Raw genomic sequence first — 144,179 nt, forward strand, 5'->3', positions numbered from 1 at the left:
ACCGTTACCGTTACCGAAAAAAAGTAACGCACGTTACTTTGCCGTTACTACATGGCCATAAATTTTAATCAGTGCGTCTTCGCTGTAACTGTAACCTATAACTCGTCTTCTCTGCAAAGCTTGTTTTCTAACCAGAAGATCTCATACCCTGACGACACGCTCATATTCTTCAAGCGAATGGAAACTCCGGATGGTCGCACTCTGCATGCAACAGAGTCTAGGCAGGAAAAGGAGGGAGGCCGTCCTTAGTCAAAGTGCTGTGGTGAGTGTGTTGTTCCTTCCTTGTTCTGGCTAGGGAAGAGGGGGGGGGGATATGGCTATGATGGGAGAAAGTTGGAGCGACAGTGTTGTTCAGCAGAAAATTTTTAGAAAGTTTAGTGTGAGGTAGCTCACTACTGCCCGCACAGGAATTAACAAAGGCCCATTTCCTTTTTTCCTCTACTTCGGTGCTACAGCCACTTGACTGCAATTCCCTTTTTTGTGCTGTACCACTGTACTCTTTCGACGGCTCTCTTGGGGCCATCTTGAAGTAAAGAGGCGACATTCCTGAGTTTACTCAGAAGAGGGAACTGCTTCCCCAAAGAATGCGAGAGTGTCGCCTGGGAACGAGACCTTTTGGCTGGAAAACAAGCTTACGGAGGAACTGACTTACAGATTTCTGCAAATGGTCTATTTGTGGCTCGGAAAGCGTCCATTATTTAGATAGTTGTGTATGTGTGAGTGTTTTGGTGGTGAAGACAAGTGTGTTAATGCATGTTTGTGCTTTTTTTTTTTTAGTTGAATGCGTCGTCAAGGGCAGGTGTTTTCTGGCATGCATGCGAGCCGCAACAAGGGCCGTCGAGAGCACCCGTAGGTTTTGTTTATTTGCAACGTCATTTTCGGCGTTTTTTTTTCTGAAATAGAGTCACAGGGGGACAATTGACATAAAAAGTAACTAGTAACTTGACACCTCACGTTACCGGAAAATGTTGACGCAAGTACGTTACCCGTTCCAGTTCCGAAATGGTAACGAGTACATTACTAAGTTACTGAAAAAAGTAACGCGTTACCGGTAACGCCGTTACTTGTAACGCGTTACTGACAACACTGGTTCTACATTATTGAATGAAGCATTGGCGTTGCAGCTTTTGGGGACATGAAAACGGTAGTTTGTAATTTTTTATTTGAGCTACGAAATTGCCGGAGCACGCATCAGAAAGAATGCTTTCTTCACCCACCTGCGGAGCCGTAATGCTAGCAAATGCAGCTGTTCAAATTTGTAACCTTCTAAATAATTAGTTCAAAGCTGCTCATTTTTTGGTCACTTGGCGTCTTTGCACCACCGCTTAAAGTAATTTCTCGACTGTTCACCGCTGGCATTGTTGCACGTGAAAGAGGAAAGCTTATATAAAAACATAAATTTATTTTTACATAAAATCGCCATTTTTTTAAGTGCCGGCGCACTTAATATTTATTTGTGCCCTTGAGTGCTCGCAGTCTACTATCAATTCGCCAGTAAAGCTTAGATGTTCATTTCCCCTATGATACCTGCAGGGGTATCACTCGAGGTAGCACCATATCGATGGTATCACTATATCTTGAGAGGTATTATCTTTAGGGACACATCATAAGAGCAAATCAATTATTTCGCGGTTCTTCTTGCTCGATTACGGCCATCTCCTTATCTTCCAGTTCTTTTCTCTTTCGGTGCAAACTTCAGAGTGCTTGCTCCGAAGCCAGTGCGCAAATTTTGCATAGTTGTATTGCAATGCGGAGAGTCCGTTGTGAACTGAGTAAAAACTTTCTTCTTTTTACAGCTGAGTTCTGTTTCAATTTTTATTGTGAACACGTCAGAACCTCTTAATTTATTACTGAAAACCTTCCCAGCTTTTTTATTCACCTGTTCAATGCCCTTAGAACTGAGCACGGATATTCCATCTCTTGTTAGGTGTGCATCAAATCGGGGCCAGTCATCATCCCTGGGTATGCGCCATTTCATCTGGGCCAACAACAGCACCCTGAGAGAAAAGTGTCACTGATACATATGGTTTTGGAGGACATTTGACGCGGCGCTGTTAAAACTGATCAGGAACTTCATTGTAGACGGTATCGAAACATCGGTTGTGCCGTCTTTCAGGGGCACGGACGAAGAAAAGTAAAAAAAAAGCGCATATAAAAGTCAGAAGAACTGAAGAACTCAACCAATATATTTTACTTCACCATGCCCGGGCGAGCTGTGCCATGGTTTTGGCGGCGATCATATCCAGGCACTCTTAACAACAGCCCATACCTAAGAGTTGTGTACAAAAGCATTTTTGAACGGGAAAGAGTTTATGGACGCGGTTTTTCATATACGAGGTCTGTTAGAAAAGTACCCGACTTTATTTTTTTTTTGCGAACACCTGATGGATATGAGACAAGCGCGCTTGCATCAGGCGACCTTGAACCTTCATGCGCATGCATGAATTTTTTCCCGCCTGCCGATAGCGTCAGTCGCTGGGAAGCAGCGTTTGAGTGTGGCAGTGTGCAGTGCTCTCATCGGTTTTTTATTGCAAGGAAAATGGCGGAGTGAAAGGAGCAGCGCTACTGCAACAAATTTTGCCATCAACTTGGCGACAGCCGAGTGGAAACCATTCGAAATATTCAGACGGCTTTCGGTGAACATGCTATGAGCAGCACACAGTTTAAGAAGTGTTACAACTGTTTTAAAGATGGCCGCACATCGGTGGAGAACGAGCCACGCTCCAATCGGCCATCAACATGCCAAAATGACCAGGTCATTGCCGAACTGAACGCTATGGTGATGCGGGACTGTCGCGTGACTATCCGAGAAATCGAGGAAGAGGTGGACATGAGCAATTTCTCCGCACATTCCATTATCACCGAAGATTTGGCCATGGAGAGAGTTGCGGCGAAATTCGTACCGAAGCTGCTCACGGTGGAGCAAAAGCAGCTTCGTGTTGAAGTCTCACAGGACATGCTGGATTCCGCAAACAGTGACCCCGACTTCATCAACATCATAATCACTAGTGACGAGTCTTGGGTGTACAGGTACGACCCGGAAACCAGATCCCAGCCGTCAGAGTGGCAGCATTCCACGTCACCAAGACTTAAGAAGGCCCGCCCATTGCGCAGCAATGTGAAAGTGATGCTGACTGCTTTCTTTGACACCCTCTGTGTAGCAGACCACGAGTACGCACTCTACAGGGTCAAACAATGACCAAAGAGTACTACAGGGATGTTTTCCGTTGCCTACGTGATGCTGTGCGGCGCAAGAACCCGGAGCTGAGGTCAACAGGAAATTGGCGCACCCATCGCGCCAATGCTCCTGCACATTCCTCGCACTCGAGTCAGATTTTTTGGTGAAAAACCAGACTCCTGTAGTTCAACAGACTCTTTACTGTCCTGATATGGCCCCTGCGATTTCTGGCTGGTTCCCAAAATCAAAAGGCCATTGAAAGGAGCGCGATATCAGACAAGAAAAAACATTATAAAAGGGCCTTTTCGGAATACTTCCCACAATGGCAGCACCGCTGGGAGAAGTGTGTGGAGTCCCAAGTAGACTACTTTAAAGATGACTAGGTTCGCAACGCTCCAGTTATGCAAGTTTTTTTTTTTTAACGGCCAAAGGTCGGAGACTTTTCTAACAGACCTCGTATATTGTCACGGCTAGACAGTCAGAATGGCCAGGACACGTTTTACTGTGAAGTGCCAGGCAGCAGCGGACTCCCGAGAGCACCACACAGAAGAGACGACGAAGAAGAAGCCCTGCCCGCAACTATGGCTAAGGCTAGCCAGAATAGCGGTTAAGGCAGTTCGGCCGGGAGACGGCGCCACGTGAGTGCCCAGGAATGTGGCATTGCTCCCACCCCTCTGGAAAGCGCCGCTCTCGGCGCGGCACGTCGTGGGACCGACGGCGGCTCCCCCGGGCACAGGATTTTGGCACACGAACACCCGCTGTTCATGGGGTTCCCGGGCAGTAGTCCTGGTGCATGTAGCAGTTATCGTCGACGGGCGCGGAATCCACTGTCTCGGCCATCTTGATCGCGTATGCGAGGAGGGAGAGACAGCTCTCAGTCGTCTGGACATTTGCGACTTGCAGTTCGAGCAGCACGCGGTCGTTGAGCGTTCCCGAAACCGAGGCGTGGGTACTCTGTCCGACGGACTATTCAAGCGGCAGCATGTTGTGGTTGGACAGCAGGGAGAGTGTGGGATTCCATGAGGCGGTTCTGGCCGACCACTATCTCGACGGGCGCGCACGCTGAACACCTTAGTCTTCGCCGTCCGCAGGTAGAGACGAGTGAGCTGCTAGCGGGCGTGGTACGGCTTCATTCGTGCGACATGCACAACTTCGTACGTTGGTAGTCGAGAGGAACGAAAAGTTCCTTGAGGGAGAACTTCATAGTTGACCTCGCCGAGTTGGCGTATCACTTTATAGGGGCCAAAGTACCGCCGAAGCAGCTTTTCAGAGCGCCCTCGTTGGCGGATTGGGCTCCACACCCAAACGTTTTCTCTGGGCTGGTAAGTGACATACCTGTGGCAATGGTTGTAACGGTGAGCGTATTTTGCTTGTTGATGCCGGATATGTTGCCGAGCAAGTTGGAGAGCGGCCTCAGCTTCGTGAACAAAGCGGATGGCCCCCCCTACAGCGGAGTTTACACTACCAGGAAGAAGCATTGCGTCGAGCATAGTCGTGGCTTCGCGACCATGGACTAAGCGAAACGGTGTGAAGTGAGTTGTCTCTTGCAGCGCAGTGTTATATGCGAAAGTAACGTAAGGGAGTACTGCATCCCAGTTGCGGTGGTCGTCGTCGACATACATGGAAATCACGTCGGCGATCGTCTTATTTAGGCGCTCAGTGAGTCCATTAGTTTGCCGGTGATAAGCTGTTGTTCGTCGGTGGTTGGTGCCGCCGAGTCGCACAATTCTTCTGTCAGCGCCGAGGTAAAGGCCGCCCCTCAGTCAGTTATAACGACCGTGGGTGCGCCATGACGAAGCACGATGTTGTGCGTGAAGAACGGGGCAATTTCCGCAGCTGTTCCACGGGGAAGAGCTTTAGTCTCACAGTATCGACTGAGGTAGTCGGTGCTGACCACAATGTATCGGTTACCCAGCGAAGACTCCGGAAAGGGCCCGAGTAAATTAATCCACGCCGACCTGGTAGAAAGGAACGTGTGGTGGATCAATAGGCTGCAGTAGTCCGGCTGGCTTAGTCGGTGGTCTCTTGCGACGTTGGCACTCGCGGCAAGTTCTGACGTAACGCTGTACAATCGCAGCAACCCTGGGCCAGTAGTACTTTTGGCGTATCCGTGCCAAAGTGCAGGAAAAACCCAGGTGACCAAAAGACGGGTCATCATGGCACGCCTGCAGGACTTCGTCGCGCAAGGCCGCAAGTACGACGAGCAGATAGACAGCTTGCGTCAGGTAGTAGTTTTTCTTATACGATCATGGAAGACAGTTGGGCTAGTTTGTGTGAATCCGTTAGTGACTGCGTGCTAGACTGCGAAGTCTAGCGTGCTGTCCCGTCGGTTCCTTTTGTCGCTGTCCTAGTGCCTTCCACGCTAGTTGCAATGTCGCAGTCACTAACGAAGTTTTTCTTATACAGAACGCCATCGCGCAAACAGAACGACGACAGTCCACGAGAGAAGATTCGCTGTGGAGACTCACCGCTTCCTTCAAGATACTCAATGGGAGGCCGTAGTTCACTGTCGTCTCTTTGGTATTAAGTGAGGACGAACGTGGAGATGGCGCCGAGGAAAACAAAATCGGTGTCGGAATCAGCTCGGTTGTACTCAACAGGAGCACGAGACAGACAGTCGGCATCGCTGTGCTTCCTACCAGACTTTTAACCGATGTTGACGTCGAACTCTTGAAGGCGAAGGCTCCAGCTTGCAAGCCGCCCCGAGGGATCTTTGAGGTTCGCCAGCCAGCACAGCGAATGGTGATCACTGACGACTCTAAAAGGGCGGCCGTATAAGTACGGGCGAAATTTGGTCACTGCCCACACAATTGCCAGGCATTGTTTTTCAGTGGTGGAACAGTTCGCCTCCGAGCGTGACAAGGTGCGGCTTGCGTATGCGATTACGCGTTCGAGACCATCCTGCCACTGCACAGAGACCGCACCGAGGCCGATGTTGCTGGAGTCTGTGTGCAGTGCAGTGTCGGCTGGCTCGTCGAAGTGGCCAAGGATGGGCGTACTTTGCAGACGAGTGCGGAGGTCTTCGAAGGCCGGTTGTTGCTCCTGGCCCCAGAAGAACGGTTCGGCATCTTTCGTGAGGCGGATGAGGGGCTCAGCGATCTGGGAGAAGTTCCGCACAAAACGCCGATAATAGGCGCAGAGACCCAGAAAGCGGCGCACACTTCGCTTATCGGTTGGTATGGGAAAAGCAGCGACAGCGGCTGTTTTATCGGGATCAGGGCTAACTCCCTTAGCGCTCACGATGTGGCCCAGAAACTTCAACTCCTGGAAAGCGAAGTGACACTTTTCGGGCTTGAGGGAAAGGCCAGCCGAACGAATTGTGGCGAACACCTCAGGCGCCTCAAGTGCTCCTCGAACGTGGCGGAGAAGATGACAACGTCATCCAGGTACACGAGGCAGGACTGCCATTTTAGGTCGGCAAGCACGGTGTCCATCATCCGCTGGAAGGTGGCAGGAGCCGAGCACAGTCCGAAAGGGAGCACCCTGAATTCGTACAGACCATCCGGGGTAATAAAGGCGGTCTTTTACCGGTCCCGCTCGTCCACCTCGATTTGCCAATAGCCACTACTTAAATCTAGCGACGAGAAGTACGTGGCGTGGCGTAGCCAGTCCAGGGAGTCATCAATCCGTGGCAGAGGATAAAGTCCTTTTTGGTGACGTTGTTTAGACGCCGGTATTCAACACAGACCCGTATGGTTCCATCCTTCTTCGCCACAAGAACAACAGCCGATGCCCACGGGCTCGTCGACGGCTGTATCACGTCGTCCTGGAGCATTTCTTGAACTTGCCGGCGAATGGCGTCACATTCCTTCTAAGAGACCCGATAAGGCGGCTGGCATAACGGTCGCTGGTTTGCGTCCACAATAATACTGTGCTTTGTGAGCGGAGTCTGCCTGACCTTGGAGGTCGAGGCAAAACAGTCGCGGAAAGATTCGATAATGCTCTCCAGGCAGCGTTTCTGATGAAACGGGAGGTTCCTGTTCACGTCGGTCTTTATCGGAGTGGTCGGCGCCTACACTGATGCCGGGATTTCGGAAAATGCGTGCTGTCCCACGAATTAACAAAGTTCTTCAAAATACGCAATAGCTGTTTTGCCAGGCAAAAACTGAGGTTCAGAACCAAAATTGGTCACCAAAAGTTCGGTTCGCCCACTATTCAATTCAATAATTCCGCGAGGTACACACACTTGCCGACCCAGGAGCAGCGAGATGTTGGTTTCAGCGATGCCACGAGTGCTAGGGCTGTTATCGCACTCTACGGTAACAAACATGCTGGCTCTTGACGGGATCAACACCTGGTCATCACAGACGCACAACTTAGCCCTGCATGGCACGGTATCGTTGTCGACAGGGTCTTGGGTGGAAAACGAAACGATTAGCTCCTAAAGGTTGATGACGGCACCGTACTCCTGAAGGAAATCCAAACCGAGTATGAGGTCATTGGAGTACTCGGGTAACACAGCAAAGCAACCAGGGAAAGTAACACCGCGGATCTGCATTCGCGAAGTGCACACACCAATCGTTGTTACGACATGGCAACCAGCTGTGCGGACCTGCGGCCCGGACCAAGGGGTTAGAACCTTCCTCAGGGCTGTGGCTACCCGACTGCTCATTACAGAAAAATCGGCGCCGGTATCTACGAGTGCGGTAACGTCATGGTTGTCGGCGGTTACCGGAATTTCGGCGGAAACCAGTCGGTCGCAGCGCGTCGTTCAGGTCGTCGGGTCACGCCGTCGTTGATCAGAGCGTCGCGGCGAATCTTCGGGTGGAGGCTCTTGAAACGTTTCAGTAGCGGCGGCCCTACCCCCGGGGGACGCCGTCTTCAGTTTTCCCGATGTGGGGACGCACCTCTGAACTGGCCAGAGGACGACGGGCGGCAGGGCGGTGAGAACCGCCTTGGAGATGGCGATCGGGACTGGCGTCGCTGAGGGGTCGAGGACTCTACGTTATCAGCCAGGTACAGCTCGATATCCCGTGGTCTTTCACCGTAGCGTGGTCGAGGTTCGTCAGGTGAAAACCCCCTGAAACCCATTCTGCGGTAGGGGCAGTGACGGAGGATGTGGCCGGGCTCCCCGCAGTGGTAACAGAGCGGCCGATTGTTTGGCGTACGCCACACGTGCGCTTTGCTCATGGGGGGCCTTAAGTCCTGCGGCACGGGTGGAACTGCTGCGGTTGGGTAATGCAGGGATGGTACTGGCACAGGAACGACGGGGGAAAAGGCTTGCATCGCTGGCCCAGGACTTCGTAGTGCTTCGCTGTACGTCATAACGGAGGGCGCTGGGTGTGGAGCGGGGGGCGGCTGCACAGCTCGTCGGATTTCGCCACGGACCACGCCCATTACGGCAGCGACCCTGGCCTGTGGAACTTGAAGGCGAAGCTTCGCCAGTTCCTCGCGAACAAGGCTTCTTACAAGCTCCCGAAGCTCCTCGGCGGGCAGCCACGTAGGCGTGTACTGGGAAGTGGCTGCTACGGTAGCCTGACGTCCGTAGTGCGCGCCTCGTTCCCGCAGAGAGCGCTCGATACCCGTTGCCTCCCTTGTGAAGTCGGCCACTGTACTTGGCGGGTCACGGACCAGTCCGGCAAACAGCTGATCCTTTACGCCGCGCATTAGGTGGTGCACTTTCTTGGCCTCGGGCATAGCAGGGTCGGCCCGATTGAACAGTCGCGTCATGTCCTCGATGAACATCGCGACGACCTCGTTTGACTGCTGTGATCTCGAGTGCAGGGCGACCTCTGCCTTCTCTTTTCGTTCGCTGGTGGTAAATGTCGCTAGCAGCTCTAGACGAAAAACCTCCTAGGTGGCAAAAGAGGTCTCGTGGTTCTCGAACCAGATCTTTGCCGAGTCCTCTAGCGCGAAGTAGACATTCCTCAACTTCCGCTCACCGTCCCACTGGTTGAAGGCTGCCACACGGCCGGGAGATTGGCCAACCAATCTTCAACGTCTTCAAACCTGTCTCCGTGGAACGTCGGCGGTGACCGGGGCGCGTGGAGCACGAACGGAGCGTCAGCTCCAAAACGTTGAGTGGTCTGGCTACCGGTGGTTGATGTCATCTTCCTTGGTTTTGTCAGGCCGCTGAACTCTGGCTGTAGGCCTAGCAGGCGGCGGCTCGCTTTGTGGACGGGGGTTGTGTCTACGCCCTGACAACTGGCTTCAAAGGCGTCTTCGGAGTCAGAGTACATGGGACGTTACCCAGCACCTCCACCAAATATGTCACGGCTAGACAGTCGGGATGGCCAGGACGCGTGTTCGCCAAATGCAGCCGGTACAGCCAGCGATGACAGCGCCGCCCACCGGCAGGTAGCAGCCACATTAAGGCTGGTTATAAATATTCATTCAGAACGACGGCTTGACATCGCCGCTATGGCGCAGTGGATTAGAGGCACGTGTTGCGTATGGAAGGTCGGCCGTTCGACTCCGCTCCCTGTACTGTAATTTTATTGTTTTTTTAATTTCATTTTTTTCCATTTTTTCCCTTTTAGGTCGCAAATCGTGATGCTTAGTGGCATATAACGCCGTTTAAGAGGATTTATTATCCTTTTAGGTAAGCCGTTGTGACAATCTTCAGTCACCGTGATCAATTCACCGTGGTTTCAAGCCTTGTGGCTGTACAGGCTGCAGTTGGCGAATACGCGGCCAGGACACGTTTTACTGTGAAGCGCCAGGCAGCAGCGGACTCTCGAGGGCACCACATAGAAGAGACGACGAAGAAGAATCCCTGCCCGCCACCATGGCTAAGGCTAGCCAGAATAGCGGCTAAGGCAGTTCGGCCAGGACACGGCGCCACGAGAGTGCCCAGGAATGTGGCAATATTAAGATATCTTTAGCAATCAATATATCCGCATATCTCCCGTCAGTAACCTTGCATTATTTTATGTTAATATTTTAGCTACCGTGCGAAGAGTTCTCCATTGACTTTCTACGGCATATTTATCTGTGTGATGCGAGCGATGAAAACACTGCAAAAGAAAAAATTTGCGACATGTAAAAATGGACCATTATCTTAAATACTTCAATATCAGTGCCGCAACGTTTTCTAATATTTAAACATTTTTTCAACACTTGCGTATGATAGCTCTGTCGACTCTAAAGTGGGGTAGCCCCTCTTCTGGCCTGAAAAGAGTAAAAGAATGGACCATTATCTTAAATGCTCTCCTATCAGTAACCTAAAGTTTTCCAATATTCAAAAATTTTGCCAAGACTTTGGACATGATGACGATGTGGATGCTAAAAAAGGGTTAGCAATTTCTTGTGGCTTAAAAGAGTAACTTACTGCACCCTGATGTTTTTTTGCGTTGCTCCTTAGCTTACCTCTGATGCCTCTTTGCTTCGGCTTGCGTGGCGTCCACTCAGGGGTCCTGAGGCTGCAGCCGCTTCACCTCAGCTTCGCTTTCAGGCACCGCTGGCTCTTCGAGATGCCTCACCTTGCGGAAGCTTGTGTAGCATTAGGGACTGTTAGCTGCCAGCTTTTTCACCCCATCCGCCGGCCGAGAAGCCCGTATTGGCGTAAGCAGACTCCGCTGCGATGAAGTACTACATGCCCAAGAACAGCACGGGCTGTCTCCTGCTGCCGAGCAAGGCGGCATTCTATTGTATTCATGGTTTATTTGAGCCGCTATTGGTACTATCTTCCTAAGATGCAGCACGAAGAACACGTGCAGGGGAGCACTTGCACGGTGCCGAGTGAGGCACTGCCACTCTCTTCCCATCCTTCACAGAAGTCGGGGTAACCTGCGCAACTTGATAGCGATTGGTCATGTTTGAACACCACGAAGATGATGCACAGAAAAAATAAAGTACGAAGATCTTGGTACTGCCTTCTCTGTGTGTTTCGTCTTCGCGACACTCGAAAATCCGATATTACTGCACCTGCTGTCTGCGCATGAAAGCGGATCATGATCTCTGAAGCTGAGTAACTAACAACTATCACTGTATAATTTCGCAACAACTATGCAACCCAATAAAAAAAAACATAACATCATAATCATTTGCACTTTGGGGGAATAGTTCTTCTCAAAGCGTATCGGACACTGAGCGCCTTTTCCCTGCAGTGTTTACAGCTGCCACCTTTTAAGCTCCGTTCACAAACGCTTGATATTTAGTATGAATATGACGCTGAGGTAATGCAGCGTCAATAAAATGTTTAAAAAAACACTAAAATATGTGCTTCTATGGAGCCCCAAGGAAGAGTAGTCGCACTGCTCGTTTTTAGCATTTTCAGTGGCGTTGGCTGCTTAATTGTGTGTTAGAGTAGGCAGGAGGTTTGAGTAAAATTTGTAAGTTGCTCCCAACACACCTTATTGTTTGATAACAGTTTATTCGGATAAAATGTAACCTCGCTTTCGAAAGGCTCGTACCAGCGTAAATGTTTTCACATGTCAAGCTGCCTTCCTGATTGCCCTGGTGGACACTGGAAACTGTGCGTATCTTTGTTTACGCAGCGGCTAACAAAACACTTTCCACACCGTTTTGCTGCACGAAGACCACACAAGTAATCACAAACAAAAAATAAATATCGCTTTTGGGAATCGCTTAAGTTATCTCGTGTCAACGCAGGCAAGAGATTGCTTACAAAAAAAAAGAAAACTTGCATTTAACGCAGGCTCATCGCAGGGCTCCACAAATCGATGAACACATCATAGGAATATACACTGCCTTCCCAGGCTTGACACTCATAGCGAAGCGACTACAGGCTTGGAAACACAAGCTTCTCCCTTTTGTAAAAGTGAGAAAATAAGGGCGCAAGCGCCACCTGATGGACGATGGTGCAGACTGCGAGGAAGAAGCCAGAGAGAGCACATACAACGTTTAGCTGCTCCTTGTGCCGAAGTGAGAGAACGCAGCGTCTTCTGTGTCGCAAGCCACTGTTTTTCCATGCACACACTATTCCAGAAACCGGTAAGTATTTCGTAAACTCTGTCACCGCGGGGATTGTCGGAGAAGTGCGGTTCTAACAGCCATGACAGTCCTGCCTCTTCTCATAGTCGTCGTCTTCAATTCGTCTCTTGGGGAGGTCCACTCTGTCGGATCATTGCAGTTGTTGCTGCGTATGGAAATAGAAAAATAAAATTAGAGGAAATGACGTCATGAAGAAACAGAGATATATTTTGAGGTGCTAAATAAACAAGAAAAATTCCCCGCCCGCACCACTGTGTATAGCAAGATTACCACGTGGAACAACTAAAGGGTAGATAAGCAGTGCCTAAGATATCCATTCCTGGTTTGCTGCCCACAATCTCACTTTTTAGAAGGAGCAAATTGAGCTGAGTCCTGGTTTCTCTAATATCTTGAGTTCTAGAAAGGCGGATAAGAGCTTGGTTAGCCAGTGCACTCCTTGTTGCATTAGGTTCAAGAATATTTTCTGATATTCCGCACCACTCCAAAAAATGAATCGGTATTTATCGACGCCACAAAGTACATTTACTGGGGCTCTTTTTGTGCTCTTCGCATTATGAACAATTCTGGAGACGCGCCGCGACTAACAACTGGAGGTTGCTTTCTGGTATTCAGGGCGAGTTTGCAGGTAAGGTAGACTATTCTGGCGTCCGCCATTTCGTGCGGGCAGAAAACAGTAAACGGCCAACGTATGCACACAAAGAACACTAGGTTAGCAGAAATATTTACGGACCTCGACTAAAGCGCTCATCGCAGGGCAGGAAAGGTCGTAGTTGTTGATACAGAAGCAGGCCAAGGAAAAAAAAACATTGTTCTGCCAAAAAATGTTTATTATTTCTAGTTGACTCTTGTCTACTGCATGCTTTGGTGAGCTTGTTTCAAGTAGAGCTCAGCTGCCCCTAAACGAGAGAATGCACGAAGGATTCAACAATATACTAGGCACGGATAAAGGTTAATGAATAATACAAGATTAAATTTTGAGCGATGTGTTACTTTACTGCATTGTCTTTGATTTAACAAAGGGAACTAGTTTCATTAATTTTTCTGCTCTAAAACGAGTGACAAAACTACAGGTCTTTGTCGCACAATAAAATACCTACTTTCGCATTTCGACACATGAATTTCGGGTACAGAGTACCATCTTAACATGTAGGCGTTACACTATTTGGCACATTTCTAAAATCCTGCATCGACAAACGGTGGACCGCGACTGGAGTACAGTACCTCACTCGGGACCTTTAGGCACGGTCCCTAATCTGACGCCAAGAAGGAGGTGTCTCTTTGTTACGCTAGGAGTTCTTTCTCTTGTGCACCTCTGACACTCATCATTAGAGGCTGCGGTTGCCAGGTGACTGCTGACGCCATGGAGCAGCTGCTCGGCACCTGAGCTCCCACTTTCGTCATATCAGCCAGAAAGAAATGGCCTAACTGAACGAACAAAACGAACTCTCACCAATACGCTGACAATGTACGTCGACTCCAGTCACACGAACTGGGATAGCATCGTTCTCTTTACATAGAATCTTTATAACTTAGGCCTTCAGCACGCCATGACACGGGAGTATATGCTCAAGCCAATTCATCCTTCTTCGCGCTCACTCCCCTCACGGCACTCTGGACAGCCCGCTCACATCTTTTAAAGATGTGCATGAAGATCCCTGATAGCTGCGATGCTCTTTCTCCCCGAACAACCCCGCTTACTTTCCCGACTTCTTATTCTCGCCTCCGAAGATCACTTTCAGGAGCCCAAAAGACGCCCATCACCGTCATATCACTTGGACTACGTCCACGCTAATTTGGTCTCTTTTTGGCTACAGATCGAAAAACCGCGCTTATTACAGAAACTTCTGCCCCATATTGCGGGAATCTTTGTAGTGTTTCTTTGTTCATTCTTCGAAGTTGCCGGCACGCCGCTTTATCACTTTTTTTGTGATGCAGGAAGCGACGAGATTTATCTCGATTGATCGCAACCAGGCGCAGCCGATTCTACTTTGTTGCTGAATATTCTAGTAAGTTTACACGCTTTATCTCGAAAGTTCCCTATCAGCTTCAAATTCAGCACGGCCGATAACGGTGGGCATTCGGTTCGACGAGCACCCTTGTTGCCACGCCGCCACCGAGTCATTCATTTGTTTGCGAGCGCAAGTCAGCCCCAATAAAGAGTTTTGTTTAGAAGCCATTTTTGCCGTCTTCCTGCTCTCCGGACTGCAGTCACCATTACGTGACACATGGTGGAGGTGCTGACCTGCTATTCTGCTATGCCCCCCCCCCCCCCTTCCGATGGAACCTTGTGCACAGTCAACGGCCGTCGTGCTTCGCAAGCCCCGTGTGCCACCGACTTTCCATGGAGAACCGCACGAAGATGTAGAAGACTGGGGGGGGGGGGGGGGGGGGGATCGTGTACGACCGCGTGGCAGCGCGTAACGCCTGAGACGACAGCGCCAAGCTTCGAAACGTTTATTTTGCATTGAACGGCCTTGCCAGAACGGCTTTGAAAACAATGAATCTTCCCTCACGATCTGGGTGACCTTCAAGAAGCAGCGACTGGGTGTCCTCGCTAGCATCGCATGGAAAGAAAGAGCAGAGGTCCTGCTGCAATCACGAATTCAACACGCGAACGAGACCGTGACTGCGTATGTCGAAGAAATGAAACGCATTTTCAGGCGCTCCAAGCCTGAAATGAATGAATAAAAGAAGCCCACCTTTCTGATGCGTGGCGTTAGGGAGGAACTGTTCGCCTATCTGATCCGGAATCCGCCAAAAACCGTCACCAAGTTCGTAGTCAAAGCTTCTACCATCGAAAAGATGCTTGACGCCCGGACCCGTCAGTAGAGCCGACCACTTAAAGTCCTGACGGCAAGCCCACCAGATGATAAAGATGATAGCCCTGCAAGCGGCGTTAACCTGCGAGGTCTAATACGCGAAATTCTTCGCGAAGAACTTCGCCGAATCCCGTCGCCCCAACACAGCAGACTCAGGTGGCGTCGCTCACGGACATCATCCATGAAGATGTAGAATGCACTTTGCTCCCCGTCGACGACGACACTAACGGAAGCTGAAGCCTTAACCTGCGCCACCACACTATACGTATTCCCCCGCTCCGACGAGACCCCCCAAGCCCTCTTCGTTGTGCGCAATCTCTCGCCACGCTTGTGTATTTGTGCAAGTAACTGTATTTCAGTGAAGCCAAGCAACTCCGGCTGTCCTGCCGTTTTCGCGAAACAGTGAGTGAGTGAGTGGAGTGAGTGAGTGAGTGAGTGAGAGAGTGAGTGAGTGAGTGAGAGAGTGAGTGAGTGAGAGAGTGAGTGAGAAAGAGAGAGTGAGCGAGTGAGTGAGTGAGAGAGTGAGTGAGAAAGAGAGAGTGAGAGAGTGAGTGAGTGAGTGAGTGAGTGAGTGAGTGAGTGAGTGAGTGAGTGAGTGAGTGAGTGAGTGAGCGAGCGAGCGAGCGAGTGAGTGAGTGAGTCAACATTTAATGCGCAAAATAAATCGCCGTTAGTTGGGTGGGCACACATTCAAGGAGCCCATTGGCTTTTGCCATCACTCTTGCCTGGTTCACCAGCCAAACCTGGTGTTGCGGATGTTAGCTGCACAGCGAAACCTCCCCGTCCTCGGACTCGAGGCGATGCTCGTGTCGGACGCAGCAAGCGATACCCTGTTGCCTCAGGCACCCTGTTTCAATCGCAGTATAGCAGCAGCTCTTCAAAATATTAACGCAATAGGGTTAAGGAGCTCGTGCCGCAGAAAATCCGCTGTCGCTGTCGGCATCTTGACCGTGGGTGAAAAATCCCCAGAGAAGCAGTCCAGGGGGCAGGTGGGCCACCTAGGCAACGTGACCTTGCAGAGTCATCAACAGCTGCCCACCGGATTGTGAGCAAACTGCCAACCATGGCAGGTAGCAGTTAAGGAAGGTTTTGGTCGCTGGAAAAGAGCTGTGAGGGGCGCACAAGGCCCACCGGTCAAAGCATCTGTCATCGTAAGGCAGTGGCTTATTGCCTAACCGCTGCACTACTGAGCGAAGATATGAGGGCTCCGAGTTATCTATAAATGCAAAGTAGAGAATGACCAATAATTCTGCACATATTGGAATGAACTCACCAAGCTATCGCGTCATGCCCTTGAGGCGGAGCCAAAGTGTACCCTCCAATTTTTTTATTACAATAAGCAGAAATACCGCATCGGAACATTTCTGTTTAACATCACTGAGGGTCCAGGTTACAAGAAGTCTAATTTTTGGCCACATGCGGACTTCTTCCTTTTTTGGGGTGATTAATTGCACTGTTCACAATGTGCAAGAAGCCGTAATGAGGTAACGAGAAAAATACCTGGACACAGACATTTTCAATCTCTTGCTAATGCTGTTATATTATTTATCTGGTTTATCACGCTGTACATCACGCTCACAGCTAAAATGGTTAAATGCAAAAAAGTACGGAAAATGAATTATTTATCAATATGAAACATATACTTCAATTCAGAATCATCCTTTCACAGGCGAAAATGTTTTTTTCTGAGCTCTGAATTGGAGCCGTCCGCCATTGTCGGACACTAGGTAAATGTACTAACTTTTAAGTGTGGTAAACATTTAAACACCTGACACCGACTGTAAGTTTACTTTTTTTCGTTGCTCGGGGTGGTTTTCTCATACTTGTGCGCGAACAATCTTAGCGCTTTTTTCTGCGGAGTCATAGTGCAGTTGCCCTCCAGTTTGCTCACTGTGCGGCTCTTTCCCGACGCACACAGCGCACGAAACTGAACGCAGGGAACGCAACGCTTGCATAGGAAAGTTTTATACTCTCTTGGACATGCGCTAGCTAGCGCAAGCTTTTATGCGACCAACTTTTATAATCACTGTCCGAAAAAGCGGCGCTCCATTGTAGGACACCACGCATTTATGGGTTAGTGCATACAGTTATCAACCTGGTGTGCAAAAGAGTGAATCGCGAGGACTTCATTAATAATATATGTGCTGTTCAACGCATTCAAAGAGAAGGCAGTTGTGTCTTTATTTAAAGCACCGACGCGCTAGTGCTCATGTTTAACAATTCCTTTTTTGCACAAAGTAGTTTTTATTATCTTCGATTGTTTGACGTTCGGTGTACTCAGCATGGTAACTCGGATGTTTCAAAGCATAATCAAGAGAAAGCAAGTAATGGCGTTCACCCTGGCAAGTAATGGCGTTCACCCAACCTATGAACCATGACTCCGGGCAATTGGACAGCGTTCAAAAATGTCAAAACTTTTGACAAACTAGCTCCTCTTGTTCACGTACTATATTCTGCATATGGCTTCCGCAATATAATGCTGCACAGAGTGGCATTCTGAAGCACTTTTGCTTTTGTCATAACTTTCAGCACAGAATGTCTTCGGGTGCCTCCGCAACGCGTTTCGAGGATGTGAAAGGTGAGCCACTGAGGCAAAAGGAATACAGGGGTCGCATTTTGTGGACATTGTTCTTTATGCGTTCGTTCTTTTCACTTTATTCCAAAGGTACGCCTCGCCAACGATACCAGACGGGCAGCATTGCTTGCAACTCTGACGTCAGAACCAACACACTCCTGCACCACTTATTTAAAGGCCCGAAGACTAAATCAGGAAGAGAAATTTTAAAAGATGCATTTCCGGGACAGAAGAGAGAAAGTAGACTGATCAATACAATAATCCAGGATTTGAACGATTCGCCACCTTGGACAACTTAATTAATTTACCATACGTAAAAATACAATTTTAGGTATTCAACCAATTTCCAGCCGTTAAAACTCATCATCCACTGTGTCATCATACAAATGCAGGAGCATGTGGCCTTTGGAGGACAAAGAACGCTTGTCATTGCCCAAGTTGCTGGGCTTGTCTGGTACATAGGTTTAGTGAAGCGCAAATACGCCAATGCGCTGACGCATACATTTATTTAAAATGTTTGCAATCAATAGGCATTAGACTCATATATTCGGTAACTGGTAAAAACACCATGGTCAAAAAATGCACACCGCAGGAACCATTCGTAAAGACAGTAATGAAGATTTTCGTTGAGGTGAAGTAATCAAACATATAACAAGCGAGCCCATACGGTCCGCACTTCTGAAGGCATTTATAATTTCTTAAAAGCCGTGCGCGACGGACATGTAGCCTGAGAGCCAGATTAGAGCAGATGGGAGGACTGTTTACTAGGAACTAATGACGCTTTTCGTCCAGACTATGAATAAGTTCACTCTCGGAGACCAAGCGAAACGAATCAATCAGCATGAAAGACAAACCGAAGTGGCAAAAGGTTCTGGCTCACCTTTTATTGTAGCGTGCAAATGTTATAGATGCTCGAGCTCAAGGCGACGCATGAAAGTGAGATGATGGCCATGGAGGACGCTTTGGAAGAGCCTGTAAAGAAAGTACCAAACGTGTGGAAGTACTTTAAAAGGTTGGATTTATTCCAGATAACATCTCTCGCAAATGGGTCGAAAATACTCCTGAGTTATTCAGTGCAGACTACTGTTCCTTAGTAACTCCTGCTCACCACCGGGAACCGGAAACCTAGCACACTGGAAAGCCTGCTCTTGTTGTCGCACTTTTGGCAACATAGGCAATTTTAGACACAAAAAAAAAAAACGCAAACTGGAAGGAAGATATTCGAACCTTTTGTCATTCTTATTCCTGGTATAACCACGTGTGTGATTAAGCTATCTATGGCGTTGTTTAACAACGAAGGCAGTTCCTTTCTGGGGATTAGATTACAGTCCGCACAACGGTTGCTTCTGTTACTTGGTCACGTGTGCGTTGCTTTAGGTATCAGTTCCATATATTTTATTTTGTCTTCTTTGCACATTGTTATGTTGCTCTGGACGCTGGTTTGAATAAAAGCAGCTGAACGTGGCGCTGGCTCCTGTCTTTTTCTTCTCCTGTGCTGTCCGTATTGCCTCGCCGAAGAACCTTTATAAAATGAATCACCAGTACGCCTGCCACACAATCCTATCTTCACAGGAACATACACTGTCCGATACATTCACTTTGATATTTGACAGTTAAATTGCGAATCTTGAGGTCCTTTGAGTAAGCAAGGAGCTATTTTTTGCTGGCTAGAGAACGCGTCTTCACGCAATTTATTGCCAAGAGAACCGCGGCGGGCAGCTCTGCTGAGCAGCAATTAATTTTAAGTGCAAGCCCTACCGGCTAAAAGTCGAAGAACCGTAAATATAAAGAAGAATAGAATTCGATTGTCCTGAAATTCGCCGTGCAACCACTTCAGCGCTATAACATCCAGATCATTGATGAAATTCCTAGACCACTTGGCAAGTTCCCAGAACAGCCACTAAGCCCTGTGGCAAAACTTATGCATTAGTTCTTGGAAAAAGGCGCCAAAAAATACACGGCACATAGATAAGAGGACATGGGACACATGCGTAAGCGCCCCCACGTGTGTGTCCCGTGTCCTGTTCTCTGTCTGCCGTGCACTTCTACGCCTTTTTGCAAGAATATCGAACCAACTCGCCGACCAGTGCGTGCTTAGTATTAGTTCTGGCGCATTACACTCCTTGGACAGGAAACGAGATTTCATCAGTCTTTAAACAATCTCAGCCCCCGAGATAGGGACAAGCACCAAATCACCAAGCTCGGAGACTGCTTGACGGATGTCAGGCGCCGTAGGAGCTCAGGAAGGCCGCTGCGCAAGCTTATGAATTCCATAAACGTGTACTCACCATAGGCTCCCCAGGTAAGCTCTGTGAGAAAGAGAACAAGACATCATCACCTATTAAGAGCAGCAAAACACAAAGCACATATGGCGCACCGCCGCAGTACAAGAGGTCAGGCCCTAAGCTCTTTGATATTACCAGCTGAAAAAATGTTCCTAAGTTCGAGTTTATGTGGCCTTCTTTCCAAACCTGACACACCTACAAGGCACCCACCTACTATAGCTCTAGCTACGAGCGGCTTCCATTAATTTGTAAGCGGTCCAACCTTTAGAGTAAAGCTGAAATTCGGGCGAGCTGGTATGCATTTACTGTAAAACAAAAGCGCGTCAAGGACGGGACGTAACGGAGAGACAGAGAAACGCTTGTACGTAGGTGTTTCCATTCTGCCCCGTCCTTTCTGTTCAAACATAGAAGTCCAGGCCGCTTCACCTGCACTAAAGCAGCAACATGACAGTTTGAGACCATCACCTTGCATAAGAGAAGGCATGATGCACTTTCCAAGTAGGAGCCCACAGGGACTTTCGAGGCTGGAATGATTTGAATGCGGGTAACACTGCGTCTAACGCTATGCGGTACTTAGCAAAAACACCGCTACTTGAGTACAGTGGTGAGCAGCCTTGTCTAGAGCGCTTGAGCAGTGCGCACTTGGTAACAAAAACCGAAATTAGAGAGCAGCCCCTCATTACAGGGCAAAGTTTTCGTGCCTGCTTTGTTTACGAGGCTATCTGGCGCTACGTCCGTGCAAGCGTTGCAGCTGGACCCTAGAGGCTGCCACAAAATCTGGATTTGTTTGCAAGGAAGTGCACCGCCCGAGCGCTCTAGACAAGGCTGCTCACCACTGTACGCTCTTAGGTAGGTTAGCGCCAAAACATGGCTGGGTGATTTTGCAGACACAACAAAAGCGGCCATCCTGCTTTCGTCTACACACGACAGCCCTTCGGGGAACGTCGGATAGTGGTGAACGAGAAATCGACCCTGAACCGCAATCAAAGTTCTCACAAGTTGTCACAGTTTCCATTTATCGCACTCAGCCGTTGATTTGATTTAGTTTGTTTTATGGGGTTTAACAACCCAAAGTGATTCAGTCTATAAGGGACGCCGTAGTGGAGGGCTCTGGTGAATTTGACCTCCTAGGGATCTTTGTCGTGCACTAATATCGCACAGTACACAGGCCTCAAGAATTTTGCCTCCATGGAAATGCTACCGGCGCGGCCGGGACCGAACCCGCGTCTTTGAAGTAAGCAGCCGAGGACCATAATCACTGAGCCACCGCGGTAGCTAATAGAACTTCGACGTACTGCGCCACTGTCAGTACCTCAGCTACGTTACGCAGGCTTCCGCGATGCGCAGCAATCACATGCCGAGCGTATAAATAAGGTCGGCTGCTTCTTACAAATCCTTTATATTGTTATCGTCATAGCGTACTGCTGCACCAAGAGTATGGAGGGAAGGGGGCGGCTGCAACAGACAGAGACCCTATCCGAAAGAACAAAAAATAACTCAAACAATGTGGAAAGAATAGTCCTCATAGACATATATGCCTACAAGCTCCAACGTACTATTTCTGGTAACTGCTACATTGTAGAAAACCCTTCTCTTTTTTTCACCGTAAAGAAGATACACATATATGAAGCTGCAACATAGCAACGACACCTTTTCATCGCCGTACAAGGCGCGTCTGTTACACATCGAGCGGCACGCGTAGCGGCTCAAAATTTGGGTCACGCTTGCGCCGAGACGAGAAATTACGGCCCGCTGGAGACCGTTCCACCGATCGTTCAGTCTATACGGGGACGGCAGTGCTGCCCTTACTACTGCTCTTATGATTTCGTGGGCCATACACACGTTCGTTTCAAGGTACGGCCACTCGCCTTTCTTTTTATACGTCCGCGTCACTTTTTATCGCCGCGTCCCCGTGAAGATGTCTCCGCTGCTGACGCAGTCGCAGCACCATTAACACTGTTTTTATGGGCCTGCTCTTAAAAAAGTTCGCCGGCTGGGCGCCATCCCGCTGTTGCACGCGTGCGATTTGGAGTGTTGGCGTTCTATCTGAGAGCGAATGCGCAGGCTTCCTCTCTTCACACGCCACATAAAATCTCTCCCACCATTAGGCTTAGGCTCTACACCGACGTGTTGTCTCGTTAAGAGTCTTCCTAAGGTTTCATTGACTATGAGTAAGAGAGGAGACAGTGCGAGGCATGGTGTCACTAAAGCCATCTTGCTGAAAGACTTAGGGCAAAGTATAAAAAACTGCGTAGCTATTACTCTTAGCACTGGTTCATGTGCGCTAACGAACACATCTGGGAGTCAAAACTGGGAGCTCGCAACACAGGGATGCACTGGACGCAAGCGCTAGGGCTTTCCAGGTTCTGAACCAGAAGTCGATTTATTACCGCTCCAAAACTCCTTCAGCGGTACATTATCTTGGCAAAAAGCGCATAGCTCTGCACTTTCCCCAGCAGAAAGGAAGTACAGATTTTTTAGGCATCACTCTTGATTTACTGGAAACTATGAAATATTTTAACACACTATATTGGACATATTAATTTTAATGGTCTAACCTTTCAATGCGTGGCGAAATCTTGCTTTTAAAGTCTGTTCTGCACTCCCTCGGAACAGTTAAGGCTCTCATAGAAAACCAACAGGGTGCGGTTTTGATAGTAAATAGCAGGAAACTACAAGCGTACTGAGGAGCGATCTGCAGACATGCTGATTGTTAAGGCGCAATCATACAGGATTCGAGAAAAGTTGCGTTCACAAACGACTTTCCGTTCCATTTCCAGAATTTCTAGAATCGTACCCAGAATTTCTGGTATGGTTTGAAAACACTGAGCAATGCGTTACGCAAATCTTACGGCACCATTCCCATTCGCAGCCCTCCTTGAGTGTTCCATAGCCGCGCCCCTGTCTCGAGTTTGTTCTTTAAGCTGGCGGCCATTAGTTTCCCATAGAAGGCAGCCTGAAATGTAATCTAAAGTTGACAAATCTCCCTTTGATAAAACAGATGCGCACTTTCACTCGGCTTCTGCTAGCTGCAGTGTCTTTGGCACATTTCGGTTTGAGCTTCCAAAGGCAACGCCGAGTTTTTCCCTCCAGCTTCGTGGGTGAGATCCCCCCCCCCCCCCCATTTTTTTACACAAGTACTGCGGCTAAAATTAAATTATTGTATTGAGCTGCTGAATCAATTACGAAGATTGTGCGGATTCTTCGTCTATATACGCCTCAGTATGCAACCAACTATTCCCATCTTGTACCAGAATAAGACAAGCGAGATACGCCGGGAATAAAAACACCTTCGATGCATATCCCGAACCATCATTTCTCTTCCTATTCGGCAGGTTTTAACGTCAAGGCGTTAAGGAGTCGCAGAAAAGCTGGTGTCGTCTTCGGCGACGTTGGCCGCTAGCGATAAACAGAGAAAAAAAATCCGCAGAGAAGCAACGTAGGCAGCAGGTGGGCCATCCAGGTCACGTGACCTTGTTGCGGCATCCCAATCTGCATACCGGATTGTAAACAAGCTGCCCACCGTGGCAGGTTGCAGTTATATTAATGATTGAACGCGGGAGGTTGCTCGAGAAGAGCAACCTGGGCCGCGCAATTCCCACCGGTGGAAGCACCTGCCATTCCATGGCAGAAGTGGATCGCCTAACCGCTGCACCACTGAGCCGGCAGTGCTATGACTCCCAGGGATCTATGAATGTAGAGTATAAAATGACCAATTCTGCATATGTTTGGGCATTAACTCATTCACCCAATAGCATCTGACCATTAAAGCGGAGCTTTAAATGTCGTCTCCAATTTGAGACGACAGTAGGAAACTATGAGACTGAGAATAACATTGTTCGCAGGCGTTCTAGTAATATTGGATTAATACTGCGAAACTTAAGTTCCCAGGTGAAGGAACCCAGTTAGAGAGAACATATACTATACACAAGAACCACTGCCATCACCTCTCTTGTTTCGACTACCAGCCCCCTTCTTCATGTAGTGCTTGGCTTTACTCGCGCTGGGCAAATGATGAACTGGGCTTTGCGGAGCAAACGCTCTTTTTCACTGGGCGTTTCTGCTCGCTATGAATAAGTTTTTTTTTTCCTCCTGCTCCTCCTCCTTCCCTACGAAGCAACTCACTCCCATGAATTATGCTAGGAAACCTTCAATGGGTCCCCAAGATTATACAGTTCCTCACTGGTATCGAAATTAGTCAGATGTGTTAAAATGTTTAAATGTCAATGAGAGATATATTTCTAAGCCACCACTGAAGGTTTCCTAAAATAATTTGTCGGATTTCCTTTCGAGTGGAAGAACAGGTCCCGCGCCGCGATGAGAGGAAAGACATATTTTATTTACTAATTAGGCCTGTTCAGATATGAAATTCAATATTAGAGCATAGGAGCAAGAACAACTCGAAAATAAATAGGCCCTACGTTTCGTCTAAATTACTGGAGTCGAGCACCTGCTCTCACCTACTACAATACCTGCGCATAGGCAATCACTGGTTACTCTACGGAGACCGGCATATCGAGCGACAAACCACAGTCTGCACTTTCAAACGTGAAATGCACCTTTTTTGCAAATAACCTCAAAGGACCGAACGTTTTAGTACCCGAGCCGAATGGAGAAAGTGCTACCTCGACGAACAAACGTTTGAGAGACCACTTCATCATAATTAGTTTGTCAAAGTCACGGAAATGAGATCTGAAAACAGCAATGGTTATTCACGGCTACTGGCGTTGAGATAAACTTAGTCGACAATTTTAAAAGCTTTCTTTTCAATCTAGGTAAAGGTCGCATTGACAGGCCGGTCACGGTGGCGCGAACACCAGGGTTAGGCCACAGCCGGACAAGCAAAGACGCAATAAGTGAGACAAGAAGTTCTGCACTGAAGGCGCAGGATAATGGCCTTTGGCTCGCCCTCGCAGGTACAACATGTAACTCTTTCTGCGATTTGTTCCATGACAAAATCATCATCTAGCGGGCGGTCGTTTGTTAAAACGCGAATACGTTCAATTAAGGATAAACTTCGAAGATTGCGAAAAATTCGTACTTGCCTGGAGGTCGAACGGGAGGCCACCGCCTCTCTGGGGCAGTCGCACTACCAGCTGCTAAGCGAACAAACATAACTCCAAACTCGAAATGGGCACGGTAGTAATCCCATGTGTCTAAGGCGCTCCCCAAGACTGGAGATTAATTGAAATAAGGGACTGACCACTCATTACATTCACGCAAGCACTATCACACGGTTGCAAATTAAAATTCTAGTGATTTTATTGGACACCCGCCCTAAAACATTTCTCCTGCACAAGGAGCGCTCGAATCAGCCTGAACCTTGCTCGCCGACCGTGCAAAGCGCACTCGCGGGTCAACTCACCGTGCGTGAGGCCCATCCTACGTGTCTGTACATAGTTGCTGTGGGGGAATTGAAGCACGCACTCGAAGAGGTCCGCCAGCGAGGACAGCCGGCCCTCCGACATGTCGGCGTGCAAGGCCACATCAAACAGGCCATCCGCAGTCTTGTTGGCGATGACGTGAACACCTGGATCACTTGCCGGCCTCCGCCGTCCTCCCTTGATGAGGAACAGCCTCAGCTCGGGCTTGGGGTACGCACCGCTTGCCGCACACACGAGGCTTACTATGGGCGCCGGGGAATGCCACTGGGGCTGCGTCTCGAACGGAGGCGGCGAGCTGCTGTAGTTGAAGGAGAAGGACTTGGCCGGCACTGTAAGGAGTGATATGGGGGAGAGGGGGGTTGACAGAAGTAGGACGGAGGTGAAAAGAAAATATAGACCTGCGTTTTGTAACGACACTTTTGTCGAAGATTACACTTTGTACACGCCATCGCAGCACTTGGTGCTCAATCGCATTCTGGATTATCAGGAGCACACTTCGGCGATTTAACTCGCCTCATGCGTTACCCAGAAAAAATAAAGCAGCAGTTAATACTGGCTGGTTGGTGTATGGAGTTTAACGTCCCAAAGCGGCTCAGGCTATGAAGAGGCCGTAGTGATTTCATCTACAGTATGATGGTCACTCATTTACATTTGGTATGAGGACTATGTTTTTCTCGTATTTTTCGTTACATCATATGAGGGCTCTCGCAAGCACAAGCTGTCGTCAGTGACAACTCCCTATCTCTTAGATGGGAACTTCTCGCAGCTCGAGAGAAGATATGTTCTTGAGTAAACTTTTTTGAAGGTGCTGCTCACTCCCTTTACATTTGAGACTATGTATGCAAGTCACTTGATAATGGGTGAAACAAGGGACCGAAAAAGTTTAATTGCAAGCAGCTTTGCTACGAAAAAAATAAGCGCTGCTCATACATTACTTGACTGCGACGCACTTGTCATTTATTGACACCCAAACATTAAGAATAAAGTAAAAATATATACGTAAAAAATTTCCCTGGACATCTGGACCTGGACATCTAAACCTGAAACCAGAGCAAGGCTGTGAAATGTCAGGGAAAATGAAATCCTTGAGCATGCTGGTTTCTATCTCGCAGTCGCCACTTTTCCAGTTCGCGCTACTTATAGCACAACACTCCACTTCAAAGTGTAGCAAGGAACTGACCGAACAATGCGCCAACTTCAATTAATACCTAGCGAAAGAAAAATGGTCTCAGCATGACTTCCTGAAGGTATATATATGCTCGGTACAAATAAGCATTCTTACAGAGTTGCACAAGCTGCCTTTTTCTGCAAGGATGCACTTCAGGATACATTGCCAGATATCGCTCAGGAGTGCGCATTTAGAAATCGACTACTAATTCTTCTACATAAGTAAACACCGCTGGAAATTGTGAGTGAATATAAAGCGAGAAGTTGCTAGAACTGGTATACTTTGAACGTATTTGATGTGACTGTAGTCAATTATATTGTAAATTATCTTTAACTCTGTGTAAAAGTTGCTAAAGAACTATGCAAGAAGAGCTTTATTCATAGATAATAAAGCGCATTTGTACCATGGCTGAAAAAAAAAAGCTTTGGGGCTTTTTACGCTGCAGCCAAATAAACCGACGCTTCTACAATACGTAGAAATTGATATTAACAGAACCTTTAAGAGACTTTTATGAAACATTACGCATTTCCCGTGTTTCCTTAGAAACGTTGCGTCATATTACAGATAACTCATATGCTCTAACTGACAACCAAATAACACGGACAAGGAGAAACATCTTACGCTCTTATTTCTCTATTAACATTGGTCACATTAAGCACCATACCCGAATAATATTCACCAGGTTGCTGCCTATTACTCCTTGTGTTCAGTGCTGTCGTACGTAGAGAACAACTTTCACGTGAGCTTTAATGTGAAACCCCTGTAATGCACAAAAAGTGCAGTGCAGCGAAATTCACTGTAGTTATTCAAAGTACGGTGAAAGATATTTGTTACAAGAGCGGATCTAATGATCTTCTGAAAGTATAGTGGCACATAAAAAAAAAACATTGATAAAATATGGCATCGCCATGAGAAGTTAATTAAAATCGCGTGTCTGCTCATTACACTCATTATACAAGTTCACTCAGCCGCACCCTGAGTTTACTTTTGTATCAGCAAAAATTAGCAGTAACAGCAGAGCAATTAAGAAGTCACCGCTCGAAAATACTTCCTTGAACTATGAACTTCGCTACTGCCGTCAACAGCTACACGTTAAAACATGACGAAGTGCTGTCTCTGGCTGATCCAACATGCACGCCTCACGAAATGACGACGAACGTACAGGCGTGATCAAAAAAGATTAGCAGAACTAACACCACTGCAACGGCGATATCGCACCGCGCAGCTGACGCGGCGTCGCTAAGGCCCATCTCCATGGGCGCATCCGAGGCGCACCAGCGCAGCGCCTACGCGTACCAGCGTACGCCGGAGCCGATCTGCGCATGCGCGACGCGCCGACGCGAGCCGGCGCTGGCGCTTGGCAAATATCTGTCCATGTCAGACATGGAGGAAGGAAAACTCAGGAGAGGCCCTTCGTATTCCCAATGCATTGACAAGAATGTGGCGGAAGTGACGTCAAAATTTAGGCTTAAAAAGTCGGGCCACTAGCAACGTTGTCGTTGTTGCTAAGAAAACTCGGGCCACTAGCAACGGCGTAAGGCGTCGTTAGCGTCGTTGTTGCTAGGGGCCCGAGTGTTCCTCGGTGGCGGTGGACGGGCTTTCGGCACGGTGTGTTTGGCCTTGCGTGTTAAAGTCTACATGCCTGGCGTCGTGACGTTACGCACGCATCTAAGGTTGCTTTTAAATGCAGCAAATAACCGCTCATTTGATATTTTGTTCGTCAAACTTGGTGTCGTTACGCGGAGCGATCGATGCATTGAAATGAATCTCGCGAAAAGGTGGCACTCCGGAACCGCGCTTCGACACGCGAAGAAGCGTTGATTGTTTTGATCAACGAACTTTCGCACCTCACCAAACAGCACAGAAACATGAAGCCGCTCTCGGCGATGCTGAGCTGCGTTTCGAAGGCCACACGGCGGGTGTACGGTAGCCCGAGGAGGATGGCGAGCTGAGCTATAAGCGGCGCGCAATGTCGTCTTTCTTCGCCTGGCGTCGGAAAAGGTTCACCGCACCTGTGCGCCGGTCTGTGTCTAGGTGCGTGTTTGCGGGGAGGGATGTGTAGGAGTGTAGCGGCGAGCAGCGCGGTTTTTTTTTATACCTTTCTTTTACGAAGCGCTTGCGAGCCGCGCGCGATCCCCGCCCCGTAGCTCGGTGGAGAAAGAAGATAGTGAGGAGAGCCGAGCCAACTTCCGGTTTCGGGGCGGCTTCACAAAAAGTGACGTCAGGGCCTCTCCTTAGTTCTTTCCTTCCTCCATGATGTCAGATATTCGCGCCTCGCTTGCGCTTTGCTCGCGCCGGCGCCGGAAGTCACCGCTGGTTTGCGGTCGGTGTAACCAATCAGAGAACGCAGTTCTCTCGGCATCCGGTACGGCCCTTCGCGCCGTTTGCTTCGACGAGCCGAGCTGAACGCGGTAGCAGCGACAGGCCATCGAGTTACATATGTTTTCCGACGCTTGTCGCGGTGCGGCGCTGGGCGCGTAAGCGCTGCGCTGGTGCGCCTCGGATGTGTCCATGGAGATAGGAAGCAGCGGCAACTTCCGGCGCCGGCGCGAGCGAGGCGCCAATATCTGACATGGACAGATATTTTGTCAAGCGCCAGCGCCAGCTCGCGTCTGCGCGCCGCGCATGCGCAGACCGGCTCCGGCGTACGCTGGTACGCGTAGGCGCTGCGCTCGTGCGCCTCGGATGCGCCCATGGAGATGGGGCTTAACACGCTCTTGTTATCGGCGTGCTGGTAACCGCAGCGCCGCGCGTTGTCATCTGCTGATCCGGTGGCCCGTCACTCGGTCTAACATTTTTTCCTGCCGCGTACCATTGCATCGATACATATCCGTAACACCAGAAAGGGCTCGAGATTGATGTAACTAGTGTCAACGATTCTTCGCTATTCTGAACGACTTTTGTTGCAGCATCACGCTTTAAATGTAGACAGCACAAACAGTAAGCAGAATTACAATGATCTAGGAACTTCGAGAGTAACGCGTCGCCTTCGCATACCTTTGGCAGCCGTTAAACTGGCACTTAAAGCCTCAGAATGTGAGCAGTGCGAAAAGAGACGGCACTGTGCATCCTTTAGATTTGTCGTAAAGACGTAACTGAAAATTTGTCTCAGACATGAGCGCTACTAGAATCACAGCCGCAAAGACAGCATGATCTCCGCATGAGCTTCGTTCTGCCATATGATTAACAAGAAAGTGCGCTGAATCTGAACGGCGCTGAGAATCAGCCAACCATGGGCACGAGGCTTTTCTCACTGCACCTTATGTCTAACTGGAATTTTTTAACAGCTCTCACTAATTGTTTTCAGTAACGTGGGTAACCCTAAAAGCATAGAGTCCGCGTCTCCCAGACTGATCAACACTGTTCAAATCCAGCGCGCAAGCTACCCGGTCACGTGGCAGGATGACGCTTCGCCCCCCGTAGAATTCCTGCGTGATTTCACAGCCATCCGGGCATCACGCCGTTCATGCTACCATGCCCCCGTTTTGTTTGGACATGGTTTGTATGTTACTACGCGAAAGCGTATAAAATATTCGTTCGTTTGAAAAGCCGTCGGCGTAGCCGCGGCACCGCGTGTCGGAAATAATAGGGGGCTGAGTAAAAAAAATTGTATTATGGTAAGTTGCGAATCTGGTGATTGAATGGTATGTGATAGGCGACGACGAGTTAATGAAATCATAGTAACTTATTGAGTAATTGAAGAAGTTAAAAATTTGGAAAAAAGGGGCTCAAAGGTGTCAAAATGAAAAAGCAATGAAAAAGTCAATGCTTGAAGATGATGATGAAGAACATGATGATAAAAGTTGTTTGCAACTGGCAAGGCTTAACGCCGAACGGGCGATGGCGCTCCGTGGACTCCCTGCAAGCGGAGCAACACGCAGTCAGGTTCCGCTCTTAAAGGCGAAGCTTAAGGTTTTGTGTATGGTGCATGGGAGTTTTAACGTATTAACGTCCCAAAGCGACTCAGGCTGTGAGGGATGCAGTAGTGAAGGCCTTCGGAAATTTCGAACACCAGGGGTTCTTTAACGTGCACTGACATCGCACAGCACAAAGGCCTCTATAGAATTTCAACTCCATCGAAATTCGACTGATGAAGCATCCTCCAATTTTTTCGTTCAAAATCGCTGCTTTAAACTCGTGTTTGCGTTGAATGGAGATGATACCTTTTAGCGCCTCTTATACAGCCTCCAGCCCTTCGTGTACTTCGCGAAAGAGAGGCCACGTCGAGAAGCACACAGCCTGTTCTTCTTGATGTTACGTCCAATTCCGACGATGGAAACCGCTGAATCTTTTATCTTACCGGAACCGCAAAACAAATAAAGAAAGCGTTCACTGCAGGGCGTGGAGTCTTCGTTGCAAGGTAAGGCCCATAATGCTTCGCATGAAGGCGCGCAGTTTGCAACGGCATAAATAAAAGAGCGAGCACAAAGGCGAGAAGGAGCGAATGAGGTGCTGTCCCGTCCTTTCCGCCTCGGCATTGTGGACGGCTGCACCCGCGGTAGCAAAATGCATTCTACATCGAGTGCCTTTAACTAGCGAGCCTATCTGTGTTCACAATTCATGCGTTGCAACGCGGACGCCATGATGTGTGCGTAGGTGCGCTATTGAACTGGAATGTGCGTTGCTGCCTGCGCGTTTTTCGACGCCACCATCGCTTGCTGTTACTGCGCGCCGCTCGGTCCCCTTAGCGTTGCATTATCCCCCAGGCGTATATGCGTCGATGGTCCCTCACACACCTCTACTCTGCAATAAACCTCTGCTAGCCGCTTACACTAGCTGTTGAGCTGCGGGGGATGCTGTGTTCGCTATGCTTTCGACGCTGGTATGCGCTCACTGCAATTGCCGATAGCGCGCGCCATTCGGTCTCTGGCGCTCCATAACCCACTATGCGAGTACGCGTCAGGGCTCGATAGCCGATAGAATCTGCTTGCTCAGGAACGTTTCAAGCAGATGCACCATATCATCAGACTACATCGATACGTATTCGCTGCAGAAGATTAGATAGCACCTGACCGTGCAACACGCGCTATTGGCTACCATGACGGGCCGATAGTTACGATGGAATCAAAAGCAGAATAACCAGCGCTCTCCAAGGCTGTACAACCAGTGCAATCACCTTGTGTAGGTGTGTTACATGCTCAAAAAGTCATTGCAACAGGCTATATGAGCATGTATTTGTGTAAAGAGAAGAGGGATGCGGGTTCACTAACGAGCAAGCTACTTGTTTATCATCTGGGTAAACTTCATAACGTTGCCCTCAGCTGTAAAGTGCTTTTAGTGGCAGGCAGTCGTGAAGAAAAAAAATCATTGCTGACTGTTATCGACGACCTATCCTGAGAAGAGGAGCGCTCAGTGGCCTTTTAATCCTTTTAAACAGAAAAGAGCGAGTATAAACAAAATAATTGAAAATAGACATAATTGAAAATAATTGAAAATAGAAAATAGAACATGACCTCTTTCTCTCATGCCAATAGCAGCACTGGACGTAGTAAAAAATGGCATAGTAATAAACACGCACTTCTCTTAACTTACAGCATGCACGCATTTTTAGAAATACGAGAGAGCAGGGGTCCTTGTTCTATAGTTGCGTCAAAGTAAAAAAAAACGGCCTGATCTTGCATGGCACTGCATCTTGACGTGACTAAGCGCATCTTTTGTTCTGAAGACGAATACATTGTAGTTCTAGTCACAGCGTACTGTTTAGTATTCCCTTGTCTACCAGTGTGTCGCCAGTTCGGCTACACTTCCTCTTATGTCATTTAAATTTTTATAGGAGTTGCGCAGTTGACTGCTATCCATTTGCAGAAGTACCTGTGCTTAGTGCTGCTTGCCTTCATGTTGCTCTCTTTTAATTAATTCTCTCTGTCCTGTTTCCCTGTTTCTTTGTGTGTGTTGTGTCGTCGCGTTGTGCGTCATTCGACTTTTCTGTATCAGCATCCCTTCTCCTCCCTTTTTTTATGGAGCGGGCCTGAAAAAGGTGCAAGCTCCTCTTTCTTTTTTGATTTCCCCGATACCTGCATTAATGTTGGTAAAGAAAATATATTTTAGTGAAAGGCTTAATTCTGAATTGCACAGCATCCCTAAGTGCCACTCCCTTTTTTAGTAGCTGTCATGTCATGACTGGCGTTGTTTACTATTGCCTTGAGCCCCGCCGCGGTGGCTCAGTGGTTACGGCACTCGGCTGCTGACCCGAAAGACGCGGGTGCGATCCCGGCCGTGGCGGCCGAATTTCGATGGCCGTGGCGGCCGAATTCTAGAGGCCCGTGTACTGTGCGATGTCAGTGCACGTAAAAGAACCCCAGGTGGTCGAAATTTCCGGAGCCCTTCACTACGGCGTCTCTCATAGCCTGAGTCGCTTTGGGACGTTAAGGCCCAATAAACCAAACCAAACTATTGCTTTGAATCTGAGCTTGACATAAATTCGGTGAAGTCGCATGATATCCTTTGCTGTCGTAAGTGTAGATTGCCTCCTTGTGTAAAATTTTTCCTAGTCTTAAAACTGGTGATAGACACAATGGAGTTCTAAGGTGACGTTTATTATATGGCAAACAAGTGGAATTTCTTATCCCAACACTGATTACCATTTTACCCTAACGCAGCTGAGGTTAACAGGCTAGAATACCTAAAAAAGCACCCTGCCACGCTTGGCAACGTAGCCGGGCTCTGAACTACGGGCTCCTACATCTCCCTACTCCAAGTCTCTAATCGTGCCCGTATCCAGCACGGCATGACTCAGAACTTGGAGAGAGGGTCAGTTATTTTTGCCCTGGACAGTACAAGCAGCAACTGCTATTCTGTCCCGGCTTGCGAGTTTGTTGCTGTGCTAGCTGCTGCCAGTATGGTGGCCATTACTCTGCATGACTGCGGCTGGCTGTGCAAGAATTGTCTTTCCGCCTAAGCACGAAAAGAAATTCTGCACATATTAGCATTAATTGTTTGACGCATTTTTAACAGACTTGCTCAAAATTAATTTGAAGCGCAATCGTGGATAATTTTGGTGAGGCTGCATAAAAAAAAAAAAACATGCTCCATCCATTCCACAATTCATGTCTACCACTGAAACTGACTTGATTTCTGCAATGTTTCCTAAACGCCCCAATATGTGAATTTTGGTTGACAGCTTGGATAAATAACAGGAGGCCAATAGAGCACAAGAAGTCTGCAGAAAACCCATGGAAGCTTAGGGGACGTGAACTAGGAAGAGAATACGAGAGATTTGTGAGAGACACACGATTACTCGTATACGGCGTATGAGAGGCAAATGAGGAGCTCGTTAGAATAACTTCGCACCAGAAATCCTAAAAGGGTTGCATAATGATAATCTAGCGCTTGTTCCTTGTATTCCGTAAATATAAACATGCTTCCTACAGGTTAAATGCAGATGCGATGCAAAGCGTAGTACACGAGTTGTTACACTTCCTCTGGTCTCCATTAAGAAGGTCCGTCCGCATTAAACCATCGACGGCGACACAATGGAGAGACCGGCTATCGCCCATCTGCTCACCTAATCTCGATCCAGACCTTGTCGCTGTCGTTCCGGCTTGCTACGATAGGCCGTAAGCGGCGCTAACATGAAAAACGACCTGATGTCGCAGCTATCTATGACAAATTCGCTTTCTTATAGTTCTCCACTAAAATTAAGCTAACAGGTAGTAACTGCACCCGTTCACCAGCCGTGAACGCTCGGTACTATTCTCTAAGAGTCCCTTGATTTTAACGCAAGAGCTTTAAGCATCCTGGTCTGCAGAGTATCCGTGGTCGTCGTCGTTGGCGCCGTGAGCGAAAAATCCCCGAAGAAGCAACCTCAGTGGGCCACGTAGGTCACATGATCATGTGACGTCATCACGGACTGCCCACCGGATTGTAAGCAAACTGCGCGCCATGGCAGGTGGCAATTAATTTAATGACTGGTCGCCAGAGGTTGCTAGCTAGGAAGCGTAAGCCGGTTCGCACAAGCCCCAGCGGTGGCAGCAGCAGCCGTCGCACGGAGCGGGGCGTCGCTTACTGCAGCTCTGCGCCAGGAGTCGCATGCGGGGTGCCGGGGATCTATGAATCTAAAATATAGAATGACTAAATATATATGGACATTAAACCATTAAAGCTATCGCGTAATCCCTTTAAGGTGGAGCTTAAATGTCCCCTCCAATCTTTATTCGATGAACACGCTGCCAGTATTTATATTTTCTGCCATTTTTTTCTCTTGAGGAGTCAAAATATCAATATATATTTGATGCCACAAAAATATTTTGCGTTTCATAAAGCAGAAGTGAAACAGAACTAACCCGCCGCGGTGGCTCAGTGGTTACGGCGCTCGGCTGCTGGCCAGAAAGACGCGGGTTCGAACCCGGCCGCGGCGCCTGAATTTCGATGAAGGAGAAATTCTAGACGCCCGTGCACTGTGCGATGTCAGTGCACGTTAAAGAACCCCAGGTGGTCGAAATTTCCGGAGCCCTTCACTACGGAGTCTTTCATAGCCTTAGTCGCATTGGAACATTAAACCCCATTAAATCAATAAATCAAAACGAAAAAGTAGTTCCATGAATTATGTTTTGCCTGCTTTTTCGAGGAATCCTATTACTCTCAGAAACAATATAAAAACTAAAATAAAAATAAAAACAAAGAAATTCTTTTCGCTTATTTGCGGAACTAAAGCGTGCCCAGAGCAAATAACTTCTCTGAAAGCACCTATTACTCCGTAAAGAGCAAGCAACTTTGCAGTCATTCTCAGCTACACGCCAGTTAATTGATATGCTGTCTTTCAGCGAGTAAATGCCAAAGAATATTTTATTTTTGAGCCACATCTAAAGGCGTCGGGGACAAACGGAATAGTAAGCCTTTTAGCACCATCTATCCCCTTGACTAAATCTTCTGTCTTCCATTTGCGAGAAACGTACCCATTCACTTCAAAAACAACGACACTAAGGTACCAGCTAACACGTTGTCAATGCGGTCCTGAAAGGACGAGCGGTAAAGAGAAAAACGTTGAGGAACGTAACGCATGTTACGAAGGAAAAATTCAGGGGTACTTTGGCTCTCTGAAGTGCTGCATGGCGAAAGCGTTTCCTGGTGCAGTTTTTGTTTATTTATTTTTGTTTTTCATATTTTTCTTTTTATAATTTATTTTTGTTTATTTCCTTACCTTTATTGCCTTCTATTTTTATTTTCTCATTTTTATATATTTATTCGTTTCATTTTATTTATGAATCCCATGCATTCACTAAATGGGCCTTTATTCAAGCTCAAACATTCAGCCTTCGTGGCGGAGTGGTACCGTCTCCGCTTGAAATGCCAAAGGCCCTGTTCGATTCCCAGCCTCGACGCAGTTTCTTTTTAAGTAGTGACGCCGAAACGCGGACAAATCTGCCGACACGGCTGCTAACGACAGTATGAGCCATTAAAGGCTTTCGCCTCAATATTTCAGTACTTCCCTGCTACAAATAGATTTCCTTTTAACGAGAACAGATCAGGTATAATTCTTCTCTCGACCTTTACAATATTCATCAAATGCAAAATAGTGCCCTCGGGCCGGGAGTTTAGCCGCGTTCTGACCGATACCGCACCCCCTCGCCCCGCCCTACCCAGCGGCCATTAGCCTTGTTTGATATATGACGACGTTAAGCACAGCGCGTGCACTGTGAATTCATGCGACCAGAAGCTCACTTCGACGCTGTGATCGCGCATCTAAAGCAGCCATGTTCTTCATAGATTGACAGTACAGCAAACGCCCTTTGCATTATTAATGCGGGTCACTTTAGGTTCATATTTTATCGCTATGTTTAGCGTTTGCTTTCTGCGATAGAATTTTTCTTGGTTTTGCGGTGGCCGAGGCAAGTGCCCGGAGGAGGCCGTGTGCTTGTGAGGCAGTTCCGTCGCCTATATAAAGCAACTGAAAAACGCACTTTCGTAATGAAGTATTCTCCGCGCGTTGGCACGTCCCGCTCTATTTTGATATACGCTGCTGCCGTGTCCACCGGTACCGCTGAGGGAGCTGGAAAAAAAGCTCATTTCTAAGTTCGATAGGCCGCTCAAAGCAATATTTTTCCTAGGCCGATGAGGTTTGCCTAAAAGGACTTTGAGAAAACGTCGCGAAAGAGCCCGTTGTCTGCGCCTATTTGGTACCTTAATTACTACGTACCTAGCGCTGTCTGCTAAAGATTTGTGGTAAAAGAGACTGTCGAAAAACCTTAATTAAAAAGTAAATTCATGCCTGTCGCCCAGAAATAAAAAGAGGCGGTGAACTTATAACTTCACTCTGCAATGAGAAGCAATTTATACCTTGTGTACACATTTAGTAGCTAAACATAGGCTTGAAAAGACTACGGTTCTAGAAATGAGGAAGTTTGCGACTGCAAATTAAGCACAATTTTTTTCCTCCACCCAAATCAACATTTCGGGTGTTTCAACCTCTTGCACGCTCTGTGCCAAACCTCTAAGAATGTACGACACTTTGTGGCGCTTGACAGAAGAACGAACCAGCAGAGGCAGAGGAAAAGGGAGGAGGGAAAGGAATGGGCCAATTCGATAAGAGCAATTTTTGTGCGGAGTTGAGACTGCACCGAAGGCCACCTTGGGCGAAATTTCTTTTCCCGTATCGAGCCTTCGTCAGCATAGAGTACCAAAAAAAGCGTTCACTGTGAAATACAGTGCACAAAATGAAAAGGAATGCACCGAAATAGCCAGCGCTAATATAGATTTTTGATACTGAGATGAAAAAACGGTGGACATTACAGGACAGCGGAAGTTACACAGAAACGAGAAGTGGTTCAGGCTTCAAGGCATATCCGTTCCTTGTGCACTTTTGCCTCTGCTGCACGTTGCCTCTTTATGGTGGTCACAAGTGCACGTCAGCAAACGACGTTCTTGTCAAATAATGTTAAAACGAAACTCACAATGGGTGCTACTAGTGTATCCGCATGTTTTTGAGCACCTTCGCTGCACCTTGCTCGCGGGAAGTCACTGGAAGTGGGAAAGTACTGCATCCGCTTTCTGAGCGCAGCCGTGCCTCCGATTCGCTTCCAGCAGTAATGACGTCACGCGCCGCCATAATTGTTCCCGCGGTTGTCCGGGCGCGGGTGCTGGTTGAGCGGCTTCCTGCAGAGCATGTTCAGTCGCGCTTAGGGCTTTCAAAAAAACCTGACGAAGGACTGTGAACCGAGAGATACGCCCGGTTGTTACGTCTCCCAATTCAGCAACGGCCATGAATCCCAGAACGTCCTTTTTGCCATTCCGAGCGGCAAGAGTGACGGCCGAGCTACCTGGTTGCATATGATAAGGCGAGACAGACTTGAAGCGTAGATTAGAAAGTGTGTTTCAAGGCAGTCCGTGAAAAGAGAGAATTCAATATGAACAAGTTCATAGAAAGAGCTGTGGGGATTCTAAACAATAATTGCAATGCATGCCTCGCCTCAGACTAGAACATTCGACTGAAGCTTGGTTTATTGGTTTATTGGGGTTTAACGTCTCAAAGCGACTCAGGCTATGAGGGATGCCGTAGTGAAGGGCTCCGGAAATTTCGACCACCTGGGGTTCTTTAACGTGCACTGACATCGCACAGTACACGGGCCTCTAGGATTTCGGCTCCATCGCATTCTGCCGCCGCGGCCGGGATCGAACCCGCGTCTTTCGGGACAGCAGCCGAACGCCGTAACCACTCAGCCACCGCGGCGGGGCTCGACTGAAGCTACTGAAGCGTATCTGTAGAGAGAAAAGACTACTAAATAACGGCAAGAACACCAGCCAAAATCTTGCAAGATGACATGTTTCGGAACTTACTCGATTACTTCCGCGGGGCTTAGACGCTGCATAGATTTAGCAAGGTTTTCAAACGGCGGAACTTCTGCGATCTTTTCGTCACTCAACTCAACCGACGCACATGGGGATCTAGCGCCCGTACACGTGGACTGGAGTGAGAATTCTGAGAAAGCGATTAACAGCGTCTGCTGAAACTCTATCCTTCATGCAGCAGCTTTTATCGCGTGTTTGCTTCCGTCTGCTGTACAATAGACTCCTCACAGTCAATCATTTTGTCGCATGTGTTGCAATTCTTGGCTACCGCGCATTGCCCGATACCTGCTTCGTGCTATTTTATACTTTCTGGTAAAATTCTTTGCTATCCTTACATACGGCGCCACTGGGCATTCGGAAAGTTGAATTTTCTGAATGGCATTGTGGACCCTTTCTTTTAAATGGCGGCCGTTCGGGTGAGAGTTGACTTATGCAATAATAGACGTGGACTTACTGTTCTTTGCCACCTTGTTTCCTTAAACTTGGCTGGTATTTCTCATTCATCAATGTCCTTTTTGTTCCCCCAGCGGTCGCCGGTCGCGTAATGTTTTCCGCGTTGGCTTCTGCTCGGTGCACGTTGCAGTTGTACTTTCATCCCATAGTGTGGAAAAAATCTCAGCTGATCGCGTATGTACAGGAAACGTGACGATTATTCTCTTAGACATTCGGTTTGTTGTGAGATTATCATGTGTTAAACAATTAAGCAGATGAATGTAAAATCAGAATATGTCTCTAAGAGCGTTGGAACGCGGGCAGCTGTTGCAAAATAATGTAAAATAAACTTGAAGAATGTCTAAAATATTCACTGCTTATTAGTTTTCCCCTGCATGTTTATTCCTCCTATTGACTTCTACATTCGGCGCGCACACACACCAAATTATGTGGTCATGAATTATGTGCTCATGTTGTTCATGCTCATGCCGCCGTGGTGGCTCAGTGGTTATGGTGTTCGGCTGCTCACCCAAAAGACGCGGGTTCGATCCTAGAGGCCCGTGTACTGTTCGATGTCAGTGCACGTTAAAGAACCCCAGGTGGTCGAAATTTCCGGAGCCCTCCACTACACCGTCTCTCATAGCCTTAGTTGCTTTGGGACGTTAAACCGCAGAAACAAGAAACCAGAAACCTGATCATGCTCATGCTCATGAACAACAACATGTCCTTTCGAACATTTGCTCCATGTCCTGTCTTTGATCGCTTCTTTTACATTGCAGCACAGTAACTTAAGGAACTAGACCCGAATGGAATGGAATATGAGAAACTTGTGTTCTCTATTAGCAGAGAACCCGCCATGAAATTTAGGAAATAATATAATGTTCCAATGAAATGCAGACAGGAAAATGGCAGAAAAAGACTTCATTTTGGAAGCGCTGGTGCTGCAGTTTTATAGCCGCATGCTAAGTATTTGCTTCACGAATCGTCCCCAAGCCGTTATAGAAATGCGCCACGTAAGAGAGCCCCGTAGGTAACGCAGCCGTAATTATCTTGCCCGGCCGCAGGCGAGCCGGCTGCGCTGGAAGAAATATCGCGCCATCTGCGGTGCGGCTACGGCTGTTGGTACTTTCCCAGTTCCAGTGACTTTATGCTCGTGCAGCAAAGCGTGCCTCGTAGTGGCAGCTGGAGAAACAAATGGCCTCTAGATTAATTGCTTCGATCCTCTGACCGAGACCGCGCAGTTCGGTAGCGAACTCTAAATCTGAGTTGGAGGAAGCACCGCTCAGCCGAATATGCAGGCGCTCTCCGAACGGTTACGTGAATGAAGTAGACGGTGAAAATATTTTGGCTGCGACTGACCGATGGCAAAGTACCACGCATCTTATTCATTCCATATTGTACCATTTCGTCAAACAACATCTGTAGTCCATCATCAGAGCACTTATTAGGCACCTCAACCTGTTTTGAGCACCATCAGCGTGGTCCCGGCCCCCGCCCCTCCCCCTCCCGCCCAGAGTAGGAAAGGCTTCAGAGAGACTGCAACTATGCTAAGCAAGCATGTCTTCGTTCTTTCGCAGATTCTGGGCGCTATTTTCGCTTCGCACGCGCAGCCAGCGGACAGCGTCTCTTCTCCGGTTGTTCGTATCCGAGACCCTGACGGCGTCAGCGAAGAATTCGCTGGCCAGAGTCTTCTCAGTGACAGTACAACCGAAAACCACGCTGAGTACCTCCACTTACTGCTACGTCATCTACAGGGTGACGTCATCAACCAATGTGCCTAAATACTCGACATTTGCTGCTTTTAAACTACAGTTGGCAAAGCGGCAGTGCAGCTGCAACCATGCTGAGCAAGCTGGTTTTCATTCTGTCGCAGGCTATGCCTGGTGCTAAATGCAATCGCAAAAATGCGCTTTGCTTCGTGCTGCTGCCCTGGCCAAATAGGTTGAAAAATATTGCCTCTGCTGGCCTGCGCTTTCTGGTTAACCTGATTTTGCAATGTGGAGACGTGGAAGAGATTCTGGGTCCTGATCATTCTGTTACTAGCCCAAAAGGCCATGAACTTCTACTCAGTGTTCTTGAGTGTCAAAAAGAATTTCTTAGTCGCAGGAGCGATTTTAGTTCTACTCAGAAGGTCTTATCGGACACTCTGACGCAACACAAGAGCAGACTTGACTCGTTCGAATAGTCACTTTCACGCCTAACAGCCGATGACAAGAAAATATTAGCCGTCGAAGAACAAGTTTAAAAACTCAAGGCTTAAATTAAACATGAAAAGAATTTCTTTTTGAGAGCAAGCTATAACTAGTTAGTGGAACCAAGCGGTGCTAAGGAGCACGAAAACATACGGCCAGTAATTCTCAGGCTCGTTCATTATCGCGAGAAAGATGTGATCTTTAAAAACTGCAGCCAGCTACAAAGTTCTGGCATCACTGAACTCTTTTCACAGAAAGTATGACAGGTATGAAGAAAGCTTTGCGATAACACCGCTGACTATCGCAAAGAAAGAAGGGCGTTAAACTAGTATTTGATAAGGTTTCGGTTAATGATAGGCTCTACACATGGCACCAGATTAGGAATGAAAAGGTCGTACTATCGAATCGCGACCAGATGAGAAGACAAATGTTTCCCTGAACTCTATTAAATCTGAACTGACGAGGTGTAAACAAAACCCTCGACCTTCAACACTTAGCGACAATTCATGATCCGGATGTAATCGCAGTCGCTGAAACTTAGCTTTATGACAGCGTATAGAACAGCGAGTTTGTGCCACCTGAGTATAATGCTTATCGCAGAGATCGCAGTTACAGAGGTGGCGGCATTGCACCTCCTGTTAAAAAGAACTTATAAATAGTGCGCATACAAGACGTACATTACATTGAATCCTCATTTCGTAATTTTTTTTTTGTAATAATCAATTGCGTAGTCACATGCGTTTTCGACAGATCAGGAGGATGAGGCTTAGAGCAACTAGAAAAATTGAGGTAACACGTTAAAACCATTAATACTGATAATACTAAGCTTATTCTTCACGGAGACTTGAAGTAGCCTAGGAATAATTGTTGTGCCTTTTCTGCCGGCAGTTCTGATATCACTTAAAAAGATGAACTCGTTGATATTGTATTTAGTTTTGATTTGGTTCAACTGGTTAAGAATTACACGCGCATTCAGAACAAGAGTAAATGAGTTTTTGACCTTGTATTTGTGAGAAGCAACATACAAGGCGCTATTCAATGTGAAGTGACAGATGGTAACTAAGATCCCTAGCTCACCTCTATAAGTAATAAAAGGAATGCCAAGGTTATACGCATACAAAACATTTCCTGGGTGGACGACGTATCGATTATAGATAGGCTAGAGTTGTGCTGCGATGAACTGTGTTATAGTGATTACCACTCGTGCGACGCGATCTCGTTATGGTTGAAATTTAAGAATACAGTGCACGCATGCATCGAGCTTTTCGTCCCAACTAGGGTTAAGAAAAATAAATCAAACCTTTGAATCACGCACGATGTGATTCATCTTAAAATAAAAATGATTCGACTTAGAAGACAATTTAAGAAATATAACGCCGGTAGTGCTGAGCTGGGAACTTGTATTAGGAAGTCAACAGGGTGGAAATTTGTGTAAGTCGGTAATTATTCATAACATAAAGCGCAAAACCAGGACAACGTGTGTGTTCTCTCCCCTTTTGTCCGTCGTCCTGATTTTGCGATACTCTTATGTTATGGAGTCAAAGCACAAGTTCTACAACGTTACACTGCAGAATGTTTTACAAGAGTCACCACAAAGGTTTTGGAGGCACTTGGCGCCACAAAATAAATCGATTCTCGTACTGCAATCAGAGCATGGTGAAATGGATGACAAATCCTTAATAGCTAATATATGTAATGAATATTTTCATAGTGTTTACCAGAAATACGATGAAAATCCAATGCATTTTTCAGCTGCTAGGAGATCTCAGGAACAGAGGAACTACAACTACCGGTAGAGGGAATTCTTGCGCTGCTGCTTGAGTGGAAACCCAACAAGGCTATGTGTCCGTCCTGACAAAATTCCGAACGCGTTCTTAAAAAGGTGTGCGGAATGGGCAGCAAGCTATCTGTTCCTAATTTTTGAGAAATCTCTTACAGCAAATACAGACCCTGATGACTGGCTAATTGGCAAAATAATTCCGATATTAAAAGGCGGGGATCCAAAGTTAGTATCTAATTACAGACCAACTGCACTTACATCAACGGCAAGCAGTGTTAGAACACATTGTCTCTAAATACATCCGAAGGTTATTGTCTAGAAATAACGTACTTAGGGAGTTTCAACATGGGTTTCGACAAAGCCTTTCCACTGTTATGCAGTTGATAGAAATGACACCTGACCTGGGTCAGGTTTTGGATCGTAAGGGGCAAATAATATGATATTTCTCGATCTTCCTAAGGCATTCAAAAAGTGTTTCACAGAAAATTACTGATCAAACTTAAATCATTCCTAGGATAAAATAACATAGTTAATTTGGTAGCAGCCTTCTTAAGAAACCGCCAGCAGTTTGTGAGTATTGATGGTCGAGAGTCCGACATGCAAGAAGCCATTTCAGGGGTACCACAGGGGTCTGTCCTGGGACCACTACTTATTCTTAGTTTACATCAATGACATGATCGAAAACTGCCCCGTCAGAGCTAGACTGTACGCTGATGACTGCGTCATTTGCACAGAACTGAAGTCTGTAGATGATCAAGTAAATTTAAACCACTCCTTGTCTATTATTGATGAATGGTGTTCGATATGGCAAATGTGTTTAAACCCTAACAAAACGGTAGTAATGTCAGTAACACACAAACGACTGCCCCTGGCCTTTTCATATAAAGTTCACGGAAATCAGCTAAACCAAGCAACTGAGTACGAATACCTAGGCCTTACTGTAACCTCAAACCTCAGATGGACAGCACATGTAAACACAATTGTAGGTAAAGCTAACAAAAGGTTAGGATACAATAGGCGTATGCTTAAGCACGCCTCTCCTCAAAGTTTGCGCATACAAGATGTTCGTCCGTCCTGTACTGGAATACGCATGTGAAGCATGACATCCGTATACCAAAACTTTAACTCTGAAGCTTGAACAAGTCCAGCGACGTACTTTGCGTTTTGTGTACTCATGCTACCGCAGGAAAGAATCCGTTACCCCACTTTACGCACGAGCCGACTTGCCTCATCTTGAGATTAGAAGGGAACAGAAGCGGCTGCACCTGTCATATGACATTATGAATGGCATGGCACATGTTGACAAACAGCATTACATGCAGGATGACGTAACGCGAAGAACCCGTCATAGGCATAGGAAATGTGTGACAGAGGTGAAATTTTTGAAGCAGTGCATCAGGCATTCATTCTTTCTATCTGCAGCAAGACACTGGAACAGACTCCCAGAAATTGTCTTTATAATTATAGCCTCAAACCGCTAACAATTTCGGACCCGACTTGAAGAAATGTACAATATTAAAGGCTAATACTGTCCCCATTTTTTTGTCATTGTATAACTCTGTTTGCCATTTATGGGCATGTGCCTATTGCGGTTGCTTAGAACAGCACACGTGTTGTTATGATGTACGTCTTTGTGCGCTTTGCTCTGCAGTTTTTTCTTTCAGTGCCCATTCCTATCTGGGTCCGAACTAGGACCGATAGTATGGACAAATAAATAAATAAATAAATAAAGTCGAACTTCTTTGGAGCAGACATTTAGATGAGACGCGTGTAAGCGGTATGATTTTATAATCTGCATTTATGCAAGATGATTCACGTAACACCTCCGACGTTCTGGAGGTCGATATCTTCTTAAGCATTTTGCAGTGATACTTTCGTTATAAACGGTAGTCCCACGTCCACAGCAGAAAAAATATCTAATGGCTTTAGCGAGGATTTCAAGTCAACACTTACAACTGACATGGGAGCTCTTTCGCCGTTTAATAAATTCAAAGCAGTCCCGCCTATTCAGGATTTGGAAATTTAAGAATCAGGCATGCTGAAGACTTTTGTTAAACCTTGATGAACGTAAGTATTTCGGCTCTGACAGCTCCCCAAGTGTATTCTTACAGAAATGCACTGAATGGAGTTGTAAAATCCGTGCAGATATTGCCAGAAAACTTTGTAGTGTTTGTTTGTCATTCTTCAGAGCTGTGCGCGTGCCGCTATATCATTTTGTTTGTTATCCAGGGAGAGAGTAGATTTATCTCGATTGACCTTGTCCAGGCGGAGCCGCTTCTACGTTGTTCCAGAGTGTTCTAGTAATTTTACGCTTTATTTCGAAAGTTCACTCTCAGTTTTAACTTCAGCACGGCCGAGAGCGGCGGGCATTGTGTTCGACGACCGCGGAGCTCCCCTGTAGCTGCGCCGCCATCGAGTCACTCAGTTCTTTGCGGGCGTAAGTCAGCCCAAATAAAGAGTTTCGTTTAGAAGCCATTCTCACTGTTTTCCTGCTCGCCGGACTGCAGACACCACTAGGTGACAATATATTTGACGCATCCGTTTCATGTGGTATTTTCCAAAATGACTGAAAAGCGTGCAAAATAAAGCCGATATTTAAACAAGATGATTAGGAATTAATTTTTGACCATCGTCTAATAGATTTAAGATGAACATGCTGTAAAGTAATTGAGCACATAATTCAAACGCATGTCACTGTTTTTCCAGAAACACTCAACAAACACAGCGCAACACGGTTCCTGACGTGGCTTCTCCACCATACTCAGCTTGTAGGAACAGTGCACGATTTTGCCTCAGTTATTAACGAACGCAGCAAAATAGACGGAATTTTCTTGGATTGCACTAAAGCGCTCGATAAGATTTATCGCTCTAAACTGATAATAAAGCTTTGGGCTACTCTGAAAAACATTCGACTATGCAATCGGACAGAACCATACCGAACGTACCGCCATCAATATGTTGTTTTTTAATGAAAACCTTCCAATATATCACCACTTATATAGGGTGTTCCACAAGGTTCTATTTTGGGCCGTCAATAGTTCTTGATGCCATAAATGATATTCTAGATGAAATATAGATTATATGCTGATGTTTGCATATTGTACTTTGTGGTGAATTCCAAAACTGACCAGCTCAAACTAAATAGAGAACTAGATCGCCTGATGCAATGGTGCAACACATGGTAGATGACTGTGAACTACCAGAAGAGTGTTGTATTGTCGGCAACACACAAGAAACAACGCCTGATGTTTGACCACACCGTGAATGGAGATCTAATAACACGTGTTTCTGAATGTAAGTACCTTTTTGTGCATATATGTGAAAATCTTCGTTGGGACGCTTACACGACATCCGACAACGCGATGGTAGAATTGCACTACCTAAAGCGGACGCTTCGGGATACTTCCAGTAGCACGAAGCTACTGGCGGTTAGAACTTTTATTCAGCCCATCCTTGACTACGCTAATGTCATCTCGCACGTATACACAGGTGTTAACATTCATAAAGTGGAGATGGTGGAGAAGAAGGCCTTTAGGTTTATTTTTAACAAGTACGGAAAGGATATATTTCTGAGCTCTCTCTAAAAGATGGACTAAGTCAAAGTTCTTAAAAAAATATACTTTGTCACTTAAGCTTCATGTTTAAAAAAATTAAAGCCCAACTGAGTTTTTACAATTCTGAGTCCATCACATTTTCGTCCTGCCATACTAGAAGCCGCCACGCCCTCATTCTGCTCCCTTTTCATGCCAGAATCAATGTGTTTAAATACACTTTCTTTCATACAGTAGATTGGGACAATACAGTAGATTGGGACAAAGTAGATGAGGATAAAACTCAACTAAACGATACTGAAAAATTCTTATCTCTGGTGCAGGCGTAACCCTCCTAACTGTGTTTCTATATTCTTGGCTTGTATATTGTTTCTTTTTGTTTTGCACAAAAATTTCTTTAGTGTCAATTTTTGTATTTTTTTTCAAAATTAAGGAGTGTTGTCGTTGTTAATATATTTTTCAACCTTCAACAACTCTCTTATTGGTTATCAGTATTCCGAATAAACATTTCGCTAGCTCACACTGCCACGACCAACCACGAAAACATGCACTTCTGCAGTGCACACGCATATTAGTTTTTTGCACTGCTTCAACTGATAAGCACCTGCCTGGCATTTCCGCAGCCCTATCGGAGCAGGCACAAACTCACCGCACAAGGTTCCTTGTGTTAAGCCTTTTCTATACTTGCATACACCATTAGACACCTTTAGCATACCGTGTACCGTGTTAGCGTTACCGGTACCGGAGTACCGGCAGCCGGCGAGCAGCCAATGCGCATGTGCAAATTGCCTTGACGGCACCAGATGGCGCCACATACCCGGCAGCTGTGATCGCACCAGCAGCGTTGGAACCAATCAGCGCGTGTTCTGCGGCGGTGGGTGGGCTCCCGGTACTCTGGTAACGGTAGCGGTAACACGGTACACGGTATGCTAAAAGTGTCTATTGTTCAGTCGTCGTCGTTACCGTGTTGATCGCTGCAGCCATGCACCGCGAAGAAACGTTCCGAGACTCGATATACTGATGAACTTCGTTCGACTGAAACTAGCGCGGGACTTCAGCATGACATCAGAAAAGTCACTTAGCCGCGTTGCCGCTCCCAGCCAGGCGCCCGCATCATTATGCACCGCCGGCGTGCCTGCGACGCGATAATATTGGTGAGAAGTATTCACATGACTCAAAGCACCCGGTCGCTCTGGTATTTCTGTGGAGCGTGTGAGCGCGCTCTGAGCTGGAGGCGGACGCTTTGAAAGACCTATCGCGCCCGGTATCGACCGGCCGAATGGGAGGACTCTTTACAGAGCGCTGTATGGCGCTCGAAAGCGACCAGTCGAAGACGCCGTAAGGTGCGTCTAAGGCCATGTAGATTGCCCATTGTAGCCTGACAGTGAGCTTTGTGCGGGGTCATCTCACACGACCGAGATCGAAGGAGGTTGTCTGGTTAGGTGATCGACGCATCGTGCTTTGGCATCATTTGGATTAAGGTGTTAAGGCTAGCTTAGCAGTGCCTTAGAGGAACTCGCGGGTACTGAATGGAGATTTGACAAGGTAAGTTGCTGGGCGAGTTGGTTCCGATATTCCATGACTACAGCGCAACGAACGGGACGAGAAGAAGGACACAGTCAGGTACACAACACAGCGCTGACTCACAAGCGCTGACTGACAGCGCTGACTAAGTTGTGAGTCAGCGCTGTGTTGTGTACCTGCCTGTGTCCTTCTTCTCATCCCGTTCGTTGCGCTGTAGTCGTGGAACGTGAATGGAGATGTCATAGGGCTTAGTGAGGTTACAGGAGAACAGATGAGGCTTATACAGCACTAAGGGGCGGGCACGTACTGTGCTGTGCTGTGGTAAATTAGCGGACAGACGAAAACTAGATGTGGGATCCATCATCAGTAAGGATATAGCTGACAACACAGAGGAGTTTATAGTATTAACGAGAGTGTGGCAGCCATCGTAATTAGGCTTAGTAAAATGCACAAGATGAATGTGGTGCAGGTCTAAGCGCCTCTATCTAGCCATTATGATCACATCGTTGAAAGCAATGAACACAGTAAAATCATAGTACACTGTGCAGATGGGCAACTTCAGTGGGAAGGTAGGCAAGAAGCAGGCCGTAGACCACGAGGTAGGCGTCTATGGCATAGGCTCCAGGAAAGGCAGGCGGGGAGTTATTAGTAAGAATCGCAGTGAGAAACAAAGATGTTAAATTCATAAAAATATTTTTCGATCCACAGCAGCTGCTTCGAGGTCTTCGCCACTGCCCTTTAGCAGTACCACAATTTTACACAAGCTAGGCGAAAATGTGATTGAGCACGAATGAGGGCGTCCATTACAAATGCGAGTGGTGGGAGCCGACTACGTTAAGTACTCTTCACAAGCAAGAACCCCTTGAAAAAAGCACAACATGGGACTTCTGCCCCTCTTCTCGTTGTTTTATGAATTTCAGTTCGTTTTTTTCTCCACCACGCACTATCAACTTCAGCATTTCTCTGTCTTCTGTCAAGCTCAAACTCTCTGCCGGAAGTAATCTGCCCCCTGAGCTGCCGTCTGCGCCTGCTCGTTCCCTACATACGGGTACCAGTCAGTAGAGAAAGTGTATATTGGTCGGAGCGTTCCCACCGCCAAGATCGTTGTTGACTGTGCCAGGAGAACATAAAAAACCTTGGCATTAGTGGAAGCAGGTCTTCCTGACCTTTCTTGAGGCAGTTGGAGGCGATGAGCTGAGGTCAAAAAGGAGTAGCAAAGCAATGCTTCTGAACTCTCTCGGCGTCGATGGCCAACGTGTGTACCACGTCTAGGTCGCGGCGTGCAACTACGCTGATCTTTAGGAACATGTCTCATCAAGAAATGTCGAAGACCCCTTCCATGGTGTTCTCGCCACACTGAACGCGCATTTCGTCCCAGCAGTAGCAGATGACCTTGTGGGAAGGCATCGGTTCCGTCCGCGCATACAACGATCCTTTCAGGCTTTTTCAAGCTTTAGTCAACAGCCTTCGTGCACTTTCCACTACATGCAATTTTTCTGAACTGCTACCAGAGTCCTTCAATTGTTTTACTGGTGAAAAAGCTTCGCCGTAACGCTATAGGCAACCTATTGTATACTGCCCGGGGCGTCCGCACCACGGCGCTGGCTGTTGTTTAAGGGCACCGAGCAAACAACAGGGAAGGTGTCTTTGCCGGCAATTAAGTTGCAAGCGAGGACAGTGAAAGATGTCCTGCACCTTCTGAGTACCTCGTTGCTGTTCCAGAAAAACAGGAGCGCAGGAAAAGGCGTCGTTTTCTGAGCGCCGTGACACCGAACGCCGTGAAGTGTGGAAGCAGGTTATGCAGCGACAGGAACTGGGTGTTTTACGTTCCGCCTTCCGTAATTTGCTGTTCCTAAGAAACACGTCATCGTGAGTGACACCGTTCATGTCAATGAACGGATTGTTGAAGGTTACGTTGTCATGACGCAGCGCGACACCGAAACTGAAGCCGCACGCGGCAGTGAGATTTACCGACGACCTCGCGGCGTATGTGGCGAACTCAATATCGACACCTCGGGTGAAAACACTAAAAGCGTGCAAAAAGTCGCGAAGAGCCATTAGCTGACCACGCGGCCGAAAAGATTGTTCCGAACTTGAGCACGGACCTATTGGACACCAGCTGCTGCTGTAGTTGCGAAAGGAAGTAAATAGTAGGATTGCACACAGCGCACATTCCCGTGAATAGAGGAGAAGCAATGACAAGCACAAATTTTGTGACAGGGTGCATTCTCGCCTTTCATAAAAAAAGCCCAAGTATTACTTCACACGCGACCGATATGAACAGCACACAAGCCAGCCTCCACGGCCAGAAACAATGAAGTCAGCAACGCCGATGAATAAGTGACGGCAGTACGTCGATAATTAGCGGTTTGTGTAAACGCAGCCGCAATAATTTTTTTTGTTTAAATAGACTCTATCTTTATGCCGATGTGAAAATTCGGAAGCGCAGAACGAGACTGTGAGGTCGAAGGCATAATGCAATGAGTTGTACCACCAAAGAGTAATCTACAATAAAAGTATGTAGGGTGCAGTAAACGACCGTCAGATCATGACCTTGGGGAAAGCCGGAAAAGATGTGCCCAATTTTAGGTTTCTAAGTACAAAATGTACTAATATTAACCCCTGTGCCCTGAAAAGAAACCTCAGTTATGGGATTTCACAGGCATGCGACTTCGCTTTGTAGCTTGTATATTAGGAGCAAACACCCGTACATGCGACGAAATAAATTTCTTCAAGCAAGTAGTTATTTGCCGCCGTAGAACTGACTACCTACATTGAAAAACTAAAGTGAGCACGCAGTTGCATAAATGCCCAGAAACTGGGGCTGGTTGCACATGCTTTTCTTAAGCATCTCAGATATTCCGCATAGAGGCAGCAATGAGGATGCGATGGAAATAACGCTAGGAGTCGTCACTAAGACTTCCGTTATTCGAGACGGCTCATGAAGCAATCAATAGGATTTCGCCCAATATGTTCCTTCAGAAATGCCTGCACTTAACGAAGAAAAGCATGACAAATGTGTTTACGAGTGGGCCCCACGCCCATTCCGTTCAGAATAGACTTGTGTCAGGCATTTGCATGCTGGTTCCGTGCGTATTCGTTCGCTACATCGTCAGGCTGGAGCGAAATGCTCACTGTAAAGTAAAGGCTTCAAAAACCGCACACAAACAGAAGACAAGAGAACGGTGTGTGTGGTTTTTGACGCCTTTACTTTACAATGAATTACCAACTAGCCCAGCAAGAGGTTCTCTTTTAAATGCTCACCCACGGCTTTCTACAGCCGATTCACTATTCCACTATATTTTTTTTTTCAAAATGCTTACACTCCTCATTTTACGACGAGCGGCGAGGTGAAGATCTGCGATATTCCTGTAGGACACCGTAATTCAGTATGAACGATGCCGCTTAGAGTTAAAGTCGCTCGGGTATTCGATAGTCAGCCGGCAACATCTTGACCATGCGCAAGTAAATAAAACCAGAAGAAACAACTTTTTATGCCGCTACTGCATCGCACTGCAGAAAAAAAATATTTCCGGTTGTTCTCGCAGAACCTTTCTCTTCAAGACTTATGAACAGCGAAGTCGCATTGAAATATGTGTTGCCTTGCAGGTAATTACTTAAGAAAAACCAGCCAAAAAGACGGGGACAAAGGAGAGACGAGGCACACACAACAACTGGTCGTTGTGTTTGTGTGCCCAGTCGTTGTGTGTGCCTCGTCTCTCTTTTGTCCCCGTCTTTTTGGCTGGTTTTTCTTAAGTATGTACCAACTAACCCAGATTTCAACTCTCCTTGTAGGTAAGCTTTTCGAAACATAGTGTCAACTCTCGCACGTCCATGTAGGCATGTTTCTCAGCTTCAACGTGCTATTTAAGAGCAGGAGCGCCAGTGCCTCTCCGATGCCCTCAGACGACCAGGGGCGCCCCGAACGGTAGCTCCTCTCCCCATACCAAACTGTAGGACAAGTAAAAGTATTGAAGGACTCCGTTGCAACTGACAACATGATCCGCAGTCAGTTACTAAGGGAACAACGTCACAAAAATTTCGAAATCACCATCTTTCCGAGGGATCGTCCCTAAGCCCTGCAAAACGCGATACACATCGCAAAGCAACGTCGGGCAAACCAACAACACTTGTAAGAATTCCCCGTCAACTCTTCAGCGAAGCGGATTTTACGGAGCCGCCACGATGGCTCAGTAGTTATGGTGCTCGGCTGCTGACCCGAAAGACACGGGTTCGATCCCAGCTGCGGCGGTTGAATTTCTTTGGAGGAGAAATTCCAGAGGCTCGTGTAGTGTGCGATGTCAGTGCATGTAAAAGAACCGCGGGTGGTCGAAATTTCCGGAACCCTCCACCACGGCGTCTCTAATAGCCTTAGTCGCTTTGGGACGTTAAACCTCATAAAACCAAACCAAACCAAGCAGATTTTACGAAGGAAAGCAGGTAGCAGGTCCCCGCGTGGGACCTGCTACCTCAGTGGTCAAGCAGCGCACATCGGAAATTTATCGGCATGTCCAGAAAAAGACGGACACTGCAGCATTTGTTAAGAAATTGGACATGTTACAAGCATCCCAGTCACATAAGGTGTGCCGCAGGGAAGCGTACTGGGGCCACTACTCTTTCTAATATACATTAACGACATCATCGATGAAGTTTGCCCTGGCGTACATATTCGATTATATGCTGATGACTGTGTCCTATTTCGCGATGTTAGCAATGAAAACGATCAGAGTGGCCTACAAAATACGCTTAGTAATATTGTACAGTGGTGCAAGCGCTGGGACATGACACTGAACGCAGATAAAAGCGTTTCTCTTCGCATAACTAACAAGATAAACGCTCTAGAATATGTATATAAATTAGAATCATCACCATTGCAACAAGTAGCGTCCGTAAAGTACTTGGGTGTAACACTTACTAATAACCTTTCTTGGAACTCTCACATAGATAACATCTGTTCACTCGCATTCCGTAAACTCTGTTATATAAGGCATAAACTTCGAAACGCCCCCGCTAACGTTAAGCTCTTAGGTTATAATACTCTAATTAGACCCAAGCTTGAATATGCTTGCATAATTTGGGACCCGTATACTAAGTCTAACATAAGAAAGCTCGAGAACATTCAAAGGAAAGCAATTAGATTCATATATTCAAAATATCTACCCACTGACTCACCCTCAGACTTGATGCATGCTAACGGTATTGAAGAACTACAGGTAAGAAGACGAAATTTTCGTTTAGATTTTCTTTCATTACTTCTTAACAATAAACTCAGACTTGACCCTTCTGCTTATCTTTCCCCAATGCCAACACGGAATACACGACACTATCACAAAGCTCTTTTAAAACCATATTTTGCCCGGACTAACTCGTTCAAGTTTTCCTTTTTCCCACGCACCATATCCGACTGGAACTCATTAACCGAACCTAATCAACCCTGAAAATCAGACGCGTTGATCAGCCATATTTTTTGATATTGCGTGTTATGTATTTTTTCTGCTTTGTCTTGCATTGCTGTATTGTTGTTTTACTACATTATCTTTGCTGTATTGTTGCATTTTTGTTGCTATAATTTTGCTTTTTGTGCACCTGCCCTTCCTGCTTGGACCTAACCATGGTCTGCAGTATGTACATAAATAAAAAAAAAATGTCCAAATTTTATAAAAGCAAAATTACGGAAAGAAAAATTTCATACCAATAACTTGAGAAACCCAATGCCATCACCGCCTTCAATTTCAGCGATTAGGATGGCCCAGCGAAGGAAACTATTGACAGCATTGTACACTTTAGAGTGGGTGAGTGTACGAGCAGGGCACCTTAATTACAGTATAAAACTAGGAGAATAATTCTCTCTCTTTTTGCATGCAGGGGCTACAGTCTCTCTGATCAGGGAAGACAGGACAGGAATTACGTTGTTGATGTTTACACGCGATGCACGCCTGCTGTCATCCTTCAGAACTCGGGCAATGGGATGAACATCGTCGGATTTTTTCTGGGTGAAGCGACTCACGGCGAAACCACCGGCGGCCTGCCGTTCTATATCACATGACGACAGGCACTACTTTCCTCGGGAACCCAAGCATCCGAAGCTTTGGCATGAACATCGTCACTACAACGTTCTGGTGCAGGCAGAGCGCGCAGGTCAGAGCGAACTAAGAATCTGAGTCGGAGCCTTAAAGCCGAATATACGATTGCTTTCAGAACGGTTACTCACGCAAACCAAACATGAAGGCACTTCGGTTACTGCCGACAGATGCATGTTCGGCGCACTTCTGTTATTTCACATTGTCAGTTTCCATCAAAGCACATCGATATCCCACGCTCAAAGTGCTCGGTGACAAAAAGCTGTTTTATCGAGATTGCAACGTTTATCGACATTGCATCTAGCTTCGTCAGCATGGTTATCAAACTATAAGTTAGCCGACTGACACTGCCACTGCGACAACAAAAACATAGCACTTTACCAGTGCACACGCCGAGATATTAAGGCGAAAGCCATTAATGTGTCATCGTTGTCGACAGAAGGTTGTCGACAGAAGTTTGTCAGCAGAACCTTGTCAGCAGAGGTACCACGTTTTTCGGTTGGTCGAAATGGTTATGACTTCAGAGTGCACAGATTCGGAGTATCGAGGTCTCCCACAGTAATAAAAAATAAGAAAAATAGAGAATAAAAAATCTAAAAAACAAATATACAAAATAAAAACAAATAAATGAATATAAAAACAACATAAATTACAAGAAAATGAAAATAAAACATTTAAAAAACAAAAAGACAAATATAAAAATGAAAATAGAAATACATAAAAAATAAAAGAAATAAAAATAAAAATACTGAAATAAAGAAATCAATAACAAACAGTGCGCCACGAAAAACTTTCGCCTTGCAGCATTTTAGAGAGCCGAATTGCCCCTGAATTTTTGCCCTCCATGCACATAAGAAATATTCCACCGCATTTGCATAGACACGAAAACGAAGCCACAAAGAGGTATTGTCAAAAATGCAAGCGTAAGGGTACCGAATGCAGAAAAGGCGTCGTACTAAGCCTTTCCTATACTTGCAAACCCGGCTGGGGCAGACACTGACACTAAAGCAGTCGCAGCTGCTCAACGCACGGCGAAGAAGTGTTCCGAGACTCCGGCACATAACGATGAACTTCGTTCACTTGAGGCCTCTGCAGAATTCGAAAGCTGGATCATAAAAACATTGTCATATAGACTCTCCTCTACAAGCCGCCGGGCGACAGCGCCGACAAGTGTCGCTGTCATGCCGGCTGCACGCAAGGACTAGTGGGCAGCACAAACGTGGCTCAGAACAGCGAACCGTGCTGAGAAGAATGCGGGAGCGCCTCGAGGCGCTCAGGGCGGGAGGCCAGCACACGAAAAGAGCCAGCCAAATGTAATCAGAGCAACAGATTTCCACCAGCCGCACATGTGGACAGCTCTCAGAGCGCTGCAGAATGCTCTAGAGGGGCCAGCCAATATACAACCAGCTTTTGCTAGGGGTGAGCGAATATTCAATATTTTCGAATTGCGAATTTCCATTCGATTCGCTGAACGAATCAAACAGTGCCGCTTCAAAATTATTCCAAATAAATCGAATAATATCTGGAGTTTGGGAATAGTTTAGAAATAGGCTCAAAGTTCAAATAAGGCCCTCTGTAATTTTATTGTTTCTTAAAAAAACGGGGTCCACTTCGACACCGTCCCCATGATGCCGCGATCGGACTGGGCCGGAAAGAGTGCTCAGCACCACGGCGCATTCACGGGGGTGGCAGCTTTCATGCTGCTCCTACATGTGTCCCCGAAGACTCGGCGGCTTGCGATACCGGATGCCATGGCTCCTAATCTTCGTCATTCGAATCAAGTGAGAAGAGGAGCTAGTTTATTATCCATCGTCCTCAGTAGCAAAATGTAATTTTCCTAGGCGCAATAAGTGACGGTCACAAAATTTACATTCAGATTCGGTGCCACCAGTAAAGATCGGTGTTGATGGAACAGCTTAAACTGCATTATCTAAATCACCGCTGCCTGCACTTCAGTATTCAGCACGAATTATCATTTTGAAAGGCTATTCACACAGGTGGCGAATAACCATGCTGCAGCGTAGCATCCACGCTCACTCTCTTTGTTGAAAAGAAAATGACGACCCTGAGGTGAGAAGCTCCTTTGCAGCCCGAACGCTTGGCTGGATCATTGTTGCGTGTCGCAGATTCAGCTGAGCCACAGCCCTCCTCTTACAACTGGTGGAGGCCGCTATACCTTCCCCTTGTCATCCTGAAACTCTGCAGCCTTAGCGCAGACGTCCGTTATGCCCGAAGTCGCCAGCAAGAAAGCTCCCATCAATTCACCTACCATGCTCTGTTCCGGCTGGCTACGGCAGCGCGAGTCAAGCGATGTTGTGATCGGGATGCCTTCTAGCCTAAGTGGATCAAAACGCGTACTCTCGTCCGACATATCCACGGCAGCGGCGACAGCAAGCATCCCCTGAAGCAGCCAGCGCAGGTCTGCCAGCGCACGTCATCTACATTACGATGACAGTTAGCAAGGCCAGTCGTAATGAACCTTCAAGATAGGGACCGGGGGTTCAGTTGGTTCACTCATCATGTTTGAATGCGGCATCCGTCTTCAAAAGAGATGTTGACGGCGAACGGTTTCCCTACCACGTGTGGCCTTGCACGTAGCCTTGGCCATGCACTGATGAGGACAAGTGCGACCATCTACAGACCGTGGGAATGCCACCAGCGGGCTTTCCGGTGTATGGTAGATGGTATCCTTCTCTCAAGCACGACACGTGACGGGGACGTGTTCCCGATGACAGAGTCTGGGATGAGTGCCAAAGTAAACTTTTCAGGACACGCCTTTCTTGGCAGGCCCGGCCTCCATCTAGGGATTTCGGGAAGGAAAACACTATAAAGATCGGCATCGAGTACGGCCGAGAAGCTCCCTTCACCGAGACTCCCGTCTACTAAGACATTCTCTTGCAGCTCCATCACAGCTGTCACTAAAACAAGGGCAGCCAACAGAAAATATGCAAACGGTATCCACATGGCTTAACTCTGACATCTGGAACAGCATCTCTGCTTTTGAAAGTACTCTCACACGTGGTGCCAAGTTCAACCTAGTATATACTTAGAAACAGTTGCTGCCGCAAATACTATGCGAATGTTTTCGCGTTTGTAAGATGGCAGAGATATTCTACCGGACCTTTGTAGTAATGTACTCAGGAAATCTGCTTGGCCAAGCTCGAAAGAGACACACCTGATTACTCTTTCGCTGCAATTGCTTGGGCGATGTGTGCGTGCTTGAAGCAATATTCCAGTGAATCTTGAAATTTCCAATGAGGCGCACCAGAAATTCTGCGAGAGGAGCGCAGACTGCCAGCAGGTTCACCCACTCGATTTATCGCACTGGTGTTGCACTGGCAGGAGCTGCTAATTTCAAGCTTCATCTGAGTGACACAGCACTAAAGGCAGTGTGTAATACAGTGAGCTCGGCCTCACAGAAGAAAATAGTAAGCTTGTGTATTAAGCAGTTGGTCACGTTAGGCTTGTCTGCGCTATAAAGAATGCCCACTTCTGCTCTCATCTCAATGTATCCTAATCGCTTACCCTTCTTTCACATCAGTCCAATTTTCAGTCAGTTATTCTCAGCTGCGACGGTGCCCAGCAAGCAAATGAATTAAATTTTCGGGCGTTTTAACTTATTTCAAGCTAGTACCCACGTATTTGAACGTAGTAGGTGCCAGATCTGCCGGAGAAACCACCTGACGTCCAGGCATTGGTAGATAGAGGCTTCAGGCGGAGCCACCAGTGAAGCGTTTACCAATAGGTTCCACAGGTGCCCACACTGCTGCTACCGCAGGAGCAAATTAGTCACGGGGCGTCAGCAGTGAGGCAGCGGAGAGAACGACTGCAGAACTAGGCCTTAATGAAAGTAAACCTGATCGAATCGGCGGTGATCCTTCTCAACAGCGGGGAAAGAGGCACCGCTTGCACTGATTCTTCTAATTTTTTTATGTTTGCATGCTTCTCGCGTTAGGGAAAACGACCAACGACTGAGTGGCTTCAGGATTACAATCAAAAGTCGAATCAAAGCGTTGCGCGAACTGGAAAACATGCCACCCACAAATAGAAATGTTTCATTTTCTTGTCGACATAGGAAAGAAACAGGAATTGCAGAAAAGCAGGTCGTCACCGCCGGGTGCTCCTTTACTAATTTCAATTCGTACTCCATCATTATTGAATGTGGAAGAAATGCTGGTATTAAGGCAGAGACGGAGCGCATCCCCGTAAAGCAAATAATGCAGATAATCTTTTGTGTATGGAAAGGAAAAACACTCCTGCAGGTCGAAAGGCCGTTTCACATGATGCGGCGCGCACGAAAAACTTCGGTCCAGTCGCACTGTCGCAGTGGCGCCAGTCGCGACAGCCCTTTCACATGCTTGCGGCGCCTGCGATTTCTGTTGGTGCGGCGCGAGCGGCATCGGCCTAATTTACCAATAATAAACGTAGAACACGCTTAAGTTTTACTTTTTTTATTGAATTAATGTATTTTTGTTAAAATATCAAGTACTTTATGCAAATAAGGTATTCTTAAGTTTTTGCTCTTGCACGTGCTCGTGACATGTTGAGAAATCAACAGACCCGGCAGCGCTAAAGTGAAAATACCTCTGGTGCAGTTTCGACGGCTTCCGCTACGTTTTTCCTGTGATGTCACACCTCTGAATTCTATTGGCTGACGGCCGCTTCGTTCGCAACGATCGCTGCGACTATGCGGCGTGCGACCAACTGGTTGGAAGCCTGCCGCAACCGCTCTGCGACGGGAGCGGCGTGCCCTTCTGTCGCAGTGCGGCTGAAATCGCAGTGCGCTGTCGCAAGAATCGCATCATGTGAAACGGGCATAAGGCGGTTTTTAGGGAGGACCACCTTGGAATGCTAAACCAATTCATTTCAACGTAGCCTCCGCTGCACTAAATTGCTTGCCGCGGGGATTCAACCTCATTCTTTCAAGGCAAGGAATTACGTCCGGTTGAGTGACAGTTGTTATAAACCGAGGTATGCATTCTGAATTTCGGTTTAACGACGTTCGGGCTAACAAGACTTCTTTGACAAGAATTAATCACAACGTGAAATGATTTCTTATTCACTTATGGATTGTAGGTTACGCTGGGCTGCAATGAGAATGCTATGGGTTTCGCAACACACGACAAGCTTGTTTGTTTTTCTTTACGGCATTTCTCTGTTTTCTGAGCTATACTACAGCCTTATTATACATTCTGATCCTACGCCTAAGGCAGATATGCCAGCAGCCATCGACAAACGGTTACGTCCAATAATTGTATTCTGTTCGCTCGGCGTGAAGTGCAAGTATTTCACAACGGGAGTTAAAGGAGAAAAGGCATTATGACTTTTTAGGGTTACAAGCATTTCGTACCATACCTATGAGGAAGGAACGCTGATTGAGCCCGCGCTTAACGAAACTCCCTCCACAGCGGTGCAGTGAGCCACTGTGAAAAAAAATTCAGGGGCACTTTGACTGACTAAAGTGCGTAGAGCCGAAAGCGTTTTCCGCACCACTTTGACTGCCTCTGTGGCAGTGGTGACATCACCACTGAGTGACGTCACACACAAATAAGTACTAATTACAAAGTAATGAAAATTTAATTATTAATGGCTAGTTACTGATTAATGACTGAATAACTGGTAATTAATTACGCTTAATCTAGGCCTTTAGGAGTGCAACGCGAAAGCGTGTTGTAGCGCTGCCAGAGAGTCCACGGAACGCCACCACTCATTCGGAGCGATGTCTTCCCGGTTGGAAACACCTTTGGAAGCAACGCTTTTTGAGGAAAGGAAATGGAGCGGTAATTCGCTGTCATCTCGGTGGCCACCCGAACCGCACCGTAGAGGAAGGGAGGAGGTGGGAGTGAAAGAAGAAAGAGGGGCCGTTGTGAAGAAAATGAAAATTGTATTTGAGGAAAGGAAATTACGCAGCAACTGTCTCGCATACCTCGGTGGACCCCCGTCATCCGTTTGTAGACGAAGGGAGGAAGTGGGATTGAAAGAAAAGCGAGAAAGAGGGGCCGTAATGAAAAAACTAAAAATTTTATTTCAGGATAGGAAATTACGGAGTAAACTGTTTCAAATATTTATTTATTTATTTATTTATTTACTTATTTATTTATTACAATACCTTCAGGGCCCCAGTGGGGCGTTACAGAGGGGTGTAGATAAAAAAGTAAAGACAAAATGCAGCAAAAATGAAAACAAAAAGTAAATGCAAAATATAATGTAATACAGCAAAGAAAGAAAAAACGCAGGCTTGAACAAAATATAAATCAGATTAGGTAACAAAACAGCCGAGTCAAACACATAGTTTTCACCAGCATTTTTAAATAAACAGTTGTCAGAAATATCGGCAACCAAGGTGGGCAGGTGGTTCCAATCGCTAGCCGTCTTGGGTATAAACGAGTTAAAGTATGCATTGCTTCGGCAGTATAGAATGCGTACCTTGTGACGATGATCTGTGCGAGGTGATATGAAGGATGGTTCAGGTAGAAGATCCCGTTTTAGCTGATGATTGTGGTAGTAAATCTTGTGAAAAGTTAGCATTCGCGCGAGATTTCTACGAAGGGAAAGGCTACGAAGGTTCAAAGTATTTTTCATTGCAGTTCCACTAGCAGTGCGGGAAAAGTTGTTACAAATCGTACTCGGGCCGAGGGGACAATACGCAGGTTGCCACCCTTGTCAAACGCAACGTTACCGGGCTGCAGCACGAGACAGGGCACGTCCAATTAGATCACACTCTAATCGAAATGATACCGCGAAAGCGGAGAGAGAAAAGCCTATTCGTCTTAATCGTATAGAGCTTTCCGAAACAGAGAAGGGCTTGTGGCTTCGACAGACTATTCGCAAAAACGAAACAGATAGCGGGCAAAAAACCCTATCGTCATTGTCGGGGACTTTAACGCTCATCACCCCGCATGGGGATACAAATTTACGCAAATCAAGGGCAGAGAACTCTGGGACAGCATTCCCCACAATGAGCTCATCTTAATCACTGACCCCATCAAACCAACAAGACAGGGCAATAGCGTGAGTAGGGACACTACACATAACTTAACACCCACCGGAGGCCAAATCACGGCAAGGTGGTGAAACCGGGGGGAGGACCTAGGAAGCGACCACAAAATTATTGAGATCGTGGTAGAAGACGGACAGCCCACACCGAAACCCAAAAAGGTCGTAGCGGTAAATTGGGATCTATTCAGGGCAAATCTGCATGCCCGAGACGCAATCAGGGATATCGAATCTTGGGGCACAGACATTCTCGCGGCAGTTAAAGAAGCCACCGAAGAGGGGGAAGCAGACGGCACGCAAGAAGAGGTGGACAGGCGAATGATAGGCCTGTGGCGCAAGAAAAAGGAGCTAGAAGCAAAACTTGCTCAAAACAAGGGGAACAGAAACATACGTAAGCTCCTAACCGAACAGAATAGAGATATCGATGAGCACGCGCTGGACTTAACCAGACAAAACTGGGGTAGTATCTGCGAGCAGATGGACCGCAGAATCAGCAAAGCCAACACGTGTAAAATGCTCACACATCTCTTACACCCGGACAATACAAGGTATGAGGCACGCCAACAACTACGGAAACTCGTATATAAATACGAAGGCACTATACTCCGTTTCATACATAGCTGTCAACGCAGCCAAGGCTGCGGCGCCTGTTCGCGCTCCTCGTCCGCATCGTAATGTAGTGCGTCGAAAGTGAGAAGAGTAATGAACTCAAAATTAAAGTAAATGTTGGTTGATAATGCAGTATAATGATAATGGTGTTTTATTTTGTAAAAAGATTGCTTTTTCTTTTATGTTGTACAAAACAGAGTGCCTTAGTTTTCTGGGTTTTTTTCGGCTCCTCCTGTATCAGGTTTTCGCAGCTAGGCCGGCCGGCGATGTCGTCTGCTTTCGTCTTTCGGTTTCCGAGTACGCGAAAATGACACCGCTATCGCCTACTCGCTTGTTTTCTTCGCCCACTGCGGCTTCAAAAACATCTCCTGCTCGCCTGTTCTGCAAGCTGAAGTCTCCAAAAATTTCGAAAGACTCCAAGCAGGTTATTGTCAACTTTTACTCTAGCGTAAGGAAGCGCTTCCCGGAGAAGAATGTGCGTGAAGTTCTCGAAACTATGGGCGAGATGACCTGGGTGTGCCCTCGGACAGTTGCGAGGTTCAAGAAGGAAGGTCTCGCTACTGGAATAAGACCACCACAAAAACGACCTAGCAAGGTGACCATATCTAGCTCTCGCAGTGTTAAATATGACAGCTTTGCAGGCAACGCCATCCGACTCAAGTTACATCGTATGTATGCCGTACACTACACTGCCTTTTCCCTTCGAGACAAATAAACAGCGCTGTCTTTTTCAAAGTAGGTATTAGAGTGACAGTTTCGAGTTTATACCTAATGAATCTTTTAAGAAAAATAAAAAAAATAATGAAAAAAACCACCCGAGCCGGGAGTCAAACCTAGGCCCTTTGTAAAATGAACACACAGGCGCGCGCTTCGTATCACTCAGCCACGACGCGAGGCGGACGGATACATTTTGCTTGTTTTTTGCAGCGGACTACTACCGTACCTTTGGCAGCGTTGACAGCTATGTATGGAACGGAGTATAGCGACCAACTAATCTCTGAGGTGAGGGACAGGTACTTGAGGTGCACACCACCCACACCCATCCCTGAGTACAAGGGCGCAGAGAACCCTCTTCTAGATGGGCCCATCATCATCGGAGAGGTTAGGGCGAAACGGCGGCAGTTCCAGACAGAATCAGCTATCGCATGCTGAGGAATTTGGATGATGCATCTATTAGAAACCTAACAGCGCACATGCACGAATGTTGGGACAAGGACCGAATCCCACCTACGTGGAAAGAGGCCAACCTAGTCCTTATTTCGGAACCAGGTAATAAACTAAGTCTCGAAAACCTGAGCCCCATTTCGCTTACCTCATATACAGGTATGCTAATGGAGCATGTCATTCAAACGAGGCTAAACAGATTCCTAGAACAACTAAAACTTTACCCAGACACGATGATCGGATTCAGGACACATCTTTCTGCATGCGATGTTATGCTTCAACTTAAAGAACAAGTGCTAGACAACGATACGGCTGATACCAGAGTAATAGTCGGCCTAGACGTGGCCAAAGCTTTTGAGAACGTTGACCACGCAGCCATACTAGCACGCTTAGAAACTTTAAATGTAAGGGGGGAAAGTATACAACTACGTGAAGGACTTTCTTTCAAACAGAACAGTTACTATCAGCCTTGGAGGGAAGGAAGAGAAAGGCATAATGCTGGGCAACAAAGGTACTCCGCAAGACTCGGTCCTATCACCAACACTCTTCAACATTGCAATGATTGGCTTACCGGAGAAATTAGCGGGTATAGAAGGATTCAACTACATAATATACGCGGACGACCTCACCCTCTGGGTTACCAGAGGCAGTGACGCGCACATCGAAAGTACCCTCCAAAGAGCGATCGAGGAAATTGAGTCGTACCTAAAACAAGTAGGACTCAAATGTTCTGCCGAGAAATCGGAAGCGCTCTTCCTCGGCCCATAAAAGAGACAAAGAAACCCCATGAACATGGGATAACGCTAACGGTAAACGGGGACAAAATACCCTCAGTGGAGATGATTAGAGTACTGTTTCTTAGGATACAGACAAACGGTAAGAACATTGAAACGATACAAAAACTCGAATCGAGTGTAGCCCAGTCGTGTAGGCTACTCAAAAGAATAGCAAATAAACACGCGGGAATGAAGGAGACGAACCTCTTAGGACTAGTTAAATCATTCGTAATCAACAGAATCACATACGTGGCACCATACTTACGGCTAGCCAAAGCAGAAAAAAACAAGATTGAAATCCTAATTAGGAAAGGCGTCAAAACCGCTCTGGGCCTCCCCCCGTACACATCCACCCAGAAAATTCTGAACATGGAGATTTCAAACACACTAGACGAGCTCATTGAGGCCACCAGAGTAGCGCAACATCAACGGCTCCTACGCAGCCATTGGGGGCTAAAAATACTAGAAAAGCTAGGCTTCGAACCTCGAGCACGGCTCCAACACACGGAGAATGTCCCAACAGACATAAGGAACAAAATCAGAATCCCACCACTCCCAATGAATATGCATCCGGTACACCATGAGGGTAGGCGAAAGGACAGAGCGAAAGCTCTACAGGAAAAATTAGCCAACAGACAGGACGTGGTTTACACGGACTCGGCGGAATATGTAGGCAGAACGGGCTTCGTAGCCCGAGCGACCAGGGAGGGCGGAGACCGAGTCTTGTGCTGCAGCATCCGACAGAGAAATGGAACAGTGGCTGAGGAGGTAGCCATTGCGTTGGCCCTGACTCAACGGAATGTCAGGGTGATTATAACAGATTAAAAATCGGCTATCCGCAACTACAACGCAGGCAGGGCATCTGTCGAAGCAGTCAAAATTCTGACTGCCGGCCCGACACCGGCAGAACTAATTAACCTAGTTTGGACTCCGGCCGACGAGGGCCTCCGGGGAAATGAGACAGCGCACGCATTGGCCTGAGGACTCACACACCGGGACCCCAATGCGGTTTCGTCGAGCAGAGAGCCCCTTCAGAGGGAGGAGGAGCTCAACACGTACCAAGATATTCTTAGCCCTTACAGATTAGGAAGATAGACACTACCTGGAGCATGCAAGGGCCTCAGCAAAAAGGAAGAGGCCATATGGAGAAACTTACAGGCGGGAGTTTTTCCGAACCCACTCGCACTAAGCAGATGGCATCCGGCGATCCAAGGCCCGAGGTGTGAACATTGTAATGAAATAGCAGACATGATCCACATGGTGTGGAAATGCCCTAGCCACAACGAACCACACAGGAATATAGAGTCCTGGGAGGCATTAATGACCAGCCAGAAAAAGAAGAACAAAAAGAAGTCATCCGTTCGGCCCTGGACACCGCTGAATCCCAAGGGATCCCAGCCTGCTGAAAGGAGAGGAAGAAGACGGCGGTCAAGATTCAAGTCTTCATCACCCTCTGATTCCTTGACGGGTGCAAATAAAGTTGTTTCATTCATTCATGGACAAAATAAATCGGGCGCTACGATTCTGTACTGACTCTATCTGATTAGTAAGAGTTTCGAGTCCCGATTCCCACACAGAGCACGCGTATTCTAATTTCCATCTAACTAAGGTTTTATAGAGTAGCAGCTTTAAAGAAGATCGAGTCATGGAAAACTTAGACGCAAGTAGCCAAGCATCCGGTTAGCATTGTTGACAGTACAATCGACATGGGTTAGCAGTTATATGAACCCCTAAATATTTATATGTGGTAATTTGCTCAAGATGAGGCCCGAAATATTGTATGGAATAAGATTTTAGTTAGCAGACCGGTGTGAAATACGCATGACCTTACACTTGTCAGTATTCAGTCTCATAAGCCAAATGTTACACCAACTAGATACCTTATTTAGGTCACTTTGAAGTATGAATGAGTCTGAAGCGGCTTTGATTACTCGATAAATAACGAAATCATCTGCGAAAACGTAATCCTAGCGCGGGAAACAACACAGGACAAAGACGAGACGGGACAAGCGCTCATCCCATCTTATCCGTTAGCGTCCCGTAGCATCCGATTGTTAGCGCTTGTCCCGTCTCGTCTTTGTCCTGTGTTGTTTACCGCGCTATGATTACGCTGTTGCAATGAGTTACCAACCTGCCCAAGCCTATTCTGTTCATCGGCGAAAAGCCTGATTGTGGAGTTAATGGAAATTGGCAGGTCGTTAATGTATATTAGAAACAATAGCGGCCCGAGTACGGAACCTTGAGGCACACCGGAGGTAACAGAGCATGGTGAGGAATCAGCGTTAGTTGCTGTGACGAATTGAGTTCTGTTACGCAAAAAATTCTCGATCCATGAAAGAATGTTTGGGTCGATCTTCAGTTTACCGAGCTTAAAACAAAGTAGGTGGTGTTTAACAAGATCAAATACTTTCTGAAAATTTAAAAATACGCAGTCAATCAAAAGACCCTTGTCTAATGCATGAAATAAATCATGGGTGAAGGAAATGAGTTGCGTTTCTCAAGTAAATGATTGACGAAAGCCATGCTGATGAGGGAAAAAAAACTGATGATTTTTGAGATATATAACCAGATTGGAATATATGGCATGTTCAAACAGTTTACACAGGACACTTGTTAATGATATGGGTCTGTAATTAAGGGCCCAATGAGCATCACCAGACTAGAATATTGGTACCACCTTAACCACCTTCCAGTTCCCAGGCAGCTGTTCTGAATTCAAAGTTTGCGAAAATGGTGAACACAAGTAAATAGACGAATAAACACTTGTATTCTTTAAAAATTTATGACTTTTGTCGTCCGTTCCCGAATGCGAAGAAATTATGAGATTATTAATTAGACTTTCTATACCAATACTGTCAAACACAATTGGGTCCATTAATGGATTGTTGCACGGACTGAAAATAGGGCAGAGAAACAGATGATTGTTGTCAGAAAGCATTAGATAAGGCGTCGTTGAGCAATTGAGGGCACTCTGATGGAGGAATGGCTGCGCCGCTTCTATCGTTTAGAGCTATTGCTTTATGCTTGGGACCAGAAATGATGTTCCAAAATTTTTTGGCATTATCAACCAACAAAAACGGAAGCGTACTCTGGAAGAAAACCTGCTTGGCGTTTTGTAACGCTTTTCGCTAATCAGACGTTATGGCACGATACAAATCCCAGTGATCAGAGCAACCGCCGGTTTTCGTTCTGCGATAAACTTGTTTTTTTACTTAAATTGGTAAATTGGTTTTTGAGGAAAGGAAATGGCGCAGTATATGTCTCACATATATCAGTGGACACCTGAACCGCGCCGTAAGAGAAGGGAGGAAGGTAGGAGTTAAAGAAGAACGAGAGAAAGAGGTGCCGTAGTGGAGGTCTCCGGTATAATTTCTACCACCTGGGGATCTTTAACGTGCACTGAAATCGCACAGCATTTATCACCACTCGGTTCCTCACTGCCTTTTTTTTTACTTAAGAGGCGTTTTAATGCGGCAGTGAACTACGGGAAACGTTGCTTGCCTGATATGACGCGTACAGGTATGTATTTTTGGACAAGAAAATTAACCTTTTCTTTAAAACGGCGCCAGTTCATTTCCACAGCACGGTTATAAAAGTTTCGCAAGAACTCACCTAAGAATATTTCGAGTTCTGCGTTAATCGTCGGAAAATTTGCCTTGAATAATCTCTGGTATATTTGGGATTGGGTCGCACACGTGTGTTAGTGTCATTAAGCTCAAACTGGATGAAGGAGTGGTCACTGAGGCCTGGTATAAATGTCAGTGAATGAACTAGCTCAGGAAGCGTAGTTAGAACAAGACCAAGAATATTAGCGCTAGTAGTGGTGGTACCGGTTGGCTGGGTAATCAGCTGACAAAAATTGAAGTCAGTGCAAAGATTTGTGAAGCCAATCGTGACAGGTGACGAATCGAGAGTGGAAGAAAACGCGCCAGACCAATTTATTTTTGGTTTTTTGAAGTCGCCAAGTAAAAAGATTGGCGAAGAAAATCTAACAAAAATTCGATTGAGCACATCATGAAGTTCACTACAAAAAGACGATGGAGCATTTGGAGGGCGATAGCATGCGCAGAAGATTACGTCTCGATGATTAATGCGTTTAGAGGCGCATACAATTTCCAGTGAAGAAACAAGTGACAAGTGTGATGAATGCAGATGATCAGCGACCGCTATCAGCACACCGCCTCCTATTCTTTCTCCACGGTCACATAGAATATTCTCGGTGGACACCCGTCATCTGTTCGATGACGTCAGCTGCAACATAGCATAGTGGGCGAGTTGGTATTGCATCTTTAAGGAACGAAACAGCGCAACTAAAACGAAGGACAAGAAAAAGAGAGACACGAACACGCGCTGAACACATGAAGAGCCCTGTGTACGAGAAATAACTTGTAGCAACATAGCATAGTGGGCGAGTTCGTATTGCATCTTTAAGGAACAAAACAGAGCAACTAAAACGAAGGACCAAGAAAAAGAGAGACGCGAGCACGCGCCGAACACAAACACCACAGCTGAACACACCACAGGAACACGAACACAACGTGTTCGTGTTCTTTTTCTTGGTCCTTCGTTTTAGTTGCGCTGTTTCGTTCCTTAAAGACGTCAGCTGCGCTCGTCGATGAGTCATCCCAGGCGCGTGATGTAACGCTGGACAGACGGGAGAATGAGCCATCAAAGGCTTTCTTTCGCCTTAAAAGTAGTAGTAGGGCCGCACCCCATTAACACGCAGCGCACCTCGAAGACGCCGCGCCGCGCTGCGGCCGTGCTCAAGCAGCTTACGCGGCTACAATAGAACGTAAACGTAATAAACGTGTCGCGTGAGTCTTTTCGCAAGGCTTTTCCCCTTTCAGACGCGCTCCCCTAGACGGAAAAGGTTTTAATTTAAAAAAGGGCACGGTCAGAACGTTTCCATTTATTTTGTTTTCATTTGTAATGGCGCCTGGCAACCACTGTTTTTACCTTTAAAGGTGGCGGCAAACCGCGACCAGCTGCTCGAATAAGAAGGGGTGTAACCTCGGGGCGGGTTCTCAGTCACGCAGCTGGGGCCCCGTCTACACATCACGTCGCGTTGGTGAACGGCGCATTGCTCATGCCTGTGCGCCCCAAACGCGTCCGTTCTTCGATCACTCCTGCGGGCAGCCGAGTCAAGCCACGCTGCCGGGACGTGATGTGCATTCGTTGGCCAGCGCACACGGAAACGAGAGCATTTTATGCAACCCTAGCGTAAACAAGTCCTTCTTCGTGCATTTCTAAAGAGCGATCAGTGTGTGCGTGTGTGTGTGTGTATATATCGGTCTTCCGATCGATACGTCGAGTCGAATAAATATATTCCCTTTAACGAAGCGTATGCCTCGCGCCTATATATATATATATATATATATATATATATAAGGGATAACAAAATCTTCAAGGCAACTGATTAAAAATATAATAAGTTGGGGAAGTCACATTGAAAAACTTAACAGATTTATTCAACGTTTCGACCAGGGACTGGTCTTTTTCAAGAATGATCATACAGTGCATGGAAGGGTCTTCTTATAGCAGTGAACATAGCACACACAGGGCTTGAAAAAGAAAAATGAGAAAAAATCAAAGGGGAAAGAGGAAGACAGCCGAGACACGAAACCCAAACGTCAAGGTGCGCCAGCAAAGGCGCCGCCGTGAAAGAGGTGAAAGAGGGTGGTGGGCCTGGGCGGGCACGCGACTAGTTAAGGAAAAAAAAAAAGCGTGGGGGTGGCTAACAAAAGAAGGCAAGTGCCTGCCAATTGTGTGCGTAAGTATCGCCTCTAGCCACCTCTGTGTGGCCCCGCGCGACTCCAGAAGAAAGCACGAGAACGCACAGGTTGCGGTTGAGCTAAGTGTCTCCACGGGTGGCACGCGGACCCCCAAAACCAGATGATGTTGCATATGAAGACCATATGGAAAGCTCCTTCTTTACAGTAGTAGAAAAAAAGAATAAGTAAAGACAAAAAAGTCAAAAAATGGCACTGCGATGGCCGAAGGAAACAAAACCACATGAGGGTCGCACGTGAGAACCACATGGATAGGCTCCTTCTTTACAGGAGTGGGAAAAAAAAAAGTATAAATAAAGACAGAAAATGACACTGCGATGGCCGAAAGGAACAACAACACACACACGCAGAGGCGACATGAATGCACAGAATATACACAAAATTGTGTCACTTCTGTAGCATTCTTTAGCAGAGGATATGTGGGGAAATGCGTAAAAGCCCACAAATTAAATTAAAGGCAGCGCCAGAGTGTTAGAAAGTGTACCAAAAAGGCAAATTTCATTACAGGAAACACCGCTTAGGAATAACACAACAACAATATTAGAATAAATACAAATGGCACGCGAGATAATAGAGGCGCCCAAAATAATAGAGTTCAAGAGTGTGAAAAATTGTCCCAAGAAACAAAGTTTACCCAAACGCCGTGATCAGCACCAACAAAATGATAATAATGCGGTGAATACACATGAGAGACGAGCGTCACAGAATTCGTGCTTAACCACAACAAAAATAATGTCAGTACCTCGACTAGAAATGAAAGTGTTAAATACATAACAAATCGTTATGCAACTGTCATCATAGTAGATTTAAGAAACAATATTTTCGATGCAAAAGAGTTCACAAGGAAAAGAAAAACAAACAAACAAAACATTGCAGGAAGATTTAGCCAGAAAGGCAGGAGAGTTTGCCAAGGCTTTCATTAATTCCAGCAGACAAGGTGTTAAATTTAAATATTAGATAGGATTCACAGGCTTCCCTGTCGTCGAGCAAGTTTTTTCATCGTAATATATATATATATATATATATATATATAGGTACAGTATTACGACAAACGCGACTGTTCTTTTAACGTTTATTTTGCCAACAGTTTCGGGAATGGTATTCCCTTCGTCAGGGCAGACGAAGGGAATACCATTCCCGAAACTGTTGGCAAAATAAACGTTAAAAGAACAGTCGCGTTTGTCGTAATACTGTACCTAAACTAGTAAACTGGGCCATTGGAACCCCTACTGAATACAATATATATATATATATATATATATATATATATATATATATATATATATATATATATATATATATATATATATAGATTGGGAAAGCGTGAAGTACTAGACTGCTTATATTATTTATATATAGAGAAGAACACGCTTCGTTAAAGGAAACATATCACTCCTGTCAGAAGATCGGTCTTGCGATCGAAACGTTGAGTTGAATAAATATGTTTCCTTTAACGAAGCGTATACTTCGCTATACACATATATATATATATATATATATATATATATATATATATATATATATATATATATAAGCAGTCTGCAGTGACCGCTGTTTGAAGTTCCCCAATGAAACCTTCTCGATAAACCACAATGCTTTGTGGTTCCAGTTTTCGAGCGTCACGCTGGAGTCTACAGAGGAATTTAAGAGTAAAAGGTGCATTGCAGCAATCACAGCCTTGACCTGTGCCCGTTGGTTCATCTCGCAGCTTCCATGAGCAGTAGAGGCTCCTCGACGACGGCGTTTTGCTGTCAGGCAAACGGCGTTAACAGCAAACACCGTAGTTTCCAGATATGCTGTACTACAGATGTGTGCTCAGAGTACTGGTTGTGAAGTGCAGTTCATAGTAAATCCTCCATTTTTTATATATAAAGCTGTATTTACTTTTCTATAAGCCATTTGCGGGGTATAACAGCAGCCGTAATGCATTACGAAGCATTACATATAACACTATTGATGTTGACGTGCCTACAGTGAAGTTTTACAGTTCAGTTACTGCGCAGTTTCTTTCCTAAGAACTAACCGGCGGCTTCCTCCTGTAGTTCACTTTCTCCGACAGAATGAAAAGAATAAAAGCACATAGGCGCATTTCGCCGCCATCGAAAAGCGGCCGCCGTGGGCTGGTTGAAACCAAGGTACTCCAGCTGAGTAGCCTGGCACGCTAACCACTCAGCAACCGCGATATATGTTGCCAAAGTAGCAGGCGCCTCCCACAGATCGGCGGCCTTCAGACTGCGAGAACTGTTGCTTAAACGAGTTTCAAAAAATGTTTTGTTTATTCTGACTGTCCATTCACGTTATCTCCGGAGTTAGCTCTGCCAACTACGCATGAGCTTAATGTGATTTATAATAACGACATAGCCAAAGCGGATACACGGAGAACTTACGCGATTGCAGTGCTGTGAACATCGGTAGGTGTCAGCCATGAAGTTTTAAAAATACGCAGAAGAGCATGGTGAGGAAAAATAAAGCAATATGTGAAAGAAGGAGGGGAGGGAGAAAGGGCTGCTGCAGTGGAGAGCTGCTTCGGAGCCTCGGCACCTCTTTCTCTTTTTCTTCTTTCAATTCTACCTTCCTTCCTGCAGCCCCCCCCCACCCCCCCCCCCCCCTCCCGCTCTCCTCCCAACGCTGTTCTTCGTCTTTCGTCTCCCCCCTGTCCTCCTCGCAAACCAGCTGCAGCTGCGGTTGAGATGTCCATCAATATATGAGACATTTACTGCGGCAATCCCTTTCCTCAATAGACATGGCTAAGGAGTTGAATGCCGCGATGATGGGTTGCTTAGAAGAGTCCACGATGAATGTTCGCGAAAAGTGTGCGGAGTGGGATGTTCGTAGATTCGCCACACCGAAGAAGTGGATATTCTCTATTCCGACAGGAATGTCAGAAGCGCGTTGATATCCGAAGTGAACGTACAAGTTCGACATAGTGGCTAGCGCACAAGGGAGACGCACACGGAAGGAATGCAGACAGGACAAACGCTAGTCAGAGAGGACAAAACTAGCGTTTGTCCTGTCTGGATTCCTTCCGTGTGCGTTTCCCTTGTGCGCTAGCCACTATGTCCAATTATAGCAACCAACTAGCCCAATTAAGAGCCTTGAACGTGCAAGACCGCACCGCTAGCGGTGGGGTGGCTGAGAAAGCGGCGAAGACCAGTGGCCAAACGAGTTCAAAACAGAGAGGCCAAGCCAAGTACCTAACGTGCTCGAAACAAAGAGGCCAAAGCCAAGTAGCTAAAAATGCTCGAAAAGAGAAGCGATCAGCTAAACGAGCAAGATATAGATAAGCAAAGCCAAGTAACTATTTGGCTCGTCCCATGCCCAAAATGTCTGTAAATGTCTGTGTCATATGTTTGTGCCAGTGCTACCATCCTCGTTGCATGCATGCTCCAAACCGAGCTTACCTGCCGGGAACGCTGATAATTGCAACCAGATTTCGCTGAATAATGCGATCAGTCAGAAATCTTAGCTCTGCTAATTTTTTTATTGCATTTAGGTCTCCGCAGTTTTGCTTGTAATGGCCATTTTTGTAAAGGTAGTCTGCAGGCGAGAAACTTCGTCAAGCGAGTGTAGGCACTCGATTATCAACCTGATTAGCGCAATAATACAGGTGGGGCCCATTGGTTTTTTCGATAGAGGAAAGTGCAATGACAGTAGCTACAGGCAGGGCCCGCAGAAGCTGCAGCCTCTATGCAAGCAGACTACAGTATATGAATGCGAATTGGCACGACTTCGCATGACGTATACGGGCTTTGATGCCTCGTGTCACACTTTTGTCCGGCTGTAGAATTGGCATCAAAGCCCGTACACGTCATGCGAAGTCGGCGTGATTTACAAGTTGCCTTTGTCGTGTGGCAAAGTGCACATTGGCCAGACTAGTAGGTGCTACAAGGAACTTGCAATGGAACATGCAAGATCTGTCAAGAAGAGTTCTGGAAGCAACCCGCCGTAGCATTGTAAACACTGTGGGCAGAGAGGATGCACTCCCTCTCTTCGTGAGACTGTTTTCCTGGCGAGAAAAAATGACCAACTAATAAGAGAAGTTTTGAAAGCAATGGCGATCACAAATCACAAGGATTCCTGTATTAGCACTCCCTCTCTCGCACTGACAGATGAAGAATCTAGTTATCTTGGACAATTTTACCGTTTTTAAAGTCTGCTGCTTTTAGCTTTTTACCTTATTTCCGACGTGGCTCTTTACACCACGCTGTTTCTTGTCTTTTACTTTTTGTCATTGTCGGTTGTATGATTTTCACTTTTTATGCTTTTTATAGTTTATATCCTAGTGACGTGACTACTTCTGTTCACCCGCTTTTGCGCAAGATACCTTCCCAATGTTACCCCCTCCCCCTCCTTTCACTATATATGTGCTGGTTCGCTCGAATAAAAACTAAGTTGTTAGTCCGCCTTGTGTGTGTGTGTTCTTTCTGCGTGGCGTCCATTTGTTGGCTGTTTTCTAGTAATCATTCCAGCGACGCAATTTTTAAATTGTAGTGGCAATATACAGACGCGTGCATGATTTCTTACAATTTTGTATGCTCAACGTGAAAAAGCGCCACAGACAAGCGCGAAGTTTCATGTCGCCTAGTAACACTAATATTCTGGCTTATTCCCATGCCTGTTGCCCACTCTGCCGTTATCTACCGACTTGCGTCTCGCCGCGTGCGAAGAAGAGGCGGTAGCGCATATGCGCAAGCTAGCACCACGTGGTGCAAGAGATGCCAAAGCGCTCTTCCCATGCCCGGAGCAGTGAAAGAATGCACGAAGGTAGCTTCTTAGCTGCTTTATGCAGGTGAAGCACCAAGGAAGATTTCAACGAGGGCCCCCAAGTAAAGATGCTTTCAGACTGACATCAGGCGGCATCGCCGCAATGAAGGCTTCCTTACTGGAGATTTTTTACTACAGAGGGATCAGGCGAAAATACCCGCCCCCACACAAACAACTCAATAGAGAAGACGCCGTAGCATGGCGACAGTTACAAACGGGAACATTCCCGTGCCTAAACATCCGAAGTAAAATCTACCCCACGCAGTACAAGAGCGAGTGCCCGTGGTGTGGAGACAAACCAACCCTATACCATACCACATGGGCTAGCCAGACGAGCTAGCCACAATAGGAAACCCGAGTGCGGAACAGTGAGAGAGCATGCTATCCAGCGACATCCTGAAAGTCCAAGAAGGACTAGTAAGGCGTGCACGCAGGGCAGCTATCCTCAGCGGAGCCCTGGACTAGGGGAACCGACCCTGAAGGGAAGATGGAAGACTCTATCTGAAGCCGCAAAAAAATACTGTAAACTAGAGAAACAAACGCTTTCCACCACCACATTACTGAATTAGGGCTCAGAGTCTGGGCCTTAGCGTTTGTGAACTTTCCTTTGCTGTCTGCACCGTACCCGAAATTTCATGTTTTAAGAAGAATAATTAAAATTTCTACATCCTCTTGTAGATCGGCATTGCCTAGCAAAACCAAAAATGTCCTATCTGCCACCTAAAATTACTTCATCAACAGCCGAATGGTGACTTGTGCAGCCCCATTGCAGACCTTTCTCTCCCCAATCATTCTTGCACCTGCACCAGCTGCGGTCACTTTATCGTAGGGAACTTCCCGATTTCATAATCGATAATAAAGAGATGCCACGCTGCAAGAAACTCAGATGAATCTTTTAAGCAGCAAGTCGAACTTTATTTGAGCAAAACGAGTTTAAAATATTGATGTGTGTATTGGTCATGTCACTCATGTGTTCCGGCTCCGCGATGCTATGCAATTAACAGGTGTGTGCGCCTTGACAGCTTGTACATTAAAGCAGGATCTCGTTTGCCTTTATTTAAACTAAAAAAAAAACCATCTGGCACATCCATCGACGTGTTCAACAAAAGGAATTTATGAGTTACTCCATCTCTTCCGAATTTGTCTGCTCATCCAAGGAATTAAAGTGGCAATACTTTGTCCGATGGCCCTTATACACTTACCGTCGGTAAAGCGTCTCTTTGTTATTGCAGCGTTTTGTTTATAAAGCTTATGCAGTGGCACAATTTCATTCCTGTGTAACGCTTCACAGCTTTCTCCAGTATGTCCTAATAGAAACCAACTTTCTCAATACACTGTGAAATAAGCATTTGTCTCTTTTCTCTGGAAGCTGCCGTAACACGAAGTCGACTCAAAGAACAAACCGGCCAGTTTCGCCCAGCAGCTTAGCATAGAAGTCGTAATCTCTGGGTATTCAAGCTCCGTGGCGTGACCGCAATACATTACACCAGAGCCGACAGGGGAGCATCTTACCAGTTTAGGAAAGAGCGATGCAGAGATAGCACTCGGTGATAAAAAAATATAAGCTAGAAAGAACGACACAGTGAGACTAGTGCAGCGAGGCCACAAGAGCACACAAACACGGCTCTCTTCTGATGGGTTGGCTTCCGCCAAATTGCGCCACGCACGCGACATTCCGGCGGGCGGAGGGAGGAGCCGCTGCGTGCATCGGGCTAATTGACGGCCACTGCGCCGCCTACTGGCGCGTCTCTGCAGCGGCGCTTATCGTATGAGGATACACAAGCAGGCTTGTACACCGCCCAGGTGACAGATCACGCCTGTCAGGCTTGCAAGCAAACAAAGCTATGAATAGTTGACAAGAAAGCGGTACGTGTGGCACATTTCTAGGGAAAAATCCTTCATGTAGCTCTTGCTGCTGCTGTAAAGGCGGGGTTTCTAGAGAAACGCGTAATTTGTTTAGAAGCTATTCAACACTGAGTACTGCGCAACGTGCTTCGGAAGTGCTTATTTTTTCGCTATTTCAAGCTGTTCCATTTCTATATTTCTTTTAAAAGGAAGACTTTGCATATAAAAATGGTCTATAGACAGTCTACAGACTTTTTAGTGACTCTATTGACTTCCTATAGATATTGTTTTCTGTCTCTTCAGAGTGTATAGACTGTCTGTAGACTACTAAAAGTGTATGGCCATAAATCTATAGATTGTCTGTAGAATGTCTATGACATTTGTATTGCCTATAGAGTGTTCTCTAAGATTTGTCTATAGAGAGCCTATAGACTTTACAGATAGAAGTCTACAGACACTCTAACGACTGTAAAACTTTTTTTGTAAGAGTGTATGGCCCCTCGGCTGGCCAATTCTAACGCTCTAAGCTCATGAGTAAATGAAAACTGACCATTTGAATGACTTACACTGAAAAGTCAAGTGTTATTTTGAACCTTCACGTATCATTTATTTAGGGCAGGCAAGACTGCCGACGAAAGTATATGGTCTGATTGCACATCTCTTCGGTATGGGAGACCACGGCACTGCTCACGAAATGCCTCGCCACTCACCGTTCCTGCTGTTCCAGGTGCTGGTGCTCACCGGCTATCACCTGCCTGTTTCACCGACTTGCCGACCGGTTCCGCAATCTTGCGGCGCTAGCTGGTTTCTGGACGGCTGCGGCTGCTCATCCGATCATCTGTGCGCACCCCTGCCGATTTTGGACACTTTCCACGGTCGGGCCTCGCAACATGCTACATTATCAGCTGACGAGGACACCTACATAAAGCACTCGGATTTCACCGCCCCCTTGGGCCACGGCACTGCTCACGAAATGCCTCGCCACTCACCGTTCCTGCTGTTCCAGGTGCTGGTGCTCACCGGCTATCACCTGCCTGTTTCACCGACTTGCCGACCGGTTCCGCAATCTTGCGGCGCTAGCTGGTTTCTGGACGGCTGCGGCTGCTCATCCGATCATCTGTGCGCACCCCTGCCGATTTTGGACACTTTCCACGGTCGGGCCTGGCAACATGCTACATTATCAGCTGACGAGGACACCTACATAAAGCACTCGGATTTCACCGCCCCCTTGGGCCACGGCACTGCTCACGAAATGCCTCGCCACTCACCGTTCCTGCTGTTCCAGGTTGGTTATTACGAGTGTTCTTGTTACCGTGATGATGATGTCTGTCTTGTAGCAGTGTCGTGGCCACCCCATATTCTGAAACGTTTCCGCTCGGCGGCAGTGTACATTTGGCGCATTTTGGTCCTGGGTGGGGACGTTGAAACAAACCCAGGCCCTATGACGAAGGGCCAAGAGGAAAAGCTCGAACTGGTATATGAAACTGTTCAAAGGCTTGAGATGAACCACACGAATATCCTCGAAAGTGTTAACAAGATTCTTACAATTCATATTGGCTTGCAAAATGAAATGAAGACTTTAAACGATCGTGTGCATGAACTTGAACTTAAAATCGAGTCTATTCCAGTTCTTCAAAGTGACTTACTGTCTTTAGCTACCCGTGTGCAGGAACTGGAACTTAAAAAACAGTCAGTGCCTACCACAGTATCTGCCACGAGTTGTACACACGATGTATCCAACATTCAAGTAAAACTTGACGACCTGGAAAATCGTTCCCGCCGGTCTAACATTCTTTTTTATGGTGTTCAGGACACTGATGAGTCTGAAACTTGGGAAGACTCTGAGCGTCTTGTGAACGAATTCTGTTCTAGCAAACTTGGTATCACGTTGTCTTCCTTAGCCCGTGCTCACCGCATAGGCCGTTTTTCTCAGGAAAAAAAGAGACCCATTATTGCAAAGCTGTTCAACGAAAAAGAAGTCGAAACGCTTATGAGTAAGGGCTATAAACTCAAAAATACCGATTTCAGCATTTCGCGAGATTACTCGAAAACGGTTCGTGAGAAACGCAGCCAACTGTGGAAGTATGCCAAATCAGTAAAAAAAGAAGGTGACAAGGTCCGTTTGTCTTTTGATAAACTGCTTATCAATGGTGTCTCGTATTTCTGGGATGATCAAACCAGTAGCGCAGTGCGCGTGTCCCTTGCCTGACGCATCCCTTCCAGTTCTCGTAAAGTGGCTGGCAAACCACCCGGGCGGCCAAACGCGCAGCGTTGCTCCAATTATGATGTCAGTTTTCTGTACACTAACATAAGGAGTGTTCTTTCTAAAAACGTAGCTCTTTCTTCTTTAATTGATTCATGCTGCTCCTCGGTCATCGCGCTTACCGAGACTTGGTTAAATGACATGGTTCCTGATGATGTCATTTTCGCCTGTGACTCCGAATTCAACATATTTCGTTGTGACCGCACGGGCCGTAGAGGTGGCGGTGTCCTTCTGGCTGTCAGTAAAGTGCTCACTGCTGTGCCTATCGAGGTCACGTCGTACATAGAATCGGTATGGGTTCGGTTGAGTTGTGGTCCCACGGTCGCCATCATTGGCGTCATTTACCGCCCTCCGGACATGAATTCTTCATTCGCAAGTCAGTTTTCTAATTTACTAAGCGATCTTACTTGTCGTTTTCCGAATTCAAGCTTACTTTTACTTGGTGACTTTAACTTTCCGGCTATTAACTGGTCGTCTTTAACAGCTCCTGCCAATGATCCCGAAGCTCAGGCTTTCCTCCAGTCCTGTCTCGATTTCTCTTTGCAACAACTTATTTCTGAACCTACGCGTCGTTCCGCCACTACAGCCAATATTCTCGATCTTATCTTGACAAGTGATCTTTACCTTTGCTCCAACATTGCGCTCTTAGAAGGCCTTTCCGACCATTCCATAATCACGGGTAACCTGAATTTTGTGCCCCATAAAAAGGTAACTCGTACTAAACAAATAAGGTGCTACAACCGAGCAAACTTCGGCGAAATAAACGCTCAGTTGTCAGTCTTCGCTGATCATTTTCTTCACGATTTTTCGTCACGCTCCGTGGAAACGAACTGGAACCTGTTCAGCGTGAAACTTGCTACTCTCATTGACAGATTCATACCCGTCATCAGTATCCCCTGCACTAACACAGTACCTTGGTTTAATAGGCATCTACGTCGCCTTAATAACAAGAAAAAGCGCCTTTACAGACAAGCCGACAAGAACAGACACTCCGAATCTTGGCAACGGTACAAATTATGTGACAAGGAATATCAGTCTGAGTTGATATCTGCACGTAGGCACTTCTTCACACACGATCTACCGGCAATGCTAACAAACAATCCACGGAAGTTCTGGCAGATAATAAACCCCGCTAATCATCCTGACATTACTCTTACTAACGCGGAAGGCAGCAGTGTTCCAGTGGCCGAATGCGCCGAACTTTTCAATAACGCATTCACATCCGTTTTTACCCGTGAAGATCTCCCTCTACCTCCTGTTTCTGTCAGCACTTCTAATACATCAATGTCCGAAATATTTATCAGTGAGACCGGTATCTTATCCTTACTAGGGAAGCTTAAAACAACATCAGCATCAGATCACCTTGGCTTTAATAACAAAATACTCAAAAATTCATCTGATGGTATTCATCGCATCTTGTCCGCTATTTTTTCACAATCTCTATCATCAGGCGTGATTCCGCTGGACTGGCGCCTAGCTAAAGTTGTGCCAATTTTCAAGTCTGGCGATCGTTCCTCACCACTAAATTACCGACCCATTTCATTAACTAGCACTGTTTGCAAACTTCTTGAACACGTAATTCACTCGCAGGTAATTAACTATCTTGAAGAACATAACATTATCTTTAAATATCAACATGGGTTCCGTAAAGGCTACTCTTGCGAAACGCAACTTGCCGGATTCATTCAAGACATACATTCATCGATTGATGCTGGCATTCAAGTAGACTCCATATTTCTTGATTTTTCTAAAGCTTTCGACAGAGTACCTCACAACCGGTTATTAATGAAACTAGCACTGCTTAATATTAACCCTCTTGTCATTGCATGGGTTAAAGATTTTCTGTTTTCCAGGTCTCAATTTACAACTGTCAATAACCACAATTCGTCTTTCAGCCAAGTACACTCTGGCGTCCCACAAGGAAGTGTGCTTGGCCCCTTACTTTTCCTAATATTTATCAACGATTTACCGGATTCCATTTCTTCCCATATCAGACTTTTTGCTGATGATTGTGTAATTTATCGCAAAATTTATTCTAACACCGATTGCCAATCCCTTCAATCTGACCTGGATTCAGTAACAGCATGGTGCTCAACCTGGCTTATGCAACTTAATCATTCAAAAACTAAATTGATGTCTTTTACTAACCGAATGTCTCGAATTCAAACAGCATACTCCTTAAATAATAGCTCACTCGAGCTAGTCACCACGTATAAGTACTTAGGACTTCACCTTCATTCAGACTTAGCATGGAACCACCATATTAACCTTATGCTTGCATCTGCTAATCGGTCATTAGGTCTCTTAAAACATAACCTAAAGCATGCTCCTCCTCACCTCCGTGCTCATGCCTATACCACTCTAATTCGACCTAAAATTGAATATGCCTCGGCTATTTGGGACCCTTACCAATCTTACCTAATAAATAACATTGAATCATTGCAGAACCGCGCCGTTCGTTTTATTTACTCCGATTATTCACGTAACACCAGCGTCACAGCCTTAAAGAAACGCGCAGGTCTCCAGGATTTATGTCTCCGCCGTAAAATTGCACGACTGTCACTTTTTCATAAACTTTATCATCATCCATCACTTCATAACGACTTTTTTTCTTTGCCTACTTCGATTTTTGACCGCCGCGATCATCCCTTTAAAGTTAGACGTTTCACGTGCAGGACATTTATCTATGCGCATTCATTCTTACCACGCACAATATCTGACTGGAACACTCTGCCTTCACATATCGCAACCACCAATGATCCTGATAAATATTTTAAACTTATATCTTCAATAACTACTGCTTAACTCTTCGCATACATTGTTATTTTATTTGTTCATGGCTTCCTTTTTTGCAGGGTTTGTTACTAAAAAGATTCATTGTATTAGTGTTCTGTTTGTATAATTTTAGTAATGCAGTAATCTTCGTTCTTTGCCGCGCTGCCATTCTTTTGATTCTTTTGTTTACTTATATGTCATGCAAAGTGTCTTATTTGTGCTTTTGTTTGATTCTTTTGCTTACTTATTTCATCCAGTGTGTCTTATTTGTGCTTTTGTTGTTTGTTTTATATTTGTGGTTTTTTTTTTATTCTGTTCAATTGCCTGTGCCCCCCCCTATGTAATACCCTCTCGAGGGCCTTTAGGGGTATTCTGTATAAATATAAATAAATAAATAAAACTCTCACTCCGAGCGCTAAACTACTGTTACCTTTATCTAGTCATTTTTAATTCCGCAAAGAAAATAGGTCACATTGATTACTGAGCATGTTATTGCTTGAATGAGCCCCCAGTGCTGTTCCCGCAGTTTAGGTGCGCTGACTTGCGTGCCAGCAAATGCGCACGTCGCTTATCGTCTCCGAAATGAATGCACCCCCTGGGGAATGTTCTCGAATCAAAGATCTCATGAGCGTTCGTAAACTCCGGCATGTGAAGTAAAACATGAAACTCAAGCGCAAAGGAACCTTTAGTACATCTGCATCACTGACGAGTGATTTTCACAGGTGGTGCTTATCTTTTTGTAGTGCTGGGGTGAACCTTTCGAGGCGAAATCAATCCTCACGTCATTTTTTCAGCCCATGTGATTTATTCAGAGTCCTGCAAACACAGATAAACCCTTCCGAGAAGATCACAATGCAGCGTTCACTCGAAAAAGCACGAGCGTTAATCAGGCCGTCGCGTATGCCACCTGTCTGTCCGCATGGCCCACATGGCGCTGCATTTTAATCAATGATATTTTGACTTCACTCTCTTTTCTCTTTGTCGCTCACACTAAGGCGCATCGACCTCAATGCCATCTATATAGTCCCTTCAACTTCTACGTTATTACTACTCACCGAGACATAACTGTCCATAATCTGGCAGAAAAATGAATTGCACAAAAATTCGCAGCAGGGTAACTAAAGGAATAAACCACTAATGAAAACCACATATCAGTTTTGTGGGAAATTAATAAAAATTGACACGTTACGCTTGTGGTGTAATGTGGCAATGTGCGAAATTAGCGGCTTACGTGGGCGGACCTTTCTAGTGCTCAGTTCCTGCTGGCATTCTACAGCACGTCGTTGCGGTACTGCGCGGGCTCAGCTGTCGCTCTTTTGATCGCAAGCGCGACGCCGACCAGGCTTATCGTAGCGCGTCTCCCTACACTATGCTCAAATGACGCAAGCGCCGAGTGATCCACGTAATATATATAGACAGCTATGACGTCACTTACACGTGACAAGACTAGAGTGCGTGGTGTGGCGGCCACGCGAACTCTTGTGCCGCGACAGCAGCCCGCTCATAGCACCCACACCATCAACATTGATACTGGGGAACCGCCTTCAGGTGAGATTCAGATAGCCGTATCGTTACTTACCGGGGTAAGAAACGGCTAGAAAATGATTTAAAGCCAGGACGGTTGGAACATAACCAATACGAAGCCCTTGGCCCTCGACTGCTTTCACCCTACAAGTCCGGTGTCACGTCGTTTTTTCTAGACCTGCTTTTAGGGGCCCCTAGTACGTGTCATCAAGAAGGAATCAAGAAGCTTTTGTTAGAAACTGACCCTCTACTAACATGAAACTTTTTTAAGGTCGTCTCGTTTTTGGCGTACGTTTTGTTCTTCTTACTGCACATCATGTTACATTATTAAATTACTACGCTTTTAGTCTTTGGTAAATATTTTTGCTTACATGGTTTATGTTTTCCATGTTATGTTTTCCATGGTTTATGTTTTCCATGTTACATGTTATGTTGCTTCTATGTGCTGCGCACCGCTGCCCCTGCTTCAGGTGCCGGGACCTCGTCAGGCCAATCGGCCTTTTGCCCCGGCTTCCTCTTTCTGTAGAAAGAAAGGAGATAAATTTCAATAAATTTCAATTTCAATATGCCATTGAAGTAAAAGCAGTCAAATGGACAAGTGGTACATTTATTTTTTTACGACGTCGTATCCATGACGTCTAGTGAAAATTTTGCTTGTTCTTTCTAACATTCATAGATTATACTTTTTTAATCACCTAGATGTTGCATTAAGGTTTGCTACGTAGAGCTGTGCGGCGTTGTTTATGTCCAATTGTCTCCTGGCCCTCCCTCCCCCCCCCCCTCCCCCCGTCGGCGTAATGCCAAATATGGAGTTTAGATTGCACGCAACAACGACATAGTAATTGAATTTAAAAAAAGGCAGGATACCACTATGTAACGCGAAATTCAGCGACAGCTGTTAACATATTCATATTTCGCGATCTGCTGAGGTAGAGCGTATGAGTTTACAGCGCTCTTTCTGGTTTTCCACATATACTCGTTTTTTTTTTTCGAATAACTATCCCTTCCTGCGCCGCTTTATAGCTATAGGAGCGTAGAGCCACCGATGACCCTTTCCGTGAACGGCATGTTTTTTAGTAGCTGTCGCAGATGGACCGCGCTACATTTTTCCGTTCTCGCAATACCTCCTCATTCCACCGTAGCGCTCTTCTTCCTTCCAGGGTAACCATAATCCAGTTGGTGAATCCTCTCCTCTCGCCACTTCCTCCTCCTTCCTCGGTAACCATCTTCGGAACGGTTTCCATGGCAACCACCACCCGGTTACACTTCCTACGCTCTCACCATGTCCTCCTCTTAATACCAAGGTAACCGCCGTTTGGGTGATTCCTGGGGCAACCACCTACTCTGTTCGCGCCTCGTTGGTACGCTCTCACCATACCCTTCTCCTCGCACGGCAACCATACTCCGAGTGGTTCCCAAGGCAATGCACTCACCCGTTACATCGACTACTACGACTGTTACTGCGGCACGAAACCCAGGAACGAGCGCTCAACATCTCTCCCTATAAAACTTAAGTCCCTGCGCTACTGACGCGTGCTCCGAGCAGCCACCTTCTGAAAGCGCAATGTCACCAACGCAGTAGACGACTCACCGAATACCGTCATGTCCTGGTGCCTGGCGTCCTGTCCGGCAAGCGATGCCACCACGCAGGTGTACTTGCCGCTGAGCTCCCAGGTGGGCCTCAGGATACGGATGGCACGGTACTGCGAATACGCATCGCGAGAGTTCACGGAGAAGGTGTCGTCCATTCGGCCCAGGAGCACGCCGAACGCCTCTCGGACCCGCATCTCCGGTATCCACTGGTACACCGGCTCCGGTCCATCGTTGAAGAACCACTTGACCACCAGCTTGAGGTCGTTTTCGTTGTAGACGTACTCGCAGTCCAGCACCACGGGTGTCTCGGTGCCGTTGCGAACCCAGCGCGGTACGCTCAGGCGCCGGATGACCACCGCCCGGCAGAGGCCTGCGCGCGCAGGACGACAGCAGACAGCCATAGTTCACGCCATTTTCCTTTCACGCAAGTAAAACTAGCGCTATTGGCTTGGCGAGCCTCTTTAAATTATGAAAACTAGGTCAGAGGGTAAACTGAGAAAAAATATTTTAATTTTAGTTCCAAGTATGAATTGATTGCACGGCTCCTTCTGGCTTAGGTTGATGTTTGTCTGGCACCGAAAGGTGCAGTCATTGCTGTGAAAATGTTCAAAATGTAGAAATTACCGCCGGAAAATGTAAAATTTTCCTGTCATTCGGTGGAAACTAGATACTAGAAACTAGCGAAAAGGGCCCGGTGGACGTTGTTTTGGAGTGAATGGCGCTCTAGCTCAGCCTCTGAAATCCAAGCAAAACAAACTTTCTAACAGACGAAGTTCTAAAGTCACTCCTGATGGCATTACCTGTATTTCTACGTTCTGCGTTCTTCTCGATTGTAAAAACTCAGTTCTTGGTGAAAAAAGCGTCTTTCACCAGCAGCGTATCGACATAGACCGTCTTCAGTTTTTCTTAGTGTCTATCCAAAAAACTAAAGTTACTTTTTCGGTTACCGTCCGCTCTTTAGAACTACAAATAAACTAAAAAATTAGCTCGAGACCTTTCGTACTTATCCCAAAAACTGGAGGTTCCCTAAACCATGGGAGAGAAAAGAATCTCTTTGTCAGACCTAACGCTGTCAAATGATCTTAAATTGCGGTCATAGGTGTTTTACAAGTCATTAATTTATGCGGACAGTTTAATAATCCTGCAAAGGATCGAGATTCTCCAAAGAACAAAATGTCAAATAACACTTTTGGCGTCATATTCTTTTGCTGGTGAAGCATTGCTTGTATCACTCGTTTGTTCACTCAGAGAACTGCTAGACCATCGAAAGCTTCGGCGATGACTGACGAGGGTATGTTTTTTATTTTGACTGGCAGCGTCAGATTGTTTGTTGAAGTGCCTGCGTTTAGCGGTGCTGCCGTTCTTTCCACTGCTGGCCATGAACAGTACGTGCGCATCGTGACATGTCTGGTTGTATTTGTTGCCTGCACAATAGGGCAGACTTTATTTAAAGGCTATCTTTTAGACCACCCATTCAATGCACACAATGTTGCGGATGGACGGGTGACCATTCTGATGGCAAGTACTTACATTGCACAATCAACCGCAGTAACACTACTCATACCAGAAAGTAAGACCTGCCACTCCCCACACGCTTCTTGAACACTGTGGGCGAAAGCTCCTACAATTGTAAAGCTCACTCAACATCGAACACAACCAGAGTGCCAAGAAGTGAGGCTAGTGTAGTCCTTTTGTTGTTTAGAAAGCTTCGAAGCATCCATCACGCTTAGTATAAGATCATTTGTTTTCAAGAGAAGGATTAATACGCTGAAGTTGTGGGGACGCACCCTACTCGTCGCCTTTGGTTTGCGTTCCCGCAATATGCCCAACCTATAGCTAGTTACCTTAACTAACAATGGAGCGCGTCTGCGTGGCAGCGACCGGAGCGCCACGGACGCCTTGACTGCTGCGCACGCGCGAGGGTTGGAAAAATTCGATTGGAAAACTCGACGCGAGCTGACGTGCAGGCGCGCAGCTTCGCTCTCCGCCAGCGGGGCGAGGCCTCGTCGGGAGGAATGTTCTCCTGCATCTCATTCCGTCCGGTCGCGGAGTAACCCCTGCCCTAGAGTGAGCAAAGATTCTCTCTAACCTTGCTCGTGAGTTGGATGACCTCGGATCATCAGCGTATTTAGTTGTAATCTGGCGCTTTTTTTTTTTGGTTCCAGCAATAAATGCATTTTGTGTCAGTCAGTCTGTCATTCTTTTCTTCCCTCAGAGCAATGCCCACCGTTGATGGCGTACGCGTGGTAGCCCGGGCTGTCACGGAGTAAGACCCAGCGGTTTTGAACTGCCTCAGCTGCGATTAACAGGGGGAGAACGCATTTATTTTGCCTTCTACTACCCCACAAAGTACAGAGTCCTGTTGACATTATTCGCGACAGCTGACCCGTCTCCTAGACAGCGATTCTCTTTCTGACAAGCTTCTTCTGGTTTAGTGGTCTCAAGGATACTACTAATGGATTGGTCTAATCTATAGGACCTCTTTCAAGAAACGTTAAAGAGAATAAGAAAGGTCTTCGCCATCGGCTAACTTATTCAACTACAATGAACCATGTCCTGCGCCAGCTGCAAACACATTGATTGCATGGTAATTCCATTGGGTGATTCACGTACACTACCAGAGCCCGTATTCCGGATATGTCCACTAAGTGGACATGTCCGAATGGGTGTGGCTTAAGCTGGGTACGTTTTCTTGCCCTAAAGAACGCAAAGCGCCGCCGCTGCCGACACGCACCCCGTTAGTTGCGTAAACACTCCCACCACTCATAAATCAAAAAGTCACATTTCCCTATTTTTAACCCTCTGGTACAAAACCGGTTCACAGCTCAAGTTTTACAGCTTTTACGTTTGCACTACCATAGATGATACTACGAGGACTGCAATTTCAGCCAATATGATGTAACAGAAAGGCCGATGAGCCATCGTCCCACAGCCATCACTTCTGTATTTGCGGCTCTGACGAATCGGCCTCAGAAGAAGCTTCCCCATAACCGGTGTTTGTGTACAGTAGATTTGTAAAAAAGCATAATCTCACATTCTATCTTGCGTGAGGAGCTGCACCAGAAGTGTTTCGAAAATCAGATCTCAGGACCAACCTGGGATGATAAAAATAAGAATTTATTATACCCGGTAACTGCTCTCTTTACGCGCACCGTACTTCTAACCCTTTCGGTGGCACAGCTACGTTTACTTCTGACAGTCAAACCTATCGTGGGGTGCATAAGTTGCGGATACAAAAAAATTGCAATCGGTTTTATGAGCAATTTGGTAATCATTAAAAAAACAGCCGGCGGAAGACGTTGTTAGCTGAAATTCATTGCCGCAATCCTCTTTTGCAGTAGATTTTGTGATTCACTCCGAGAGCGTCCTTCGAAAGTATTCAGATAAAAAAAGCTCCCATTATGGTAGATGTAAACATAAATCTCCTTGATGCTTGCGCTATCCAGAGTTCCAGGCTTCGGGTAAGAGGCAACCCATATACAAAGAATCAAACGTTTAAAGCTTTGCTTAAAGCTCCATATCACTAATACTCCAGAACATAGATTTCAGTGCTAAAATTGGCCAAACGACAGTACTACGAAAGCAAGATCAAAAGATGCGATCAAGATACCAAATGCCAATAGAAGTCAGTTCATGATTTCTTAAAAAGCACTCCATCCTGCGATCGTACATCATCAATCACACAAAACGACATTCTTCTCACTAATCCCGCAATTACGCAAATCCATGTTATGAATCATTCAGCCGTGACGCTGTGCTGTGCGCTCAGCCACGCCAGTTGGCTCTTGGGTGGCGCTAGTCCTGTTGTGTTTGTCTCTCTTTTGCCCACGTTTTTTCCGCCATTTTCCTCCTTAATCATGATCCAACTAGCCCAAACTAAAGTTATTCTTGAGCAAAAGTCATTTTTCCCTCGAACCTTCCTGCTTTGAAGACATTATGCCCATCAAAGGTAACCTATAGTTCTTTGCGTATTTTCCATTCCGGTTTCATATTTTGTGCTCACTGCAGTCCGTTGCAAAGTTTTCTTCTTTTTATTACAGATATCCCTTGATTTCTTGCACACGCAGAATTATTCGACCTTTTTGTTTCATTTGCCCAAAATCAGTGACTGGAACAGCTTACCAGCTTCGTGTGTACGGTCTCTTGATTTGATAAGTAACCATTGTTAGTTTGTTTTTAGTTTGTTTTGTTAGTTTCTTTTTCTTTTCCATGTCATTTCGCGCTGCTCGTTTTCTGTTTGCACTTTGGTATTATTGCTCAATTTGTGTTCTGTTCTGTATCCACTCCTGCTTGGGCCTCACGGCCTGCAGTATGCCATAAATAAAATAAAATTTCCCATAGCAGGTCCCTCAGCGACGTTCTCTTCTTGCACACGCAGAATGATTCGACCTTTTTGTTTCATTTCCCATAGCAGGTCCCTCAGCGACGTTCTCTTCTTCTAAGGGCCGCCGCGGTGGCTCAGTGGCTATGGTGCTCGGCTGCTGACCCGGAAGACGCGGGTTCGATCCCGGCCGCGGCGGTTGAATTTCTTTGGAGGAGAAATTCTAGAGGCCCGTGTACTGTGCGATGTCAGTGCACGTTAAAGAACCCCAGGTGGTCGAAATTTCCGGAACCCTCCACTACGGCGTCTCTCATAGCCTTAGTCGCTTTGGGACGTTAAACCCCATAAACCAAACCAAACCAACCTTCTTCTAAGGAAAGGGGGGACCTCCTGCTCAATAATATGCGTAAGCATGTCCGTGTTGCTGTTCTCTATTTATTTCTATGAATAACTGAATAATCGATTGATGGATCAGTGGATTGATATTGAGCTGACAAAAGAACTTCAATGAACTTACAAAAGAAGTTCAACCACTAATCAGTACCGCATAATATAGACGTCTGCTTTTCTCCACTTAGGCCACTTGTGAAACACCAGGAAAGCGAACATATAATAGACGAAGTAATGTGAGAGCAGGAATGACGATCCGAGAAAAAATCAAGGAGAATGGGCTTGGCCAGGGCATGTAAGGCGAATGCACTATAACCGACAGTCGTAAATGGCAAGAGACTGGATTCTTAGAGAAAGCAGGAATAGCAGACGGCTGCCGTTGATGATGCCAATATATGCTTTACTACAGCAAGAAAAGTCTCAATTAATACTTTGCAAATAAAGTCTCCCCTGAAATTTTATAAAGTATTCGACACGAAAGCATGAAGGGAAAAACTGCGCGCCTTGTGTTCTGCGGAGAAGCGGCCCAGAGTCGAGTGTGGAGACAAGGAGGAAGGACGTCTAAGTTGAACTGAATGTACGGTTCTTTATTACGTCTCTTTCCTTGGTACAGCACATGGACATCATAGTTTGAGTCGCTAGCCAAGGGCTAGTCATGGCTCGATGAAATAAGAGCAAAATGTCAAAGAATATGATCTCCAACTATACAGTTGCAAACTATACAAGTATAAATAAAAAAAAGATATTGACGTGATACAAATAACCAAGGTTCAATAACAAAGCAGCATTCATTTTACTAAAAAAGCGCATGTCTCCAAAGCAGTTATTCTCAAGTTCTGCTAAAAAGCACAATATCGAAAATAAAAAGATTGACAGTAATACAAAACTCCAGTCAATAGACATTGTACCTCATTAAACTACGACAGGCAGAAAAAAGTATAATGAAATGTATCTCAATCCGAATTTTCACTCTTAAGTACTGAAGGCGACGCTGGCAAAGCAATTGCGATAAATGGGGAGGAGGATGTTTTCCTCTAAAGCTGAGCGAGTATACATTGTCTGTATGAAAAGTGCCCAAGGAAAAGTGGGAACGGCAGACAGCACTCTTGAAACGACTAACGGGTCGCAGAGAACTCGAAGCTGCAATTCCAGCATTATTTTTTTCATCATCCTCAACAGCCTGACGGCGCAGCAACTGAAGGACAAAGGCCAACTCCGGCCGCACTATCTTTGCAGACTTCTTAATCTCATCCGGCCACCTAACTTTCTTACGCCCTCTAATACACTTCCGTTCTCTTCGAATCCACTCCGTTACCCTTAAGGACCAGTGTTTATACTGCTTTCGCGTTACATGGCCCGCCCAAACCTATTTCTTCTTTTTATTTCGACTAGGAAGTCATGAACCCATGTTTGATCCATTACCATTTTGCTTTCAATAGCTCGCTGCGTTGTCCTCAATTCAAGACAAACCGTTTTCGTTAGCCTTCATGTTTCCGCCCAATAGGTCCCTACCGATAAAATACGGCTGTTATATACTTTTCTCTTAAGGGATATGGTAAACGGCCATTCATGATCTGAGAGAACATCCCATATGCGCTCCCCCCCCCCCATTCTTATTCCTCTAGTTATTTCACTTTTATGATCTGTATCTGCTGTCACTACCTTCCCTAAGTAGATGTATTTCCTTACCAATACCAGCATCTCGCTACAGATTTTGAACTGTTGCTCCCTTCCGAAACTGTAGAACATTACTTTGGTTATCTGCATATTAATTTTTAGCCCAACGTTCTGCTCTGGCTGTCTGTCTCTGATCATATTTTGCAGTTTATCTCCTGAGTGACTTCACAAGGCACTGTCATCAGCGAATCGCAAATTACTAAGGTGTTCTCTGTTAACTCTTATCATCAAGTATTCCCAATCCCAGCCTCAGAGTATTTCCAGTGAACAAGCAGTGAACAGCATTGGCGAGATCGTCTCTCTCTGTCTGACACCCCCTCTTATTGGAATTTTCTTCCTCTGCTTTACGGAGGACTACGCTACCTATCTTTTGATTTAGGCTCTTAGACGTCCTGATACCGCAATGCCTGCATTACTGCTGAGGTTTCCACTGAGTCAATCTATAAAGGATATTTAAGAATTATATACCCTGCGTATTCCTTGATCACCTGATTGATAGCGTGAATACGATCTATTGTCGAGTACCCTTTGCGAGTGCCTGCCAGATCATTTGGTTGAAGTCGAAGGTTGTCCTGAGAGTGTTAGCGATTACCTTAGTGAATACCTTTCAGGCTTAACGCAGTAAGCTAACGTCTCCTTTCTTACGGATTAAGATGACGTTAGCATTCTCGCAAGCTTGTGGTCCGCTCAAGGTCATAAAAGATTGCATATGCAAAGTAGCTATTTTTTTTAGCAGAATCACCCCCCCCCCCCCCCCCCTTCCTACACCAGATCTGGTGTTACCTACTCCCCTCATCCTGACCAGATGCTTTCCCCCTTTTTATTGCTCTTAAAGCTTTCTTTATTTGTTCAGTCATTACTGGCAGGATGTTCCAGAGTGTTGCTTTACTGTCCCTCTCATTAACGTCCTCATTAAACTGGCTACCGTATAGATTTGTGTCAACTCATCGGCTACTTCAACTATTTTATTTATTTTGCTGACAACGTTGCGCTCTTTGTATTAACGAACACATCTGATTGTTGCCTATGTCTAGTTATCAATTCATGACCAGTTCAGCCTAGTTAGGTATTCATGACCAGTAAGTTATTTCTCTGCAAACTCTACTAATAGCTGCTATTGCTCACCTACTGCCTGGTTTCCAGCCTGCTTCTTCGCTAGCTCCGTGTTGAAATTGCCCATCAGTACAGTGTACTGTGTTTTTACTTTGCTCACTCCCGATTCCACGTCCTCATAAAAGCTATCCACGATCTCGTCGTCATAGCTAGGAGTAGGATGCCTGAGCCTGTACCACCTACAGTTTGTACCTTTTATTATGCCTAATTACGATAGCTGCCGCCCTCTCGTTAATATATAAAACTCCTCTAAGTTGCCAGCTATATCTCGATTGATGAGGGTTATCACGCCTAGTTCTCGTCAGTCCGCTAAGCCACGGTAGCATGGCACTTGTCCGCTCTTTAACACAGTATACGCCTCATCTGTCCTCCCGATCTCACTGCGCCCGATAACATCCCATTTAATAGCCGCTAGTTTCTCTAACAGTCCTGCTAAACTAGCCTCACTAGATAAGGTTCTAGCAATAAACATTGCCAGGTTCAGTTCCCAATGGCCTCCCGTCCGGAGCGAGAGGTTTCTAGCACCCTCCGCGGCAGCCCAGGTATGAGCGCCACCTTGCTCACTTGGTCACCTTGGGAGCCGCCGCGGTGGCTGAGTGGTTATGGTGCTCGGCTCCTGACTCGAAAGGCGCGGGTGTGATTCCGGCCGCAGCGGTCGGATTTCGATAGACGCGAAATTCTAGAGGCCCGTGTGCTGTGAGATATCAGTGCATGTTAAAGAACTCCAGGTGGTCGAAATTTCCCGAAGCCCTTCACTACGGCGTCTCTAGTAGCCTGAGTCGCTTTTGGACGTTGAACCCCCAAAAACCAAATCAAAAATTTTCTTTCTGATCGGGCAGGCCCCCGGACTCAGCATCGCTCACTGTTGCAGGAGGACTGCAAGGTACAAACTGTGTGTTCCAGGACACAAAAATAATCTTTATTGCAAACCTATAATACGAGCAGTGGTTTTACGAATCGCACCTGGTAACCACATTAAAAAGTGGTAAAAGTAGTAAAAAAAGCGAGGAAAGGCAGGGGATAGCGTGTAGGATAAACGCTGATCTGTATTAAGGCGATGCATAGCAAAAAACCAGCTTACTGCATATCTTGCTTTGCAGCTTGTTAAATTTTATTCCAAATTTTCAAGAACTGGTAAATTATTTTTGAGGCTGAATTAAATTTCACGCTCAGTCAGAGTTTATATAAGATATGTATACTGATTATGCTGGCAGTGTGAAAGAGATAAGCAGTGCGTGATCGATAGCATGCATTATAAACATGACATATCTATTTTTCTGCAAGAAATGAATGCGTTGCAAGCGAGAGGACCCTGAGGTGACCCTCACCAGTTGGCAGAAATTGAGCTGAGAACAAAAAAAATTAAGTTATATGTTAGCAGCTTCTTTAGCGGTGATAGATCATATTTTATTCGGCCTGCCAAACCCAGTGATGGGAACTGCGCTGTCAAAACGTTTACAGGACCGGCCAGAGACATGCGACAGGAAACAATTAACCTAAGACTTTTGAAACTTTCTACATTATCTCTATTACCGTAGTTCAGTACTAAGGCATGGTGTGGCAAAGTGTTTTGTTTATTTGCCGGAAACTTACTACCTCAGTTTTCTGTTAATTTATGTGCATGGAGTTTGATGTTGCCCATTTTTGAAATATTATTATTATCTTTGATATTAGTTTTGAAATATTTTTACAAATAAAAAAGATGCTAGCATCATCTGCCTAAAGAATAAACCTTACTACGGGGTTTATGTTCACAATATCATTAAGGTGTGTATTAAACACTAGAGGCCCCAGCATGCGACCTTGTGGTACACCAGACTGGAAAGGCTCAACTGCTGAACAGGCACTAATTAGTTAGCTGAGCCGTCTGCTTTTTCTGGAATGAGTATGACCGTATTAGTTGTAAAGATTGTCCGCAAGAGCCATAGCGGTTTAATATCTTTAATATCCCACCTTCCTTCTCCCCCCTTTCTGCTTATCTCCTCCAAGCACGTCGCCGCCCAGAATTGATGCAGAGAGGAGTGCGGCACATGTGTGCACAGACTAGTCACAAATATTGGGATACACAAGTAAGAAAAAAATTGCGCTCGAGATCATAAGAGCGCGGTCCTTGCACGCAATGGAAGAAAGTATCAATTTACATTTTCATATGCATATTAATATGAAATCGCTGTACCTTCACATTTTTTGCTGGAGCGCATAGCGGCAGAGAAAAAGTGGCCATTGTTTGGCAGTGTTTTCTTCGCGGTTGCCTGCGCCGTCATTAATACTGTACCATTCACCGCATTCAGACATCTTCACCCAGATACGCCTGTCTTCGATCTCTCGTTGCAACTTTGAAAGCTGTAGAATACGAACCTTATAAAGAGCAGAAGTCGGCAGCCAATAAAAGCAGCATAGCAAGGCTTCGCCGACCTCGATGGCGGTATAATGCGGCAAAGGCCTCGCTACACACGCCTGAATGCACGAAACTAAAACACATAAAAAAATGCCATGGTTGGAAGGTAGCAAAAAAAGGATGGGTGGAGGTGGGGTGTTGCCCGAAAACAGAGAAAAAGATTGTTTTTACCGGCTTTCTTCGTGATGGAGGCGCAAGCAAAATGGCGGCTGTTCTCGGCAGCCCCACTTTCAGAGCCTTTTTGTTCCTGTCGTTCATCGAGATGACGGCGAACCGGAAGCTTTCTCCAAATGACATAAAATAGGGTGCGTACCTAGTTTCCTTACATGTTGACGTTGGAAGGACGATGAGCAACCCTACTAAAAGCAAGTACATCGGGGTCCGGGTTCGTGCGCAAGATTGATTGCCGTTTTTCCCAGGGCCCTTCCCCTATGTCAGTGTCATTTTCGTGATGGTTGTCTCTGTCTTCCCCCCGGCCACGAATTCTCTTTTCGTTGGTAAAGACGCTTTTGCGCTGCTAACAAATTCACAGTGCACTGCATAAAGGAGAGGACAAGTGCCCACAGCGGAAGTCCTGCGAACGTCTTAGCACCGCAAAAACTTCTATACCAACCAGCAATACTTTGATTTGAGCTAGTTGGTTGTAGCATGACATGTTTACGCAAAAGGCGTACTGGCGCCAGTCCTGTCCTGTTGTGTGTGTTGTCTTCATTTTTTAGCGCCAGTACGCCTTTTGCGTAAACATGTCTATACCAACGTAATGCTACACCAACGTAATGCTACACCAATATTACCGCTGTGTGACGCCAGATTATGCCGAGCACTTCGCGGAGGTGAGCATAACTTAATTCTTTTGAGTGGTTTTTATTGCCTCAGACCATGGTGCCGGTTATGTGATACTTGTCCATTATTATTTACCGTCTTCTTCAGTATCGCACTCATGCCGTCTCTAGGTTGTCACTCCTGCCGTCACCGTGTTCGGACTTCTCGGCGCGCCTTAGTGACGTAGCGCATGACGTCAATGAACGCAGACTAATCAGCGTAGCGCGGTGTCACGCCGCCGGCGCCGACGCCGCAAAATCGGAAAACGTGCCCGCAGCAGCGTTCGCTGAAAATTCTGGTAATGTGCCGAACTCCTGTCACCAAGCTCGCGAAAAGGGCTAATGTAGACCGATGTTGGAAGCATGCGCCGACGTGAAGAGCAAGAAAAGAGTGACCTCTCAAATGCACGTTTTGGCTTGAATTAAAAACAAAACACTGTCTAGGGAGGAAGCGTTTGTATTATATTGACTAGAGAATATTTAAGTTTCAGGTATCGCGGCGCGCGCTGAGCAAATTAATGTTCAACTCGTTTCCTTTGGAGCTATTGCATTTTTAGTTTCTTTGGTTCACATTTCTTTTTATGAAATAGCTATAAGCACAGGTGCGGCAAAAATATTACAGAGCACGCTTCTGCGTTTCAAACTTTCCTACTTGTTCCGTAACGGAGATATAAGAGTTTCTTCGGTTGATGCGCGACTGCACCAGCAAGGTATGCTAACATAAGTATAAAGTACTCCCTAACTTTCGTTAGGTAAGGCGTGACAAGCGTTTCATTGCCGAAGCGTGCTCCATAATATTAGGGCCGAGACTGTGCATTTGGTAGAAGGTATTTTACAGCTACACATTATAGCCAAAGCACTGCACTATCGTCATATTTTCCTGTCTCCGGGTAGGGCAGAGTTACAATAGGTTTCTGATAATATATGTTTTCGGCAACTTTGTGCGGGAGAGTTATGGGCACTCTGTACTGAAGAAAAGGCAGCCCAAATTCCATATCCTAGCACCAGGGTTTGACAAATTAGTTAAAAAAAAACGAAAGTATGCTTCCAAAACAGCTGGTGACGGCCATGCTGTGACGTGAGAAATAAGAAAAAGCACTTAGGAAACCATTAACATAATGTATATGTTCTTATTTTTATACAAACTGCGCACTAGCGCGAGAATGTTGACGTTATGATAGTCCATACGAGGCTGAACAGCTGATAGACTTTTTATTGAATGATCGCGATGTAAACACCAGATCCTCAACCACATTCTCCATGCATTCTATCACTTCGCAAGTGCTCCTTCGATATGTTAAAACTGAATATTTTCATATGCGGGCTGTATGGGAAGCGGGCAGAGTGGGTGAGAGAACAAACGCGGGTTAATGACATCCTAGTCGAAATTAGTAGGAAGAAATGGGTTTGAGCAGGTCATGCAATGCAAAGGCAAGATAACCGCTGGTCCTTAAGGGTAACGGAGTGGATTCCAAGAGAAGGCAAGCGTAGCAGGGGGCGGCAGAAAGTTAGGTGGGCGGATGAGATTAAGATGTTTTCGGGGATACGGTGGCCGCACCTGGCGAAGAACAGGGTTAATTGGAGAGACACGGGAGGGGCCTTTGCAATGCAGTGGGCGCAGTCAGGCTGACGATGATGACGATGAATAGATAACAACAGTGCGTGAAATTTTTTAAGCCGAAAGTATGGATGATTCAGTCTGGGTTTTTTTATTTTTGTTTTTTGAAGACCTCAGCTTTCCGCTGAAATTTGTCAAATTGGGCCCAAATGGCATTTTTACTTAATTTTAAGGGGCGTATCTCAAAAAAAGAAGTGCTCCAGAGCTGCCATTATTATACATTGTGTTCTATAGAAGCGTGTCTCTCGAAGTGCAGAAAATAATGTTTATATGTTTCCTGGATAACGAGATATGGTCGCGCTAATTTCTAAAACAGGCAGAACCACAAAATTGTCTGGGACAAAAAAAAATTATTTGCTATAGTTTTGAAACTGCTTGCACGTATACGTCTGCGTAATAGCATTCAGGATCGGCAAAAAGCGTGTTTCATATTGTTGACAATGCAGCAGTTCCAGCGCTACAATTAGGCCCTCGCGCAAGGGTCGGCACACGGTGTAGTTCTGCGGATACTCCTGGTGTGCGAGTACTGCAAAACGAGGGCGATACTAGGAGAGTAAATAGATAGCTAAATCAGCGAAATATTGCAAACAATTCCCTCTCTAGACGCAATAATTGAAAGCCCCGCCTCAAATAAAGCTACTAAAACTTGTCATACATATCCAGGCCACTGTGCTAGACGAAGGGCAACGCACTTTCTAGGACAGGCTGGGAGGTTTTTAACGATGGGCATTTAAGAAGGGCATTCATCTGGCCGCTCTGCCATCGCTCTATGCGATGGCAATGCCCACCTTCTTCCCGCCACTAAAAATTACAGAAATGCACTTCAGTCTGCTCAAGAGCGGAAATGAGAAAGCCTTTTCCTTTCCTCTCTTTCTCCCTCCTTTTTTTATGCTCGAACCCAAGACCTTCACGTGCCTCGAACCCACTACTTTGCGGGACTGGAACCTACACTCATTTGCGTGGCTCAAACAATGACCATCACGCAACTCGAACCCATGAATTTTGCGGGACCACAACTTATGATTGACAGTTCATGCGGTTACTTTTTCGGACAGCCTCTGTATAGAACTTCCGCCCACGCCACTTATGAGCCAAGGAAGCCTTTCGACTTAAACTTTTTACTGTCGGCTACTTACATTATTGCATATCAACAAAAAGCTTCTTAGCCGAAGTGGCTTACTTCAGGGCGCTGAGCTACTGCGCTCGAAGACGTGGATTAAATCCAGCCACGGCGGCTAGGTTTAGATGAAGGAAAAAGGCAAGGTGTCTGTGTAGCCGACCAATCCTTCAGGGTGACATCTAGGGCGCCTCGCCCAATTAAATGCTCTTAAAACAAAAGACGGGGCGTTCAATTGGATTCTTGCGGAGGAAATGCGATACCATTTTGCTTTTATTCGCCAGTCTATTTCAAGAATGATTTTATACACATTTGCAATTTATTTTACCTTTGACTGTATTCTAAGTTTCATTATATTTGTATTCTGAACGCTTCTTTCATTAAATTCTGCTGCGTCAGTTTTTGTCATTTTTATACGAGCTAGTCATCCTTGTTCCTGAGGCTTCCTCCTCTCCTCTACAAATTAAGAGGGAAAATGGGCTAGTCTAGAGAGGAGGAAGGTTGGCAGGTGTAGCCACGTGCCAGGCGTGACGGATGGAGTGGCAGGAGAGAGAGGCAGGGTAGAGGACGGCTGGAAGGTGAGAGTGGCGCTATGACCTCCTTATCTAGGAGAAACCGCAGGTGAGGCATGATATTTACGTGAAGATATTCGTATGCCCAGCAGCATTTTCCACATGCAGAAAACTATTTCTCCTGAAGCTGCTCCCATGCACCTTTTATATTCGGCCTCCTTCATGTATTTTATGAAAGTAAATTATTGAAATTGAAAAATAAATTTCTTGCTCCCCGCGCATTCAACTGTTACACAATACATTGTTAATTGCACAATTTCCGCCCACTCGTATTCATTTGCTTTCAAATATAGATTACAAAATAAAGCTGCGCTCTAATATAATTTTGGTACCTTGTGTTTGAACCCGCCAAGTGTGCTAGTACTCGTATTGCATTCCTAGTTGCTTGCAAAAATTTAGAATGGTGTCCCGACATTCATCGACGGATGTGGCTGGCGGCAGAAGATCGGAGCATGCGTCGCGCATGCGGAATGGAAGTGCGCTGTGACCGAGTCGCCCGCAACCGTGTCCGGGGAGATGGGTTCTCAGAATGAGCATTGAAGACTTCCGGGGCTTCGTCGTGAATGCGAGCAAAAGCGGAAAAACACGGACATTTGCAGCTGCACACCCTGAATTAAAAGAAAGTCAGCGGCCAGAGGACGTCGACACGCGAGATCGCGATGCCGAGATGAGAGAACGTCACCAGGATCAGAATGTGCCTCCCTCGAATCTGAAGCAAACGGACTCAAACAGGCCAAGCGTGCTGGTCCCACTCAGGTGTTTCAGTGACATTTGACAGAAAAAGCCATTCGTCATCCGCGTTCGGTCAGCGAACAGTGGGCCTCGGAGGAAAAGCTTCGAGGACACCTTATTATCATTAGCTGTGGCAGTGCGGTAGCATAAGAACATAGTTGTGAGCTAGGGTTCACTTCCGTGCCCACCTTCTGGACTCCTCCCATGGCAGCTGCCTTCCGGTCACTTCCTCCTTTTCGTTAGAAAAGAGCGGGATTTTCATTTATCCACTTTCGCACCTGCCAAACGGGGTCGATGGAAAGCAGGAGCTGGCTCTTACGTTTACCAACCCTTGAAGGTGACAGGGTTCTTCCCGTGGCAGCTACCTTCCGGTCCTTCCCGCCTTTGGTGGTCTCTCCTTCTTTGATGTCTCTTCCTGCTTAGCAGGTGGCAAGAGACAAAGTGCCGCTTGCTACCTTGCAGGTGGCGAGGTGTGACACGGAAGGAGGGTGCCGGGATGCTGGACTCTTTGGTATCGCATAATACTCACGTGTTGGCAGGAAAGACCAAGGCTTAAGGCGTCTCCCAGTAAGGTGACCGGAACCGGCACGCAACATTTTAACAGGCTCATAGGAAGGTCCAGAAGAATTCAAAGTTTGCCTTGGATGCAAAGGTACACAAGTCTATGAGGTTGGCTTCCGTTCGCAAGATGGCAGAAAAGGCTCCAAAGTACTGCAAATATTGGTGCCGCGCTAACTGCATGCAGTCGGTAAGCATGAGCAGCGGTCGCCAGAACGAAAGCCAGCCTCACATGCATGATTGATATCTCTAAAATTTTCGTAAGTACGACCTCGCTCTTACACTAGCAGATGAAGAACCCGAATTCACTGTACTGCCAAGTAACCTGTCCGACCAAAAAATCGTGAAAAAATAAAACAAAACAGAAGAAAGTTTAGGCCAGTGCTCTTGCACTCCTGGGTAGCCTAAATGTGGACAATAAGAGTAAGGCAGTGAAGAAGAGGAAAGGCCACTTTTCGATGCCTTTTCTGAAGCGAAGACACACCTTAACCTCCGCAGCAGTTTAGAGCGATGTTTACAAAACAGTAACCTAGGAACACAGCGGTAAGTTTTTGTAGCCTCGTCTCAGGAAAATACCAATCAAAGATTCTGTTAAAGTGCGTGGCGGCGACTAAATAGTTGGTAGTTAGCACTTTTTCCGTTCGTCTTCCCTCGTTCTCTTTTTTTCTGCATGAAGCCTTTCTAACAAACAAGTCCAAAGGCCCTTGTTTGGATGAAGCATGCTGTTCAGCATAGGAGAGGAATATTTAACGCGTTCCTTAAGGCCCTCGTGTCTCAGAAAATCCGGCGTCATCGTCGGCGCCGTCAGCATCGTCGACGTCTTAATCGTGAGCAAAAATTATATGAAAAATCCCCAGAGAAGCAACCTACGAGGCAGGTGGGCCGCCTAGGTCACGTAACCTTGTGGCGTCATGGTTTGGAAAGAGCAACCTTGGTCGCACATGGCCCGTTGGTGGCAGCGCCTACCGCTGCAGGGCAGTGGCGCATCGCTTAACCGCGGTACCACTGCGGCGTATGGTATCAGGACTCCCAGGGATCCGTGACTGCTAAGTAGAGAATTACCAGTTTTGCATATATGAGCATTAACAAATTAAGCTATCGCGTCATACACTGAAGGCAGAGCCGAAATTTGCCCCTCAGTTTTTAACAAGGAAAGGACAAGCCGCGAGAAAAACACGCAACACCAAGCCTTGGAAGTTTTTCGTATAGCGTTAACAAAGGGCACCCTCCCCTTTACGTCCGCCGCAACGCCGACGGCGTATTTCAGTGTGAAATAAATATGCATTCACTAGCTCATTCATTCATTCATTCATTCATTCATTCATTCATTCATTCATTCATTCATTCATTCATTCATTCATTCATTCGTGGAAAGCTACAAATATCTAGCGCCATGATTACGTGTGATCTCAAATGGAATGGTCATGTTACTTATATTCAAAAGATAGAGCAATGACCAAATAGGGTTCTTTAAAAAGCTCTCTGCGGCATTGAGCACAAGAAATCAAGCGAAAAGCTTGTACAACATTCACCAGGCCGACCCTGCAATACGCACTGGTGAACACCCAAAGCAGCTAAACAAAACTTAAGAGCGTTGTAAGGAAAGCCAGCTAGGTTCATCCTCAAGTGCTGCAGTTGGCAGACATCACCAAGCAGATTTTCAGATAAAGAAAAATGACAAACGCCGCAGAAACGCTGTTGCTGTGAAAGATTTAAATATATGTATTTAATAGGTAGCACTAAGCAAGACTGAAACAGACATCACTCACCACATCGAACCCGCCTGTCGATGTCCAACACTATCGCATCTCTCCGAAAAGCTAGAAGCATTTTCTTCCGTGAAACATGCTTCCAAGTATTACTGCACCGCGCAAACCGTGCAGGAATGCAATATCCCGAGGGGAATGTCTTGGAGCGCTCAACTATGCATTCACTTTTCGGGATGCTTTCGAGACCATTTTTGATTCCTTTGGCATTTATTTACGCTTTCTTTTTTGGGATTTGATCTGTCTTTGCCTACTATATTTTGTCGAGTCTCCGTACGGATCTCACAGAATTCTTTAAAGGTAGTTACATGAGAAGGCAGGGACAAACAAAGATAAACTGATGTGCACATCTGCTTTTGTTTTAGTAAGATGATGCTGAGTACATTAAGGCTGGTTAGCTTACGTTGAGAATCTCCTTTTTAGTGTATGCGCTTTTCCATTTCTATGCGAAATTATTCAGTGTGCACATTGTACGTATCGTGTACAGGTCCTGGCTCAGAGTACGCCGTCCTGTTTGTTCAGTCATGTCATTGCTGGCTCGTGCGATAATCTGGGATATCTTATTGCCGCGTGATGTGATTTCGTTCTTTGTTTCAATCGATCGTTTTCTGTGGCAGTCAATCCTGTTTAAGGCGTTTTCGTGACCTGGCAGTATTCATCAACAATAAAAAAGACAGCCACTGGGAGACAGAGTTAGGAATGAATTTGGCCCTGTTTTTATCAAGTTCAGCTAATGAGACTCACTGATTTTCAAAAGCAGAGAGGTCTGTATTAACAAGATAGGTTTAAGAGCTCAAAGAATTTCAGCATGTAGTCAGATTGGTGGTATAATTGCTTAATGTTTGAGCCAGAAAACGCCTTCATAAGCCTCACTATAAATAATGTTTAAAATATATGAGGCGAATTGAAAGACAGCACAAGTATATACAAGGCTTCCTTAGAGCGGAATGACAGTTCCCTAATCAAATATTGCAGACATTGCATGGTTATAGTACAGAGGTCCACATAACTATCCAAGCGCTCGAACAGCGCTCTGTGTTGTACGTTCGTGACAATCCTTGCTTTATGGCTGCCCCGAAATATCTTTCTGCAACATACGCAAACGACGAGCATATTAATGTACATGCGCAATTACCTATAACTTGGAGCCTTATGGCACCCAGAAATGACTCCGGTGTGCACCTCAGAGCACCGTTTGAGCGCTCTAGACATGTGAGTAGGCATATTCACATAAATCAGATAGCAAAAAATAACTTAAGCAAGAACATACACGTTTTATTTACGGTCAATGCTATAAAATATTTCACAAAAACCTAAAATATACATTTACCAGTTTCGCCAATCACCACATCGAATCCACGCGAAACGGAGTCTAGCGCGTTTCGAAACCTTAATCTTTTTCTCGCAGCTCTTCCTCAAAGAATGACAGCAATGGCGGCGTGGGCCTACAAAAGTAACAACAAAAGAATTGAACGACTGACATTCTCTCTAGAATCAGAAGAGCTTGAACAATTTCTCTATTTAACGTGGTAATAGGACTCTTGTCATCGCGGATGTTGATTCACCTCCGTTAAATGTCCTGGTTTTGCAGCATCAGCGGATCTGGAAGAATGCTCACCAATGCTATCACTCAGCTCTCAGCTACCAAAGCTGAGCTCCCAGCTTCTTCATCAGAAATACCATAAGCCGAGGCTCGTCCACTCCGCCAGACGAACGCACTACGCTCGCTTTTATGGGCGCGAGCGTCTGGTTGTGTCCGGCGCGTAAACACTATCTGTCCGGATGTTAGCCTGCCTCTTCACTGCTTGGCAAGCCCGTGGGCAGAAGACAAGTGTCTTCACTGTCCACGGAGAGAGACACCGAACTTGCGCGAAACATTTCGAAACTGGCGGCGTCGCTTAGGCAGCTGGAAAAGAGGGAGCCGATATTGCAGCCCGCGTTAAGCTGCTCCTATATCCGCTGGTCATCGGATGTCGGCCTTCATGAGCATTCCAGTGCACTTTTTCTTTGTTCCTTCTTAGGCGCACGCAGCAGGTGTCTGTTGTGGACGGCGACAACGCCGAGATACGCAGCAAAGAGCTATTAATGGAGGGCCGCTGTACAATACAACCCAACCTTTACTAAGACGAATAATATACTATTGACATTACGACGGCAACGAAGGTAATGGGATAATATTTTCCTGGGTCCTTAGTCGTGTCAAGATGAGCAGAAGCGAGAAATCAGACACTTCAGCTGGACCAGTTTGCCATCGAAAAATCGAGCAGGTCGAAATCGATATATATATATTTCACGAAATTAAAATATGATGGAACACTTAATCTCTGTTTTAAGCTATGACGCGATAGCGTAGTGGGTTCATCCAGTGTATGCAAGAAGTAATGCTCTACTTTACATTCGTAGATCCCTGAGAGCCCTCATACCCCTCATGGCGCAATGGTGCAGCGGTTACACTTCATAGCAGACTTCATTCTCGCGAAACTAGAGAAACCTCGGTATGAAGCACGTACAGAAAAAGTCGCAGTTAAGCACTCATTAATCTGATACGCAACAATCTTGAGAACTGAGGAGAAACATTTGTGGCTGTTTCATAATGAGCAAGTTTTTTTTTATGCTCGCTTGTTTACCGGAGGAAATGAAAATTTTGATTGTTCATGTGTCTTTCGGCTCCCTGAACAAACGCAGCGCTTACACGCATTATAACTGCCGAAAGTCTTTGTTCCGTTACTGCCCTATGTAGACAAATTATCCGTACGCTTCGCGCAGAAAAGCCTTAGTTGCTTATCGGACATGAAACCCGAACATAACACAAAAGTATCCACCCTGAAGGCAAGCTAGAATCATATATTAGAGAACAAAGACCGTAAGTGTTTCTGAAAGTGTCGAATTACCGCTGCTAGCGAAAATTCACGTTGAAATCAAACGTTAAGGTTTCTAAGGCGAAAATTATTGCAAGCGTGAAGGTGGCTTCGAACATGGTACGGCGAATTATAGCAACAGCTGCTTTCCAACTAACAGCGCAGGCAGTGAGAACAGTTAATATATAATAAAATTCTGATAAGGGACGGTCGCAGCGATCAGCGCAAAGACGAGAGAGAAACGAACACCGAGAAGTCAGCAGAAAGCGGTCAAAGCAGCAAGTATTCTGTTACGGCTGCCAATCGTCATCATTAACCTGACTACGCCCACTGCAGGGCAAACGCCTCTGCCTGTCGGACTCATTTGTCATGCTTTACAATCCATCGCCCGAATGACTTAGCAAGCCAGTGTCATCATCGACTGCCTAGCAGCGTGCAAATGCGAAAGTGGACTGCGCATGAATCACAGTGTGGTACAGTTCTCTGTCGCGGAAATTTAGCGCTGCAGCAACACTGGTGCGGTCCTGCGATTTGGTACACTACTGTCGTTGTACATTTATATGGCCTCGCAGGGAATGCGCGCGCCCTTACTTTTTAAGGCGGAAGCATTTAATGCCTCATCGTTGTAAGCAAGAGCTGTCGACAGAAATGGCACGCTTTTCAATTGGTCGAAACGGTCGTGACGTCAAAGGGCGCCAATTTCGAACGGGGTCAATTGTACTTAAGCTACTAACCATGCAACCAATTAAAGGGATCGCATAGTGATGCTCCAGGTAAGTTTGACTGAGTTTAGTTCATTGCTTAACTTAACCAATTATCTAATTAACCTTTCTAGTCCCACCAGATAAATAAATAAAACCGAGTAAGAAATTGGCCGAGCTTGGGAACCGAACCCCGGTCTCCGGAGTGCGAGTCGAGCACGCTACCACTCCGCCATGCCAGCTTTTTTTTTTCTTTATTGCCTGTCTTTGGCTCATGACATTGCAGCTCGATGGTTTGGAATGAACAAAGGCGCGTCTAGTGAATACGGTGTCTTCGTTCACTCCCATCTTCCTCCCTTCCCGTTACGGCGAGGTTTAGGTGTCCACCGAGATATGAGAGACAGATACATTTCCTTTCCTCAAAAACCAATTTACCGACGAGCAAGGCGTATGTTTCCGCGTTTCAGATTGGTCCAAGTTGTCGTGACGTCACCGCGCGCGAATTTTGACGGGTGTCCACCGAAATATGTGAGACAGTTACTGCGCCTTCCTTTCCTCAAATACAATTTTCATTTTCTTCATTACGGCCGCTCTTTCTTCTTTCACTCACACTTCCTCTCTTCCTGTACGGTGCGGCTCAGGTGTCCACCGAGATGACCGAGAATTACAGCCCCATTTCCTTTCCTCAAGAAGTGTTGCGTTCAAAGGGGAACGCATCGCGCCGAACGGGTGGTGGCGTTCCTTGGACTCCTTGGCAGCGCTACAACACGCTGTCTCGTTCCACTCCTGAAGGCAAAGCTTAAGCGTCATTAATTCGCAGTTAATTAATGCACCAACAAAATGCGCACTGAACAATCGCGTAGCAGAATGCAGCACTCAGGCTTTCGCCTTTCACCACTTTAGCCGCTAAAGTTCCTCGTAATTTTTCTGCTGACAAGCTGCTGAGAAGACGAACTTGTTTGGCCGTGCGCGCAAAAATCCAGCAGCGATACCGTATCCACACAGTTTTTCATAAGTGTTAAAAAAGGTGAGAAAACGTTTTGGCACAAAAGACGTGTTTTCTGTTACTTGGAAACTAAATGGCATCTGCATATCTGGTCCAGAGATTATTGCCGTCAGGACCAGGGCCAAAGAAAGCCATTGGGATCCAGCATGCCATGCAGTTTACATAGGTCCAAGTCCAGCTTTCTTCCGCGTCATTTGATTTGTGAAGCAATAGTGAAGAATTGCAACATATTGCTGTGAAACTATTGACGGAAATAGTTTAACCTTACGACGCGTAGCAAAACTTGCTTTTCAAAATTTCTCCTATGCTTGTACCGAGCAGATTGGACTGCCAAAAAAAAAACTTTTAGTGTGCGTTTTTGAGATTAATTTAAGGAAACTGTGAAGTCTTGCAAGATACAACTATAAACGTACTGAGGGGAATGGTTTAATCTTCCGGTGCGTAGCCAAACGTTCCTGTTACAGTTTGTCCTGCGCTAACACCCCGAGTAGGTACGAATACCAGAGCAAACCAAAGGGCTGAGTTACTCGAAAATAATACGAAAAAACTGCAACTCTCGCAAAAGGGGATCAGCGAATATCTTCATTGTTACCATGCATTCTTAGGGTATGCAAAAAAAAATGAGTTCATAAACAAATTCTGGTTGGAAAAACGCGATTGTCAGGAATTTGTGGGTATGAAAGGAAGATATGCATCAGAAATGTCCGGTACGAAAGCACAAATAATCACATAAAAGAGCAACTGCTGTCCCATGTAGCCTTGCAGTACAGCGTGTCCTTGCATAGTAGATACCAAAAACTGTGTTATTTCTGGAGCATATCTAATCAGGGCGTACTAATTCATTGGTCGCTCTAAGTAGTAGTAGTAGAAGACGTTTATTCGGCCAAAATTTACAGGCCGAGCATATCGACCGCCTGTAAATTTTGGTAACATTTGCCGCTTCAGAAAGCTTACGTTCAAGTCATCCTTATTACCTACTGATTGCAAAAGTCTTTGGCATCATGAACTACCAGCAAACCCAAATTACTATTCTTCTGCATTTTGCTGCACCTTTTCTTTCAGCTCTTTTACATTTACCTTGCATACCAGGTGATTTTTATTAAACATTTACAGATACTTAATTTATGCGAGCTTTGCAAAGGAGTCTTCGCAATGAGTTACATTTTATTCAAAAGAAAACATTCGAAGAAGGTCTGTCGACATAGGTTGGTGTCGGTGTTATTTTCGAACTTACTTATATTAAAATCACAATTCGTGTTCATGATGACAGCCGCGCCGACTTAGGAAAAAATAAAATATTGTCACGCGCTCTCTCGGAACACCGATGGAAGAAGCAGAAGATCAACGGGCGGACGAACTGGTAGAGGAAAAGGAAGAGAAAGGGCAGAGGGACGCTTGTAGGCTTCGTCACGGTACTGCTTCATCGATCCCCTGTAAATGAGCCCCGTGTGTACTAAGCACGTAACAATATTCGACTGTTTTCTTCTGAATGAATAGCTTTTCAGCCTTATTACTCAGAGAAAAAAAATGCTGTTGTGGACAAGTCTTGTGTTTTTACATCGTTAAAAGAAAGCAAGGTTTTAACCAACAATGCGACTTAAAAACATTTTGCAGGCTTCTGAGAAAGCAGTAGAATTTTACACTGTGGTTGGCTCTATGATATCCTTAGTCACGTATTCGCCATAAAACCCACCACAACACAAATTTCAAATGCTGTGAGACAGGCGTCAGTTCAGAATGCGCACGGGCAAGAAAAAACTGTAAAACTGAAGGCTATCAACATCGGAGGTGAACCTACTTCTTAAATTTCCTTAATCAGCGATGTGTTTCGAAATACAGAACACGAACAATAGGCTTCTGAAAGCTCGCTAAAGTGGTTTTCCGCGTTTCATGATTATAAAATGGCGTCTGTCGCACTTTTCATGCATCAAATACAGACGACGTTTGTGTATCTGATCATGTAGAAGAAGTTGATTTCGAGGACGATACCACACGCAGGGACGCCATTTCATCAATATTCAATGCGACAATGCCAACTTTTTTATAGTGTCTGTCGCCCCGAAGCCACTACGCCTGTACGAGATGCCGTAGTGGAGGGCTCTGGACAATGTCGACAATGTGGAGTTTTTAACGTGCCTTAACATTGCACAGCGCATGGGCCTCTAGTATTTCGCCTCAATTTAAATACGACCGCCCGGGATTGAACCCGAATCCTTCGTGTGCGCAGCAGAGCGCCATAACCACTTAGCAACCGCGGCAGCTTTTTCAATGCATCTCATGGTCCTTTGACATTTCGAAATCTTTTGCGATCAACAAAATTTAAAACTGGACTCACCTCTGTTGTTGGCTGCTTTCAATTTGGAATTATAACGTTGCCCCTTAAAGTCATAAATAAAAAGCTGATAACGAAATTTTAGTTGCTTAATCGTCTGATTATTGACCTATATCAAGTACATGATGCCCGCCACGCTGGGCAACCCAGCTGCACAGTAGTTTCTCTCGCTAGTTTATCTCTAAACGTTAAAAAAAGATGCCCGGTGTAAAAGGCATCGTTCGTAAAATTGTTACGTGTGCGTGTGCGTGTGCGTGCGTGCGTGCGCGCGCATATCGCCTACGCCTTTCCATATTGTGCAGCCTAGCTGCTCCTTTTGCACTTATCGAAGTCAGCCTTGAAGGTCTTTAGGAGCATCAGTCTTGTCTAGTGTTCTTTCTTTTCCCGTCTGTTTGCTGCACTTTTCATTCTCAGCCACATTTGTCTGAAAAGCCCATAATCTGCAGTTACCAGGCACTATTTCCTGCGGCGGGCTAAGTAGAACACAGAAGGAACCAGCAATATATGAACAAAGCAAAATCACCTTCAGTATATATTAACGCCAGATTACAGCTATGGCAAATGGCTCTAAAAGGGACTAAGAGCCGTTTACCGAGATGAACCATCGCTGTACACAGCTATCGCTGCCGTAATATGGTCGCACACGAGAGAACAGAGAGCAGTGTTATCAGAGCTAGCGTGAAGTAAAAGCAGGGAAAGCAAACTACGATGAGGCCCAAAGGCGATCAAACACGCAAAAGCGGCTTGGTATCAGTGGTTTTCATTAAAGACTATATCCCTCTTGTCTGCGTCGAACTTCACTGTTGAGCTCTTTTTGACTGAAATTTGGTCGTAGCGGAGAAGAACTTGTAAAAGCCAAAGGGCAAGGGTAAACGCTTTTCAAGTCAAAGTAATCAAAGTGGCCGCGAGCGCAAAAAACATATACGCTAAATAATACGGCCCTAAAGGTTTCTTGCTATCGCCATTTTAAGCACTCTGCGCTTCCCCTACATGGTGCTCCCGACTTCCTCTTTATAATTCAGTCGTCATTGATTGCTCGTACGCAGCTGCTGGTCGCGGCAGCTGGTACTTTCGCAAAGAGAAGGTCCCCCGTGTTCTTCCGTAATTGTCCCTTTTCTCCTCTTTGAAGCAAAAGATGAAGAAAAAGGCAAAAAAAGGAAGCGGGCGCCAACGTGGGCCGGCGGAGCCGTTTAGACTTCGGGCCTCTGGCTCCGAGATGAGTTATTTTTTTTTATTTTTCTCGGCGTTGTACTCGTGACAGTCGAGAGCCTACGCAGTGTGCCGAGAAAGAAACGGGGAAAAAAACGGAAAAACTGAGCGGAGCGTGGAAAGAACCGGCAGCAAGGCTTCCTTAGTGCTCTCGTCGGTCTTGTCGAAGCAATGTTTGTCCAAATGCTTTTCCTGTTCTCACTCTCCCTGTTCGTTCTCCTTCCGCACTCGATTTGTCGAAAAGCGATTTCGGGAACTGAGCAATGGCGCGCCCACCATCTCCCTGCCATTTTTTTCGTTCATGTTGTTAGGATTGCCTTTTATGGCTTTAAGGGGAATTTTCGCACCCTTTGATAGAATTGATGAGGTACAAAATATAATATCGACTTTCAAGCTTCTATGGTGGTCTCAAAAGAAAATTCAGGGGGGCACATTGTTGACCTAAAGTGCGGTGAGGCGAAAGCCTTTAGCGCGGCGTTGCTGCATGTGTCACTGATGTGTGATTAAGATGTTAAGTACAGTGAATCTTCAATGCTGGAGACACTGGAAGGCGTCTGGGAGGCATCCGTCTGATTCGACGCCTTTCTGCGAATACTCAGCAGCATCCTAGACAAGGAGAACGACATATGCGTTGGCAGAAAATAGCGTAGCCATTAGCACGCTCGGCTGCGGAACGGAAGGATGGTGGTTCGAATCCCATCGTGCACACAGATTTTTATTCTGGTCTAACTAGAAATAGCGTGACACCTCTGCTTGACAAGCTTCTGCTCACGACCTTCTGTCGACAACGATGAGGCATTAAAGGATTTCGCCTTAATATATCGATGAGTGTGCTTGCTCAATTGTGATTTCGAAGTAAATACAAGGCGAATTCCGAGGGTGTACTGAAAAGAACATCACATTTGTATCGCATCAAAACCTGCATTGGATGTAAGGCAAGAAACGTTGCCTACAAAAAAAAACTGCAGTGAACTGTGATAACCGCTTCCGCCCAGAGAAAGGCAAGTCCCCATGGCGAAACCTTGGACATCACCCTGAGGAAATCACTCTAAAATCACCTTCCTTGATTACTTCGTGGTTATCAAGACCCGTCTTCCCAGAACCCTGATAACATGAAAAGGTTGGAGATAGAACATCTTATCTGAGAAACTGTAGTAACAAAAAACGACACCTCAGATTTTTCTTGCTATCCGCCGCCCGAGAAATAAACTTTAGGGTTATATAGTGCACCAAGTCAGTGAGCGATGACACATGTATCTTCGATACCATCTTTCGACACATTTTGTGTCGTATCGCTTCCCAGAAATGAAAGTATCAAGGTGTTACTTGCTACTGAGAAAGAAATTTTTTGTATATTGTACATTTTAACGATACTCGATGGTAAAAAAAAAATGGTAGCGAATGTTTACTCCATTCGAATCAGTGCGAAAGCACCGGTTTTCGTTACGTAAAGAAACGACGATAAGCGGGCAGTCCCGCCGGACGGAGCGCTTGCGCTTCTCGGACATACAGTCGGCACCAGACGATTTTGCTAGGCTCTGAACTTCCGGATTATTGCGTTCGAACTAAAACGTGCCGCCGATTCGGAGGTGTGTGTGAGTCAGGCGGTAGCACACGGAACAAAGAGGGGCGGTGTACGCAGACAGAGCCATCTCTCTTCATTCTTGCTTTACATCATCATCATCATCCTGGCTATGATCACTGCAGGGCAAAGACCTCTCCCGTGTCTCTCGAATTAACCCTGTCTTTTGCCAGCTGCTGCCACCATAACCCCGCAGACTTCTTTCTATTATCCGCCCAACTAACTTTCTGCCGCCCCCTGCTACTCTTATCTTTTCTTGGAATCCACTCCGTTACCCTATGGACCAGTGGTTATGTTGCCTTCGCATAACATGCTCTGCCCAATACTATTTCTCCCTCTTGATTTCGACTAGGATGCCATTAAGCCACGGTTGTTCCCTCACCCACTCTTCCCGCATGAGGTCTCTTGACGTTACAGCTATCATTTTTCTTTCCATAGCTCGCTGCATTTCGTAAATTTAATATGAGTCCGTTTCGTTAGCCTCCGCGTTTCTGTATCATAGGTGAGTACCCGCAAGATACAGCGGTTGTACGCTTTTCCGTTGAGGAATATTGGTAAATTGTCATTCATTAACTGAGATAACCTGCCATATGTGCCGCACCCCATTCTTAATATTTGATTTATTTACCGCTCATGATCTGAATCAGTGGTCACTATCTGACGTATGTCGACCTATGCCCTCACCACTTCCAGAACCTCGCAACCAATTCTGAACTGCTGTTCCCTTGTGAAACTGTTGAACATTATTTTGGTTTTCTGCATGCTAATTTTATACACACCGTTATGCTCTGCCTGTCCAACCCATTGAACATGCTTTGGAGGTCACCTACTGAGTGACTTAGCAAGGCGATGTCATCAGCGAATCGCACATTATCTAAGTTGATTGTTTAGCGTATAGGCAACGTATACCTTGCGCTTATGAACACTAAGTGATAAAAGGAAGTGACGCCCCTCTTTGCGGCACATAGAACCCTTAGTCACTATTTCAAGGTACGATGGTTGCCACCAGCAATGGACGACTTTTGCCGTAAGAGTCAGGTGCCTACAGAGCATTTGTTCACTTTGTCAGCCCGATAAAAGTCTCGCATTCTTCCACGCCCGGGTGAATGGTATCATCAGCGGCGACAATGTCAAATACATCAGCTGACGCGTTCCTTTCCTTTGCAGAAGCAAGGGCTAGAACAAGCTATAATTCTCAAAATGCGTTCGGGAACATTACATTTCTTATCTATACCACCAGGATCCGCGAGTCGATGCAGCCATGTGGTTCTCTCTTACCCGTTGATGAAAAGGATATTGATAACAATTTTAGGGGCCACTGAAACTCCTCCTTAAGGGTTTGACGCGAAAGCATAAAAAGGTTAATACCCATATATACGAAATTAGGCATTCCTGCTTTACATTCATTGATCGGTAGAAGCCGTCATACCCATCCTCGTGCAGTGGCGCAGCGATTAAGCGATGCGCCACTGCCTTGACACTGCCTCGGCTGTTTCAAACAACCACCGTCGGGGCTTAATTTAACTGACACCTGCCGCGGTAGCCAGTCTGCTCACAATACGGTGGTGCCAACCTGTCACGGTGGCAGGTTGTGATGTCACAAGTTAACGTGACCTATGTGGCAGGTGGGCCGTCTGCTTTGTCGCCCATAACGCCGACGCCGCGTTTTCACAGAACGGGAGCTTTAATGATATCGCGGTAAAGCACCATACAGCACATGCTCCTGTTAAGAGCCTTTGTCATTTCCTTTCCTTTCCTTATAGCATGGCCTCATCGCGCGTTTCTTTCGGGCCGTCGGTTTGAGCAAATGCTTTTACTTAAATGCTGGTAACCAAAAGTAACATTTAAATAACAGAGGTTAGGAAGGTATATCCTGCCTAATAAAAACTTTCAGCCCTTTTATTTTTGTTGTTTTCCTTCTGTCTATCATTGCTGATCTTCGAATCCTCTTAAATCCAGGGCTGGTGAAAATACCCATTTGGTTTTCCCAATCATATGGCGCTTGCACATTTTAGCTGTGGACAAAGACAGAGGCAACGTGTTAAATGCTGCAATAACACACGGAAACCACCAGAAGTTTCAAATTTATTTCTATGTGAGCAAGTGCTCACAAACAGGTTTGAAGAACTTTAGCTAAAGGCTTGGCTAGGCTTTGCTAGGCTGCTTATGGAAGAGACAATTTCGACGTAGCCATGGCTTCACTTCAATGCTATTAAGTTCTAAAGAAATCAGCTGCGCCGACTGAGGGGCTTAAAAGAAATCTCTGTGGCCGGAATAGTTTAAGCCCTTTTAAAAAAAGTGTCTATATCGAGTATACATCGAGAAATTTCTCACTTTAGGTAGTCATATTACCGGCTTTCTTAATACTAGCGGTTTCATCGATGGATCTAAATATAGCCGATAGAGTATGGAGTGTCCGTATAGGAAATGAAATTTGGTTCTCTATTCTCTATCAGTGCCGGAAATAATATACTTGATTGTATCGAGCGCTATATCTTTAAAAGTATCGTGAAAAGTCTTGCCAGACTGCATAATGCAGCGCAAATTCTCAAGGGTGACATCGGGGAGATCTTCTTTTAACAAAGCATTACGCTATGTTTACGCTATCGAGCATAAGTAGCTAAACTCAGCGAGATTATGACGGCTCGAATTGTAGTGCGCCTTTCGTGAGACTCATCTTCGTCCATGTCATGAGGCAAAAGGTACCCCAATACCACGCGAAACTGCTTACATCGTCGCCGCTGACATCACTACAACGTATTACTATTCAGTGTACTCCTAAGTGTATAGATGGTATCAGCTTCACCTGGCACTCCACGACTGTGTGAGCTACCCACCCCACCTCATCCTCAGGACTCCGTGTGATCGAAAATGTGAGAACTTCTCTGTTCCCTTATCTTCCACAACGCTGTAGCATCTCCCGAGTAGACTCTGAAACCGGCAGCTCCTCCCCCCCGCGCATCGCTCTGCGTATAAAAACTCGCTACGTGATTCGGCTTCATTCAACTTCTGAACCCGAGTGCGCGGGATGATACACGGTTCGCAGCGGCCGCATTCTCTCAGGGGAGAAATGAGGAACACGACCGTGCGCTTTACGATCTCGCTGCTCGTTAAAGAACCAGAAGCGCTAGAAATTATTCAGGCGCTCACAAGTACACCACCTGTTCATTTCTTCTTCCTGTCACTCCTTCCTTTATCCCTTCACCTGTGGAGCAGCTAAGCAGTCGAAGAAAGAATGGGACAGCTATTGAAGCTTTTCTATCCTCAAAACCGAATTGGTCGCGTGACGCATGCGTGGTCGGTGGTGGAAGGTGAGTGCGCACACACCACGTACGCTGTGCACTGTTGTTGGCTTAAGAGTAGAATGTAAAAATTGCTCAAAACGGTACAGAAATCGAAGTAATACAGCTCAGTAGACAAAAAATTGCCTTGAAAGGAAGAAAAAGACGGGATTCAAAGTTAGAAAAAGGTGGTATAAGCCAAAACAGTTAAAATAGTTATCAACTTTATTTTACTAGGCAACGCGGGACTCGTCAGCGCTCCTGTACAGAGAAGGCAATAGATGTCCATACTTGAGGTTCGCGTTTTTTTTGCTTACTGGATGACCTCCTAGAAACAGCTCTTACTGCAAGGAAGGTTAGAGAATGGGGAGAATTTTGTCGAAGGACCGCACTAGGCTGGTTACGACAGACGAAAGCAGAGAGAAGAGAACAAACGGACAGACGAAGCGCGTATTAGGACCGGACTTCATTACATATAAGGCATTTTTTCTTACAGACAAACATATGCGTGGTACAGAGACGTAAGATTTACATAATAAAATAAACGCGTTACACTGATACCAGGTTTGTGTTGAAACCTCACATCTATGTTCGCTTGAAAAAAAAAGAGAGAGCTCTTGCCCGAGTAATGAAATCAATAGTGAGGAAGCGCTCCATCTGCCTATTCCTTCTTTTCTGTTGTTTTCGTCTTTTTCCGACCAGTCCAGTGCGGCTTTGTTGTACGCTGTCCAGCCAACTAGAACCCTTTCTTGCTCTGTTAGGCTGCAGCTGCGCTCTTACCCTGAGCTCAGTGCTGGTCACGCCTGCAGTCTTCCAGCTGCACTGACGACGTCTGGGCCACTTATTTATTGAAAAAAAGAGACATCCCCTATGCTTCTTGGTATCGGTGAATGTTGGCATCCACCATGCACGTTATTTTCTCTAAAGAAAAGAGCGCGATTGCTGGCACCAGCGTCGCAGAACGCACACAGCCGAAGACCACAGCGATTCGCGGGTTCCCGACAAAAGCAAAATGTTATCAACGTGGCTCAGGCAGTAACTGCTGTGGGGCGTATGCCCAGTGCGGTACTGAATTCCACCAGGAGTTGCGCCTTGTCAGCCTTGCAGTGGTTGCTCTAGCAAGGGGTGGACAGTAGTGTACTCGTTGCCGCTTTTTCGCTCCAGATGGATGCAAGAGGTGCTGGCACCTTTGGAATGCAGTTCTGATGACTTTCTCACTCAGCTTAAACTAAAAGTTTCAGTGAAATGCGGCACAGCTGTTCTGCTTGCTCCAAAAGTTCGATGTGCATCAATGTCTCATTATATAAGAGTTTAAGGCCTTCAGCATAGTTTCGAGGCTCGTCACCTTTCGCTTCTGTTTCAACTCATAGGCCTCTTGATTGACCACTGTCGTATTTCACTCAATAATGACGTCATTCATGACCTATACAAATTCTGGCGAACGGCGCTTTAGCCGTGCCTATCGGGACCAGAACCACTCATACGGCTCCTCTCAATGACTTCAGTTAAACATTGTACTTGTGAGGCCTCTTGATTAAGCATACTCCGTCTAACGTGACGTCTAGCATGTCTAACATGACACAGTATATCTGCGTGTCACGCAAGCAGTTCACATGGGTGCCGCCTGCGTTGTCACAAACTCGGTCTATACTCCTGCTTAATACGTACAGATGGGAGCCTTGAGTAAAGCGAAACTCTGTTAGGGCTTTTCGAATCTTGTTCGCCACAAATAACCACCAACTAAATCCATTTTAGAGCATTAAGCAAACAAGCGAAGGGGAATGAGGGGCTCGTTATAAATATGAAAGAAGCCAACAGCCACAGAAACCAAGGGGCACAGGGGATTTTTAATTTATTTATTTATTTTGTGGTGTTGATCAATTTTAGAATATTACTGAAGATGTTATCGCTTAAAGCTAATTGATTAGAAAAGCAGAAGAAAAAACAACCACTGCCGCCGGTGGGATCCGAACCCACGACCTCCGAATTACGCGTCCGGTGCTCTACCTCTGAGCTACGGCGACGGCTGTCAAATCTTCTGCTTTCGGGGGTATTTATGTTTACAAGTAACCTAACCTTGAGAGTGTTCATCAGCGCCACCCACGTTCATGAGCGGCGGACGTAGAACGTCCTGAGTTACCGCAGGTGTGACGTAGAACGCCATCGAACGGAGAGGGTGGAAGCTGCGTGAGAACCCTCTTATGCTTCCTATGGCGTCAAGGCAGCCAGAACCGAGGCCCTCGCTAAGCAATTAAGCAAACAAGCGAAGGGGAATGAGGGGCTCGTTATAAATATGAAAGAAGCCAACAGCCACAGAAACCAAGGGGCACAGGGGATTTTTAATTTATTTATTTATTTTGTGGTGTTGATCAATTTTAGAATATTACTGAACATGTTATCGCTTAAAGCTAATTGATTAGAAAAGCAGAAGAAAAAACAAGATTTGCCGCCGCGGTGGCTCAGCGGCTATGGTGCTCGGCTGCTGACCCAAAAGACGCGGGTTCGATCCCGGCCGCGGCGGCTAGAATTTCTTTGGAGGAGAAATTCTAGAGGCCCGTGTACTGTGCGATGTCAGTGCACGTTAAAGAACCCCAGGTGGTCGAAATTTCCGGAGCCCTTCACTACGGCGTCTTTCATAGCCTTAGTCGCTTTGGGACGTTAAACCCCATAAACCAAACCAAACCAAAACAAGATTTGACAGCCGTCGCCGTAGCTCAGAGGTAGAGCACCGGACGCGTAATTCGGAGGTCGTGGTTTCGGATCCCACCGGCGGCAGTGGTTGTTTTTTATTCTGCTTTTCTAATCAATTAGCTTGTACGGTGCACTGACGCATGTGTCAGTGCCTTGCAATCACTGCCTTGCAGGCTGCGAGGCAGTTACACATGCGTCAGTGCACCGTCCTTGCATCTTACTAGCAAGGAAGTTAATTTCCTAAGCAGAAGTGTCCGTGCGCAAGATTGATAGACAAATTATCTGCATTTCGTTGCTTGCCAGTGTTGGAGCGTGTATCCTCTCCTCGGTGATCTGCCACTTATGTATTTGTCTGTTTTGTTTAGTGTGTCTGATACGCGTGCGTCTTCTGGTGACCTAGGTTGGCCACTTCTCGATTAAACTTCAGCTGTTAGTCCAGCGTTGTCCTTTGTTTTTCTTCTCCTCGTGTCTCGTTCTTTCGCTGGTGAAGTTATGTCTGATGTACACCAACTAGCCCACATGGGTACCTTGTTAAGTTGAAAGCATTTGCGCCACACTTAATGCGTGCGTAAGTGCACCAGGAGATCTGTGTTCGCAATCGTTAGGACTTGATTCAAACGGTGTGAATAGAGACCAGATAAAATTCTTAGTTAGCTATTGTAGAATGCACCGCAATATCCGGTCTGCAATCGGCGGACTACGTATGTTTAGAACTTAATTTTTTCTGCTTTTCGGACTCCCTCATGTTTCGCAATATGGTAATTTCTTCACAAAATTCCTTCGTGTTTAAGCACTCCAGCCTTTCCTGAGCTTCCGGAGCCATCGCGCAGCTGATTGGTTAGCAAAGAGCCTACTAGAATTTACTGTCACCCTGATTTTGAAGAATGTTTTCCGTCCGGCTCGATTTAGATAGTGGATGACGTAGGTGGCGAATATAGGCACATGATTTCAGTAATGCATGCACTGCTGGCAGTGCCGGCCCGCAGGCAGCAAGAAAGGGAAGCATATACTTGTATTAATGCTGTCAAGATGTGTCCGAAACCATGGGGGGGGGGGGGGGGGGAGGGGGGCGTGTCGTTAACAACACTACATAATCTTTTAGGCGGGCACTGCGGACTTGGTTCGGACAATCAAGAAGAAATGTATTCTTGGGCACAACAGATTCATGTAGGTTATAGAAGTGATGGGAACGACAGGCCGGAAATTACGGCATCACTGCACGAAGCTTAACAATGCCCAAAGCTTTCACTGAGTTAATATGACTGATAAACTGATGCAACTATAAAGCTAACTTGACGAAGACCGCGCGAGACCTGCCCCAGATAAGAACGTATTTCATATCCACCAGCTAAGGTACGTCCAACGCAAGGAGCACCGTCTGCCAGCCACGTAAGGTCACTCGGAGAGTTTGGTTTGGTTTATGGGGTTTAACGTCCCAAAGCGACTCAGGCTATGAGAGACGCCGGTCACTCAGAGGGAGGGCTGTGGTTATTTAACAGTGTCGGCATACTGTAATGAAGGATACAGCGCGAGTTTAAAAAAATGTGGCAGTGTTTTTTTTAAAAAGGATGGGCCAGTATAAATTTTTCATTAGTTAGAATAATGACCCTTCTATGTGTGTTGGCGTGGTTAAATTATCGAGCAGTGCCACTGCTTTTAGTTTCTTAACCGCGGCTTCTCTCTAAATCGCACTGGTGTGCGCTTCGCTAAGGAAGACTTCTGATTAACAAACTTATTTGATTACGCACTCGTATGTCTGCATCTTTGAGCAAATTTGGATTCGAGTGTCCTAAGAAGCAACATCGCATTTGCACTGGATAGGTGCACGCACGTAGTTTTTTTTTTACTTCGCAGTGTATTTTTTCATCCGTTGTTAGTTTATCTCTTGAATTAAGGCCGCTGCTAGATAACCGCAAAGAAATGACATATTTAATGCACTAATTCTTGTTAGAATCTGAGGAGCATTGCAATGAGCTTCAGGCATGCGGTAGAAGTGTCCTAAGAACGGTAAATATTTGTCTGCAAGAGCTAAAAACGGTTTTTTATAATGTGTTATAACGCGAACACACAAGAAATTATTCTGTTAGAGACTTCGTTTAAAAGGGGGACGTGCTTATTCACGATGATGCATGAGCACAAGGACTCAGTCAAGCTCTTCAGAGCTTTTTCTTTTGTATTGCTTTGACTTCATTTGCGTCGAAATAAGGACTGATTGGTCGAATGATTTATATCTTCGCGGCCATTAAAAGATAACATATTTTCATGAGACATTGTCGCAATATGACAAAATGACTTTGATTGCGGTAAATTGTGTCATTATACGCTTAGTGGGAAGTGAGGGAAATCTTGTTGATCTACAGGTAATTTACAAAAGATGATAAAATTTGGAGCTCTGCTCAAGAAGATTAGCACATACAATGAGATATTCACAACCTATCTCACAGAAGAAACAGGGTTTAGTTCAAATCACACGCGACGGACGAATGCTGTCCAATCGGAGAGGCCGATGCCTTACTGCACTATCTAAGCGCTCAAACGCTTATAGTTCAACTAGTTTTCTCGCGTTCATTTTATGCCAACATTACCAGAGTGTAGCAGTGTAGGACAGCAGCTAAGTGCCTCTGCCTGCTTATTACTCATCAAAATCTCGAAAGGCTGGAGGTGACAGGACCCACTTTTCTTAATGATGAATTGTGCCAAACTAAACCTGCTTGAGATGCGGCATCTCATTGCTGCTGTTGCGTATTACAGAAAGCAGGCTAACCAAACAAAACGACTTTCCCGCAAGCGGCGAATCAAACTACAGATACCCGTCCATCGTGCGCATCGACAAACTCACCTCGCAGGGACAACAGGAGGAGCAGGAACAGCCCACACGGGTGGCACTTCATCATCGGTGGCGGCTGCTGGACGCACGCCGTTTCTCCACGCGCCTGCTATCGGGTCGGCAACCTGACGTTCCACTCAGCTGCTGCCATCGAATGAAACGACCGCTAATGGTAACTCCGCAAGCCGGTCAAACATACTCCGATCTTGGTTTGCACATGTTGTCTGGCCCCAAGAATGCGCACCGGCGCCGCCGTCAGCGCTCAGCCCCGATCCAGCCGCTTCGCCGCATCCTCGATTCCCGGCGAAACTGCTCCTGACGGGACCCTAGCGACCCGCGCGCCGACGTAAACAAGACCGCATTCGGATTTTCTCTCGCGGCCGCCAGTCGATGGGGCTTCTTTTTAGAGTCCGAGCGGAGCCACGTGGCCTGGCGCACGTGCCGTGACGTCACGACCAACGCCACGATGCTTGCGCGCTCTCGAGGAGCCGGGCGAAAGCACGGGGCTCACTGCGGGCGCTCCAACCGCGGCCCTCACCTTGCTCGTCTCCGGAGGAGAATGCGCTTCGCAGTAAAGTCGCTTATTTCAAACGGCGAAGTAAGCTCGTCGTTCAGAAAGTTACCTCCAATTCAGGAAGAATCCGCTTCCTCTGGTCGCGACATATAATGCAGAAATGCTGGCCCGATTGATTTGATTAAAACATCTTTATCTGTTCAGTATTCTCAGAACGTGTGGATGGGCCGCCTAGTCCGGTAGTCCATTGGCTGCTGCTGCTGCGCTGGCCCTCCCCACCAGCCAGTGCTGACGGTCAGGATCATCGCTGAGCAGAATAGCCTCCCACTGCTCCTCCGAAGGGTTGGGAATGGGGTCAACTAAGGGATTAAATTGGCATGCCCACACCATATGGTAGAGGTTAGCTGGTAGGCTGGCATGTTGAATCCGTATCGGATGGCTCGTCCACGTGCATTGTACGAGCGAATTTTTACTTATGTCTTCTATACGCATATTCCTTCCGAAGTGCAGAAATAGCCGTCTCCGTGTATCGTCGGTTGTTTGCAATCTGCTCTCGAATTTCTTGGAATTGGGCGTTCACGTAAATTGGAAAAGCTTGAAACTCCTCCTTGAAGGACCTCAGTTCTTGGATAATTTGTTGGTAGACCTCGCCTAAGGCAGGCTGGGAGCTAGGTACTACTAGTACTACCTGCTGTTTTTGGTTTTGAGGAGTCGGCTGAGTTACCGGCGTTATTGCGTTAGTAGTTGCTCGCTTAAGCTCGTGGTTTTGGATTGTTAAAGCGCTGACTTGTTTTTTCAGACTTTCTATCTCTTTTTGAGTGCTGCCAACTCCGCGTTATTCTGAGGGGCGGATGAGGGGAGGGTAGGCCACTCTGCAAAGCTCACCTTCGAATCTGAAAGCTGACCCGAGGACGTCTTCTTCAGCGCCCCGGTGGTCTTGATGAGGTTCTTCTTGCCTTGTTCTTTACCCGCCTCCACGTGACTGGCGTTCTGGTTGGAGCCTGTTGCCCAGCGTCTTGAGCTCGAACGGCCGCGAGAGGCGGAACGAGAGTGGGAGACTGATGACAATGCTCCTCGCCGTCGCCGTGCAGACTGCCTCTTCTGCCTCGGCCTGCTCCTGCCCTCTAAATCTTCAAGTTTCGTTGTTGATGCCGCGTTTGATGACGCGGTACTAGCGTTCTTGTTCAGCGGTTTCTGGAATTTCTCCTTGCAGTCTCTTGCATAAGTCTTGTGCGGGCCCTTGCGCAGCGCGCAAACGGGCGCGCACTCGTGCGTCTCATCTGGACTCGGCGTTCCACAGGTTTGGCAAGCAGCCCCCTTGGGTTTCAGGCAGACGTCTGCTCGGTGACCTGGCGTTCCACAGTTGATACAAGCCGCCTTCGTTTTCCGGTAGATGCAGTAGCGGCGCTCTGACCACCCGTTGTTGACCGTGAAAGGAACCTTCTGCCCGGCGAAGACAATGACTGCCGACGCAGTCTTGCCCAGTCGGCGCGCTCCCAGGATTGTATGGCTGGGTGAGGAGGCGTCTTGGAAGATAGAGTCATCACTCACTTCAGGCTTGATATTAAGTATTACACCCCTGCAAACATCCACCGGCAAGGCCACGTAGGCGGTGACCGTTATACTCTTGCCGTCGAGGTGCAGACAATTAAGCTTGGCGAGGCGGAACGCGTCTTCCTCACAGTGAGTACACACCATTATAATGTTCTGCTGGCTAACAACGCGCAGCGTTGGCTTTTCTTGTAGAGGGGTGTTGAGGGCTGCTTGGGTCCCTAATTCGAGATCGTAGGAGCGTGGAGCCACAAATTGCAGATCCACCGTGGTTTTAGGTCGGATGATGACTTTGTATGAAAAATTCCTGGGACTCGGTAGACGCGGAGGTCTCGGTGCAGGAGGCTCTCGGCGTTCTTTCTTCTCCGGCTCTTGCTTGGGAGGTGTGGATTTAGCTTGCGCCGCTCTGTCGTTGTTGCGCCGGGACCATATGTTCCAGCCTATATGTTCAACGCCTGACATCGCCTGGTACCACCAGTGAGCCTGTGAGTGCCACAATTTCGGCGGTAAAGCCTGTCTGACTTCTCGTCACCCCGTGAAGAGCGCTAACCCTAACGGCCAAGGGGTTGGGGTGCCTTACCGCCGCGGAGACACCGGTGCGCCCGCAGATTCGCGGCATATAGCGTTCGCGCAACGCGGGTCTAACGACGCTCGCCAGTGAGTGCTCCCACTTCATTCATGACTACCACGACCACGATGAATTCTCTAAGAGGCTACGACCCGACGGAGATGGACTTCAGCTACGTACCAACATCCCAGCAGCAGATGCTGGCCCGAACACTGTAGAACTCAGCGAACAAGTAGAAATCAAAGTGTTTTACGAATAGCTTGCGCAAATTTCGATTTCGTCTGAGTTTCAAGACTTATCACTTGTGAATATCGTTCGACTCTCTTCAGATGTGTTCGCTCCCGCTGCCATATTTGGGGTAGTCGTCGTGGTGTATTCTCCACCAAGGCCTCATAGACACAAATAATGTGCAGACGTCTTCATGGATCAGAGAAAAGGGTTCAGTGTAAGTTGAGAACAACGCAACGAGCTATTGAAATAAAAATTATAGGTGTAACATTAAGACGATGGAAATGGGCAGAGTGGGTGAGAAAACAAACGAAGATTGATGACATCCCATAGTCGAAATGAAGAGGAGTAAATGGACTTGGACAGAGCTTCTAATGCGAAGGCAACATAACCGCTGCTCCTTAAGACTAACGTAGTGGATTTGAAGACAGGGCAAGCGCGGCGGGGGCTGCAGAAAGTTAAATGGGTGGATGAGACTTAGTTTTCGGGGATACGTTAGCCACAAGTGGCAAAGGACAGTGATAACTCGAAACACATGGGGGAGGCAGACTATGTCCTGCAGTGGGCATAGTCAGGCTGATGGTGGTGGTGGTGGCCTTCAGAAATCGACACTGCTGCCACCACTAGAAGCCCTTGCCGTCTTTGGTGTAGCACCTCTCCAGCAAACCCCAATACTTGTTAAGCTAGGTTCACCGGCTTAGCTCGGGAATCAGGGAAATGTGTTATAGCTTTCTTTTAGCGATACAGGCATTAATTCTGCTGTGGAACCATCCCCAGGTTGCTCATTCCTCCGCCCTCGTCATGACATCTCCTTCCGTGGTAGCTAGCCACGTGTTCTTCCCGTCGCAGCCACCTTCCAGTTGCGTACTTCTCTACTCTCGCCGTAACTTCTGAAGCCGCCGGGCAACTCGTCGCTGCCCACTCCCTCTCTCTGTCTCTCTTACATCGGTCTGACTCCCTCCTCTACCCTGAAAGCAGACAGGGCCGTTTAGACGCATGTCGGGTCGTTCCTCTGCTTCCGCCGCGGTTTTTTTTTCTCCAACAGGAGGCCTGTCAGGCCACTTTTAAAGAGAAAGTCTTAATGGCCTGGTGAAATCAAGTTCATCGGCGCCGCAATTTGATCTTCAAGTCTAGCAGCTGTGGAGGTATGGCCGCCCCGTTAGAAACCTTCTCTCATTCCCTCCTTTACCCCTTCCCTTAATGCGTGGTTCAGGTGTCCATCGAGATGTGAGACAGATACTGAGCCATTCCCTTTCCTCAAAACCGATTTTCTATTTCCTCCTCGGCTGTAAAATTTCACCGCAAAAAAATAACAGCCAAAAGTCTTACAGCCGTTGGACGCAAGGTCAAGCAATGATTTTTTTACGAAGCGGTGCCAGAGGTTACACAGCTATTTGGTCTGAGCCGCCGCCTATATTCCACGGCAGCTGGAGGCTTACTAACGGATTGCGTGGCGGCTGGGGGGCAGCCTTGCTCGGCAGCTCCGATCTGCTGAGCCAGAAGGCCCTGGTCGACCGAGCCCGAGCCGCGGCGATCGCCAATGGGCTCCTGTAGTGACGAGCCCATCTAGTGATTGTGAAATGGGGCCTCTTCCGGGACACTTCAAACTTCCTCCCTGTTATCTACGAGGAGTAAAGTTCTTCAGACAGACAGACAGTCTTGAATCATAGCCGCCATGGCGCCGAACCACTCGATAGAAACTGCGTGGATCCTTCGTTTCTTTGTGGCCATTACACGAATAACAGCATTCACGATTTCTTCTCGGGATAAGCCTCGGTATGCATTGCAAAAAAAAAATGCATTCTCTGGGCCTTTTGGGGAGAGAGCATGTTATCCGAGATGATAAGGACGACATGGGGCGCGAAGCCAGTGCTCGTGAATATTAACATGCGTTCCAGACGCGTGATGCATGTTGCATATGAATTGGTGGCCACCGATACAGGGAAATAGAAATACAGCGAACACAAAATTCAAACAATTTGTCATCTTCACCATGGTTATCAGATTAAAAACTCTCAGCCTCACTGCGGAATTCAGTTAACTCCGTACTAAGGGCGGGGTACGCACGTGAAAATTGCTTTGGCCTAACTTCTAAATTCTTATCACCAGAAGCCTATTGTGCGCGGCAGAACAGAGAGAAAAAAAAAGAGGCCGAAGCACTGACTTTCAAAGACCTTTTTTTTAGGCATGGAATTATTCCTCTCCGTTTCATCTTGAGCGTTTTCACAGCTGTCAGGCTCGAACGCTCCTGCAGTGCTCGTGCCCCATTGCTGGCAAGCATTGCACCAGGCTAAAACCGGCGTTGCACTGTGTGATACAGGTTAGTAGGTCGTATACGCATTTTGAAGGGAAACAGCTCAATTAGAGCGTTATGCTCTGCTTCTGGTGTTTCGGGCATCAGCGTTATAAGTTACAAAGAAGTTACACGGGGGCTGCCATGAAAACCGAGGTGGTTTCATAATGGAATAGAATAATAACATGCGGCAGCTTGATGCAAAAGCACTACAACTCAAAACTAAATTATGTCGATCCGGTATATACAGGCCGTTCCACCTAAGATTTTGCACAGTTTATAAAATATAGACTTTTTCAGTTAAAACATGGCTTTTTAGACATAGCATTGCCAACAGTGAAGCACATTAGCATATAGCTAAAGGGTGCTAACTTCCAGGCTGGTTAACTAATATTGAAAGTTAACTTTTTAACTTTTACTGTTAGGCCTCTTAATTACGGAGAGGTGTGTAGCCCACTCTAAATAATATCCATATCAGTTTTTGGAACTTCAAAAACGCCCTTACCCTCGGCGTTGTGGGCCAACAAATTCTGGCTACATCGCGCCAAAATACATGCGCTTTCGAGAAGGTTACAGGCAAAGCAACCTCTCCAGTGCACGTAACTCGTGGAAATAGCTAAAATTGTTGGGCCGTAGCGCCGAGTGTAATCGTGTTTTAGAAATTCTAAAAACTGATAAAGATGTTACTTACGGTGGGCTACACGGTTTTCGATAATTGGGGAGTTTAATGCAATAGTTAAAAATTAATTAAAGTATTTAGTATAGTTAATCAGCCTGCTAGTTAGAACGCCTTGGCTCTATTGTGATGTACTTCACCGCTGACAATGGTATGAAGCCCTCTTCTAACTCACAAAGCCTATTTTTAAAAGTTATGTACAGTCTTTGATGAAACACCCTCTATATACTTCTGGCAGGCCTGAAAGTCGGGCCACTTAGTCCCGGCACTCGAGCAAAATTTGTTGGCCAACGGTCTGCAGGAGAATGTTCCAGATGGTGCCATACGGTTCGCCATGTGCAGCATAAACAGACTGTTAAGTTAGAGCCTAGCTTGAGGCAGGGCTTCGAACCAGCGACCTATGAAGGTGGCGGTTCCAGTGCCGCCATCTTGCGAGTAGTTCAGATTCTACCACCAGGCTACGACACTGGTCCATGACTGAGAAAGTGTCTACCCGTCTTGCCCCCGAGCGACCCGAGACTGGTTTTGGTTGAGATGTTGAGATACGTGCCCGGTCCTTTCTTGACCCACGCTGCGTGAAGGCTTTTCTTTTGTTGCTGCGCCTGCCTGCAGAGGATTACAAACGAACCATGGCAAACCCGGCTGCTTGTCCGCGTCGTGCGTGGGGGGAGGTATTGGCTGGGGTTTTGCGGCATGCTTCTTTCTCTACTTGTCCGTTGCCAAAGCCAAAGCGAGTGAGGCTTCCTTTATTCGGGCTATGGTTCTGGGAAAAAGTTGGAGAGCCCGGACAAAGAGGGTACCTTTGCCCAAACAGCCAGAGAGGTGGGATGATTCTTGTTCGGGATAAGGATGTGCAGCACGGGAACAAAGGACCATTTCCTTCCTTCTCTTGTTTAGCCTTGGCTGCATAGCCACAGAAAGCTGTACGGTTGACGCTACTATCTGGAGGGCCTCCTTTGAGGTTATGTGCCGCTTCAATCTTGAGTTCTACCCGACTACAGGCTTTCCTCTTTTCAATGTCGATACATATATTACTGGGAGCAAAGATAAAGAAAGAAAATTAATGCTGCCCAGCCCGCACCGCTCAAGGCACAACGTCGATGCAGTGGAAACTTGGGAGAGTTAGTGATAATTGTCGACATAATTGCACAGCGCAAATTACCATGTAAGCGAAAAGAGGAAGCGGATGCCAAAAATATGAAAGGTGTGATATGATGCAAATTATTTATGTTTATGTCCCATGTATATATTTCTAGCATTTTAGTTTTTTTTTAATGAAGTTATAGTTGAAGTCGGTGCCTTCCTTGTGTCCTTCCTTCTGCCCTCGTCTTTTGCGCGTGCAATCACTTCGTCACTGTTGATGCATAGTAATATCACTTCATCGCTGTTGATGCATAGTTATATGAGTAGTAGTCGGAACACTCCTGGTCCAGAGTGTGACCTGCCAACTGCAGCGCTCAAAAAATTTCTTTTTTTTTATCAAGTGTTATTACATCTATGATAATAAAACTATAACAAATACAGCTAGACAACTTAGCCAACGCTCGACGGATGCCTGTCCAACCTTATAAACTATGATTTGTAAAGAACAAGGTATAGAGAAATGAGCTGAATCGACATTGCGCAAGAGACGTGAAATTGCTATCGAGAGGGTTAGCACCGCAGGGTGTCGGAATGTGTTCACCTCAGAGGAAAATATTCGTCGTACATGCGGCGGCATCTTGCAACAAATTCCGATCAGCCTAGACAGAATTTTGCCAAGGTTCACAAAAATGCGTTATAGATGCATACCATTCACGAGGTGGACTCAGACTAAGCATTGTACGAAGAACGCGGGGGGGGGGGGGGGGGGGGGAGGGCGGTGTGCAGGAATGCTGCCAAAAAAAAAGGGGTCGGCTACAAAGGGATAGTTCTGTAGACACTTACGGCGTCCCCCTACCCTCTCCCGTTTGGACCCTCAGCTGCGTGCTCTTATTTATGTTAGACATACGCCTTTCTTGCATCCAGTTTACATCATTAGGTTGCTTATTGCCTCCACAATGTTTTTCCACCGCGTGCTGAAATGTATATCTTACTCGCCTTGCGTCGATTTGCCCCGATTTGGGTTGGATCAAAGTTGGAAAAAGCGCGCGCGCGCGTGTTTGTGTGTACATGCCTCTTCGCACGCGTGTACCTGGAAACTGAAGGAACTGCTGTTATTTTTACACCGCCTGTTGTCAGGCAACTATAGCCTCGTTTAGATGAACCCGTCTGCGGCGGGTCGAGTCAGGAGATCGAGTGGCGCAAGGTCAGCCCAACACGATGACTGCTTGTTTACATGAACTCGATTTTAGCTAGTCGAGACCGGTTCAACAGAAGCGGCACCAAGCGTTGAGCTAAGCAGCGGGAAGGAAAGGACAGTGGCAGCCTGGAATATTGCGGCATTCACGGCTGTCTCGGAAGCGCTACGGCGCAAGCGAAGAACCGATTAGCATTTCTCACCTCCCCTTCCCATAACCCGACTCTTCAACTCCAGCCAGTTTGCATGCTATCTGCTGTTGGGGTCGAGCGAGGAGCGAGTCAACCGACCCCCTGCAGGGGAGTTGTCCGGACTCGCTCCCTCGACTCTCGGCCCCACTCGGCGGTATTTACATGAACTCAGTAACCAGTTTTCAGCTCAACTCCTCAACTCAACCTCGTTTCGTAAACACCGCTTATAACATGCTTGTAATCATTTGCCGAGAATTCCTTTTCCTGCGGCGCTACCAGCCTACCCCGCCTGCAGGAGGGGCGCCCAGCTCTTGGCTCAGCTGGAAAGGGAAGGAGGCGGTCCTTTGTGCCAGTTCCAGAAGAGGGGACTTCTCAGCACTGTAGTCGGTTACAACTAAAGAACGAAGCAGCACATGCAACTCAGAGGGAGCCCTCCAGCCAGTCACGTCGATTTCTGTGGCTGTGCATGCTGCCAAATTTCCGAAAGAGAGGGAAGGAGACGGCGCTTTGTCGCGGTGTCATTGAGAGTGGAATGTTCTTTGTTCGGGATACGGCTGCGCGTGGCCTTAGCTGCATAGCCAGTAGTACTTTATTAAAAGAATAATGACACAAAAGGAAAGGAAAAGATTTTGCTGCCCCGGCATCTGCCATCATCGTCTCTAGGAGCACTGAGCTGGGGCAGCAGAAAGGAAAGGGATAACGAGCTGACAGGTAGGAGAGAAATGACAGTGTAAAAAGACAGGGAGAAAGGAGAAGGTAGTAGTAGGTGTGGCGCCCCCGTCTACTGTCGCAGCTGCACTGGCCACTACAGGGGGGGGGGGGGGGGGGGGGGGGCGCTTACCTTTCGCATCTGTCCGCGCGAGAGCTTCTTTAGCGCAAAAGTGCTGAATGTTCTCGGTGGGGTCATGTTCGGCATCAGACGGTCGTGGCGGCTTCAGTCTCCGCCGGTGCTGTTGCGGCGCACCGGTGGAGAGCGAAAAGAGAACTGTTCGGTCGACGCGCTTGGCTGGGCGGTCTCCTTTGATGGGCATGTGCTGCTTCGTTCTTGAGTTGTACCCGACTTATATACCACTTTGATTCATTTCAGCGGTGGAACATGGCGCCCTCTGAACCACGGCATTCGTTTGAAAGAAGTGCGAGTCTAGTTCAGGAAAACTGCGCCTTCTCGGTGGTTAGTGCCGAAGTAGTGCAGCTGCAGCCGCCATGGAGGCAGATGATGGTTTGCGGATTGTGATAAACGGCGGATACTTAAGTAACTTTCACCCGTCGACAAGCTAGAACGCTGCTCGAGTTCTCCAAAGAAACGGCTCGAGGCTGGTTCATGGCAACGAGGCTGGCTCATGGCAACATGTTATTGTGATGTGCTGTTTGAACATCTCTTCATGAGATACGAGATGTTGGCAGCCGCTGATGTAAGCTGTAAACAGCTGGCTGCAATTCACTGGCGTCGCCAAGGCTAGCAGATGACCAGGCCTGCACTCGAGTATCCGTTTTGGAAGCAGACAGTGCCAAACTGCGCTCAAACTGCCGGAACTAGCGCTACTGGCGCTACACATTCGCGGCACCGCCGCAGAGCTTTGCCGAACTGGCGCAGTGAGTGCAGGCGAATCGAACGCTCTCCAACTTCCCCTCCACAGCGCTAGCCGGAACAACCAACAGACAGCACAAAGCGAAAGTCTGTCTCCTTCCTTTTCCTGTCTCTTTAGCAAAGCCAAAGCTGTCCTCGAAAAATAAAACGACGCCCAGAATGTGTTTCGTAGCGTCAGGTGAAAAACAATCCAGCAAAGCAATATGGCGGAAATCTGCTTGGAAGTTCAACACACAAAATGGAGGGAAACGTGCAAACACCGTAGAGATATCGTTCCCTCTCGTGAACACCTCCTGATTTTAATTGTTTGGCAGCGTCACACTCAACATTTTTCTTTTAAGTGTGATTATTTAGTACATGTGCATTAATGTAGATGGCGCTACTTACTACACTTATCTACATTTATCGCATGTTGCTGCGTTATTGCTATTATTGTTTGTATTTTGTGGACTTTGTTGTTAGTAATTGTTACAAGTTAATTAAAAGAATGAAAGCCCGACATTTTAACAGTATATTTACCAGAAATAAAAGAAGCCGCGGAACCTAGAGCTTGTGCCCTTCATAAGCAGAACGAAAAAAGCGGCTAAAATCAACTAGACAGTGCACATTCCCCTAAAGCCGTAGAGTAAAGGCGATATTTAGTCATGTAGAGAGAAGTATTAAGTTTCTTCACACAAAATCTCAGAACTGCCAAGTGCTGGTTTCCTGAACAGTATAGCATTCTGTTTTCAACTGTTCCGAAAAAGCGCTAACTTTGATCAGGAATAACTTTTAACACTGAACGACGCAGATGAATTTTACTTTCAGAAATAAAGAACGATTAGACGATCTCAAACTGTGCTAAAATGCGCCGCAGTACATTGCATATCCCAAAGGTTATTGCAGATTACATTCTTGTGTTTTCTACGTTTTTCAAACATGCGTTGCTGATAAACTAACCTATACACGCATTTCTAAATACTTAAACATGCTCATTAACATCAGGTCTCAAAGTATCTCGAAAGATTTCTCTCTAGGTGCAAGATGTTTTTACAATTTTACATTTCCTGAGACAAGTTGAGCTCAACTTCCAGTTTTCGTCTTTGCGTTTTCTTTTACAGTTCAAATAAATTTGCAGCTATCGTTAAACCAAATGCATCTTTTGAAAGCACAGGAAATTAGCTTTTCTGAGACATCTGAACCATGTTTATAAAGCGAACAAGCGAGGTACAGTCGATGTACAACTATCACCGAAAATGATTCCCGCTCACCGTCAGAGTGGGACCGCCACCTGAACCCCCCATTCCACGTCTTTACGAATCTTCACACAAACATTGCGGCTCAACCGTTTGTAGCAAAATGTTCGGGGTGGTGGCATACGATTTCGCGTTTCGCGCAGCATAATCTTACTTGTTAAGTTAAAGTCTAGCTCACGGCGGGGCTCGAACCCATGACCTATGTTAGGTGTTTTATTGCCGGATGTCCGCTCACTGCTTCAACATCGGCTCATTATTTTACTTTACTTTATTGGTTGCTTTATTGGTGTTTAACGTCCCGAAGCAACTCAGGCTATGGGGGACACCGTAGTGAAGGGCTCCGGAAATTTTGACCACCTGGGGTTCTTTAACGTGCACTGACATCGCACAGCACACGGCCCTCTAGAATTTCGCCTGCATCGAAATTCGGCCACCGCGGCCGGGATTGAACCCGCGTCTTTGGGATCAGCAGCCGAGCGCCGTAACCACTCAGCCGCCGCGGCGGGAACGGCTCATTATTTTAGCACGTGGATGAAGAAAAACACAACACAGTTCTCACTACCACCTGAAGATCACAAAGTGAACTAGGAGGATGGGGGAAATCCTCAGGGTGCTCCAGGAGTCCGGGTGGTCAGGGTGAACAGGAAAATTTGGGGGGTGAGGAACGTGGAGAGAAATTAGTGGGCGTGGGCTTGGTATCATTGGCTGAGCTGACCAGAAAAACTCAGATGAAGGAAATAGGCAGCATGGTAGAAAGAAGTACAGAGAAAATTAAATAAAGGAAAACGAGGAAACATGATGGTGAGTTCAGAAAAAGTATGAAAGGAAGGTGGGAAGGATGGAGTGCGAAAGTCCAAGGATCCTGAGAAATGATAGCAAGAGATGCAGGGCATAATCTAAGAAACTGAACAGACAGAGATATGAACAAGAATAAATAAGGCGACAAAAAAAAAAAGTCATTGAGCGGGGGAAAGGATAGGTCAGGGCGGAGAGGTAGGTTGAAACAAACGGTAAAGCGGAGTTACGAAGTTCTGGGAAATGCTCTGGCCATGTGCAAGACCTGTTTAAAGAATTACGGCTAAGTTTCATCTGAATATTTTGATCCCCACTGGTTGTGAGGTTTTAAATTTGTGGATTAGGAATGACTCTTGTAATTCTTGTCCCTTGCAGATGCCTGACTGAAGAATGAACAGTCTAAGTTGATTAAAATGTTCCGACATCGCCTTCTGCACGTTTCTTGCTGGGTCAGCTCTGTGACCATTAAGTCTGGCGCTCATTGATTGCCCCATTTCTCCTATGTATTGTCTCTGACAAGGGGAGCATTGAAGTATGCAGACAGCATTAGCCGACGCGCAGTTCAAGCTAGTATTTATATTGTCACGTACTGTTGAGTGCCATCCTCGGAGCAGGAAAACAGAATGGCTTCCATACCCAACTCTGTCGCGGCTGATTTGCGCCAGCAAAGAACTGAACGACTCGGCGGCGGCGTAGCAACAGGCGTTCTGGGCGGTCGTAGAACAGAATGCCGGCCGCGCTCGGCCGAGGCTCAATTTAAAGCTGATAGCGAGCTTTCGAGATGAAGCGTGCAAAGTTACTAGAACACACTGGAACAACGTAGAATCGGCTTCATCTGGATGCGATAAATCGAGATAAATCTGGTCGCGTCTTGCATCACAAACGAAGGGGTGAAGCCGCGTGACAACAGCTTTGAAGAATGAACAAAAAAAAAACACTACAGAGATTCGCGGCGTTACTCCACTCTAAAAAAAACATCCACCCGATACATTAAAGGGTCCCTGAAAAGAGTGTTGGAGGTTGGATCTAAAATGCTTGCACTATGTAGAGTGCAGGCCACTTAGCGTTCATGCTGCGTACAAAATCTCAAAGCGGGCCGATAGTTTACAATACAATTTTAAGAACCCCCGTTTCCGCGCCTAGCGGCGACCTGCCCCGAATCTGCGCGCATTGCGTCATGTAGCGCTCTTTACGTCAGCAGCGGAATTGCATCATTGGTTCGCCGCTCCAGCGCTGTCGACGCCAAACCAGGTTAGGGGCACTGGCTCCGCCACCTAGGGAATTCCCAAGCGCGTCGGCGGAGGGGTCAAGTGCGTGGAGATGGCGAACCGACATTTCAGACTGCAAAAGGTGATGAGAGAAGAGGGAAGAGAACAGAGTGTCACTGCCCCGCGGCCAGCGCACACTCGGGGCTGTCGGACGACATCGAACCGATCGAAGAGCAACTTTCCGTTGACAACCTCTGCTGTCTTGCCGTCGTCGTCAGTAAACACAGCCGCCTACGCGAGCTGCAAGAAAGCGATTTAGACAGACAAAGGTTCCGGACCGAGGCTAACGATGGTGCATCCGGCTATGAGATCGAGGATAGCATCCTTATCAGAAGGTCAGTACATATAGGTCGCATCTGTACCCGCCACTCTGTAAGGCAACGTCATGGTGGTTTTACATGATGGCAACGGTCATCTCGGCATCGAGAAAACCAAGGAACTACTTCAAAGAAAGTACTGGTTGTCATCCATTACTAAGGACACCAGTCAGTACATAGAGTCCTGCCAAACGTGCCAGACGATAAACGCCCGCACCACGTGAAACGAATGATGCCTCAAGCCCATAGACATTCCCAGCGAACCAAACATTATGGATCGCTTGTTGGATCGCTTGACACCCCTTGACGGATGAAACGGCTTATGTGCTTGTGTGCAATCACCACGCAACGAGAAACATGGACGCCCTGGCCTTGCTATGCACATCGTCAGAGTAATACCTCGAATTCCTGACGGAAAGGTGGACACCAAGATTCGGCGTTCCCAGCATCGGAATCACCGACCAGGTTCAAGGCTTCGTTAACAAGCGAAGTGCACAGCTTCACCACTGATTCGGAATAAAGCTCGTTACTTCTCACTCTGCTGTCTTCAGTGCAACGGGATGATCGAGAAAATGGTCGGAATCGTCAAGCAGGTGTTGCGCAAGACCATCGACGACAGCCACGCATGTAGGAAGCAGCTTCCCAAAGCCACGTTTGCTAATAACGCCACCAAACGCCGCCACAGCCCCTCCTGACTAATGCATAGGTACGACACGAAGATACCCGGGGAACTCATCATCGCGTTGAGAACGAGGTAAACAAAGCAGAAAGGCTCCACGATCTCGCAAGAGGACGCGCGGAAATGAGGGACAGTCTTCTCGAGAGTCAGCGAGATTCAGTGTCTCGATACGACTCGCGGCGACAGACTCTGAACTTTCATCCGTGTTCGAAGTTGGCGCGCGAAATGCATTAGATGCTCGCTACGAGGGACCCTTTGATGCAACAGCACTGCTCGAGCCTAACCTTGTGGGCATCAGAAGATCAGCCCTTGTGCCCGTAAAAATAAATCGAAAGACGGTAAACATGTAGCACCTAAAATGCAGGGCGTGATTTGATCCCCAATGAGTTGGCATCGTCTTCCAGAAAAGCTTGCACCTGAGGAAAGGCGCAAAATTTGGGAGGGTCGTGTCAGCATGCTGCTGAATTCCAGACTCCTCGCCCAGCCGAAAAAAAAAAACAATTCCTTGAATCCGAGCGCCCGAGGAAAGCAGACGGGTGGACACCGAGCCAACGGAGCGAGAGCAGCTCAGTTCTCACAGGCGCGGTCTCCTTTGAAAGCTTGGACTGTCACCCTTCTAAATTTTCTTTAAGCGAGCTGAGCAATGAGTGTCCGCGAACACATCAACTACAGTGTTGCTAGTTTTGCCGCTCTTTTTCCTGATTTTTCCCTTTGTTCTCTTCCCCACGTATAGTGAAGCTTGCTGGCCTTCGAGTCGTGAACCTCCCTGCCTTCCCGTCCTTCTGTTTCTCTCTCTCTCGTAGAAAAACTGTAAAATCGGCGGTGACAGCATTCGCTTGTAATGCACTCATTCGGTCACATTTTACGTGCTTTTCAAAGCTTTTCTTATACAGAAGTAGAAGCGAACGATGTATTTACACGTACACACGTCGTATCCCGAATTAGCGTGCCCTTTAATCAAATAGGGGTCATTTGGATGAGCCCAGATTTTAAACTTGAGATATTGAGCGTCCTTCATGAACCCTTCATCTTTCTTGAATAAAGGGTCGCACACTGATAAAAGTGTATAAAGAAAATTACTCTGTGTTTTTTGCAGATATATCTAAACCTTAACTTCTAAGATGCCATCATGGTTCACTTTCCTTTCACTGGCAGGTGAGAGCCGAAACTCTTCTCAGCGACCACTTTTTCGTCCATATTAACACCTCTCTTTCCCACATCCCTCGATGTCATCCGGTCATTCACACTGACTGGCACGCCTTCCGCACTAATCTCGCCTCCGACTCCTTTCAGTCCTACGACCACTGGACGTCACGCATCACTGGAGCGCTCACGTCCAGTAGCCGTCGCATTCGCACTGGCCACACAGTCCCAGACCCAGATCCTCATCTTCTCCGTTTATGGCGTGGCCGTAAACGTCTTCAACGCTCCTTTCGCTCCCAACCCAACAATGCCCAACTCTCCTCCCGGATCACTGCTCTGCGGGTCGAGATCGTCACCCACTGCGCCTCACTCGAGCACTCTCGTTGGAGTGCTCTTTGTGACTGTCTTGACTCTGCTTTGCATTCGCGATCCACATGGTCTCTCTTCAAATCGCCCCTTCGCACTAAGCCTGCCCTTGCTCCCACTCTATCTAAAGCCCTCACTCATGGGACTCCCTCTGATGTTTTTGATCAGCTCGCCTCTCTCTACCTCCCTCCCCCTCTGGCACCCTCCTACCCGATGTACTCAGGCGGACCTAACCCCGATCTGGACCACTCCTTCACTCTCAGAGATGCTACACGCTACACGCTCGGCTCCTGGTGAGGATGCCATTACATATACCACACTTCGCAACCTTCACGACTGCGCCAAAGAATTCCTTCTTCAAACCTACACTGAGGCCTGGAACAGCGGCTGCCTGCCGAGCACCTGAACCTCCTTCCTAATTTCTATGATTCCAAAGCCGGACAAACCTCTCTAACCTCCGCCCAATTTCCCTGACATCGTGTGTTGGTAAGACCCTTGAGCGAATGGCCTTGACTCGCCTCTCTAATTTTCTCCCGGCGAGACAGTTCTTCCCCCATTCTCTCATCGGCTACCGACGCCGCGTCTGTGCACAGGACATGTTTCTGATCCTCCAGCACACCGTTCTGTCACCTACTCCCACTCAAGTTCACGCACTTGTCAGCGTCGATGTTCGCAAGGCCTTGGACAGTGTTTGCCACGACCACATCCTTTCCCAACTTGACTCCCTAGACTGTGGCCCCCGCATGTACTCTTATATCCGTTCATTTCTCTCTAAGCGTGTGGCTCGCTTTCGAGTAGACACCCATCTGTCCGACCCCCACCACCTCAACCGTGGCACTCCTCAAGGCTCTGTTCTCTCTCCTACCCTTTTCAATCTTACTATGACCCCTCTCGCCTCCCAGCTAGCTGAAATTCCCGACCTGCATCATATATTTTACGCCAATGACATCACTCTGTGGTGTTCGTCGGGCTGTCCCGGTCACGTACAGGACACCCTGCAACATGGCCTAGATCTCATTGACTCCTTTCTCACCACCGCTGGTCTCTCTCCTGCTCCTGAAAAATCCGAGCTTCTCCTTCTCAACCATTCCTCATACCAGCGCTCACACAACCACTTCGTCTCTCTTCACCTTTCTGGCTCTCCCATTCCTGTCGTCACGCACTGCAAAGTTCTTGGCTTTCCTTTGCATGCGGCCAAGAACGTGCAAGCCCTCCACCACGCTGTCACCACCTGTCACTCCGTAACCCACCTACTGCGGCGCGTGGTCACTCGGCGCTCAGGTGTCTACGAGGCTCACGCGTGCCGAGTTGCCCACGCGCTGGCCCTCATCAAGGTCTTGTACTTTGTACCCTACGCTTCCTTCACTCAGACTCAACTTAACGCTCTCGAGACTGCCCTTGTGGGCCTCTACAAGGCAGCTCTCAATCTCCTTATCACTACCTCTACCACTAAGACCTTTGCCACAAGCCTCTTTCGTCCTCTCCGTTCTCTTCTCTCTCTCCACCGTGACTCGCAGCTTGCTCGCCTTTCCCTTACCCGTCAGGGTCAGTGGTTACTGACTCAAGCGGCTATCTCGCCCATTCCCATCGCCCCTTTTACCTCTCCTATTTCCAATCCCGGCTGCCAATCTTCGTATCCTCCCCCTCCCGACCAACATGTCCCCCGTCCTGCACGCCGGCCGTCGTCATGCGGCCGCTCAGCACCATTCCCCTCTCTTTTATACCCAGGGTGTAGCCTACACGGGTGCCTCCTTCGTGGCTCCTCGAGGTTCCTGCGGCTACGCCCTGTACCATTCCCACCTCCCTGCTCCTGAAACCCTCACAAGCAGGCCGTATCTACACCCTCCGGATGCACTGTCCCTCGAGGTCCTCGCCATTGCACATGCCCTTCAGTCATTTGCTCTCCTTCCCTCTCTTCAAGAGTACACAGCCTATTCAGACTCACAAGCCGCTATACACCACATACAGAAACGCACCCTAACCCCTTCTTTCCAACAGGAGGTCGAACGAGCGGTCTCCGCATTGCAGCTTTCCATCGTTTTCCTCCGCTGGGTCCCTGGGCATTAAGGGATTGACGGCAATGAGCTGGCCCATCAGCTCGCCCGCGACACCTTTTTCCGGGCACCGTTGAACCCCTGGCCCAAGCCCTCGGAGGACAGTGGGAGACTCACCCTTCTCCGCACCATAAAAGAGGTCTACCTCGAGCTCCGCCTTTCCTGCTTTCTCTTTAACATTACCCTCATCCCCCTTGCCCGAAAATTGGCAGCTATTCCCCACCTGAAGCACACTCTTTATGCCGACAATATCACCCTGTGGACCACTCACGGCAGTGACGGCGACATAGAGAGCACCTTACAGGAAGCAGCCACCCTCACCCAAAATTACGCACGGACCATCGGACTGTCTTACTCCCCAGAGAAGTCCGAACTGCTCGTCATCCGTCCTAAGAACCACCGCTGTCCCCGCTCCCCCATTGCCATTCAACTGAATGGCGACTCAGTACCTGAGGTCGGCACCCTCCGTGTCGTGGTGGAGCAGCGCAAAGGACGGGACACAAGAAACAAGGAAAGACGAACACAGGCGCTGACGCCGTATGGGTGGACGCTGCCTGCACGGGTGATGAAGCGACAGCAGCTGTGGTGGACTTCTCTTTATCCACCCTACTCACACTACCTCTCCCTCCAGACAGCTCCCCAGAGTGTTCGTCTTTCCTTGTTTCTTGTGTCCCGTCCTTTGCGCTGCTCCACCACGATGCAACAGCACCAACTAGCCCAGCAACTTGCTCTTCTAAACCCTCCGTGTATTGGGCCTGCACATCCAGAACGTTGGCAAAAACACCACTACCCTAAAGAAACTCAAGCAGGTTGTAGGAGCGATATCGCACCTCATCCGCAGGGTTTCGGGACGTCATAGAGGCATGAAGGAGCGCGACCTATGTCGCCTCATTCATGCCTTTGTCCTCAGCCGTGTGGTGTACACTACCCCATACTTACAACTATCCAAACATGACATAAACGCTTTGAATGCTTTGATTCGCAAGGCATTCAAAGTAGCACTTCATCTTCCCCTCAACACACCTACAGAAAGATTACTAGGCCTGGGCCTCCACAACACGATCGGGGAACTGGTGGAGGCCCACCGACAGGTCCAATACATCAGGCTCACACAAACTTTCACAGGTCGGTATATCCTGGACTCCCTCGGCATCAGAATACCGGCCAACGACCCAACCCTTCTCGTCATCTCACGACCCCTTCACCGGGAGCTTCTCATTAGGCCGCTCCCGAGGAATATGCACCCATCCCACCATGAGCAGCGCCACAGAGCCCGTGCGAAGGCACTCCATCGAGCGTACGGCCCCGAGCCGGACGCCGTATGGGTGGACGCTGCCTGCACGGGTGATGAAGCGACAGCAGCTGTGGTGGACTTCTCTTTATCCACCCTACTCACACTACCTCTCCCTCCAGACAGCTCCCCAGAGGCTGCAGAGGAAGCTGCCATTGCACTTGCTATCACCCGCATGGAAGCCCGGTAGATTTTAAGTTTCTAAATTTTGTTCGAGGCCGACTCCATGTCGCTGCTTTTGGCATACTGGACTCGCCCGATGCACCTCCACCCCGCCAAGTGGAGCTGATATGGGTGCCTGCGCACTCCGGGAATCCCGGAAACGAGGCTGCCAACCTTTTAGGCTCAGGTGGCCTCGGATCGGGGATTCACGAAGGAGCGCATGCACTCATTCAGTGAGCTGACCCAGGCATACAGAGCCTCTCGCCAGCTCTACCCCCCGCCCCACTCCTCCCTAGATAACAGACACGCAACACTCTGGCGCAGACTACAGACACACACTCCCCTCACCCCTTAAACTAGCCCACTATCATCCATCCTTTCCCACTTCGGCATGTGCCCTATGCCCAGAACCCTTCGCTTCTTCCCTCCACATCCTTTCCCTCTGCCCGGCGGACCCTCCCCCGCGGGATCTAGAGAACCTCAAGACCTGGGAGGACTGGGAGACCCTGCTGCGCTCAGAGGACCCAGCCGTGCAGACCATCGCCACCGGCCGTGCTGCCAGTGTTATGGACCTCAGGAACATAAACACTTGAGTGCAGTGGGGTCGTTGCGTGGACCCTGGGGCGTGCCCCGAATTGCTGTGTAAATAAACTTTTTTTTCTCTTTCTCTCTCTCTCGAGCTCCGCCTAGACAAACACCTTTAACCTCCCCCTCATCCATCGCTCACGGTGCCAGAGGCTCGCCTTCTTCGGCACATCCAAATGAATGCAGTTATCACCCCGTCTCGCCTCTTTCTATATCGCTATCGATCAGACCCTTCCTGTCCCAACTGCCCCTGTATCTATACGGACCTGGCTCATTGCCACTTCTATTGCCCGGCTGCTCAGCATTCGGGTTCCTACCCCCCACCTTCTTTATCCATCACCACCTGGCTCGACTGGATTAGCGCTGAAGGGGAGGAGGAACAGCAACTTCTGGTCGCCCAGGCGACCGACATGCTCGGCCTGTAAATTATGGCCGAATAAAGGTCTTGTACTACTACTACTATAGTAGCTTATAGGCATCTGGGAAATGCAATTGCATGCAGCTGTATCGTAGAAAGCTGATTCCCACTACTTTTTTTGAGCAGCATACCTGAGAAATCTGTTGTTCATCTTTTCCTTGATACCAGATATCTTACTACAAAGAATAATGTGCAGCTGCACTACAGGCTGTAAACCACAAAACAGCTGTGAATGAGTACGATTAGTCAAGGCCCATTCACAAAAAAGCTAAGGCATTCACCAGTTTTTCGTGGTTTCCTGCTACGAACTTTATTTAAGCCATTTCAGTGGACTGGGTGAGCGTGGGGAAGAGGGAGGGGACAGCGAGGACGGCGGCGGGCCCTCCACGGGGTCTCGATGGCTGGGCACAGTTGGGCCGCTGTAACCTTCAAGACCGAGCTCAGGATGCGAAGCTGTGAGCTGCGCAAGCCTCCCATCGTTCCTTTTGTATGCTTCCTGGCACATAACTGAAGGCGATATCCCACAGCAGAGCAGCAACTTTAAATGAATCCGATACCTTCTTAAAGTTTTTTAATGCGAAAGCCTTTAATGCCTCATACTGTTGTGACCAAGACGTGTTAGGCAAATGTGTCCGCGTTTCGAATGCAAGCCTTATATGGGCATATGCCAATCAATAGCCAATCAATAGCCAATCGATACTTAATCGGGTGGAATCGAAAAACATCGAAAAATGATATAAAGGGATTTCATGATAACATCATTGTACTTAATGACTAAATTATTGATTGGTAACTAGTTGTAGCTCAGAAGTAGCATGTGGGATTGTGCTCTCTGTCTGTATCTTAACCAGCACTAATTAATCAGTGTACTAGTTAAGCTGACGATAACTATCACTAACCATACCTTAACTACATCAAGAAATGTGAAAGTCATGCGTAACTATTATTAACCATCATTAATAGTTCGACGTTTCTAGACGCTTCATAGACATTGTGTCGAACATTCTAGAGAGTTCCATCACATGACATGTGAGTGACAGGACTGATGGATGGCATTAGAAGTATGGTAAAGACCAATTAGCTTAATTAACCTTTATAGTCAGACCACATAAATAAATAAAACCGAGTAGAAAATTGGTCGAGCTGGGTAATCGAACCGCAGTCTCCGGAGTGCGAGATGAGCACGCTAACCACTCCGCCACGCCAGCTTTTTTTTCCTTCAACATGGTATTTATTACAGTGATGTAATGTTCTATGTACATGAACTATTTACAAGCCATTATGAAAACAGCGTTAAACAATACATATTGAAAAGACCATGCACTAGAAAAGGGCCAATGCAGAGCACATCACTAATAGTGAGTGCCACTCCGGCTCGTACTCAGTCTGGGCATACACGTCTCTTAGATGAACAACCATTCAACTCAAGTGATCCTTTGTAGACACAACAGGTTCACAGTGTCTGTCCATCATGCGGGTTTTCCAGAGGCTGTGCGGTCCAATCAGAAAGAACATGTCCAGGGGTTCAAAAACGCAGCGCAGTGAGATAGCGAACAGAATGTGGAGTCAGATGAATTCTTTTTTTAAATGTGCGTTGCAGGATATCCCAGAAGAGTACTGCATCTTTGCAACTCATGAAACAATGCTCGATTGTTTCTTGCTCATCACAAAGGCGGCAATTAACGGTAGACACAAAAATGCCCTTTTTCTCTAACCATGTTCTAACGGGCAACGTACCGGTGTGTAACTTAAAGAAAAAGGTCTTTGCACACGGCGAGACTGGCATCTTACGTACTCTTTTGAGTACGTCATGCCCCGGTAAACCAAAATACAGAGAGCGGTACATGGGCGGAGGGAAGAGCATACTAATCCAATCCTTATACAACTTTTTCCTCGACACTAAAAAAAGGAACTCAGGAGAAAAACGAACAAGTAGGAAACGGACAGCCAAGTACACCTCTTGCATTATGCTCCACAAACACGGACGGTCACAAACATTGGAAGACACAATGAGGTTGGGTAAAACATGAACTAAAGTTGTTTGCAGGAATGAACGTACTATTGGGTGTGTAGTGTCACGGAAAAACATGAAACGTGACACTATCTGTCGGACATACAGGTGAACTAGACCAAGGCCGCCAGCGCTTACAGGCCGAAAAAGGTTATCACGCCTCATGGATTCAAAAGACGAATCCCACACAAAAGTAGCGAAAACCCTGTGAAAACGCTGGATAGGAAGTCTTGCGCAATGAATAATTTGCAGTACATAATATATTTTAGTGGCGAGAAACAGATTACAGGCGGTCACCCTGCCAAAAATTGAGAGGCCATGGGGGACAAACGTTCGAGCATAGGGCTGAAGAGTTGACACGCGGTCTTTCCAATAATGTGCGCTATGCTTATAGGCACTCAAAGGGACGCCAAGGTACTTTGGTGGCCTGCATGTCCATGTTATACCAGCATATTCAGCACGTGTCGAACCCGAGCTACCAAACCAAAGACCGCAACTCTTAGAGCGATTAATCCGACTTCCTGACACCGAACCAAAGTCCTCCGTTAAACGAATAACCTCATCGATGCTTGGCTTATCAGTACAAAAAAACGCAAGGTCATCTGCATAAGCCAATACCTTCAGTTCGTGGCCCATTATTCGGAAACCATTGACAGCTCTACTGTTTATAACACTTATGCAAAGTGGCTCCAAGTATAATGCGAACAGGAGCGGAGACAGTGGGCACCCTTGTTTCACCGAAGATTGAATGGGGACTGGTTGCGAGAGACAGCCATTAACAATCAATCGCGTGGTACAGGATTTGTAACAAATGCGTATGCCAGTAGAAAGTATTGAACCGAGATTGACGTGATTTAAAAGTGCAAAAAGAAATGAACGGCGCACTCGATCAAATGCCTTTGCCAGGTCAATTTGCATCATTGCTACTTGTTCTTGAGCGTCACTGCAATACTGCAACACCGTACGCGCTACATGTAGGTTATATTGTATTGATCGTCCCCGCAAGCCACATGTTTGATGAGGCCCAATCAAAGTAGACATTGCAAGCTGCAGCTGATTTTACACTACTTTAGCAAAAATCTTATAATCTACACTAGAAAGCGTGATTGGTCTGTAGCCATCTACAAATCAAAGTTTTTCCTTATCCTCGGTTTTCGGTATAAAGACAATAGACTTTTCGTAAATGACTGAGGCAGAAATTCAACATCAATACTTGTCTCAAAAATTTGGAGCAGGAGAGGGGCTAGAACGGATTTAAATGCCTTATAAAATTTTCCTTAGATGCCGTCAGGCCCCGGGGTTTTCGAAAGCGGCAATTGATCAATTGCATCTTGCAATTCACCCAAGCTTAAAGAGATACTTATTGCCTTGCACTCATCCTCATTGAGTGGGTTAATCATGGACACTAATCGCGCTCTATGATCATCATCAGCAGTGCTAGACGTGGCAGCAAAGAGAGAGCTATAGTGGTTTTCAAACTCGGTAACTATGACATCTGCACTTGTGACCAGGGCACCACCACAGTAGAGCTCAGAAATTTGCTTGGCAGCCACGTGACGACGCTCATCTAGCAAGGCCTGTCTAGTAGGCTCCTCAGAGTGCAGAGCACGGTTGCTTCGGGATCGTACACGTGCCGCACGATAGCGTTCTGCATCAAACTTCTGAAGGTTGCACTTAACAGCACCAATTTCCTGTGTGTACAAGCCAGGAGCCTAACATTCAAGAGCATGCAGATTATAAAGACTCTGAAGTAACCGTTTCTCCTCATCATGCTTAAGATAAGACTTCACGGAGCCGATCTCAATAGCTATGCTACGAACTTCTAGCTTAAACATCTCCCAAGCTGCAAATAATGGGACATCCATGACCAAGCAATATTCTAAAGCTGTCATCACTCGCTGCTCAAAATGCTCATCATTTAGAATCTCGGAATTAAGCTTCCACAGTTCCCACTGCGGCTGAAATTTGGGACGGGCGCATTTTCCAATCCGCGCAATGACCATAGCATGATCTGAGAAAGAAACAGGCTTGACAGCACATGAAATGTGCCGTTAAGGAGATCTACGGAAACGTAAATGCGATCAAGGCGTGAATGTGAGGCTCCTCTGATATATGTGAAGGCGGATGACAATCCGGCATCAATTAAACCTGCGTTTTTGGTAATAGACAATAATATACCAGAGCTCTTATCGGCGTTTTGGTTAGGACCTGTGCGATCGCGTGGGTCACACACACAGTTGAAGTCACCCATGAAAACGACATAACGATGACATCTTAGGAGAGTTGCTATGTCATGAAAAAAAAACGCTCGTTGCAGCGGATTATTTGAAGCATACACATTGATAACCCTCCACGACTCGCCATGCAGTCGAAAGTCACAACATATCAGATGCCCTTCTATGTCAACCTGGTACAAAGTCAGAAATAGGTAGACTCTTCTTTAAGAAAAGAAAGCAACCTGCCGAAAGACCCACTGAGTGCGACACACAAACGTTGTAATCTGTTAGGAAAGGTGGCAGGGCTATCTCTGTATCCACTTCAGTTTCTATCTTAGTTTCTTGAATAGCGACAATGTCAGCGCCACGCCAGCTCGATGGTTTGGAATGAACAAAGGCGCGTCTAGTCAATACGGTACCTTCGTTCACTCTCATCT

General features: G+C 46.7%; 1 protein-coding gene across 1 annotated transcript; it reads right to left on the reverse strand.

The window, feature by feature from the left end:
• Positions 1 to 11,303: 11,303 nt before the first annotated feature.
• LOC149338507 (uncharacterized) lies at positions 11,304 to 119,578 on the reverse strand. The gene is made up of 6 exons (XM_089550334.1): positions 119,328 to 119,578; positions 83,744 to 84,115; positions 25,118 to 25,465; positions 19,756 to 19,776; positions 18,348 to 18,439; positions 11,304 to 12,218 (listed from the first exon to the last, which is right to left on the reverse strand). The coding sequence occupies exons 1-5, from the start codon at positions 119,380 to 119,382 to the stop codon at positions 18,351 to 18,353; spliced, it is 885 nt and encodes a 294-aa protein (XP_089406460.1). The 5' UTR covers positions 119,383 to 119,578; the 3' UTR covers positions 11,304 to 12,218; positions 18,348 to 18,350.
• Positions 119,579 to 144,179: the final 24,601 nt, after the last annotated feature.

Source organism: Amblyomma mixtum, chromosome 6 (assembly GCF_055824585.1).
Source record: "Amblyomma mixtum isolate Tamu chromosome 6, ASM5582458v1, whole genome shotgun sequence".
Taxonomy (NCBI): Eukaryota; Metazoa; Arthropoda; class Arachnida; order Ixodida; family Ixodidae; genus Amblyomma; species Amblyomma mixtum.

Coding starts and splice junctions, on each gene's coding strand:
- LOC149338507 (XM_089550334.1), bottom strand. CDS start 119,382: ATGATGAAGTGCCACCCGTGTGGGCTGTTCCTGCTCCTCCTGTTGTCC. Junction 19,777..25,117: donor TAGGATGGGCCTCACGCACG/GTGAGTTGACCC, acceptor TCTTTCTCACAG/AGCTTACCTGGGGAGCCTAT. Junction 18,440..19,755: donor GCTTACCTGGGGAGCCTATG/GTGAGTACACGT, acceptor CTTTCTTTACAG/GCTCTTCCAAAGCGTCCTCC.